Here is a 144,179-nt window from a genome sequence, read left to right as displayed (position 1 = left end):
TCTCCCCCCGAACTGACCACAATGTATTGTGGCATTGAACAGTGCATTGCAAGCCCTGATTGGCTGAAGCAGTGAAAGCGTTAGCCAATCAGGGCACAGAGCACTGTCAGAATAATGATTGGACACTGCCATCATGACTTTATCCAATTATGGCTCATTCCCACCCCACAGTATAAAAGTATTCTTTCAATGTCAGCCATTTTCAGTGTGATTTTGGTGTGAAGAGAGATAGAACAGAGCTCTGTTCAGTGCTATTAGTTAGTGTGCTATACTGTGCTATTTTGCTTCAGTTGTCAGTGTAGAATATTAGTTTAGTGTCAGTCTAGGGATAGTGTGAGTGTAGTGAGGAGGACCATCATTCAGCTTTTCATAGTGTGCAGCTAGAGTAGGGACAGCTCAAATAGTTTCAGTGTAGTGTAGATAATATATATATATATATATATAGATAGATAGATAGATAGATAGATAGATAGATAGATAGATAGATAGATAGATAGATAGATAGATAGATAGATAGATAGATAGATAGATAGATAGATAGCTATAGATATATCTATACCTAGATATATCTACCGGTATATATATATTTATTTATACACACACATGCGTATATACAGTGTACAACCTGCTCTAAAAACAAAAATAAAGGAATATAAAAGAATAGATTTAACAGAACCAAATAGAATATAAAAGAAAAGAATGGAATCAAATATAATAGAACATAAAGGAATAGAATATAAAGGAATAGAATATAAGATAAAAGAATAAAAAAAGTAAACCAGAACAAAATAGAATATAAAATAAAATAATATAATAAAATAGAACAGAAATAAAAGGAATAGAATAAAAAGGAATCCAACTGATTAGAACAGAAAAGAAAATAATAGAGAATAAAAGAACAGAATAGAAAAAAAAACAATAGCATAAAATAAAAGCAATATAATTCAAATTTAGAATAGAATTAATTTGAATTTGAGAAGAATAGTTTAGAATAGAATAGAAAATAATAGAATAGAAAAGAATAGAATAGAATAGAATAGAATAGAATAGAACAGAATAGAAAATAAAAGAATAGAATAAAAAAAAACAATAGAATAAAATAAAAAGAATATAACCATATTCCGAAATTCAAATTTTGAATAGAATAATTTAGAATTTGAATAAAATAGATAGGAATAGAATAGAAAAGAATAGCATTGAAAAGAATGGAATAGAAAATAAGAGAATAGAAAAGAATAGAATAGAAAAAAATAATAGACTAGAATAGAATAGAAAAGAATAGAAAAAAATATAACCGTTTTCCGAAATTTTAATTAAGAATAGAATAGATTAGAATAGAGTAGAAAAGAATAGAATAGAAAATAATAGAATAGAATAAAAAAGAATTGAATAGAAAAAAAAATAGAATAAAATAGAATGAATGTAACTGTCTTCCAAAATTCGAATTTTTAATAGAATAAATTCTAATTTGATTGCCAATTTGAACTCGAATGCTGAGTCAAATTTGAATCAAATAAACAAAATGAAATGAATTCCAAAAATGAATTTAACTAATTTAACTAATAACAATTATTTAAATAAAGAATCAAACAAAACAAATTTTTTCATTCTGCACATGTCTACACAGTAGAGATAAGCCATGATAGCCACTATTGTTGCTTATATCAGTGTAATAAACACACACCCTAGTGCTATATGAATACCTCCATTATAATTTGGCTCCTTGTTCTATAAAAAGGGAGTCGAGGGGCGCTGCTTCTGAAGCGGGGCAGTATTGGACAGTGCATAGGAGGAGAGACAGGAAAGTGCCAATGAGCTGAGAGCTTTTTTTTGTGCAAGTTATAGCACCATCCACAGTTATCTAACATTCCATTCCATGCTGAATAAAAGTATGAGGAATATTGAGATATATTGTATTATCCATGAAAAGCAAACATAACTTCCTACCATGCTTTCTTCATTGTCTGACATCCTTTTTGTAATCATGTCTCTACACTTCAGCCTCCATTGGCCTTGTATTGCATCCATATAGTCATGCTCTTCATTTTATTCACTAAAACAGGCACCAGTGGTAAACTATGTTTATGCCTGCAAAGGTCTGAACTTCCAGTATTCAAATGTGAACAACCAAGCTGTACCATTTTGCAAAAATCCAATTTAATTGGATTATTCAAATTTAGCAGCAATGGAAATTAAACAGTAAGCCTTGTATTTGTACAGAATCTCACGTATCTTTAATCTGAGAAGCCACATGCTTCCCTCTTCTGGCTAAAAGTGGTCCTGAATCTGACAATCCTTTATATCAATTCTTAAAACATAAAGCTGCTTCAGTTCATACACATTTGTAATGCTGGAGCCTCAGAGTATTATGCTTGCTAAGAAACAGAGAAATTCATTGATATGCTATACAGTATTTGCTTGCTTAAGCTGGTGAGGTACTGAAAGATGGAGCAATTATGTTCATGCTAATTTGTTCATCTGTGTCATTTGTATTATCTTCCAACTATTGGAAGAACTATGATCTTTTTAAGGATTTTCAGGTAGGTTAATGCAGAAATTTATATAAGAAAAAATCCCTATCTTAGTCACATCGCTTACTTGTAATGAATTATGCCCCACGTTGTGCAGGCAGCTGGATTCTGGAGAACTTCAGATGTTGCAATGGTTAACAACCTTGGGTCGTCATGCAGAACAGCAGTACAGATCCTCCTCCTTCATTGAGAAATGTACTTTCACTGATTACTCCTCTTGTAACAGGAACTGTGAATGGGGAGAGTTTGATCAGTCAGAGGATTCTTTCCCCATTCACAAATGGTGTTATAGGCAGTGTAATCAATGAAAGACCTTTTCTCAAGGAAGGAAAGAATAAAGGGGTGTCCACATCAGACCATCTGTACTGCTGTTCTGCCTGAAGACCCAAAGCTGTTAACCAATGCAGAGCCAGCTGGAACAGGTGCATCCGAGCTACTACCTCCTGTGTAATGCCTGGTGATCCTCAAAAACACAGCACTCAGCCAGATAAGTCTCTGCAAACCTCCATGCAATCCATGCAAAAAAAGGGAGAAAGGCTGGTGGCATGGAAGTCGGCTAAAACATTGATTTATTATAGCATGTGAACAATTGACTGTTGTTCACACGCTATAATAAATAGATATGTGCAATTCGTTTCGTTCTGAATTCGTTTTTTAACGAATTTCGATAAATTCATTAATTCGTAAATATCCGAATTAACGAAAGCCCGTTTAATGGATTTTTCCGAAATATTAGTAAATTCGAATATTTGTAAATTCGTACATTCGTAAATTCATACATTTGCACATTCGTAAATTCGTACATTCGCACATTAGTAAATTCGTAAATTCTTACATTCGTAAATTCGTAAATTAGTAAATCCATGAATTTGTAAATTCGGAAATTCGGAAATCTGAAATAATAATTAACTAATAATAACTTAACTATTACTAACCATTAAATTATAGGTATTGTAATTTCCTTTCAAATTTGACTGTTAGTGAACGTAACAAATACAAATTTATCCGAAGTTACAAATTATCCGAAATAACGAATGCCGTATCCAAACGAATGGAACGTAATTAATTAATAATAATAAATAACAATAATAATAACAAAAACTTGTTATTATTATTATTTATTATTAATTTGTTCCGTTCCATTTGTTTAGATGCGGCATTCGTTATTTCTAATAATTCGTAACTTTGGATAAATCCGTATTTACTACTTTCACTAACAGCCAAATTTGAAAGGAAATTACAATACCTTCAATAGTTAGTTACTCTTTCAGATTTTCTAATTTTAGGGTTTTCGGTTTTTCGAATTTCGAATTAGCAAATTTCCAAATTGTCTAATGTACAAATGTGCGAATTTACGAATGTTCAAATTTCCGAATTTTCAAATTTCTGAATTTACAAATGTACAAATGTATGAATGTATGAATGTACGAATTTACTAATTGCGATCATAACGAATGACCCGAAAAACAAAAAAAAACAAAAAACAAATGAAACGAAAACAAACTAATTTTTTGGCAGTGCACATGTCTAATAATAAAATGATGTTTTAGGAAACTTCCATGGCATCTTCCTTTCTCACTTTAATGCAGAGCCAGCAATTGAGAGAATGGAAAAGGATGGACATCCCTGCAGTGAAGGTTTCTCCAGGATCCACCTGTCTGCACAATAAGGGACATTTTTCATTACAGGTAAGTGATGTGCCCAAAGCTGTAGGGATTTTTTTTAGATAAACTTCAGCTTTAACATCTTAAATCCTTTTTTTGCCCCGTTGGGAAAAAAAATTAAGAGTCAACAACTACAAATACTGTAGCTGCTGACTTTAATAAAAAAGACACTCGCCTGTCCAGAGATCCAGATCCATGATCACTCAAACCGTCGATCTTTGGGTTCCCGACACCAGAATGTTTACAGTCGGTTGTGATTTTTGTGGCTTGTGACGAGCTGCGCTACTCTTTGTGAATGGTCCCACAGCCTTCTGGGACCTGTGACATGTCCCAGTTTGTTGTGGGCGAGGGGGACATCTGGTGGATTACCTCAGTGATACGACTGGAAGTAGGAGCGGGTACCTTTAAAAATCAGCTACCCCCTTTTAGAGTCCAATTCCTGGCTAATGTTTTTTAAATGCCCCTTGGCCCCACTTAAAATAAAAAGTAGCTCTTGCTACAATACATAATTTCAATTCAGAGCTGTCCCCAGTGTGGGATGCACAGGCTGTCCCCATAATGGGCGCATAGGCGCCGCCCCCATCTATGCATTCGACCCCTAATCTACATGCAGGGCACCAGACGCATGGATTTTAATGGGGGGGTGTTTTTTTTTTTAAGCACGTGATTGCCAGAGGGTCTAATAGGCTTCAAAATAGGGTGGGCTTTGGGCGCAGAGCACTGTGCCCCAAGCCCACCCAGTTGTGTGACACTAGCGAATTAATATTCGCTAGTGTCACACTAATTCTCCTCACGACCAATCAGGAAGAGGGTCTGAGACCCGTTTCCCGATTGGCCAAAAGGAGAAGCTACGCTGGCCGCTGGGAGGAGATGCGAGGAGAGGAGACGCAGGGGAAGCCGTTCGCCCAGGGTAAATGTAGCGGCCAACCGACTGGGAAGGGGTGCGCGGGTGGCTGGCTGTTTGCCACCCCCCCAAAAAAATACCACTGGCCGCCGCTGGAGGTCCCCTACAGCACCTCTTTTTCCTCCACAAGACTTCCTTAGTCATCCAGATTGAATGATCACTACTGTCATTAAAATCGTATGTGAATACAAAGACTGAACGCAGGATGCACTGTCAATGTATTAATGCACAGAGTAAAGCTGTTCTCTGCATCATGCATGACTGCCCACCGCTGAAGAAGAAGAGAATGAAGCATATGACTGGCAGTGTTGCCAACTTACCAGATTGAAATTTACAGACACAACACTGGAAATTTACTGGCACAGCCAAGATTGTACTGGCATTTCCAAAAGTTACAAAATTACAGTCTTAAGTGCAAAATTCTGTATTTAGGTTACAAACAAGTACAATATTCAATTAGCAATATGTTTTAAGGTAGATATTAAGTCAAAAAACATTTTTTTTTTTAATTCTATTTTCGATATAGTAAGTAAGTAGCTCAGGGACAAGACTCAGGAGAGCAGAAAATTAGAATCGGCGGGCACACATACATGAAATTGATTCTCACAGTGATACTAACAGCAGTGTGCAGTAGCACAGATGATGATGACACTTCACCGACATGACACGTCCCCTCCAGGGTCACTGTGACAGTCTCCCAATGCCAGGTGGTCCACTCCAGTCCAAACAGCACCGACAGTCCCACTCTCGGCTTGCCTTGCTCATACGAGACTTCGGCCGTTCCGCTCAGCTCCCTTGCACCATGACATCACAAGTCACACTCAGGCACTGCCTCTGCAAGACCCACCCCCACCAGCCCAAACACACTGTAGCAGGCCGAGCATCACAGCCATATTTTTAACTGGTAACCTTTTCCTGTCACTGGCATTTACTGGCAGGAGAAAAGTGTCCAGTTTTTACTGGCTGCCAGTAAAAATACTGACGGTTGGCAACACTGATGACTGGTCAAAAGACCTCAGTGTGCCTTTCCATTGTGGGATACAGCCATATATTAAGCTGACTGCAAATATTAGAAGATGGTCAGAAGATCTCAATAAATACAGATTTTTTTCACAGATTGTTACAAAAATATACATACAGTGCCTTGAAAAATTATTCATACCCCTTGAAATTTTCCACATTTTGTCATGTTACAACCAAAAATGTAAATGTATTTTATTGGGAGTTTATGTGATAGACCAACACAAAGTGGCACATAATTGTGAAGTGGAAGGAAAACGATAAATGGTTTTCAAAATATTTTACAAATAAATATCTGAAAAGTGTGGCGTGCATTTGTATTCAGCCCCCTTTACTCTGATAACCCTAACAAAAATCTAGTGGAACCAATTGCCTTCAGAAGTCACCCAATTAGTAAATAGAGTCTACCTGTGTGCAATTTAATCTCAGTATAAATACAGCTGTTCTGTGAAGCCCTCAGAGGTTTGTTAGAGAACCTTGGTGAAAAACAGCATCATGAAGGCCAAGGAACACACCAGACAGGTCAGGGATAAAGTTGTGGAGTTTAAAAGCAGAATTAGGTTATAAAAAAATATTCCAAGCGTTGAACATCTCACGGAGCACTGTTCAATCCACCATCCGAAAACGGAAAGATTATGGCACAACTGCAAACCTACCAAGACATGGCCGTCCACCTAAACTGACAGGCCGGACAAGGAGAGCAATCATCAGAGAAGCAGCCAAGAGGCCCATGGTAACTCTGGAGGAACTGCAGAGATTCACAGCTCAGGTGAGAGGGTCTGTCCACAGGACAACTATTAGTCGTGCACTCTACAAATGTGCCTTTATGGAAGGATGGCAAGAAGAAAGCCATGTGGAAGAAGGTGCTCTGGTCAGATGAGACCAAAATGTAACTTTTTGGCCAAAAAGCAAAACGCTATGTGTGGTGGAAAACCAACACTGTACATCACCCTAAACACACCATCCCCGCCATAATACATGGTGGTGGCAGCATCATGTTGTGGGGATGCTTTTCTTCAGCAGGGACAGGAAAGCTGGTCAGAGTTGATGGGAAGATGGATGGAGCCAAAAACAAGGCAATATTAGAAGAAAACCCGTTAGAGTCTGCAAAAGACTTGAGACTGGGGCAGAGGTTCACCTTCTAGCAGGACAACGACCCTAAACATACAGCCAGAGCTACAATGGAATGGTTTAAATCAAAGTATATTCATATGTTAGAATGGCCCAGTCAAAGTCCAGACCTAAATCCAAATAAGAATCTGTGGCAAGACTTGAAATGTGCTGTATACAGACGCTCTCCATCCAATCTGACAGAGTTTGAGATATTTTGCAAAGAAGAATGGGCAAAAATGTCACTCTCTAGATGCGGAAAGCTGGTAGAGACATCCCCAAAAAGACTTGCAGCTGTAATTGCAGCAAAAGGTGGTTGTACAAAGTATTGACTCAGCTAGACTGAATACAAATGCAAGCCACACTTTTCAGATATTTATTTGTAAAAAATGTTGAAAACCATTTATCATTTTCCTTCCACTTCACAATTATGTGCCACTTGGTGTTGGTCTATCACATAAAATCCCAATAAAATACATCTATATTTTTGGTTGTAACATGACAAAATGTGGAAAATGTCAAGGGGTATGAATACTTTTTCAAGGCACTGTAACTGTTTCACAAGCTAAAAGGATCTAACAAAGCCATTCGCTTTTTTTTCCAGATATTTAGAGGGTGACTGTAGGGATGTGAAGGTGGCCATGCATTAAAGCCATTGTATGGCCACTACTGTGGCCATATGTACCCATAATTCTGACAATGTTCTCATCTATTATTATTTTGCTTATAGTTCATGCTGAACATTCAAGCATCTTGCACGCGGTCATAAAGAACAGCGTATGGGGGTACAGTGTAAATATGTTTGTTGTTGAGCCTGGGAGCCTCAGCAACCGGAAATGCCTTACTGAAAATGCAGTGTGCATGTAACCTCCGGCTCCGGTGCTTACTCGCACGGGCATATGGGTACATTTTTTAAATTCTTTAAATGTTACATTTTGAAAAATACGCTCATACATGTGTGTGAGTAATGCCAGCGGTGATTCATGCATGGTGTTTTAGATAATGCATTCCTATGTGCAAAAAAACACTGCAGCAGTGGCTCCAGGGGGGCATGCAAGTGTCTTCTAATGTAAAAAAAATGCAATTGGGATTTAATTTAACAGTTAACATAAATAAAAATTCTGACAGGCAGGGTGTTTTTTTTTTTTTTTTTTTTTTTTTTTACAGAAGAGACACCCTTTGACAGGTAAGTCTGTCATAATTTGCTAGTATGTGGTACATACTAGCACATTATAGTATAAAGCTGTGGGGGCCCATTTAAAAAGAATATACACATTTGCTAATTTTTTACATCACTTAATAAGGAATGCTAACAAGCAGCTAGCACTCTATGTAATTAATGCCTTTCAATTTTATACATATAATGCTTGTAAGTTTTTTAGATTTATATTTAGTTCTTCAAAAATGAACGAACAATACTTTGTTTATCTGCGATCTACTGTTGTGTGTAGGCATAGTAGGCTTAGCATGCACAGGTATTGGTGTGCTATCAATAAATCATCCATATTTTATTCAATTTAAAAAAGAGAAAGCAGATTATAAAAATCAAGTACAGTTGACAAATGGAATAGGATTGAAAACAGTCAGTTGCTAGTGGAATGGATAACTAAATGCAAACCATATTATTGAATATTGTAAATAAAATCCTGTTTAGGTGACACTATAAATATAAAATCCCTAATATTTCTACAAAGTAACATAAAATATGCACTTAGCCAATTGCTTTCTGTTTTAAAGCCATTCAGCAGCCAAGAATAATTAATAAATCCCATACTAATAATATATAAAGATTGTATGAATCCTCAATAGGATTGCTGGAATAGATGGGGAAAGTGTAGACCTAAATCTAAGGGTCATGAAGAGCAGAAAATTGTCCCGGATGCCTCTCCAGGGTAACTAGGCAATAGCATAACAATCAAATATAAAATGGAAGAGGGATTGAGCTGTCCATCTGGAATCTTTTTATATTATCAAGGAGCAGGAGGAAAATAAGGTGATGAACTGACCTTCTGTATTATCAGATAATGATGAACTGAAAAGCATATAGGCTACAGTATATGAACCACATAAGTTTCTTTACTGTGTGCAGCGTACAAGCAGAAAAACTATTGGACATCTGCTCATTAATCATAATAAATATATAGTTCAAAACAGTTCTCTTTGAACCAAATACTCATTTCCCCTCAGCTTTCCTTGTACATATATATATATATATATATATATATATATATATATATATATATATATAGTATACATTGGGTATAGAAAATAATCACATTTGGTTGCTTTGCAGGCTGAACTGAAGACAGACACAGTTTTTGTTTTATCCAGCCGTATTTACTAGTGCAACTTATAACATCCAAGGTATAGATATAACTCCAGCATGTCATAAAACACAAAAAAAAAAAAAAAACAGAATCACTGAGTTAGAAAAAGGATCACCTCCCTTATGCCAGTATTTTGTTGAACCACCTTTTGCTTTTGTTACAGCCTTTAGTCTGTTGGGATGTGTCTCTACTAACTTTGCACATCTAGACTTTGCAATATTTGCCCACTCTTCTTTGCAGAACTGCTCAAGTTCATTTAAATTTGATGGTGACCGTTTGTGGACTGCAGTCTTCAAGTCATTCCACAGATTTTCAATGGGGTTTAAGTCTGGGCTCTGACTAAGCATGCAAGGCCATTCAGCTTTTTCTTCTTCAACCACTGTGTGGTCATTTTTGCTGTGTGCTTTGAGTCATTGTCAGTTTGGAAGGTAAACCTTCTTCCCATTGACAAGTTTCTGGCAGAGGGCAGCAGATCTTCCTCAAAAATGTGACAGTATTTTGCCCCATTCATTTTTCTTCTATCCTGACAAGTGCTCCAGTCCCTGCTGCAGATAAACACCCCCATAACAGGATATTATCACCTCCATGCTTTACTGTAGGAATGGTGTTATTTGGATGGTGGGCTGTATTGGATTTCTGGCAGATATACAGTTTGGTGTTGAGGCCAAATATTTCAATTTCAGTATAAATTTTTAAAACCAAACTAAATTTAAATCAGTCAAATACATTCCAAATGCATCAAAATAAAAAGTGAGTAATGTCCTGCATCTCATACATTTTTAGAAAGTAGAAAAGCCTGTCCTCTGCCAGCATTCTGTAAAGAAGGACCCTTGTTCTCTGTGAGAAAGCAGATGTCCTTCTGCAGGGGTCCAATACACCCCCTGATATGTCAGAGTTAGAGCTTTTTCCAACCAGCAGGAAGTGTGAGTTTTGCTGATTCAGCAGGGGCCATGCCTGATTCAGAAAGAGGACATGCTGGGCCTTGGCAAAGAGACCACTGCTTCAACACAGAGAGTAAGAGTATTTTTCTATAGCATTCACTCTGTCAGACTGTGGCTACTTTTTAAAGGAAATAACTGTAAACATGTGTACACTTTTTGTTGTGCTGCACACTGAATGTATTTAGCACATTTATAAAATAAAAGTTCAATTAGGCTTTAAAGGCTAAGTTCACCTTTGTTCCACACACACTTACCTCACTCTCTTCATGGCTGTTCAAAAACACTGCTCTATTACTTCTGCGTTACTTCCTGGACAGACTATAGGTTATGACACAGGAAGGAGTTGACCAGCTGATCTCATTAGCACACACCCTGCATCATCTAAACTAAAGTTGGTCAACTCCTTCCTGTGTCATGACCTAAAGTCTGTCCAGGAAGTAAGGCAGAAGTAATGGATAAGTATTTTTGAACAGCCAGGAAGAGAGTGAGGTATGTGTGTGTAGAATAAATGGAAAGCTGTTTTATTTTTGCAAAAGAAGTACATTAATGCTATATTGGTACATAGGGGAGCTGGAATTTAGAAAAAAAAAAAGGTGAACAAAGGTGAAATTAGCCTTTAAAGGGGGAAGGATTTGCCCCCTTAATGACCGGGCCATTTTTTTGCCATACGGCACTGTGTCACTTTAACTGACAATTGTGCGGTAGTGTGACGTTGTACCCAAACAAAATGTATGTCCTTCTTTCCCCACAAATAGAGCTTTCTTTTGGTGGTATTTGATCACCTCTGCAGTTTTTTATTTTTTACGCTATTAACAATTCTGAAAAAAAAGCAATATTTTTACTTTTTGCTATAATAAATATCCCCAAAAAACTGAGCTGAGCTTGCACAGCTCAGCTTACAGTGCCAGGCTGGTCTCTGAGTACGTCATTCCCCACCTGCCAATGAAGAAGCCCGAAGACCGGCACTCAGAAGAAGATGCAGGACCATTGGACAGGAAAGTATGAAGACTTTAGTTCCATTTTAAGGTCATAGTTACATAGTAAGGTTGGGCTGTCCACCAGTCCATCCAGTTCAACCTGAGTGAGTGTGGGTGCATCAACAATTATCCCTATTTATTTAAGGTACCCATATAGCGCCGTCAATTTACGCAGTGCTCCACACATACATCGCACACTCACATCGGTCCCTACCCTCAAGGAGCCCACAATTCAAGGTCCCCAACTCACATTCTTATACTAGGGTCAATTTTGGACAGAAGCCAATTAACCTACCAGCATGTCTTTGGAGTGTGGGAGGAAACCGGAGTAAACCCACGCAGGCACAGGGAGAACATGCAAACTCCAGGCAGGTAGTGTCGTGGTTGGGATTTGAACCAGCGACCCTTTTTACTGCTAGGCGAGAGTGCTACCCACTACACCACTGTGCTACCACTGTCCAACTCCAGGAAACCTAAACATTTTCTCTTGCAGTGGGGCTGAGCTTGCACTGCAAGGGTTAACTGCTTTTTTCTGTATAGAGGCAGTGATAAGTACTTTTACTTACCTTATCTTCTGCTCCTCTGCCAGACGGAGCTCCTCCATTTTCCAGAGGTGTACTGTCCCTAGACATCCTCATGTCCAATGTGGGGCTATTACCATATTGGCCTTGATGACATCAGAGGCATGGGAGAGAGGAGGTTTCAGGGACCAGTCTAGCAGGATGGAGAATCCTGCAGGAATGGAGGATCAAGTGAGTAAATTTACTTTGCCAAATCCCCTAGACCAAACATGTCCAAAGTCCGGTCCGGTTTAATACGGCCCCCATGGTAATTTGTATATATAGATATCTTTTGTGGCCCCCAGGGCCAGATATATACCGTATTTATTGGCGCTGCCTCGGAGGGGACACGGAGGAGGGTGGGACGATGGTAAGGCTACATTCATTGCAATGGTGAGGCTGCGTTAATTGCAATGGTAAGGCTGCATTAATTGCAATGGTAAGGCTGCATTAATTGCAATGGTAAGGCTGCATTCATGGCAATGGTGAGGCTCCAATCATGGCAATGGTAAGGTTGCATTGATTGCAATGGTAAGGCTGCATTCCAGGCATTGGTGAGGCTGCATTCATGGCAATGGTAAGGCTGCATTGATTGCAATGGTAAGGCTGCATTGATTGCAATGGTATGGCTGCATTCATGGCAATGGTGAGGCTACATTCATGGCAATGGTAAGGCTGCATTGATTGTAATGGTAAGGCTACATTCATGGCAATGTTGAAACTGCATTCATGGCAATGGTAAGGCAAGATTGATTGCAATGGTAAGGCTGCGTTCATGGCAATGGTGAGGCTGCATTCATGGCAATGGTAAGGCTGCATTGATTGCAATGGTAAGGCTGCATTCATGGCAATGGTGAGGCTGCATTAATGGCACTGGAGAGGCTGAATTCATGGCAATGGTGAGGCTGCATTCATGGCAATGGTAAGGCTGCATTGATTGCAATGGTAAGGCTGCATTCATAGCAATGGTGAGGCTGCGTTGATGGCAATGGTAAGGCTGCATTGATTGCAATGGTAAAGCTACATTCATGGCAATTTAGAGGCTGCATTCATGGCAATGATAAGGCGGCATTTATGGCAATGGCAAGGCTGCATTCATGGCAATGGTAAGGCTGCATTGATTGCAATGGTAAGGCTGCATTCATGGCAATGGTGAGGCTGCATTCATGACAATGGTAAGGCTGCATTGATTGCAATGGTAAGGCTGCATTCATGGTAATGGTGAGGCTGCATTCATGGCAATAGAGAGGCTGCATTCATGGCAATAGAGAGGCTGCATTCATGGCAATGGTGGGGCTGCATTCATGTCAATGGGGAGGCAGCATTCAAAGGCTGCATTCATGGCAATGGTGAGGCTGCAGATGGGCAATGATTAGGCTGCATTGATGGGCACTGACCATTATTTTGCTTCACAGTTCTTTATTTGAAATTACATTTTTTTCCTGAAACTTCCCTCTTAAAGTGAAAGTGCGTGTTATGCACCTGTGCATGTCATATGCCTGTGCGTGTTATACGCCGATAAATACAGTATTTCCAAATAACACGCCCGCGCTCATCCGGCGCTCTGGGATTCGTTGGGGGCCACAAAAGATATATATATATATATATATATATATATATATATATATATATACAAATAACACGCCCGAGCTCATCTCTTCACCAGACACAGCCACAAAGGCAAGAGAATTCTTGTTGGGCAGTGTATTAGTGCTCGGACAAACACACTTAGACATAATTTTAATGGTTCAAAGAATGTCAGGCAAAATGGTCGGCCCTCACGCATGTTCACTTCATCAAATTTGGCTCTTTTTGAAAAAAGTTTGGACACTCCTGCCCTAGGCAGAAGTAAACAGCAGGTATCCTGGAGTTCAGCTTTAAATACAAAATGAATGAACATATATGTGAACCAAAAGATCTGCCACTTTTAAAACTAGGATACATAGCTCTGTTTATGATGCGCTTAAAGTAGAATTAGAGCCTAAAAATGTGCTCTCCGTCCTGCTACCTATGCTGTATAACCTGTGTAAAAAGATGTGTGTACTTACCTATTTTTAGTCCACTCCAGTCCAGTCACCTTATCTGCAGCTTCGTCTTCCCTGTGTCATTCAGCGATGGCTGCAGGGGAGAGGAGGGAGTGCTGACAACAGCTGGGACATGGGAACCTATGAGTGACGTCCCGGAATTCCCACCTGTTGTCGAGCGCTCCCTCCATTAACTAGTACAGGGGATCGCATGACCGGGTTGAAGTGTACTAAAAGGAGGTACATTTACAAATCTTTTTTTTTTTTTTTTTTTACATAGGTTAGGCAGTATATGTAACAGAAGGGGCAAGATAACATTTTTAAGACTGGTTAGTGTTAGGTCTTCTTTCGGTACGGATCAAAGCGATTTTGATTGGTCATGTGCCGCCAGAAAGGGAAGGGACTAAGACTTTTTTACTGCCCATGCAGTCGGTGTGAACCCCTGTGTTGGCTGAATGGGTAGTAAAAAGTTAACCATCCATGGTAACCATCCAGTAAATTCAGTGGGGACTGGGGGGAAGGTGGAGTGTATGGCGTTAGGTCATCTTTTTTTTTTTTTTGTCAAAGATCAATTTACAGTTTAACACTTTCCCGACCACTGCATGCCAATATATGTTGGCAGAATGGCACAGGTGGGCAAAAGGGCGTACAGGTACGTCCCCTTTAAGATGCGGCATTGTGGGCGCATGAGCGCCCGCCGCATGCTCTGTGACCGCGGGTTCCGTGGACTCGATGTCCGCTGGGTGCCCGCAATCATATCACGGAGTGGAACAACGGGGAGTTGCCTATGTAAACAAGGCATTTCCCCATTCCGCCTAGTTACATGACAGAGATTACTGCTCCCTGTCATCGGGAGCAGTGATCGCTGTCATGTGAGTAGTAGCCCATCCCCCCCACAGTTAGAATCACTCCCTAGGACACACTTAACCCCTTGATCGCCTCTTAGTGTTTAACTCCTTCCCTGCCAGTGTCATTTACACAGTAATCAGTGCATTTTTATAGCACTGATCGTTGTATAAATGACAATGGTCCCAAAATAGTGTCAAAAGTGTCCGATGTGTCCGCCATAATGTCGCAATCACGATAAAAAATCGCTGATCGCCGCCATTACTAATAAAAAGAAAATTAGTAATAAAAATGGCATAAAACTATCCCCTATTTTGTAAACGCTATAACTTTTGCGCAAACCAATCAATATACGCTTATTGTGATTTTTTTTACAAAAAATATGTAGAAGAATACATATCAGCCTAAACTGTGGAACATTTTTTTTTATATATATATTTTTTTATATATTTTTGGGGCAAAAAGTAAAAAATATTGCTTTTTTTTCAAAATTGTTGCACTTTTTTCGTTTATAGCGCAAAAAATAAAGACCGCAGAGGTGATCAAATACAACCAAAAGAAAGCTCTATTTGTGGGGAAAAAAGCACGTCAATTTTGTTTGGGTGCAACGTTGCACGACCGCGCAATTGTCAGTTAAAGCAACGCAGTGCCGAATCACAAAAAATGCTCTGGTCAGGAAGGGGGCAAATCCTTCCGGGGCTGAAGTGGTTAAATTAAGTAATACATGTATCTACTCCACCCTGTAATTGGATAATGGAGGAGTGACAGGACACTGATGATGGAATCCTCCATCATGTAAGTATTCTCCCAATAAACAGGAGTGCCATGATTGGTTCAGTGTGCTGCCCTTCTCTTTCCATAGCAGGAATTACAGGAAGCTGTTCTCAGGACAGATTTAAGAACTTATGTTATGTAGTTATATTAAAAGATGGATTGAATAATTTCCTAATGAATACGTAAATAGATTATGCTGTGTTCTTTGATTCTTAATGACTCTACAATTAGATTAAATGGCGTTTTTGTCTGCTTCATTTTGGATTTATTAGGTCCCATTGTCTATTAATAATACAATGTTGTACTGTTGGAATCTGTTGGATTATCCATGCCGTGTTCTTGTGTATAGAGTATAGTTTTTTTTTTAAACAATGACACAAAAATGAATCCTTACATAACTAAGGAAGCATCTGTATTTCCTTGGCTTTACTCCGTCTCATAAAATAAAGGAAGTTGTGTGGGTTTATAAAGGGACTTAGTTGTACCTGATGAAATGTTAAAGGGGTTGTAAAGGTAAAAATTTTTTCACCTTAATGCATTCTATGCATTAAGGTGAAAAAACTTTTGACAGTACCGCCGCCCCCAGCCCCCCCGTTTTACTTACCTGACGCCTCGAATCTTCGCTCCTCGTCCTCGTCAGCTTCATTGCAGCTCAGCCTGGTCGCTGATTGGCTGCAGTGGATGGATTGAAAGCAGCGCAGCCATTGGCTCGCGCTGCTGTCAATCACATCCGATGACGCGGCGCGCCGGGGGGCGGGGCCGAGTGATACAGCGAGCGGCTATAGCCGCCGGCTGTATCACGGGAGCGCGCCCGCAAGCACTCACCACCGTGCGAGGGAGCTCGCATGAAGGTGGTAAATGCTTGCGGGGAGGAGCTGAAACAGCCGCCGAGGGACCCCAGAAGACCAGGTTCGGGGCCACTCTGTGCAGAACGAGCTGCACAGTGAAGGTAAGTATAACATGTTTGTTATTTTAAAAAAAAAAAAAAAACATCTTTACAACCCCTTTAATGTCACCTTCACATACAAGGTTATTTGTTCATCATTTTAACAATACATTTATAAATGCTCTGTTATACCCACTCTGTTCAGAACTTTTATTAAAGAAAAGTAATGTGCTAAAGACTTTATACAGAAGACTATAAAGAGAGTTGCATGTCTGTGACATCAGCTACAAAAAGACTTTTTTTTACCTCAATGCATTTCCTGCAATAAATTAAACAAATGTCCCACCCAGTGTTTGTATCACCCCCTCACCCACCTTTATAGTTACTTAAATCCAGTGCCATGCCCACTTGCAGCTGCTCTCTCCTCTCTCTGTGCTCATAGAGATAGCAGCGGGAGCAATTGTCTCCTGCTTACGTCAATCAAATCCTGTGAGCAGAGAGTGGGGGGGGGGGCAGAAGCAGCTTCTTATGGTGGCACGAGAGGAGGAGCCTAAAGTGACTGCGGGGGACCCCAGAAGAGGAGGTTTGGGGCCACTCTGTGCAAAAGCATTGCACAGAGCAGGTAAGTATAACATGTTTGTTATTTTTTTAATTTTTTTTTTAATTACCTTTACAAACGCTTTATACATTGTTGCCCATTGAGCTCAACGTTTCTTTAAAATAACATGCATTCTCTCACATCTTCAAAACCTAAAGTAATCCAGAGGCAGAGAATGAAAAACACATTTATAAAGCATAACTCAATTCAATTTGTCTTACAGACTAAGCTCATGTTTTTTAAGATGTATACATACAGTATGTCATATCTGCTGTGCATTTTTCATTATCTGTGTTCTATTCAATTCCACTTTTAAAGATCTACACACTACAGAAAAAACATTGAAATGTAAGTTTCAGTTTGTGAGCGTACAAGCAGAAAAAATTGTTTGTGACAAGCGTATGTAAGGGTAGAGTGCGCATCTTGTGATGGACAGGTGACCTCTCCTTAATGTGTTCCCCATTAACTTGTACACAAGTTTACAGGTGACACAGGAGGCCTACCGCAGGGTGGGTCCTTACGGGCTACACCATGCAACCAGAACGATCATTTGTTGTAACATCGGGTCTACACCTTGCCCGAGGTCATGCTCATCATTGCCGGGACCTGACAAGGTATATGGTCGTGTAAAGAATAAAGAATTAAGCCAGTCCTCCCACTCATAGACAAGCCACTTGTGTGCAGTGTTATGTGAAGTTCCTACTGAGGATGTGGTCCTCGATACTACACACTTTTGTATGTAGTGCATTAGGAGGGACATGGAGAGCCTATGCCCAGTCCAACAGTCAGTGTACTCTGCCACCTCATTCGCAGTAACAGAGGGGGGTCCCGCCCTGCACATAGCGCAGACCTCATGTGTGACTTCCCATTACACTAGTTTGCTCCCGAGGACCTATGGAGACAGACAGCTAGGGAGGGAGCCATAACGACAGACCCCTCTCGCTACCGGAGAATCTGCTACCCTTCCAAATAACAACGACTGTTTGCAGTTAAGTTCTTGTTGCTGAAATGAACCAGAACCTCTCGTGTAATGTCACAGGCTGTTGCAGACTCACATCCTTGTGGATGTGGGCCAGGACCCCTTGAATAACTTTAGACCAGGCTCATTGCAGTTAATAACTTTTACTAAAAGTACGGCATGATAAACATAACAATGCAGAAGGTCCTTTCCCTATCTAACACTAATAGTGGCTGCCCCACATAACAGTTAACCCTTCCCCTCCCCAACCCTGGGCAGCCACGCTAATCTAACTAGCATTAACAAACACCATATGCTACATGTGTGTAGTTGGTGTCTCATTTGGCCCATGACCCCGCCAATCTGGCTATTGCGAGTACACAAGCTTTTCACAGAGGGAGAGCTGCCTGTCAGTTTCTGAGAGAGGGGAATTCCCCCCTCCCTTTTTTCTTCATTAACTGCATGTTAACGCAGGCATCTGTCCACTCTCTGCCTTCCTCCCATGTGCTTCTTATTGGCAGGAGAGGAGCCAAATAAACGCACAGTTACAGCAGCCAATCAGAGGGACTGTACTAAGCTGCAGGAAGCAGCTGCAAAGGACTCTGGAATATGAAGTCTCAGCACAGAGTGGCCTCACTGACTTTTAAAGAGGCAGGACTACAAATCCCAGCATGCTCTGCTGGCAGGAAAGGAGAGACCCCATTTTGATTTCCAGAGGAGAATTCAGTCAGCACGAGGCGGAGGAAGAGATCAGACCGGAGGGAGAGATGCTGTCTCTTAGGTGATATTACCAGACAATTCAGGCCTCCGCCGCCAGTCGGGACATCCAGCCTGAGAGAGGGGGATCCCAGGTGCACATCCAGGCGCATCTGCACTGACGATGAAGCGTTCCAGTGTGAGGTGACCAGTCGGGTCGCCAGGAGAGCCTGCTGTTCCAGGACATTTTGTTTGGGCCTTGACCGCAGGATTTGGTGAGAGAACTTAAGCCCATTTGCAGGAAATAGGGACACTGCACCAAAGAAGGAGTTAAATGAACACTGTATACAGACATCATTGCTGGTAGTCATCTTGCTGACACTTGTAGTGCCACAGGGAAAAATGATAAGGCCATCCATTTCTGGGGACACTGTATACAGACATTATTGTCCTTCCACCTTGCTGAGAAGATCCTGCCTCCTTCACTTCATAATCTGGGGCAGTTGTGTTGTTTGGCCCTGCTATCCAGGAGTTTAAGTGCACCAACCTAATTGGCTAGCTGAAGACACAAATCTTTATCTTTAGCTTCAAAAGTACTGAAGCTACTAGTGCCATACGGATCCACACACACATATTCAGGGATCTGTATATGCATTGGGGATGTGTGGGACAGTTTATCTAAGAGATTAAGCCATTGCATGTTGATTTTAATAAAGTGTTTAAAGTTGGGCCTGTGGTGTCAGGGGACAGGAGAGAGAGGCCTGACACAAAGAGGGTCATTCTTCTGCTCTCCTCCTGCCTGGACTCATAGAGCCAACCTGAGTAAAGGTAACCAAACTAATTTAAAGTGTCATGTGCTTTATTTACCATTTAAGTGTGCCTCTGCTGTTTGGGACATTCTCAGGTTTGGAATCCCCTGAAAGCAGCTTGAATATAGGATTGAGAGCGATATTGCTCTTAAATCTCAGTTATTGCTCTCCAGTTGATTACTTGAATATATACTATTATGCCGCCTACACACGAGCGGAATTTCTGTCAAAAAAATCTTGGATGGTTTTTCCAACGGAATTCCGCTCAAGCTTGGCTTGCATACACACGGTCACACAAAAGTTCGCTGAACTTTCGACCGTCAAGAACACGGTGACGTACAACACTACGACGAGACGCGAAAATGAAGTTCAATGCTTCCGAGCATGCGTTGAATTGTTTCCAAGCATGCGTAGGAATTTTGCGCGTCGGAATTGGTACAGACCGTTGGAATTTCTGATCAGAACTTTTTCTGACCAAAAAATTGAGAACATGCACTTGATCTTTTGATGGCTGGAATTCCGCCAGCAAAAATCCGATGGAGCATACACACGGTCGCATTTTCAGACCAAAAGCTTTCATCGGACTTTTGCTGGCCGAATTTCCGCTCGTGTGTATGGGGCATAACTGTCTGTTATTCTTTCACAGAAATATTGCAGTAAAGGCAATTTCTGTGTTTTATCATAAGGTGTGTTTTTCTCATTGTTCATTGCACTTACACTATTGCCAGGTGTGCCAGAGGGGGCTGAGGCTGTTATTAGGGTTGAGAGTCAGAGTAACGGACTGAACAAACAAAAGCAGCTCCTTCGTGGGTATCGCTACATTTTAGGTAAGTGTTGTGTGAAAATGTGAGAGGTTAGGTGCATCCTCTGTAACTGTGCCACTAGCAGATGGCAGAGTGTTTTTACTGGCACTGGCAACAAAGCCTTTGATCTGGGAGATGAGTTTGACTGCAGGACAATTCCTGAGAGGTGGTCCATGGAAATACTTTCTGACTACAGCTGATAGGCAAGAACAAAATACGAAATCATGAGTCAAAACCATAGTCAAGGCTCAGCCAAAGGTCAGAGCAGGTGAAAATAAGTTGGAAAATCAAGTAAGAGAGCAACCAATCAACAAAGTAGTCCTAAGGCCAGGTTCAGATCGGGAGTGTATTCTTGCAAGTGGCTAATGCATGACCAAATTAACAGATCAGAATAATCACATGAAGTTAGGGCTCTTTCACATTAGCTACAGTGCTTACCACCCTCTGAAAAGCAATCCATGGTGGATTGTCAGTTTATTGAGCCTCCTTGCATGTTGTGAACCAAGATGTGCTTTCCACTAAACACTTAGGGATTCACATAAATTTACTAGCTTGTATCACCACAGAGTGGTACCATGGATACAAAATTAGCACATGTGCCACGTGCTGAATTGGATTGGAAAATATTGGCAGAACAAAGAGCTTGAACTTTGTAGGCACACCAGTACATGATGTAAAAATAAAAATTCTTTAACCACTTGCCGCCGGCTGTCAAATGACGGCAGGGCGATGCGGCTCTCGTTCCAGGACGCTATCATATGACCGCGTCCCAAAACGGCCGCTCTCGCGCGCCAGCAGGGACATGCAGCATGGCGATCGCAGCCGCATCATGTTGCTAGAACACGTTGGGCCCCTGATCTCTGTAAAGAGCCACGATTGCGACTCTTTAACCATGTGATTGGCTGTGTCCAATCACAGCCGGTCACATGTAAACATGGAGATGCCAGTAATCGGCGATCCTCGCCTCACACCAACAGAGTGTGTGGTGAGGAGAGCCAATCAGCAGCATCTCCTTGCAGAGGACATCTGGATATGTAATCAGGGCACTGATCATCGGTGCCCTGATTAAAATAAAGCCCCCACAGTGCCAGCAATGAGTGCCTACCAGTGCCAGCAATCAGTGCCCACAAGTGCCACCAATCAGTGCCCATTAGTGATGCCAGTCGGTGCTGGCTAACAGTAATGCCCATCACTGCTGCCCATCAGTGCCACCCATCAGTGCCGCCCATCAGTGCCACCTATCCGTGCACACCAGTGCCACCTATGAGTGCCCATCATTGACACCTATCAGTGCCCACCAGTGCCACCTATCAGTGGTCATCAGTTCCACATATCAGTGTCCATAAGTGCAGCATATTCATGCCTCCTCATCAGTGCCCATAAGTGCCGCCTCATCAGTGCCCATAAGTGCCACCTTATCAGTGCCCATGACTGTAGCCTATCAGTCCCCATCAGTGCTGCTTCATCAGCGCCCATCAGTGAAGGAGAAAAATTACTTACTTACAAAATTTACTGACAGAAACTAAGAAAATCTTTTTTTTTTTTTTCTTCAAAAGTTTTGCGCAATTGTCATTCAAAGTGTGACAGCGCTGAAATCTGAAAAATGGCCTGGGCAGGAGGGGGGAAGTGCCCTGTATTGAGATGGTTAATACATAATATATACAATAAACATACAATTTAGCTTAAAATAACGCTAATATAAACTGCCTGTATAGTAAAGTATTGGTTACTCATACATCAAACCATTGCACTTAACAGAAGATTCAAATAATATTATATGGTGAAGTAGGTTTCAAAGTGCTTGATGTAGATTGTGGTGTACTGTAACTTGGCTCGCTTGCTCGCTTCTATTAAGTGCAATGGTTTGATGTATGAGTGGCCAATACTTTACTATATAGACAGTTTATATTAGTGTGGTTTTAAGCTAAATTGCATGTTTATTGTGTATATTATGTATTAAAGAAATTTTATTTTTACATCGTGTACTGGTGTGCCTAAAAAGTCCAAGCTCTTTGTTCTGCCAATATTTTCCACTTAGGGATTCACGGCTGTCTGATCCTAGACGGTTGTGGCCAGGAAAGGAGTAATTGGATACTGTCTATACTCAATCTGCTAAGGCACAGTGCAGGGGAGACATCGGGGGTCTAACAGACCACTCATGTCTCTATAAATAAGATCTGCCACAAGGGGGCTGAAATCCCCTATAGCAGGGATATGCAATTAGCGGACCTCCAGCTGTTGCAGAACTACAAGTCCCATAAGGCATAGCAAGACTCTGACAGCCACAAGCATAACACCCAGAGGCAGAGGAATAATGGGACTTGTAGTTTTGCAACAGCTGGAGGTCCGCTAATTGCATATCCCTGCCATATAGTAATAAAGTTAAGTTTCACAACATTTTCAAAAGTTTTTTAAAATAATAAAGTCTAGTAAAATAAAAGTCTAGTAATATAATTTTTTTTTAAAGGACTTCCACTCCCCTCCAGGCATACAAATACCAATGCACACACACCCAGGACATACAGTACACTATATTACCAAAAGTATTGGGACCCCTGCCTTTACACGCACATGAACTTTAATGGCACCCCAGTCTTAGTCCGTAGGGTTCAATATTAATTTGACCCACCCTTTGCAGCTATAACAGCTTCAACTCTTCTGGGAAGGCTGTCCACGATGTTTAGGAGTGTGTCTATGGGAATGTTTGACCATTCTTCCAGAAGTGCATTTGTGAGGTCAGGCACTGTTGTTGGAAAGAAGGTCTGGTTTGCAATCTCCACTGTAATTCATCCCAAAGGTTTTCTATCGGGTTGAGACCAGGACTCTGTGCAGGCCAGTCAAGTTCCTCCACCCCAAACTCATCCATGTCTTTTTGGATCTTGCTTTGTGCACTGGTGCGCAATCATGTTGTAACAGGAAGGGACCATCCCCAAACTGTTCCCACAAAGTTGGGCACATGAAATTGTCCAAAATGTATTGGTATGCTGATGTCTTAGGAATTACCTTCACTGGAGGCCAAGCCCAACCCCTGAAAAACAACCACACACCATAATCCCCCCTTCACCAAATTAATTGGACCAGTGCACAAAGCAAGGTCCATTAAGATATACTTGAGTGAGTTTGGGGTCGAGGAACTTGACTGGCCTGCACAGAGTACTGACCGCAACCCGATAGAACACCTTTGGGATGAATTAGAGAAGAGACTGCGAGCCAGGCTTTCTTGTCCACATCAGTACCTGACCTCACAAATGCGCTTCTGGAAGAATGGTCAAATGTTCCCATAGACACACTCCTAAACCTTGTGGACAGTCTTTCCAGAAGAGTTAAAGCCGTTATAGCTGTTAGGCTCCATTCACACCTGAGCGTAGCATTTTTGCGTGTTTTTCAGGCGTTGTTTCATGTGTATTTGCTCGTTTCCATGAAGCGTTTTCCGCCATTTTTGAGCTTTGGCGTTTTTTTTTTATTAGCCAATAGGAAAAATGATCATCTGTTTCATCATTTGTTGCTATGTTTTTCGTTTTTTTCATCTGCTTCCTGGGTGAATATTCTTCTTCCAGTTCATCATTGTTCTTCCTGTTCCTGGTTGTGTTGTGTGGTGTATCTTGTTATATGAAGATGAGTGACGATGAGATGGCGTGTTTTGTGGCAGCAGCCACTGTTACGTCATATTTTCCGCATGAAAGAGAGAGAAGGCGGAAGAGGGCACGCAGATACTGGATCCACCCCGTAACTGCCGATCGAGAAGAGAGAGGCCAATCATCACACTGACGTAATTTTTTCATTTTTTGAAGACTGATACATGAAGAACCCAATATTCTAATATTTGTATATGGATAAAATAAACATTATTGCAGTGTGACCTGTGCCCACCATTGCAGCATGACCTGTGCCCACCATTGCAGCGTGACCTGTGCCCACCATTGCAGCCTCACCTGTGCCCACCATTGCAGCATGACCTGTGCCCACCATTGCAGCCTCACCTGTGCCTACCATTGCAGCGTGACCTGTGCCCACCATTGCAGTGTGACCTGTGCCCACCATTGCAGCCTCACCTGTGCCCACCATTGCAGCCTCACATAATTCTGTAACAGTATATCTCCTGTGGAACGCTTAATCATCACACTGAGGTTATTTTTTTTCTTTTGTAAATTTTTGAAGACTGATACATGAAGAACCCAATATTCAAAAATTTTTATATGCATAAAATAAACACCAATCACACATTTTAAAAAAATACAAAACTTTAGTTTTTTTCAAATATTAAATATTCTTGAAATCTATTTTTTTTCTTCACATATACATCTAGATAAGATAACATATAGATAACAAACAAGACAAAACAACAAGCTCCAACAAGCTCAACAATAAAAAAAAAGAAAGAGAGCTAACGTAGCTCCTAAAAAAAAAAAAAAGACTTTAGAGGTGATGAAAGGTTTGGGATGAGTTGACTGCCTCATAAGGTGACATCACCACATTCATGGCATGTCCATAATGTGACCAGATGAAGGTAGAACGTTTCTGATGAACATTCTGCCAATTAGAAGGTGGTGGTGTTTGCAGAGGAAGGTGGGTGGCAGAATGTGGTGATGGCAACTGAGGAAGGGGTAAAGAATGTGGTGTTGGCAGAGGGGGCGGGGGGAGACTTGCATATGGACCATAAGGTGGTGGAGGTTTTGAGGACCTTTATGTGGTGGTTGGCGGAATAAATGTGGCTATGTATCGGTTGGTACCTGCCAAAATGTCTGCTTGGAGTTCTGATGGTACCTTCTCCATCAGACCTTCCAGACACCTTGGAGAAACCTGCACATGAGACCTGTTGGTGTTCTTCCTTTCCGACATACTGACCATAATGTCCAACATGCGGTTAAAATCCGGTTCAGGAGCCCTCCTTCTTGTTGCATGTATGTTAGCTCTTGCAGGTACACAAGGACAAATGGGTGGTGTGGACTCCTCGTCTTCCACAGGTGTCGCAGAGGTAGAACGTGCTGGAATCGACATTTGGTTCTCCGTAAGCTCTTGGACTGCTTTCTCACTGACTGACGCTTGGCCTACTTTCTGACTGACGGCTGCTTGGCCTGCTTGCTGACTGCTTGCATCTTTGTCCAAAACGTATTTTGAGTACTATCCTCTTAGCAGCTTTCTGTACTGAAAATAGAAATTTATTATTATAACTTTCTCTTTTCATTTTGTTTAATGACATACGTACAGATGATAGCTTACCGCCCTAAAGCCTGAAATGACCGAAGGAACTCCAATTCTTTGGCATGCACATAATCTCCAGGCGCACACGCCGCAACTCCACTCATAAAATCTCTCAGCAGTCGTAGATATTGTGTGTAGGCGTCCCGTATACTCTTCCACTTGCCTTTCAGAAGTTTACCACTTCAGCCTCTGAAGATTTGGCTGCTCAATGACCAGGCCATTTTTTGCCGTTTTAACTGACAATTGAAAGCAGAAGCAGAGATACACAGGAAGCTGAAGACAAACCAGCAACACTGTACCCAAACAAAATTGAAGTCCTTTTTTTCCCACAAATAGGGCTTTCTTTTGGTGGTATCTGATCACCTCTGCGATTTTTATGGTTTTATGGTTTGCGCTATAAACAAAAGAAGAGCTACAATTTTGAAAAAAAAAACACAATATCTTTTACTTTTTTCTATAATAAATATCCCACATTTAAAAAAAAAAAACAGTGGACAAATTGGACACTTTTTACACATATTTGGGACCATTGACAATTATACAGTGATCAGTGCTATAAAAATGCACTGATTACTGTATAAAAGTCACTGGTAGGGAAGGGGTTAACACTAGGGGGCGATCAAAGGGTTAACTGTGTTCCCTCTCTGTGTTATAACTGTAGGGGGGATGGGACTGTCTAGGAGGAGAGAGAGATCGGTGTTCATACTTGGTACAGACACACAGATCCCGTTTCTCGCCCTGTAACGAGCGATTGCAGGTGCCCGGCAGTCATCGTGCCTGCCGAGCACTCGCATCAGCTTCGGGCACACGCTGCGGGCACCTGCGCACGCCCCTAGTGGTCAAAAGGAAAAGCGGCGTAAGGTAACGTCAATTTGCCCAGCCGAGCCAACCTGCCGCAGTATAACTGCAGTGGCTGGTCCGTAAGTGGTTAACTATTAAAAAACAAATAAATATATATATATTTATTTATTTGTAGGTACCTAGCAACTGGACAATCATTAGCAAGTGTACACTATGCATTTCGGGTTGGAATATCTACAGCCAGTTACATAGTCCGTGTGTGAGAAACCATTAAATCAGACCGAGACAGAAGTACAGTTAAATCACACTTGTTTAATAATAAAAGTAAAAAGAACAAATGTAGTCAAAACATAGCCAAAGTTCAGTAACCGGAACAGATAGTCTGCCAAGCCAGAAGTCAGGATTCAATATAGTGGAACAGCAAGCAGGATCTGGAGCCAGAAGGGATGTCAGCAAAGCAAGTATTTAAACAGGAACGCAGGAGATAGGCTCTGTGATGTTGACCAAGGTGAAGGCAGAGGTCCACTCGGCTGAACGGCTTAAGTAGGCAGGACTGACGAGCAGGATATCATCAACAACTGAGTAACTGTGGAGAGATAAGAGCTGACAATTAGCTGACAGCTGAGCGGCCAGCTCTGAGAAGGAAGGGCTGAGCCTAGCCCTGACACCGTGTAACAGAAGAGGTACTTACCGAGGCCGAAATGCTGAGAGCGGTTCACCCTTGCGACTAAGCGCAGTCCACCCCCTGGAGATGTGACAGGGAATGAATGCACAAAGAGGCACCAGCTACCCAGGAAACAGGTGGTTGCTGGCGTGAAGTCCTTGTCAGAGAGGAGTAGCTGTGCAGCGACTGGCAAGTGGAGTATCACCAGAGCGGGTACAAAAGAAAGTCCAGAACCAGGCTGAGGGTCAAACACACAGGTTAGACTATCCAAAAACAGGCTGAGGTGTTGCAGCAGGTAGATACAAGAGAAGTCCAGGATACAGGCAATGGTTCCAGGGCAAGGAGACAGCAGGCAGGTCCGGGTCACAGGCAGAGGGTCAAAAACTGGAGAAGGGCGGAATCCGTTAAACAAGCCAAGGTTCTGGTGCAGGAGACAAGCAGAGTAGTCGAGGTCAATCCGGGTCAAAAGCAGGTAATCAGGTAACAATCAGGAAGCAGAGATACACAGGAAGCTGAAGACAAACCAGCAAAGACACTGTGTGCCAAAGTCCTTTTTATAGGCAGCCTAAGGGTCACATGGGATGTGTGCTAGTGCGCATGTGCGTGCGCCGGATTGCCGGACCGCGCATGCGCGGAAACACGGCTTTGATGCCTGGGAACACTATTTCCCTGACAGTGCCCCCCCCCCGAGGGGTGGCCTCCGGACACCCAAACTGGTCATCAATTCAGGATGTTCCTGGTAAAAGATCTGGACTAAACGGGAGGCATGCACATTTTTAGAAGGTTCCCAGGAATTGTTTTCAGGGGGATACCCCTTCCACTTGATTAAGTACTGGAGCTGTCTTCCCTTCTTCCTGCAACTTAGTATGCTTTCTACTTCAAATTCGTCTTCACCGTCCACTTGGACCGGTGAAGGAGGTGTTTCTTCTCTGCCCGGGAAAGGACTAGGGACCCTAGGTTTCAGAAGAGATGTGTGAAAAACTGGGTGTATCTTGTAAGAGTTGGGCAGGGCCAATTCAAAAGCTACAGGATTGATCATCTTTTTGATCTTGAAGGGCCCTATGAATTTTGGTCCTAATTTCCATGCTGGAACTGGCAATCTAAGGTTAACAGCTGACAGCCGCACTTCTTCACCCACCTTGAAGACTGGATTCTCCTTCCTACCTCTGTTATTATACTTGCTGTAGTCCTCTTGGGCCTTTTGCATGGCTTCCTGGATCTTCCGAAATTTCAGCTAAATGGAGCTTACACGATCTTGTACCACAGGAACAGATGTTTCTGAAAGAGAACTCGTGAGAAATGAAGGATGAAAACCGAAATTAGACCAGAAAGGTGTTTGATTAGTGGCAGAATGAATGGAATTATTATACGCAAACTCAGCGTATGGTAAGAGGGAGGACTAGTCATCTTGGGAGTTGGAACAAAAGCAGCGGAGATACTGCTCCAGAGGCTGGTTTGTACTATCAGAAGAGGTACTTACCGAGGCGGAAATGCTGAGAGCGGTTCACCCTTGCGACTAAGCGCAGTCCACCCCCTGGAGATGTGACAGGGAATGAATGCACAAAGAGGCACAGGCTACCCAGGAAACAGGTGGTTGCTGGCGTGAAGTCCTTGTCAGAGAGGAGAAGCTGTGCAGCGACTGGCAAGTGGAGTATCACCAGAGCGGGTACAAGAGAAAGTCCAGAACCAGGCTGAGGGTCAAACACACAGGTTAAACTATCCAAAAACAGGCTGAGGTGTTGCGGCAGGTAGATACAAGAGAAGTCCAGGATACAGGCAATGGTTCCAGGGCAAGGAGACAGCAGACAGGTCTGGGTCACAGGCAGAGGGTCAAACACTGGAGAAGGGCGGAATTCGTTAAACAAGCCAAGGGTCTGGTGCAGGAGACAAGCAGAGTAGTCGAGGTCAATGCGGGTCAAAAGCAGGTAATCAGGTAACAATCAGGAAGCAGAGATACACAGGAAGCTGAAGACAAACCAGCAAAGACACTGTGTGCCAAAGTCCTTTTTATAGGCAGCCTAAGGATCACATGGGATGTGTGCTAGTGCGCATGTGCGTGCGCTGGATTGCGAATGCGCATGCGCCGGAGCGCCGTTCCACCGCGCATGCGCGCAGGAACACAGCTTTGATGCCTGGGAACACTATTTCCTTGACACCATGACACCTGCTCTGCTATTTGGGATGTGTTGAAGGAAACTGTGTTTCAAAAACCACAACAGAAGAAAGGTCACAGATCTCTGAAGTTTTTTGGCAACGCTGCAATTTTCCCAATTGCATTGGAGCGGTTGATGAAAAACATATTAGGATCATGAAGACCATGGGCAGCGGAATCCAGTATTTTAACTACAAGAAATATTTTTTGTTTGTTTTAATGGCAGTGGCTGATGATAATTATTGCTTCCGTTGTACAGATATTGGGTCGTATGGCAGCAGTGCTGACTCTAGTATTTTTGGGCATTCTTTTTTTGGACACATGCTGCGTACCAATAGTCTGGACCTTCCGGAAAACAGTCCACTCCCAGGCACAAATGGCCCTCCCCTACCCAGTGTTTTTGTGGGGGATGAGGCCTTTGCTCTGGATGAGCATCTTCTACTGCCTTATTCGGGGCACAATCTAACTGTACAAAAGAGTGTGTTCAATTATCGACTAACAAGAGCACGTAGAGTTGTTGAATGTGCATTTGGCATTTTAGCAAACAAATAGTGGGTCCTGCACACTCCCATCATCTTGAACATGCAAAATGCAGTCTGTGTTGTTAAAGCTGCATGTGCCTTGCATAACTTTGTAAGGCAGTGGGATGGATTTGAGTTTGAGGACTCGTTACTTCAGAACATGGAAAGAGCTCATTGGACTGGTGTTTGTGGAAGCAGACATGGTACACATGTCAGGGATCAATTTGCGTCCTACTTTATGTCTCCAGCAGGACAGATCCCATGGCAGCTTGAGGCAATTGAATAACTTGAAATCTTTATTAAAGTTATCCTTTATCTGTTTGTTAATATAACTATATACTAAGCTGTACTGAATAATAAAAAAATGCTTTATTGATAACAAGTCTTGTGTTTTTTTTTAAATATATGTTTATCTTTGTGTACAGCATCCGTCCAATATCCACTAGGGGTCAGAATGTGCCCTCATAAATTTGTGACATGCTGACACCTATCTACTTGTGTGTCCCCATGTAGCCTTGTTATCCCTCCTGCTGGAAGCTGCAGCGGTATCAAGTACCTGCTGAAGACTGGAAAGTTGTGGAGGCCTCTCTTGCACCTTCTGCTCAACACTCGGTGGAGACAGAGAGTGTGAGGGCAAGCAGTGGCACATATGCCGGAGTAACTGGCAACATTATTAAAGTGATTTAAGATATTTTTTGAAATAACAAACATTTTATACTTAACTCCTCTGTGCAGTTGGTTTTGCACAGAGCAGCCCATATACTCCTCTTCTGGGGTCCCTCTTCGGTGCTTATGGGCCCTCCTTCCTATGGCGTGCCCCCACAGCCAGCAGCTTGCTATAGGGGCACCATAATGAGCACCATAATGAGCACATGAGCAATGCCTTGGAATATGAGCATAAATTTACCTGTTTTTCTGAGCAAATTACTGTGTTCAAAAATAACAGATTCCTAGCACCAGTAAACAATATGAGTTTATACTCATATTGCTATGCATTGCTTAGGTGCTTATTCCAGTTCATCATGGCCACATTCCTACACACATGCAAGTTGTGAGTACACATATGTGGCCATAGTGAACTGCAATTGCACATCTATTGTCTGTTTTCTCATATGTATGATCATGTAAGCAATGCATAGGAATATGAGCATAAGCTTGTACTGTTTTTTTGGTGCTAAGAATCTGTTATTTATGTTTAGATAATGTACTAAATAACAATCATCCTATTATCTCCCTATGGTCTGTTTGGTGGTTAGTTTAATTTGCAGGGGTTTATCTTACCTTTATCATCCTTCACATGGGCATTTCATATGTCTGCCCAGTTTGTGAGCACTTGGCTGTCAATCTGGTTCCATGCCCTCCTCTTGCTCGCTCGAAGCTTGTAGCATGGATCTCTAGAATTGTAGAGGCAGGTGTGCTGCTTTACCATTCAGATAAAGCTCTCCGGATCTAAAATAGATACTGCCTCATCCCTCACTTCCTCATACATGTTGCTTTCCTCCATGTCTGCTAACCAAAAATGGAGATCTGTGCATTTCCTATGTATTTTTATGTAATTTCCTGTCAGAAACCATGAATCAGACCGAGACAGAAGTACAGTTAATCACACTTGTTTAATAATAATAAAAAGGTAAACAGAGTAAGCGTAGTCAATACATAGCCAGAGTTCAGTAACCAGATTGGGTAATCAGTCAATGCCAATGTCAGAGAGCCAGAGATCAACGTAGTAGTACAGCAAGCAGGATCAGGAGCCAGAAGGGACGTCAGCCGACCAAGTCTTCAACAGGAACGCAGGAGAAAGTCTCTGAGATGTGACCAAAGGTGAAGCCAGAGATGAAGTGAGCTGGACGGCTTTAAGTAGCCAGGACTGACGAGCAGATCATCAACAGCTGAGTCACTGTGGAGAGAAAGGAGCTAGCAATTAGCCGACAACTGAGCAGCCAGCTCAGAGAAGAAAGGGCTGAGCCCTGACAGTACCCTGACAGTACCCCCTCCTCAACAACCTCTCCCCCTCGGAGGAGCACCAGGCTTGAGGGACAACGTCTATGGAAATCACGGAGGAGGACAGGGGCATGTACGTCTGAGGATGAGACCCAAGAGCGTTCCCCTGGACCGTACCCCTTCCAATGCACCAGGTACTGTATGCGCCCAGGGAAGTCAACAGTGGATTGTACTTCATACTCCTCATGGTTCTCAACCTGTATAGGGTGAGGACGTGGCACCAAGGTGGTAAAGCGGTTGCAGACCAAAGGTTTCAATAAGGAGACATGAAACACATTGGAGATGCGCATACTAGGAGGAAGGTCCAATGCGTAAGCCACTGGGTTAATCCTGCGAAGCATACGGAAAGGCCCAATAAACCGAGGTGCGAACTTCAAAGAAGGAACACGACGTCGGAGGTTGCAAGATGACAGCCAGACTCTGTCCCCAATCTGGTAGGAAGGTGCAGGCAGGCGTCTGCGGTCAGCATGGAGTCTGTACCTATTGTTAGCATGTCGCAAAGCCTCCTGGACTTGTGCCCAAGTGGAACAAAGGCCACGGAGATGCTCCTCTAACGCAGGAATACTCTGCGGAACAAACGAGGCAGGCTACACGGAAGGTTGGAAACCATCGTTCGCCATAAACGGGGACAAATGGGAAGCTGAATTCAAGGCACTATTGTGAGCAAACTTCGCCCATGGTAAGAGGTCTGACCAGTTGTTATTAAGGTCAGAAATATAGCAACATAGGAATTGCTCCAAGGACTGATTGGCTTGTTCTGCGGCCCCATTAGATTGCGGGTGATACGCAGAGGAGAAAGCATGCTGAATACCCAACTGTGCACAAAAGGCTCGCCAGAACCGGGACAAAAACTGACTACCCCTGTCTGAGACAATCACCTTGGGTAGCCCATGTAAGCGGAAGATCTCCCGAGCAAAAATAGAAGCCAGTTCCTTAGAAGTAGGCAACTTCTTGAGTGGAATACAATGCGACATTTTCGAGAACCGGTCAACCACCATAAGGATAACTGTGTTGCCCTGGGAGTTGGGTAACTCCACAATGAAATCCATAGACAGGTGGGTCCTGGGCCTCTCTCCATTGGGTATGGGTTGTAGGAGGCCCACTGGAAGGTGTCGTGGAGTCTTACTCGGAACAGGCAGCTACGAAGGCGGTTACATCAGCACGTAAACTAGGCCACCAGAATTGTTGGGAAATGACCCAAAAGAGTTGATTCTTGCTAGGGTGGCCAGCAGCCTTGGAAGAATAGTAAATCTGGATCACAGCAGTACGGAGACTCTCGGGAACAAAGCAGCGGTCACAAGGTTTCTCAGGTGGAGCATCGACCTGAGCAGCAAGAATTTTGTCACCCAAAGGAGAAGTAATACTGGTGCGAACCATAGCCAGAATACAATCAGGAGGGATCACAGGAACCGGAAACGACTCCATCTTGAAAGTGGAGGAAAATTGTTGTGACAAGGCGTCAGCCCTTACATTCTTAGTACCTGGTAAGAATGAGACAATGTAGTTAAAACTCGACAAGAAAAGAGCCCATCACGCCCTTCTGAGAGAGAGGCGCTTAGCCTCAGACAAGAATGTGAGATTCTTATGGTGAGTAACAATGAGAACCAGCACAGTGATAACTTTAAGATATCTCCATTCTTTCAGGGCTAAAATGATCGCCAACAGCTCTCTGTCACCAATCTCGTAATTGCACTCTGCCGGTGACAATTTCTTGGAAAAGTAGCCACACGGATGCATAGTGCACTCAGAGTTAGGACGTTGAGACAGAAGAGCGCCAACTCCAGTCTCAGAAGCATCAACTTTTAGAATAAAAGGCAACGTAGGATCAGGGTGTGCCAATACAGGAGCAGAAACAAAGGCAGCCTTGAGACTCTCAAAGGCCTTAATGGACTCCTGGAAAACTGCCGGAGCATTATAAATGCCAAAAGGCATTACGAGATACTCATGATCTGGTATTAAACACAGTTTTCCACTCGTCGCCCTCCTTAATCCTGACGAGATTGTATGCCCCTCTCAAATCAAGCTTCGTGAAAACCGCTGCTCCTTTGAGGCGTTCAAATAACTCCGTAATCAACGGAATGGGATAGACATTCTTAATTGTGAAACGATTGAGACCCCTATAATCGATACAAGGTCTCAGTTCACCATTCTTCTTCTTCACAAAAAAGAAACCAGTACCAGCAGGAGATGAGGATTTGTGGATGAAACCTCGAGAAAGTGCATCTGCAACATACTCCTCCATGGCCTTATCCTCCAAGACCGACAAAGGGTAAACCCGGCCACGAGGGGGTATGGCACCAGACTGAAGGTCAATTGCGCAATCATACAAGAGGTGTGGAGGCAAAGTACCGGCTTGACCTTTGTCAAAGACATCTAAAATCGCGTTACTCCTCCGGCAGGTACACAGGACTTTGGCTACTTTCTGGAAGCATCTCTCACTGCACTCTGGCGACCAGGACAGAACCTCAGCACGGAGCCAATCAAAGGAAAGGCTGTGCCTCTGTAACCAAGGATAACCAATAACCAGCAGAAACTTAGGTAAGGAAATAACTTGGAATTAGATTATCTCATGGTGAAGGGCCCCTACGGCCATGGACAACAGAACAGTCTCATGAGTCACATGGGCAGGCTGTAGAGGTCTTCCATCAAGAGCCTCAATGGCAAGTGGAGTGTCACGCAGCTGCAGCGGAATCGAGTGCTTTGATACAAAGGCAGCATCAATGAACAGGCCTGCAGCCCCAGAGTTGATTAGAGCCTGCATCTCGGCGGATGACTCAGCCCAAGACAGGGTAACCGAAACCAGGGGCTCATCTTTCTGGGATACTGGAGACGAAACAACGCCACCTAAGGTCTGTCCGTGACAGGACCTCAAGGTTCAGGCGTTCCCTGGACGGGTAGGATAAGACTTCAAAAAGTGACCAGCCTGGCCACAATAAAGGCACAATTTCTCCCTCCTCCTAAAGGCTCTCTCATCCGCAGAGAGATGCGTGAAGCCCAAGTGCATGGGTTCATCTTCACAGACCGACTCAGTACCAGGAGGCATGGGAGGTGAGGGAGGCAAGGGTGGGACTGCAAAGCTCGGAGACAAATGTACAGGAGGCTTCCGCCAGCGCTCTGTAAGAGAGAGTCTTTCTCTGAGTCTGGAGTCAATGAGGATGGCAAATGTGATCAACCTCTCCAGCTCAGTGGGTATATCTTGGGCTGCTATCTCATCCTTGATGTTATCCGAGAGACCATGAGAGAAGGCAGCCACGAGGGCCTCATTGTTCCAAACAACCTCTTCTGCCAGAGTACGGAATTCAATGGCGTAATCGGCAACAGTTCTCGTGCTCTGTTTGATGGACATGAGGTTCTTGGCAGCAGAAGCGGAACATGCTGGAACGTCAAATACCCTTTTGAAGGAAGCCATGAATTCTGGGTAACTCAGGACCACTGTTTTTTTCTTCTCCCACAGAGGGTTTGCCCAGGCCAAGGCTCTCTCAGAAAGCAAAGATATCACGAAACCTACTTTGCTTCTGTCCGTGAGAAACGCCTGGGGCAGCATCTCAAAGTATATCTCAACCTGGTTGAGAAACCCTCTGCATTGAACTGGATCGCCCCCAAATCCCTGGGGAAGCGGAGCGGAACCAAACATGCCTCTTATAGAGGTAATACTCGAGGTGGGTGCCTGCACAGAGACTGGAGCAGCAGCAGGGATGGCCTGCAACACAAGTAGTACCGGAGCAGCCATAGTGGAAGATTCCAGGTGAGTCGTGCAACTCAGGAGCATTTGTAACGCCAAGACAAACTGATCCATGCGGTGATCCTGGTCTTCCAATCTGGAAAAAATATTACCAACAAGTGGACTGACTGCATCTTCTGAATTCATGGCCTTTGCCTACTGTCAGAAACCATGAATCAGACCGAGACAGAAGTACAGTTAATCACACTTGTTTAATAATAATAAAAAGGTAAACAGAGTAAGCGTAGTCAATACATAGCCAGAGTTCAGTAACCAGATTGGGTAATCAGTCAATGCCAATGTCAGAGAGCCAGAGATCAACGTAGTAGTACAGCAAGCAGGATCAAGAGCCAGAAGGACATCAGCCGAGCAAGTCTTCAACAGGAATGCAGGAGAAACTCTCTGAGATGTGACCAAAGGCGAAGGCAGAGATGAAGAGAGCTGGATGGCTTTAAGTAGCCAGGACTGACGAGCAGATCATCAACAGCTGAGTCACTGTGGAGAGAAAGGAGCTGGAAATTAGCCTACAGCTGAGCAGCCAGCTCAGAGAAGGAAGGGCTGAGCCCAGTCCTGACAGTACCCCCTCCTCAACGACCCCTCCCCCTTGGAGGACCACTGGGCTTGAGGGAAAACGTCTATGGAAATCACGGAGGAGGACAGGGGCATGTACATCTGAGGATGAAACCCAAGAGCGTTCCCCTGGACCGTACCCCTTCCAATGCACCAGGTACTGTATGCGCCCATGGAAGTCAACAGTGGATTGTACTTCATACTCCTCATGGTTCTCCACCAGAGAAGGAAGAGCTGAGCCCCAGCCCTGACATTTCCTTTATGGAAATCTATTTCACTTGGGCAGATAAAAGCGGCAAAATGCTCGTAGAAACTCTCAAAGAAGCACTAAGACGCGCTAAGACGCTCAAATGGAGCATTTCCATTTATTTTTTACGCTCCAGAAATGCCCAAATCTGCCCAATTCGAGTGACAAAAAGGGGTCCAGAACTTGTTTGAGCTTCAGGCGACTTGGAGTGGAGATGTGAACCATCTCCATAGAGAATAATTGATTTTTTTTAAACGTTTGAGGCTTCAAGCTACAAAACGCTCAGGTGTGAATGGGGCCAACTCAATATTGAACCCTATGGACCAAGATTAGGATGCCAATAAAGTTCATGTGCGTGTCAAGGCAGGTGTCCCAATACTTTTGGTAATATAGTGTATGCCCTTAGGTAAACGGCAGTTAGGTAACGTATAACATATTAGGTATATCTGCACACACCAGAGTGAGAGGGATACTTTTAGGTCCATCATCTACAGTTAACTCTAAACTGAAGAGCTGTAAAAGTTTTTAATACTCCACTGATGGACAATTTTGGGTATCAAAGTTGGAAAGATTGATGACTCAGTCTTGTATTCAAAATTGTACAAAGAAAATTGGAGTTACATTATATTTCATTTGTGTACACTAAATTTAATTTTGGTGTGGTTATTTACTGAAAACATTGTTTGATTTACAGTTGCGTAAATATTGTGCAACATACAAATTTGCAGCTACCATCCTTTTATTCTACAGGGTTTCTGCTGTCAGAAAATATATACAGGGGGATTTAATATACTGTAGCTCCAACTGCAATTTTCTGGTAGTTTGTGCAGTACATGTGCCCAATTCAGGCATTTGCACCTGCGTCAGTGACATTACCGACATGTGTGGCAAATTTAGGTAGTTCTTACTACTGACACTTTTTAAAAATCTGTTGCTATGGCAGCAACAAATTCTTTAAGAATTACAGCCAGTTCTCAGATTAAGAAACTGGAGGTAAAAAAATACCAACTCTGAGCTGGTGTATGAAGGTACACCACTACTCAGAGCAGGTCATGCCTGTGCTGAGAAGCTGTCGTTGAGAGCTTCCAGCACGGTACTGCATCCCCAGTCCTATTCAGCTGTCAGGAAGGAGATTCCCTAGCCTAAGACCCCTTCCACACTGGGGTGGCGGGTCCGCTAGTGGTAAAGTGATGCTAGTTTTAGCGGTGCTTTACCAGTGTTTAGGCGGCACTTTTCGGCCACTGACGCAGCGCTTTTAACCCCCAAGAAGGGGTTACCAAGGGGTTAAAAGCTACCATGTTGCGGCACTTCCGAAACGCTTTTCAGGCGCTTCAGAAGCACTGCCCGATCATTCCAATCGGCAGGGGTGGTGTAGGAGCGCTGTATACAGAATTCCTACTGTATACCCCCCCAAAGATGCTGCTCGCAGGACTTTTTTTCCCGTCCCGCAAGCGCACCACCCGAGTGTGAAGGCACTCAGGCTTTCACACTGGGGAGGCATGAGAGGCAGTTTACAGGCACTATTTTTAGAGCTAAAATGGCTGAAAACTGCCTCAGTGTGAAAGGGCTCTAAAGCTAACTGTAACTAGGGATACAGGTGATGTCATACCAAAATATTTGCCATAGCCAGTTTCAGGAAATTACCTGTCACTGGTTGGGTGGAGCTTGATGGGTAGCTGAGAAGATGGTTCCCCATTATATCCGCTTTACTTCTGACTGACAGGTTACTGCAGTGGGGGGATTCAAAAGCCACTATTGGACTGAATAGCAGCTATGGATCCACCCACTGTGGTGTGATGTCAATCAAAAGTAAAGAAGACCTAATGGGGAACTAGCCTCTCAGTTCCACATCAGGCTTTGCCCACCCAGTACAAAACTCCTTGTCAATCTGATGGGTGCAGTGGTCGGGGAGGAAGGGCGGGAGTGCATTGGGGAAGAAGTGTCCAGTGGGGTCACTCCTTCTTCAGTGCAGACAAGGACAGAGAATTGGGTGTAAGCAACGACACTTTTAGTGCTGTGCCCCAACAGAATTCTAAAGGGTGTCTACAACTGATAATGTATTAGGGGTTATATGTAATTTGCAGGCATTTCAACTATTGTACATTTTTTTTTTAAATGTGTTTTTTAATGTGTTGGCTACTAAAGAATTAAAGTGACACTAAAGGTAAATTTATAATTTTTTTAAAATAACAAACATATCATACTTACCTCCACTGTGCAGCTCGTTTTGCTCAGAGTGGCCCCAAACCTCATCTTCTGGGGTCCCTCGGCGGCTCTCTTGGCTCCTCCCCACATCAGATAACCCCCTGGGAGAAGCGCTCGCCTGGGGTTACCTTGCAGGCGCGCACCCGAGTCCAACATTCGGCGTCCATAGACACCGAATGCAGGACTCGGCCCCGCCCCCCGGCGGCCGCGTCATTGGATTTGATTGACAGCGGCGGGAGCCAATGGCTTCGCTGCTAACAATCTATCCAATCAACAGCCGAGAACCCCCAAGCAGAGAGACGGTGCGTCCCCATGGGACAAGTTTGAGGGTTCGGGTAAGTAAAAAGGGGGGCTGGGGGCCGGTCACTGACAGGTGTTTTTTCACCTTAATACACAGAATGCAGAAGGTGAAAAAACACGTACCTTTACAACTCCTTTAAAGCTCAAGATTAATTGCAGTCATATTACTGACTTACCTGTAATGAAGTATGTCCCATGTCCTGCAGACTGATATTCCCTATAGAAATCCTCTCTCCAATTTTGTCCGGTTCTCTTCAAAGTGCTGAACTTCCAGCACCGCATGTGTTTATAGCTTTGTTTCTAACATTGCAGTACCCCCCTTTCTCCCCTTCTCCTTTGAAAAAAATCCTTTCATTGTTTTCACAGAATTTACCACAATGGGGACGAGCAGATAAATGACAGAATCCGCTCTGTTACATTCTGTGAAAACAATGAATCAGCTATTCACCATGAAAAAATAGTCAGGACAGGGCGCTGGAGTTAGTAGAACAACATAAACACCATTTTAATAAATAAACCACACTTACGTGTTAAAATCTTGATTTGTCAGTATACAAAGCCAAGGGAGCGGGGACAGCTGGCACCAGATGGTAAACAGGCAATGGTAGATGAGCAGGATAGGTGCATAAACAGTAGTAAGCACAGCTGAGGACTGGCGGGCAACTGGCTTGTTCCTGAAGCTAGGGCTGCTTGACAAAGGGGGCAGGGCCCCTGAAACACATAGTGGCCCACCCATCTCAGATATCATTGGTCAGATTTGACAGCTGGCTGGAAAATAAAAGATAGCCCCAAACTACAAAAGGATACTGAGAAATGTTTCTTTATTCCAAAAGATAACAGGTAATACAGCACAGGGTTCCAAAGGTCACAGGAGTGCATTTCGTTCTGCACTCCTGTGACCTGTTTTCAGAACACAGCGGGCTGAAGCCTGCAGCTAGATGAGGTCACAGAACTGGTCCAAGCTCTGGAAAGATCACAACCATTTGGTCAGGATCCACCCACATGCCTGGACCGGCACCCGGCTCAGCCTCTCAGTGAGCCATTGAGAGCCTGAGCTAGCTGCTCTCGCCCTCTCCACAGCCCAGTGCTCCAGTGAGCGGGGGGGACAGAGCAGGGAGCTGCTGACTGACAGTCACCAGCTGTCAAGGACATGCTGGCCATGGTGCAGTAACCCAATACCTGCAACCTGCCTGCATCTACAGCACCCCTGCATCCACAACGTGCCTGTGTCCACAGCTATACCCGCAGCTCTACTACGCTGCTAATCAGAACGTTGCCTGCTTGCCTGCCAGTCCGCGGCTCTGCTTGGTGCTATTTTAGCACCTACCTTGCTGCATGTTCTGCTTGTCTACCATTGCATGCTCACCATCTGGATTTTAACACGCAAGTGTGCTTTATATATTAAAATGGTGTTTATGTGGTTCTCCTACTGTAACTGCAGCGCCCTGTCTGTGCTCTTTTTCATATTGAGTGGAGGTCCTTCCCAGATCTGTCTGAGGAGCTGCTGGAGTTTTTTTGGATCCTTTTATCCACTTTGTAGTTTGGACTTTAACAAACAGATTTATGGGCACTGAGTAAGCAGGGCATACTTCATGTGCACAACTTGTGTATCAGATTTTCAGAGTCCAATTTGATGACCACATGCAATCTTAACAACTGTGTCCCTTTTTGTCAAGTACTAAATCTGGGAGGTATGAGAGTCCTCACAATGCAATGCCAGAAGCCAAGACGGTTTCTTTTCTTGCTGCCACACCTACACCTATTGACTTATGCAGACAGGATATACGTGCTCTGCAGTTAAACATTTCCTTGTCAGCAGTTCCGTGCTGGTTTATACAAGTAATATTAGAACAAGGAAGTTACAACTGCCACTAAAACAGCTATATTCCTCCTTTAGAAATGCTTAGTGCCAACAATAATTGGATACCTGCAAAGGACCCTCATTCAAGTAGCCAAAACATCAATCAGCAACTTGTGACCAAACAGGAAAGGTACTTTATATTGTTTTAGCTTGTGAACTCTTATTTACATCTAAAATTCTTGTAACTTGCTACACGTTATACATGTGATGATGATGCAGACATATGTCATGTGATTGGGTTTTGAGCAGTGATTGAATATATATTCAGTACATTTAGAGTTATGTCTATTGATTCAGCACACAGTATACAGCAGTGTTACCAACCTACCAGATTTCAATTTTCTGACACAAAACCCCAAATTTACTGGCACTGCCCTTTTTTACTGGCATTCCCAAAAGTTACAAAATGACAGTTTTAATTGCAAAGTTCAATATTTAGGCTACAATATGCAATTAGCAATGTGATATGGGGTAGATATTAAGGCAAAAACATATTTCTTATTTTATTTTTGATATAGTAAGTAGCTCAGGGACAGGACTTAGAATAGACAGGCACACACACGTGAAATTGACTCTCACATTGACACTGACAGCAGTGTGCAGAAGCACAGTGGTCACCTCTCTCCACACCAAGTGGTCCCTTTAGTCCACTTCAGTCCAAACAGCAAAGACAGTCCCGCTCCCAGCTTGCCTTGTTCCCATCCCGCATGGTTGGTGTAAGATGTTAGTTCACTTTTTCATTTTTTCTGAAAAAGTGAACTAATTATTTAATCAGTGTTGTTTGCAATTACAGATTTTATTTGTTGTGACACCTGCTGGTGATTTAGAGTATTGTTACATGACCCAAGTATACAATTATCCTCTATAGGCTACATTTTAGTAACCTATACATTTAGGTTACATTTTAATGATCTTTAACACTTATATGCAAAATTTTTACATGTTTATGTGGGTTTTATGCATTTTATACTTGCATTTCTCCTTATTCAATATACAAAATTAGAGAATAACAAAAAAGCTCAACTCTGGGTACCCCTCTAGCCCCACTCCCCCATTCTCTCTAACTAATTGCTAGCATACAGGATATAAGAATGTCTCTTTTTTCTCATTTATATCCTCATTCTAATGTTACCTAGAGATTGGCTTTTTACATAGATATTTTAAGGGGGTGCAGCTACCACCAGGAAGGCCAATATCCAGCCCCCCAATGTGTATGAGTAAGGGGTAATTAGTACCCTTGGTTATTCATTCATGAAAAAAAAATATACATCCTAAATAAACACAATAATGTCCCATGATGTCCAAAAATAAATGTCCGACAAAGTAAATGCTCCATCCTGACATCTCCGTAGCCATCTGCTGAATGTAAACAAACCAAACTGAATGCTTGCTGATACCATTGACCAAATGTAATCATGCCTATATTTGGTCAATGACATCACTCAGGATCCCTGAATGGTTTGTTGACAAGGAGCTGCTACTCATGATGGAATCTTAGCAGGAGAAGATTGTTGGGGCAATACCTTTTATGTTTGTGTTGAAAGGTCATTGTGGCATCATTTATTGCAACTGACTATGGATCTACATCACTAGATGATATGATTGACAATTCTATATTTTGGGACATTTTTGTGGAATGTTTTATTAAAGGACTTTTTCAAAGGTGTCTGTGTTTTTATTTACATTTTTTTATTTATTTTTTCGAGAATGAGTAACCAGAGGTACTATATATGCCTTACTCATTCACATGAGGCAGGGTTGCCACCTCATCCCTTTAAACTGAACACATATCAATTACACAGGTTCTGTGGTTGATTAAAGTGGTAATTAAACTCACTTAGTGCCTTATCTGCATTCATTTGGCCTCAGAACCCGTGTAATTTATATGTATTTGGGTTTAAAGGGATGAGGTGGCAACCCTAACATAAAGGGGCTGTATATCTGGGAGGCCCCCTTACTTCAAAGGGGAATTTCAGATTCCCAGAGGCCCCCCTACTGACCCCCACATCCACTGGGCCAGGGATGTAGGGAGGAGACCCTTTTTCCCATCAACACAGTGACACTGGCAAGGTCAATACATCACTTTCATGAGGCATGAACGCTTGTCAGCCACCTCCATTAATTTCAATGGTAACATGCCGCAGCCACACCTGTAGCATTTTTGGCGTGCTAGTGAAACATTTGTAAACTCCTTGTTGAGTGCTGTGATAGAGGCAGTGGAAGTTCCTGTATCCCAGAATGCACTGGGAAATAATAGAGAACTAGGACTGAGCAGTTCCATCCACTTCCTGTTTGTATAGAGCAGTCGTGCATAACACCATTGGATTCTATGTGCAGGCAAAAGCATTAAGATAGCCAGCATTACTCACAGTGCCAGGCAGGAGCAGAGGTACTGAGTTTTATTGCCAGCGGTAAAGCTTTTTGTGTGTCAGTGCCAGCAATCAACATTGCCAGCAAGTGTTGCAAACAAGGGATTGTGCCAGCATATTTTGGTGTCTTCTAGTGACCGTGACAATCTTTCCATGATCATCTTGAGCTGTACCAAATCAAGTGTCAAGGAAATCAAAGTACACTAATCCGTTATACAGTGAAATCACAAAAATGCCTGCTATCACACCAAAATTTAAACACGCCTCGAAGCAGATCAGTTCCTCTACATCACTTCCCCTAACCACTGTTTCACCCTTCCAGTCCAGGCCATTTTATCAGATTTCAGAGCTGTCACACTTTGAATGAGACAACTATAGCTCTCTTTTGGTGGTTTTTATTCACCACTGGGTTTTTATTTTTTGCTACATAAAGGAAAAAAGACCAAAAGAAAACATGTTTTCTTAGTTTTTGTTATAAAATTTATTTTGCAAATAAATCATATTTCTTTCTATCCAGCTGTTGCAGAACTACAAGTCCCATCATGCCTCTCTGCCTGTGGGAGTCATGCTTGTAACTGTCAACCTTGCAATGACTCATGGGACTTGTAGTTCTGCCACAGCTGGAGGCAGTAGTGTATTTAGGTTTTATGCTACCCTAGGCCTGACTAAAATTGTGCACCCCCTATATTAAATATGACCCACCCTTTCCTGTCAAGGCCATACCCCTTGCTGTTTAAGACCTGAAATTTTCGAGTGGGGACACTAGTTCTGAGGGCCGGGGGGGGGCAATGGATTCCCTTAATTTGCATAGATTTCCTTTCACTTTCTTTTTGGCTATGGGGCAGGAAGTGAAGGGAAATCTCTGCAATGGGACAGGGATGGTAAAAAATAAACTGAAAGGGGCTATAACCCTTCCTTATTCTATCCAATCTATCTATGAAAAAAAAAAAAAATAAATAAAAAAGAATAGTTGCCTATAGTTCTACTTTAAGTATAAATTTCTGATAATTTTATGGAGAGGACTAAGAAGATATAACCATGCCAATGGTGCAGCAGAAAACATATAGCACAGTGGGAAAGGTTTGTGGGCCAGGATGAGAGGACAGTCAAAATTAGAAGCGGTGCTCCCCCAGTTGTGGAATGCCGGCTGCCCACATACCGGAAGCAGTGGGGCAACTTTATGGGGGTGCTAGACTAACTTGCTTCTCAACCCAGTCCTCCCCATAAGACTGGCGCTACACTAACAGTGTAGCGCAAGCCAGCGGGGACTCTTTCCGTGCTGCCCCCCTGCAAAGTGCTGCCCTAGGCCTGGGCCTTGTCGGCCTAGGCCAGGATACAGCGTTAGCTGGTGGGCCGCCAGTTTGAGACCCCTGTTTTAAAGGATTATATGCAAGTTATTGTCATAAAAAGTGTTTAGGTAGCCAGGTCCTGCCCCAGGGCACATATATCAATGAAATTAAAAAAAAAAAAAAAACGTCCGTTTTTTCGGGAAGCAGTGATTTTTTTAATGCTTAAAGTGAAACAATAAAAATGAAATATTCCTTTAAATATTGTGCCTGGGGGGTGTCTATAGTATGCCTGTAAAGTGGCGCATTTTTCCCGTGTTTAGAACAGTACCACAGCAAAATGGCATTTCTAAAGGAAAAATTGTCATTTAAAACTGATCGTGGCTGTAATTAATTGTCGGGTCTCAGCATTATAGATAAAACTCATTGAAAAAAAGAGCATGGGATCCCCCCAGTCCATCACCAGGCCCTTTGGGTCTGGTATTAATATTAAAGGGAACCCCGAACCAAAATTTGAAAAAAAAATGGCGTAGGGGTCCCCCCCAAAATCCATTCCAGATCCTTCAGGTCTGGTATGGATTTTAAGGGGAACCCTGCGCCAAAATTTTTTAAAAAAATGGCGTAGGAGTCCACCCAAAATCCATACCAGACCCTTATCCGAGCATGCAACTTGGCAGGCCGCAGGAAAAGAGGGGGGACGAGAGAGCGCCCTCCCTCCTGAACCGTACCAGGCCACATGCCCTCAACATGGGGAGGGTGCTTTGGGGTAGCCAACCAAAGTACCTTGTCCCCATGTTGATGGGGACAAGGACCTCATCCTCAAAACCCTTGCCCGGTGGTTGTGGGGGTCTGCGGGCGGGTGGCTTATCGGAATCTGGAAGCCCCCTTTAACAAGGGGACCCCCAGATCCCAGCCTCCCCCCCTGTGTGAAATGGTAACGGGGTACAAATGTACCCCTACCATTTCACAAAAAAGTGTCAAAATGTTAAGAACGACAAGACACAGCTTGTTGAGGGCATGTTGCCTGGTACGGTTCAGGAGGGGGGAGCTCTCTCATCCCACCCCCCTTTTCCTGTGGCCTGCCAGGTTGCGTGCTCGGATAAGGGTCTGGTATAGCTTTTTGGGGGACCCCTACGCCATTTTTTTTTAAATTTTGGTTCAGGGTTCCCCTTAAAATCCAGGTCTGGTATGGATTTGGGGGGGACCCCATGCCATTTTTTTTTTTTTTTAAAGTTAAAGCTCCTGCCGCTAAATAAAATGGTTAGCTTACAGTCCTGTTTACACCTTGCTTTTGCTTTGCTTCAGAAATTATACCCCATGTAGCTTTAGTGGTGCTTCAAAGCATCTTCAAAGCCTCCATAGAAGTCTATGGAAAAGCTTGCTTGAAGCCCCACAAAGCCTCACCGAAGCCCTACCAAAGGCTCGTCGAAGCTCCACCAAAGCCTCAGCGAAGCCTCATTGAAGCCCCAAGCAAAAGCAAGATGTAAACAGCACTGTAAGCTAACCATTTTATTTAGTGACAGGGGCTTTGACTGGCATTCAGAGAGCTTTAACAAAGCGTGTCCAAAGCCATGTTTTGAAGCAAGTGTAAACCAACCCTTACACTTGCTTTGGCTTCAACACACATTAAAGCGCCTACTGCTTCAACATGCTTTAATGATGTGTTTTTGATGCTTCATTTGTGCTTCGATGAAGCGTCAGTGATGCTTCCGTAATGCTCTGTTGAAGCTTTACAGATGCCCTGTGTGTGTGGATATCTCATACCTGCAATTTCTCCAAAACAGGACTGTAAGCTAACCATTTTTTTGGTGACAGGAGCTTTGGCATTCAGAGAGCTTTAAAGGAGAAGTCCAGCCTGGGCTCGTTTGGCTGGGCTTCTCCTATGGATCACAGGAATGCAATTCTTGTACTCCTATGACCCGTTTTCAGCAGAGAGCGGTCTGAAGTCCAGGCACCACGTCATCACGACAATAAAGTCTGGATCCGTCAGGTGCCTGGACTGATGCCCGTCTCAGCCTCTCAGCGACCCGCTGAGAGACTGAGACGGCCACTCCCTGCCCTTCCACAGCTCAGCACTCCAGTGAGTGTGGAGGAGCAGAGAGGAGAGCTCCGCTTGGGGAGCTGTGAGAACCGAGCCATCGGCGGTGTTCGATCGCTTGGTTCTCAGTGCAGATGCTGCAGGGGACCAATGCTGCATCCACCTAGGTAAGTATAAATGGGCAAAAAAAAAACAAAACATACTTCTCTTTTAACAAAGCCTGTCCGAAGCCAAGTTTTGAAGCAAGTATAAACTAGCCGTTCATAGTTGCCAACATTGCAAAAAAAAATTGTGGGACACTTTTTTGGCTGTAGGCAGAGCCGTATAATAATTAGGGGGTGAGGCATGCGTTTGTAGATGTGGCATAGCAAAAACAATAAAACTGTGGCGCGCGAAGCGCGCCGCTGTGAAAAATGGGAGTGGTTTACGTGAAATAATGGGAGTGGCTCAAAGGGGGTGTGGTTAGAGTCTGAGATGAATGAGGGATGGAGAGGGAAAGGGGGAGAGAGGAATGGAGGGACAGCAGGCCCAGATCCTACACAACAATAGAAATATGTGTATTCTAGAAAGTTTAACAATCAGCAGATAAAGATACTCCAAACACCTGGTGTTAGCGATTCAATCATCCCGGCACCATGATTGTTATGGTGTCAGGATGATTGAAGCGCATTATTTCTATTATTACATTGTAATATAAAATGAAATCATTCAACTCACCATAATGCCGAATCAGTGGGATCCCTGAGCGTGTCACTACCCACGTCGCCTGCCACCAGCAGAGTCCTTCCTTGCATCAGGTGCCCCCAGCAGAGTCTGTCCTTGCATCAGGTGTCCCCAGCAGAGTCCGTCCTTGTCCCCAGTAGAGTCTGTCCTTGTATCAGGTACCCCCAGCAGAGTCTGTCCTTGTATCAGGTACCCCCAGCAGAGTCTGTCCTTGCATCAGGTGTCCCCAGCAGAGTCCGTCCTTGTATCAGGTGCCCCCAGCAGAGTCCCTCCTTGCATCAGGTGCCCCTGGCAGAGTCCCTCCTTGCATCAGGTGCCCCCAGCAGAGTCCCTCCTTGCATCAGGTGCCCCCAGCAGAGTCCCTCCTTGCATCAGGTGCCCCCAGCAGAGTCCCTCCTTGCATCAGGTGCCCCCAGCAGAGTCCCTCCTTGCATCAGGTGCCACCAGCAGAGTCAGTCTTTACACCAGTGTTCCCAGCCTCAGTCCTTAAATCAGTGTCCCAGGCAGAGCCATAGTTACCCCCCCTGTGCATAGTTACCTCCCCTGTACATAGTATCCCCCCTGTACATAGTTCCCCCCACTGTACATAATAACCCCTCCTGTACATAGTTAACCCCCCCTCCTGTAAATAGTTAACCCCCACTCCTGTATATAGTTGACCCTCCCCTCTCCTGTACATAGTTAACCCTCCCCCCTCCTGTACATAGTTAACCCCCCTCCTTTATATAGTTAACCCTCCCCCTCCTGTATACAGGTAACCCTCCCCCTCTTGTATATAATTAACCCCCCTCCTCCTGTATATAGCTAACCCCCCTCCTCCTGTATATAGTTAACCCTCCCTCCTCCTGTATATAGCTAACCTCTCCCTCCTGTATATAGTTAACCCTCCTCCTGTATATAGCTAACCCCCCTCCTCCTGTATATAGCTAACCCCCCCTCCTGTATATAGTTACACCCCCTCCTCCTGTATATAGTTAACCCCCCTCCTGTACATTAAAGATAAATTGCTGCAGAGACAAGAGCCAGTGGCGTCACTACAGCTGGTGTCACCCGGTGCGGAAAAAAATTGGTGTCACCCCCCCTCCACCAACTATGGTCTCCTTCAGTACAGACCCCCCTCCCTCAGTAAAGACCCCCCCACTAAGTACAGACTGCCCCTCCAGCAGTATAGATCCTCCTCCCTCAGTACAGACCCCCCACTAAGTACAGACCCCCTCCATCAGTTTAGACCCCCTCGGTGTAGACCCCCCTCATGAGTATAGACCCCCTCAGTACAGACCCCTCTCTCTCAATACAGACCCCCCCTCAGTGCGGTCCCCCCATCTATCAGTATAGACCCCCTCAGTGCAGACCCCCCTCCATCAGTGCAGACCCCCTCAGTGCAGACCCCCCTCCATCAGTGCAGACCCCCCCTCTATCAGTGCAGACCCCCCTCTCTATCAGTGCAGACCCCCCTCTCTATCAGTGCAGACCCCCCCTCTATCAGTGCAGACTCCCTCTATCAGTGCAGACCCCCCTCTATTAGTGCAGACCCCCCTCTATTAGTGCAGAACCCCCTAAGTGCAGACCCCCACTTCTATCAGTGCAGACCCCCCTCTATTAGTGCAGAACCTCCTCATTAGTGCAGGCCCCCCTCAGTGCAGACCCCCCCTCTATTAGTGCAGACCCCCCTTTATTAGCGCAGAACCCCCTCAGTGCAGCCCCCCTCATTAGTGCAGGCCCCCCTCAGTGCAGACCACCCCCTCCATCAGTGCCAGTGCAGACCCTCACCTCCCATAACACCCCCCAGCACATGTCCAGGAACTCCAGGAGCGGCCGGTGTTCTGACGGAAAGTATCCCCCCATCGGATAGTGTCTGCTCCGTACTGCGCAAGCGCCGATAGACACCGGCGCCGTGTGTTCAGTGGAGAGGGGAGGGGCCGATCCGTGCAGCTAAAGAAGCCAATTCATTGGCTGCATGGATCAAGCCCCCTTCCTCTCTCCACTGAACACAAGGGGGAAGATCTAGCGGCGGCGCCGGCGGCCATTTTGCTGGAGCCAGATGCTCCAAAAATTAAAAAACATATATTCCCTATTTTCCTGATGAAAATCCTGATTCGGGACAGCCTCCGATCGGGACGAGGGTCCCAAAATCGGGATTGTCCCGGGAAAATTGGGACTGTTGGCAACTATGGCCGTTACATACCTCCCAACATTTTGAAATGAGAATGAGGGATACCTACTAGCAAACGTATGTAGGCATAGGACACCCCCTTCTGCCACACCCCTTAAAGGGGAAATAAAAAAAAAAAGGTTAATTAAATCCACAAGTGCTATTACCACTACTACATTTCCTTTATCTTGGCTTTTAAAATTGACAAATGCAGCAATTTAGAATTTAGATAAAAGGTTTAGCTCTGGGAAACACTTTTTGAAAGATTAAAAGGTGAATTTTATATACAACTATATAGATCAGACCAAAATGAGGGACAAATGAGAAGGAAAAAGGGACAGAGGGACATTGCTCCAAGTCAGAGACAGTCTCTCGAAATCAGGGACTGTTGGGAGCTATGCCGGTATACTTTATTATAGTAATTTTCAGACCAAAACTGTAGGCCCAGCAAGTGTGGGGAAAAATAGAAACAAAAAAGGGTCTGGCAGCAAACTGTTTCATAGCTGGACATTGGAGGAGCAGAGCGGTCAAAACACATGTAGCTCTTCAATGCTGCGCTATGTAGTCCCACACCAGCTCTGTTATGTGCAAATCCCCGCCCACCCTCTGCTCGCTGGGCTACGTCATCACAGCGTGACGGTCGGAACCCGGAAGCGGCTGCTGTCACTGACAACAACTAGCACAACAAGAGCGCATTGTGGGGTATATCTGGTCGCCGCTCTGTGTAGTATGAGGGTGCCGGGCGCATTCACCTGATGGAGATACGGAGGTGATACATGACTACCGGAGAAGGAGGAGGGGGGATGTATCTGATGGAGTTCCGGCCAGCTCATCGTCTCTGTGTATGTGTGGAGCTTCCTGTATGACCTGTACCTGTCAGAATACCTTTCATTCACTCCTCACATCTGCACAGCAGGCTGCCTGTGTTAGCACTGGTGGGCAGCGTGTATTGGAGCAGACTGAGGTGTCTGCATGTGTCAGTTTAGCAAAATGAACAAATGTGACTTTATTGTGTGTACCTGAATGCTCCAGACAGTGTATTTCCATCAGGGGAGGGCTCCTCACAATGCTAGCTTCATTTATTTGTGTCTCTGTGCGTTTGTGTGGACACAGCAGTTCATTCATATGAATGTGATGATGTGCTTGCGGGAAATGTGGGGGGAAAGTCCCTGACCCCCCCCCTTTTTTTTTTTAAACGCACACCATGTGGTTCTGCACACCCGAGAACTCGCTATGTTTCAAGATTTGTAGGTAATGGCACCCCCCTCATATCTGCTAAAGAGCAATGCGTTTTTGCTAAAGGTGCAGGAACTTGTGCGATTTGCATGCATTCCCAGCTATTGGCTACTGGCGATTGAACTTCCTTCTCTAGTCCAGTCGTACGTCATCACGTTCAAAACAATCAGACTTTGGTGGGATCGTGTGTAGGCAAGTCCATTTCGTCGGAACTCCGTCAAAGTCCTTCGGAGCTCAGTCCAACGAGAAGTCCGCTCGTGTGTACGCGGCATAAGTACCTGAAGTTGACTTGGTATCACCCTCTTGCAGTCCATTGTATGATCAGTTCTGCTGCACTGCCAGACAGGACTGTGTTGCGTGGTAGAGCTGTATAAATATCAGAGATGCAATTCTTTTGGCAGGTCTAGACAGATATAAAATACTCACATTTATTCATCTCTGTAATAAATAATGTGACATTAACTGTATTTTTAAATGCAAGCTGTGTAAGTACCTGAATTAGACCTGGTATCAGCCTCCTGCAGTCACTGTACTGAAGAGTGAAAGAAAGTAGCAGCACAAGGAGCCAATCAGTAGATGTGCTGTCAAGGAGCATGCTGATAGGTGGAGAAAGAAGAGTGGTAGTAAGAAGAGCTCATCACTGTGCTACTTGCCTTTTTACCATTTAGTCACAAGCTGTGCCGGTTATATGACAACCTGGGCCCAGAGGAAGGGTCAAAAGATGCTGAAGACATCTAGTAGCAGGAAAAAGAACTGCAATGAAACCCCTAAATTGAAGCTGAAGATTGTAACAAAAGTAGTTTATTTTATTTTACTTTTTTATTGGGCTATTCATTTTTCTGAAGTTGTTTTTTGGCTGAAGCTCTGCTTCAAATAACCAAGCACCTTGCTTCTTTTTTGTCATATATAAGTAATGTCACCTGTCGTGCAAAAGTAAACAAAAGACGTGCTCATTTCCTGGAATATACACAGACTGTAGTTCCTAAAGGGAGCATTAGAAGTCAATTTCTGATGTGCATAACAGAGTACTGGCTCTGATAGTGAAGTCTTGTTTACAGGATTAAACGTGGTTGTAAACTTCAATCGCTTCTGACAAATTTTTCTGACTCCAAGTTAAAAAAAAAAAAAAAAAAGTGAAAGAAGGAGCTCCAACTGATTGGCAGCCTCAGCTCTGTCCTTGTGTGGAGGGGAGTGTGTCCCTTCCCTCCAATCAGCAGCCACAGTTCTCGTCAATGAGCTCTGCAGAGTGTAATTTCAGCTCTCTGCCCCCTTTTATCTGACAGCTCAGACAAGCTTTATAAATTCTGGACTTTGAATGGCTGTAGAGAAGAGAGGACTGCATATAAACAGGTACAACTTATGTAGGAGAATTTTGTTTAATCTCTGTGTATCACCCAAGGCCGGTCACTTTACTGGGTACAGTATATGTAAGGCTTTACAACCACTTTAATATGGAAGTAAGGACTGATGCAGAAAATACACATTTGTAATTAATTTTAAGACCTTGGTTGCAAGTTGTGAATTCTATTAGCAGAAAGATTTTTTAACATGCTGGCAAAAACAAGATATTGCGTTGTAATGTTGCAGATTTGGAGAATACCTTGGCTGCAATAGAGAAGTTAAATTACAGTTCACATTCACACAAAAAACATTACCTGAACAACAGATGATTTATTCATATGCTATTCTCTTGTCAACATCCTTCTTTGTAAACAGACTTGGGGACAGAGAAGTAAAATGAAAGATATAAAGTGTAAGCTCAAAGATGAGCCTCATTGTGTGAGATCAACTGTAGAAGAATTCAGAGAGGGGAAGATTGATGTGGAGAAACGGAATGAACCTGACCCCTACTTTTACTCTCTAACTCACACTAGAAAACAGCTGTAAAAATGTATTGCTGTGTGTGCAGCTCAAATGTTGTTTCCTCCAGTTTGTACCTATAAGATCCAGAGCATTACCACTATTAAGTGAAGAATATGTGTTGTCAGATTAGAGATGTAAAATTTCCAGAAATATTGAAGCTTGAAAAAAAACAGAAGTTTTTGGAAAAATTGAAAAAAATGCTACATTAGCACTTTTTTGTCTTTTTAAGATTGAAAGTCATTCTGTTACTTTAGTAACATAAAATACGACTATAGACAATTTGACTTGGCATAAAATTATCACAACTAGCATATTAAAAATATAGTGTAGCCAAACAATTATCACAAACAGAATTTACTTTTTTATAATATTTATTTGTAACAAATGGAGCAACAATCTCCTGAACTGCTTACTAGTTTATGTGGAACAGCCAAAAAGCCTCCACAAAACAATTTTCAAAACCAAAAGTAACAATTTTTCATATTTCCTCTCCACGGTATTAAATAATAATAAAAACCCCATTCTCATAAAAAGAATTGAAGATGGGAGAAGTGTTAAGAAGAGAGTGTGACTAAGTTTCAATGGACATTTAATCAGAATCATTTTCTGAGCTGAAATTGTCAGTATCCGTCTCTGCTTCTGCAGCTACTCCCCCTTTTTTTTTTTTTTTTTTTTTTTTTTTTTTTGTCCGTCATCACAATTAGGAACTTCTAAAAACTTAAGGTTTGTCCGGTTCTTGTTACAAAAGCAGCACAGCACCTTCTAAAGGAAGAAATGCATACTGATCTTGCATTGGAGGGTTCAGTTTGTTACCTAGGACTTGCTTGTCCTCACTCAGTGCACAGAAATTAGAATAATCTGATATCATACATTTTTTTTTTTTTTTTTTTTTTTAAGAAATTATTTGGAAAATATTTGAACACCCTGTCTTAAAATATATTTTATTCATCATGTTAAAATAAAATATATTTTTTTCTTTTTTCAATTTTTCCAATTTTTTGGAAAAAAAACAAAAAGGCCTTCAGGGAAAAAAAGTTTTCTTTCCCGTTTTTTTTTTTTTTTTTTTCCCGGCCTTCACATCTCTATGTCAGATCTGCATGGCGTTTTAACAGATTTGTTTGCTAGCAAATAACTTTTTTTTTTTTTTTTTTTTTTTTTTTTTTTTCTACCAGTTATAAGAGGCCTTTGTTAAAATGTATTTCTGCTTTTTTCTTTTCAGTTATTCTAAAGATCAAGCAGCTGAATCATCAGAGGAACCTGAAGACTTACCACTGAGCACCATGGATCTAAAATATAATAACTCAAGGAAGTACATTTCCATCAGTATTCCCTCAAAAACAGATACAATGTCCCCTCACATCAAGTCTGTTGATGACATCCGGGTGCTTGGTATTAATCTTAGCCACTTCCAAAAACCTGTGCAATTTTTCATTTGTGTTACTGGAGTTTTTATTTTTTATTTAATATATGGATATTTACAGGTAATCTTCATGCAGACATTTATGTTCCTGTAATTATATAAAAATGCTAAAAATCACATTTAAAAAAAAAATCAAAAATCTTGTAAAAAATATGCAGACAATCTTAATCCAGCAGGTGCTTCTTTTGGGGTTTTTATTTTAATGTTATTTGCAGATATTTAAGTGGTACTAAAGACAAAATAAAAAATTACATATCTGATGCAGTCTGTCACTAGCAGTAAAGTTGATCTCCAGGTTTTAGTGAACTTTAAATGGTTTGCTTGGACCAAACTGGTCCAAACAAACTATTTACTTCATTACCATGCAACAGCTGTAAGCATTGCATGAACTGTACGTAGCCTCAGCGCTGTGTTTTAGCAATGGGAGGAGAAGTTCCCAGGAATTTACCCATGATGTAGTGAGGAAGTAGCATTAAGTCCTCATTCACATTGGAGCGACTTGCCATGCGATGTGACAGGTCACATCACATGACAGGTTGCACCCTATTGTCAGCAATGGCACCATTCAAAATTTCAAATTGGTGTGACGCCGACTTTGCGGTGCCGCATCGATTTGAAAGAGTAGTTCCTGCACTACTTTTGCTGATTTTTCAAGTGCAGCTTGCATAGTCATCTGTGCATGAAGCTGTGCAGATGTCTTCAAAATCGTGCCTGAAGTCGCGCTGAAATGCGACTTTGAAATTGTGCAGTTTCAGATGAAGTAGCACGATTTCAAAGCCACATTCAATGTAAACGAGGAGTAAAGAAAAGTATAGGCAGTGGAAGGGTGACTAGAAGTCTAGGACAGGGTGGGGATTTTTGAAAAGTATTAGCTTAGGAAAGTGGCAATGGGTTGGCCATTTGTGGATGCTTCCCCAGCTACCCTTTTAAAGCTAACAATGCGTAGGTGCTGGAGGGAAATGGCGCATTTCCAGTTTTCAGTTGTGTTTTAAAGTAGAGGTTATACCATCAGAGGTAGGAATATTACTTCTGTAGCAGAGCTGCATTCTGTACACTGTTTACTTCACTTTGGGCAGGAATCCTCTTCTGCACTGGCTTCATCTGTGCACAAAGCCCTCATAGACTTGGATGGAACCACCCCAGAATGCAGTTCCAGTGTCTTGGAAGACCACTTACAAGTCTGTCAGGTCTCTTTGTATAGATGTGGCCACCTCAAAAGGGGATTCAAGGTCAAGTGGACAGTGCACAGGATGCAGCTCTTCTACAGAGTCAGGCAAGAAGCTGGTGAGGGGTTGGATGTTAGTACAGGTTAGTTATGGTAGGGTAATGAGGTGACGTTAGAGGATTTTAGGTTAAGAGTACAAATGTCCTTTTAAACTGTGAGCGACCTCTCCAGAAAACTCAGCAGAAGGTCTTATCACTGGTGCCTAGATATGTGCTGACTGATTCTAAAAAGGCTCAATTATCCAATCGGGTGAAAAGCAAATTCCTGCTTATTTCTATCATCTGCACATGAAATTGAAGTGAATATTTACACAATTTATTTAGCCAATAAAATATGTTTTTATTGCTTATACTGAAGCCTAAATCTGTAGTCTGTTTTGGATAATCTGTTCTAGACCACAAATGATAAGTATGAGTTCCCAGCAAAAAAGATCGCTGGATCTGTTTGTTCTGACCTGTAGTTTCTCAGAGGGTCAGCTCTGTATATGCAAATTTGTAATCAAATACCAAGTTTGCATTTGCCTGACTTGTGACAGGTTTACTTTAGTGTATGTATAAACTGAGAATAACCTATTTTTTTTACAATTGGTATGACTAGATTTTATGCAATGCAGTGTTTATAAAAACATAAAACTAGGGAGAATTACTTCTTGTCCTAGAATATTTTTTTGATGGTAACCATAATATTACCAAGACAATAAAACTGCTGTGTATATTAAACAATATTTGACAGAATTGACTGATTTTAATTGTGTGTTTTTCTCCTTTTTCCCAATTTTTAGGAATTGATATTCTCCGTTGAGGGTTTTAAACCATTTGGTTGGTATCTGACATTAGTGCAATTTGGATTTTACTCCGTGTTTGGATTAATAGAATTACAGTTAACCCAAGATAAACGAAGAAGGTATGTATACGAAATGTGTTTTCATATTCTTTATTTAACTGACTCTTTTCGCACTATCTTGACTTTATAGCAGTCTAAAGCTGGCCATACACCCATAGATCTGAATAAAAAAAAGTGTTTCCTCCACCCACACCAAACACCACAAATGGACGAATCTCCCTCTATCTATTGTTTTCAGACGACGGCTGATTCGATGCAGGCACTGTTTGACCAACAATTTTGCACCTGGCTCCTTTGATTTTTTTTTTTTTTTTTTGATTAAAGGATGTCAGACACAGTGATGCCATCAGATCCACCCACTGGATTTTATTTGGTTAAAAACCAACCAAAATTTGTTCGGTGTATGGCCAGCTTAAGCTATTTTTCAGTTTAGCTGTCTGTGTACTGTCCAATGATAATATGAAATAAAAGAGTGAGAATAAGGCACTTTCCTTATTTAAAAATGTTCATACCTTCAGAATGAGGTTGAAACAGCATATAAATAAATAGATTTCAGACCATAAAACTGATGTGTGTGTGTGTATTAGAGGTCGACCGATATATCGGCCGGCCGATATATCGGCCGATATTTGGTGTTTTTTACTTAATCGGCATCGGCCGATTGTGCTGATAAAAAAGCCGATATAGCTTCAGCGCGACTTGCAAAAGACTTCTGTAATAGAAGTCAGTGCAGTTGTCTGTGTGAAGCGACTTCTCCCCCTCTCTGGGCAGCCTGCCAAATCTGATAAAAAGAACCTGAAGGATACAATGTTTACACTTCTGAATGAACTAAATTCCGTGTGTAGAAGTTCTCAGTTTAACCATTTAAAGACTAAATCTTTTCTGACATTTGTTGCTTACAAGTAAAAATCCTGTATTTTCTGCTAGAAAATCACTTGGAACCCCCAAACATTATATATATTTTTTTTAGCAGAGACCCTAGGGAATAAAATAGCGGTTGTTGCAATATTTTATGTCACACGGTATTTGCGCAGCGGTCTTTCAAATGTAATTTAAAAAAAAAAAAAACACTAATAAATTAAAAAAAAAAACTAAGCAGTAAAGTTAGCCCATTTTTTTTCATCCAGAAGTTTTGATTACCTGTTTTTGTGTATTTAATATTTAAGAGAGGTTTTTTTTATATTTTTTTTATCTAAATTCTACATACAAGTGAACTGATTGGAGGTTTGTTTTGTTTAATAAATGTTTAAATGTAAAAAAATTTCCGTATCACTGAAGGTTGCTTTCACACTGGAGCGGGCATGCGTTGACGGTAAAAGACTGCTAGTTTTAGCGGCTCTTTACCGTCATTTTAGCGGCGCTATTCGGCTGCTAGCAGGTCGCTTATAACCCAGCTAGCGGCCGAGGAAGGGGTTAAATGCACCCCTGAAGCGCTGCTGCCGAAACGCTTTGCAGGCGATTCAACAGCGGTGCGCATTCATTTCAATGGGCAGGAGTGGTGGTATACACTGCTCCAAAGATGCTGCTTGCAGGACTTTTTTTAATATCCTGCCAGCACATCGCCTCAGTGTGAAAGCACTCGGGCTTTCACACTGAGACTGCAGGGGAGCCGTTTGACAGGCACTTTACAGGTGCTATTTTTAGCCCAAAAGCGCCTGAAAAACGCCCCATTGTGAAAGGGGTCTAACTGTTAGATTTTATGAGATGAAGGTAAAAAAAAAAAAAAATCGGCCTAATATATCGGCCCAAAAAAATCGGCATCACATATCGGCCATCGGCCACCGCGATTTGTAAATATCGGCATCGGCATCGGCCAGAGAAAAACCCATATCGGTCGACCTCTAGTGTGTATACAGTATCTCACAAAAGTGAGTACACCCCTCACATTTTTGTAAATATTTTATATCTTTTTATGTGACAACAATGTAAATTTAGTGAGCGTACAGCTTGTATAACAGTGTAAATTTGCCGTCCCCTCAAAATAACTCAACGCACAGCCAGTAATGTCTAAACAGCTGGCAACAAACGAGAGTACACCCCTAAGTGAAAATGTCCAAATTGGGCCAAAAGTGTAAATATTTTGTGTGGCCACCATTATTTTCCAGCACTGCCTTAACCCTCTTGGGCATGGAGTTCACCAGAGCTTCACAGGTTGCCACTGAAGTCCTCTTTCACTCCTTCATGACGACATCACAGAGCTGGTGGATGTTAGAGACTTTGCACTCCGCCACCTTCGATTTTGAAGATGCCCCACAGATGCTCAATAGGGTTTAGGTCTGGAGACATGCTTGACCAGCAAGGCAGTGGTCATCTTGGAGGTGTGTTTGGGGTCGTTATCATGTTGGAATACTGCCCTGCGGCCCAGTCTCCCGGGGGGGGGGGGGGGGGGAGATCATGCTCTGCTTCAGGATGTCACAGTACATGTTGGCATTCATAGTTCCCTCAATGAAGCTCCCCAGTGCCGGCAGCACTCATGCAGCCCCAGACCATGACACTCCCACCACCTGACTGTAGGCAAGACACACTTGTCTTTGTACTCCTCACCTGGTTGCCGCCACACACGCTTGACACCATCTGAACCAATTAAGTTTATCTTAGTCTCATCAGACCACAAGACATGGTTCCAGTAATCCATGTCCTTCTGCTGGCCATACACTATATGAGAAATCTGCCGATGTAATGACCGTTAAATTGTTCAGTGGACATAAATGAATGCGTTTTTTTTTTTTTTTTTTTTTTTTTTTTTTTTTTTTTTTAACATATACCTAGTGCAGACAGTTCAGATGGGAAACACATTAACCTTTTCAATCTATCGTTCATTCGGCAGAAAATTTCCAAACTCGTCCTTTGTGTTTTTTCAGCTCAAAAATGGTTATCAATTTTTGTGCCCATTAATTTGCTGAAAAACGAATGTCTAAATGACCGAATTTCTGCAGATTTTTTTCATATAGTGTATGGCCAGCATTAGTCTGCTTGTCTTCAGCAAACTGTTTTTGCGGGCTTTCTTGTGCATCTTCTTTAGAAGAGGCTTCCTTCTGGGACGACAGCCATGCAGACCAATTTGATGCAGTGTGCGGCATATGGTCTGAGCACTGACAGGCTGACCCCCCCCCCCTTCAACCTCTGCAGCAATGCTGGCAGCACTCATACGTCTATTTCCCAAAGACAACCCCTGGATATGACGCTGTCGACCATGGTGAGGCCTGTTTTGAGTAGAACCTGTCCTGTTATGCCGCTGTATGGTCTTGGCCACCATGCTGCAGCTCAGTTTCAGGGTCTTGGCAATCTTCTTATAGCCTAGGCCATCTTTATGTAGAGCAACATATATATATTTTTTTTTTTTCAGATCCTCTTTGCTATGAGGTGCCATGTTGAACTTTCAATGACCAGTATGAGAGAGTGAGAGCAATAACACCAAATTTACCACACCTGCTCCCTATTCACATCTGAGACCTAGTAACACTAAAGAGTCACATGACATCGTGAAGGGAAAATAGCTAATTGGGCCCAATTTGGACATTTTCAATTAGGGGTGTACTCACTTTTGTTGCCAGTGGTTTAGACATTAATGGCTGTGTGTTGAGTTATTTTGAGGGGGACAGCAAATTTACACTGTTATACAAGCTGTACACTCACTACTTTACATTGTAGCAAAGCGTCATTTCTTCAATGTTGTCACAAGAAAAGATATAATAAAATATTTACAAAAATGTGAGGGGTGTACTCACTTTTGTGAGATACTGTATGTATATGAGATTTGTTTCATCTCTGTGTATCATCTGAGGCTATTCACTTCACTGGGTAAATATGAGAATTTACATCCACTTTAAGTTATGCAATGTGAATGTGAACATATAGCAGTTTTAAAGCAGGTGTAATCCCAGTTTGGCTGCAAAAGTAGAAATACACTTTCAAGTGTTTAAAGTTTTTAATTTTGCAGCTTACATTTTTACTCGCTGTTTTCTGAAAACTACACAACTGAAGTTTTCCTTTGCTCCTCAATGTTCAGGAAGGAGCTGGGGTCTTGGGGTCCATTCACACCAGGTGCAAAGTGGGAAATCCTGCAGGATCGTACATTTTCCTGCACCACACAAAAATGAGCTGCCCTTCTGTAAAATGCGTGCAGATACATTTCATAACAGCACCCCTTTGTTTTTTGTATGGAATGATTTTCGAAAGCATGCCGTCACCACTTTTTGTGTGCGTTTTTTCGCATGTAGGACAGACATTGAAATGAATAGGCTTCCCTATTCGTGCACGATCGCACCTCCTGGCCTTAATGTTTCCATAGTTAACCCTTTCTATACTGTGCTGACTGATCTCATTATCAGTTGTAAACTACATTTGGGCACTGTCTGTCCCAGAAAAGAATCTTAAAGATCTTCTGCATTGTATGTTGTTGAGGGGAAAAGGTAAGGCATATTTAAAACCTATATTTTTAGGTATGCTGTGTGAATGGGAGCAGAAAACAAATTTATAATGGGGTTTTCCCAAGCTTATATTTATTTTTAAATCCTGACTCGATTTGCGAGCATTGTCTCGCAAGATAAGCAGGATTCAAGTCGCTGGGGTGTGCAGTACCACATGTGGCCCGAGGTGCGAGGGCGCTGGAGACGCTCAGACACTCCATTGCCACCCCCGCACCTCTGGCCACATGCGGTACTGCATACACCGGCGCCCCTGCACCTCTGGCCACTTACAGTACTGCATACACCAGCAGTCACTGTAGAACGAATTATCTGAGTTTCCATTGATTCCTATGGGGAAACTCGCCTTAATATAGTAGTGCTTTGGATTAAAAGCATGCTCTTGGAACTAATTATGCTCGTAATCCAAGGCACTACTGTACATGATTGGATGATATAATCAGCAGAGCTTCCCCTAATTTCAGATCTTGCAGTGCACTTGTAGTGCAGAGTCAGTTTGCCTTTTGTAAATAAACCCCATTGTGTATGTTTGATGTGTGTTGCTATTTATTTTGAATAACACCCAATCGTACATACGCAACGCACTTGCACTGCAGTGCACTACTACATAAGTCACTGATGTGTTGAAAGAAAAAAAAGAAGCAAATTCTCCTTCGTTGGGGCACAGAATAAATGGGCTATTGTAACGCAGTGTGCCACAATACACCAATTAAAGCATTTCCACAGCACAAGATAGTGTGAACGGGCTCTGAGTGAACTTTGGAAGAGGCTGCACACTCAAAAATCAACAGATATATTCTGACATGGGATCTGAAGTTGCTAATTAAAGAGAAGCAAACAAACTTTCAAAATACAGTACAATTTTTAAAATCTCAAGTTAATATGATTTGATGTAAATATGATGCATCTCCTCTTGGTGACTCTCCCTGTGCCTAAATCTCAGGACTACTCGCATGCTGTAGCCTGCACTAAGAGGGTCCACCTTCCCTGCTGATGAATTTAAATTATATTTATATCTTGCAAATGGTAGAATTGTGGGAATACCAAAAGGTGGGCTGGAGCAGAACCGGAACTGTGAAAAAACATTCAACTAATTGACTCCCAGAAAGATTTAAGAAAACATCAGATTACTGAGCTCTTCTAAATTTATACTACACAGAAATATTGGGTCTGTTATTTCTGAGCTTAAAGTGGTTGTAAACCTCAAACATGAAATATGAACAAAGCATATCCTTCTATAGTGTGTGCCTGTCTCAATCCAGAGCACTAAGAGTAATTTCTGCCTCTGCTATCAGCATGAATCACTTTTGAGGGAACAGTCTGACAGCCTCAGCTCTGATCCTGTGGGGGGGTCCACTGCCCCCACCTATAACTGGCCATTGCAGCAAGCAGCATAGGAAGGCAACATATGATATAAACAAGGCCAAGGATAAATCCAAGGAAAACTCCAAGCTCACTTACCAACCAGCCCGCGGACAACCAAATTAACTTGTCTAACAGTTTGCGTTAAAAATAGGGGTTTAGTCTGCACACATTTGCAAATGTATTCGTAAGCTACAGAGCCCCGCCAAGGCACCCTGGTATCTGTAGTCCTATCACTAACTGGTGAGTGACTCCACGGTGGATGCATATGCATTTAAGAAGGGGTGGGCTCCCTTCAGTCCATCTGCCCTCCGTCTATCAGAATGCATGTGCTTCCGAGTCACTCACCGGTTAGTGATAGGACTACAGATACCAGGGTGCCTTGGCGGGGCTCTGTAGCTTATGAATGTATTTGCAAATGTGCGCAGACTAAACCCGTGTTTTTAACGCAAACTGTTAGACAGATTAATTTGGTTGTCCGCGGGCTAGTCGTTAAGTAAGCTTGGAGTTTTCCTTGGATTTATCCTTGGCCTTGTTTAAATCATAGTAACCAAGAAGCTAGTATCTTCAGGACAAGTTAGCATGATAGCATGTGTAAGTTAAGACCAATCTTCAGTCATAGTAACAGCCAAGAATGCAGTGCAGGCATGATTTCTGTTTTTATATGGTGTGGTGTTGTGTGTGGTGTGGTTTTTTTTTTTTTTTTTTTATGTTGTATATCAAATCTGTAACTTTTAGTTGCTATTGTACAAATGATTACATTAAACTGTTAAATCATTCCCTCGTTCCCCAGAATGATGGTTTTGAATATGTCAGTTTATAATGGCATAATGGAAGACCTTGATCATATTATTGAAATACAAAATATATACTATGGTATAAATCTAATGAATGTTTGAGTGTTTTATATTTACTTTATTTTTCAGAATACCTGCAAAAACTTACATGATAATAGCATTCCTCACTGTGGGTACAATGGGCCTTTCAAATACTTCTCTTGGGTATTTGAACTATCCTACTCAGGTTATTTTCAAATGTTGTAAGCTGATCCCTGTCATGATTGGAGGAATATTTATTCAAGGTTGGTATCCAGCTTTGTTTAAAAATCGTGTGTGTGTGTGTGTGTGTGTGTGTGTGTGTGTGTATGTGATACAGTGCCTTGAAAAAGTATTCATACCCCTTGAAATGTTCCACATTTTGACATGTTACATCCAAAAATGTAAATGTGCATTATAATTGGGATTTTATGTGATAGACCATCACAAAGTGGCACATTATTGTGAAGTGGAAGGGAAATTATAAACGTTTTTCAACATCCTTTTACAAATATGTGAAAAGTGCAGTGTGCATTTGTATTCCGCCCCCCGAGTCAATACTTTGTAGAACCATCTTTAGCTGCAATTACAGCTGCAAGTCTTTTTGGGTATGTCTCTGCCAGCTTTGCACATCTAGTAGGGATTGACCGATTATCGATGTGGCCAGCATTCACTTTTTTAGAAGTATCGGTCAAAAAACTGATCGATATTGCTTCAAAGGGTTTTACCGAGTAATGCATGCAGCTGCATGCATCACCCCGGTACCGGCCTTTAGAGCAGACAGTCGACTTTATTGTAACAACCATCGATGCAGCTCAGCAGCTGCTCGACTGTTATTACAAACAGCGGGAGAGGATGTATTCCCCCTCCCACAGCCTTCTGCTGCTCGCCCAGGCTTTCCCGTCCCACCAGTAGGCCCGGGCAACCAGCTGGCACATCCGCCGGCTGGCCGAAGACCCAAGCAAAGCCAATGCTTTGTTTGGGTCTCGGATCTAGTAATCCGGAAGCGATGTTATGACATCACTTCCCGGATTACTGGCATCTTAAAGGCGCCAGTTTTAAAAAATAAAGTATTCAAAAATGCTCATCTTGACGTTTTGAATACTTTGAAGGTTTGGGGTCTTATAGACCCCCCCGATCCCTCCATAAAGAGTACCTGTCACTACCTATTACTGTCACAGGGATGTTTACATCCCTTGTGACAGCAATAACAGTGATAAAAAAAAATGTAAAATGACAGTTTAAAAAAAAAATGTTTTTTTTAAATGTACAAAATATCGGCAGGAGAGGTGGCCGAATAATGGGTATCGTATCGGCACCTAAAAAACTATATCAGTCGATCCCTAACATCTAGAGTGAAATGTTTGCCCATTCTTTGCAAAATAGCCCAAGCTCTGTCACACCTGCGGGTGTTGATTTGGTGGAAATGCTGCCACCTGTTTTTCTCTTATCTTCCAGGACAGCCTCTGAGACATAGGGCTCCTCCCTCCGGGACAGGAAACGCATTCACCCAAATGGTTAAAAGGAGGTCCTCCAGGCCTTCCCCTTCAGTTTTTGTGTTTCCTGCCGGACGGGAAGGAAGCATGTGAGGAACCTGGGGAGCTCTATGTCCCAGGACTGTCCTGGATGAGCTTCTGGCGTACCTTCTCCTCTGCCCAAAGCACCCCTCTGTCTAAAAAGCAGTGAAGAGAGGGCTGCTAGCATACTGCTGCCTAAAGACTCGGGGAGAGTCGGACCCCTGAAGAGTGGCGGGTCCCTACCTCAAGTTCGCTGCACACATCCTACCCTCTGCCTCCCTGAGGCTCTCCAGTGGGCGGAGCCCTGCACTGCAGATGCAACGCTCGTTACAGGCAGCGTCCATCGCAGGGGTGCATGTTACCTGACTCTTCCGGGTATACGTGCGTGCGTCGGAGGAGGGGCGTCTGCGTTCCAACGAACCGAAGTGACACGGCTTCTGGCGGAGCCGCGTCACCAGGGGGCGCCGTGAGACAAAGGTTCTGCTCTCCATGTGCAGCGTGTGGCTTGTTGGGCGTCCGGAGCCCGTGTGGATCCAGCAGAGGCTGTGACTACACTGAGGAGCCATGGAGAGCACTGCAGCAGTTCAGGCAGTCGACTCCCAGTTCTTCTGGAACCGGCACCTCTCAGCTAAGCGTGGTGAGGGCAGACCATGGCTTACTCTGGGAGGGGGTTAGGGTCCTTGTGGCCAGTGTCCTTCCCTGGGTGGGGAACCACAGGTGAAGGGCTGGGCACTTCTCTCCTTCCCCCAGAGTACAGTGGTGGTGGGGGTTGGGACAGGCTCTCATGGGATGTTTTCTGTCTCTTCTTTTGTTTGCAGAATCAGAGAGGAGTCGGTACAACTTTCTAAGCATGACCTTATGTATCAGGGGGTCTCTGCACAGAATTTCAGAGTTTTTCCCGTGCACAAATTTCTAGTAGAAGCGATCTTGCTGGAGTGGGAGCACCCTGAGAGAAGACCGTTCTTCTCGGTTAGTCTTAAGCGTTGATTTCCCTTTGAAAAGGACACGGCCCATCCTTGGAACAAGGTTCCAAAACTGGATGCACCGCTGGCGAAGGTTTCCAAAAAGACTGATTTGGCCTTCGATGACCTGGGATCCCTTAAGGACCCCATGGACAAAAGGGGTGATGTGCTGCTAAAGAGGGCTTGGGATGCCTCCTCTATTGGGCTTAAACTAGCCCTTGCAGCTACCTGTGTTGCTAGAAATTTAGAGTGCTGGTTAACCCAGTTGCAGTCTCACATTTCTGCATGCAGGTCCCGACATCAGCTGCTAAAATCTTTTCCTTTATTATTTAAAGCAGTTGGGTTCTTAACTGACCCTTCTGCGGTATCTGTAAAACTAGCAGCCAGGTCTACAGCTTTGGTGAATTCCGCAAGAAGGGCCGTATGATTGAAAGCTTGGTCGGGGGATGCAGCATCAAAGCTCAGGCTTTGTGGATTGCCTTTCTCAGGCGATCACCTCTTTGGACCTAGGCTTCAGGAGGCCTTGGAGCGTACCCAGGACAAGAAAAAGGCTTTCCCAGAGAAAAAGAAGAAACCTGAGGGTAGATGTCTTTTTCGAGGTTTCAGGCAACAAACCCAACAGGAGAGAGAGGGTCGTCCTAAAAAACACTGGATGGGTCACAAGGGACGTGGCAGAGGAGGAATAATATTCAATCCTCCTCAAACAACCCCAAAGCCCCAATGACTCTTGTGTTCCGGTGGGAGGGAGGTTGGGAGACTTCCTCCCGCAATGGACCAACGCAACTTCAAGCCCGTTTTTTATATTAAACATAATAGAAAACGGCTACAAGTTGGAGTTCAATGCCATTCCTGCACCGATCTTTCTTTTTAGTAACCCTGTTACCAAGAGACCGGTAGAAAGCAGGGGCTCTGAGTTTGCTGTTGGAGAGTTGTTGGATCAACAGGTCATCAGCCGAGTACCTCAGGCGGAACACGGACAGGGGGTATACTCCCATGTGTTCGTAGTCCGAAAACTATCAGGCAAGTTCAGGTTGATTCTAAATCTCCGGCCCCTGAACAAGTTTATCAGATACAAGCGTTTCAGGATGGAGTCTATCTTCACGGTAACAAATCTCCTGTTTCCCGATTGCTATATGGCAACTATTGACCTCAGGGACGCATATTTGCATGTGCCGATACATCGGGAATTCCAGAAATTTCTCAGACTGGCAGTCAGGATGAATTCGGAAGTTTTCCAATTCAGGGCACTTCCGTTTGGACTGGCTTCCTCTCCAAGGATCTTCACGAAGGTCCTGGCAGACGCCCTAGCCCCGCTGCGTGTCAGGGCCATTACAGTGATCCCCTATCTGGACAATCTTCTGTTTGTTGCCCAGTCTTACTAGCAGCTAGAAGAAAATCTACAGGAGGCACAATGTTTCCTGTGTACTCTTGGTTGGTTGATTAATCAGGACAAGTCTCAGCTGATCCCAACCCAGGAAGTACTATACCTGGGATGCATCATTTTTTCAGTAGAAAGGAAGGTCTTCCTCCCATCAGAAAAGATAGAGAAATTAGGTCTAGGAGCAGCGCAGCTTCAGACCAACCAGGAAGCCCAGGTCAGAGATGTCATGAGAGTGATAGGTTTAATGACATCCTGTTTTACAGCAGTCCCTTGAGCAAGGTTCCACCAGCGCCCGTTACAGGCTCTCCTGTAGTGCTGGGATGGCAGCCAGCAGGGTTTGGATCAACCTATGCCTATTTCCACCAGAGTCAAAAGGACACTGTGGTGGTGGCGAACCAATCACAAGCTGGACAGGGGTCTGTTGTGGTCCAGACCAGAAGCCCTAGTGGTAACAACAGACGCCAGCTCTTTTGGCTGGGGTGCACACCTGGAAAGGGATCTGGCTCAAGGGTCCTGGTCTCAGGTGGAAGCCAGACGGACCTCAAATCAGAGGGAGCTACTGGCAGTCCAAAGGGTGCTAGAAGCCTTCCAGCAAAGGATAAAGGGACGGCATCTTCAAGTAAGGTCAGACAAACAAATTTGGCTTCTCTCTCAGCAGTACACTTAAAGGGGACTCTAAACTCTCTGGTGGACTTTCTCAGTCGTCAGCGAGTGAAGCAGGGTGAATGGTCACTCAACCAGGAAGTGTTTGAGCAGGTTGTGAAGGCCGGGGGCATACCAGAGGTGGATCTGTTCGCCTCAGAAAACAACAAGAAAGTTGCTCAGTAATTCTTCCTGCACTCGCTGGAACAAGCCAGGGAGATGGATGCCTTCGCCAATGCTTGGCACTTCCATCTCTGCTATGCCTCCTCCCCCCCCCCCCCCCCCCCCCTTGTAAGGCTAATTGCGGCGGTCCTTCAAAAATTTCTGACCCAGGAAACGGATCTCATTTCGATAGCCCCTTTTTGGCCAAGGAGGGCCTGGTTTGCAGTCCTAAAGAGATTGGTCATATATCCTCCGATTCCTCTGCCAATGAGGGAGGATTTGGTCACTTAGGGTCCTATCCGGCATCCTCAGATAGAGAGCCTCAAGCTTACAGCATGGTATCTGAGGAACAGCTGTTAAGGGCTTAAGGGTTTTCAGAAAGAGTCATTAAGACTCTCTTAGAATGCCGTAAACCAGTAACCAGGGCTATCTACGTCAAGGTCTGGAAGAGGTTCAATTCCTGGTTAGCGGAACAGGGGCAGGAAGAACCAGGAATTCCAGCAGGAGTGGAATTACGTCTTTCTATTAGCACCCTGAAGGTACAGGCTGCCGACTTGAGCATTTTTCTCCAGGTCTCCCTGCAGCAGGATCCTTTTGTAAAAAATTTCTTTAAGGCTCTCTCCAGGTCCAGGCCAGTGAAGGTCAGAGCCTGTCCCTCCTGGGATCTGTCCTTGGTCCTCAGCGCACTTACAAAGAGTCCCTTCGAACCTCTGGAAAAATATGACATTAAGTGGGTGGTGCTAAAGACAGCCTTTTTAATTGCAATCACCTCTGCCAGAAGAGTGAGTGAGTTGCAGGCGCTCGATTAGAGAGCCATTTTTTTTAAATTTTGGAGGATAGGGTTGTGCTCAAAACAGATCCTAGTTTACTCCCCAAAGTTTCTTCTACTTTTCATAGAACTGAGGCCATTATCCTGCCAACACTTTACTCCTCCTCAGAGGTCGATGAGGAAGGAGAATTCCGTTTAGTTGATGTCAGGCGTAGCCTTTTAGTTTATTTAGATATCAGCAAAGACTTCAGGAAAAAAGAATCTTTGTTTTTGAATTTTGCGGGATCACGCAGAGGATTTAAAGCATCAAAATCCACCATCGCCAGATGGATAAGGATGACAGTTTTAGAGGCATACAGGTTGGCTGGGAGGCAAGCACCTCTAGTTAAGGCACATTCAACTAGGGCGGTTTCAACTTCGTGGGCAGAGAGCCGGTGCCACCCCGGAGAGCAGCGACGTGGTCCAGCTACTTCACGTTCGCAAAGCATTACCGATTGGACCTGATGGCTGATAAAGAACAGGCATTTGGGCGAAAGGTCCTCCTGGCAGTGGTCCCGCCCTAACAGTAAGTTTCTTGCTTATCTCAGAGGCTGTCCTGGAAGACGATAAGAGAAAACCGGAGTTAGACTTACCGGTAACTCTCTTTCTAGGAGTCTTACAGGACAGCCTGGTTTCCCACCCAGAGTTTTATATCTGGTGCAAAGGGGAAATACTAATGTTATGCCAGTGTGTTATGTCTTTCAGAGCCTTCTGGCAGTTCTTGTGGAAACTGTAGGGGAAGGCCTGGAGGACCTCCTTTTAACCATTTGGGTGAATGTGTTTCCTGTCCCAGAGGGAGGAGCCCTATGTCTCAGAGGCTGTCCTGGAAGACGCCTAGAAAAAGAGTTACCGGTAAATCTAACTCCGTTTTTTTGGGTGCTGTGTGAGTGCAGATAAGCTACTTCTGCACCTTGATGTTAGTTACTCTGGTGGCATGCAGTGTAATTTTTGGGAGAGGCGGGGCTTCCGTGCAATGGTTGCAGCCTGTCTGGTTGCTTGATTCTTCAGTGATGTGCACATTATGCTTGGCATATTAGGGTGTGCGGTGATGTGACAGTGAGAGGCCCTATCACTGTGAGAATATAAGGAAATGTGACACAGAATTTGCATTTAGGGTTAATGCGAAGTTCCAGACTATTGTTTCTGAGCAGAGAATACTGTGTATATTATAAACTCAGATGTGAGGATAGCTCAGAGCTCGCAGTTGGAGACCGCTCCCAGTGTAGGAGACTGAAGGTCTCATCCAGGGGTCCGAGATGCCCCAGCCAGAAGCCAAGAGACAGAGGGTCTCCCAAAGGGGTCAGCCCCAGCTAGCAGCCAGGAGACAGAAGCTGCTCGGCATTTTCATTGGTTGGATTTTGTGCAAAGGAAACCCCTGTGTGGGCAACTAATGTGAATGGGAACTTTTTGCTTATTAAAAGTGGGCTGCCGTGCCCTAAAATACAGCTTTGGACTGGCACAACGTATTGTAAGCATCGCCTACCTCTTCAGTTTATTCTCCCCAATGCCACACCACATACTTATTTTGCAGCCAGTCTATGTCTATCTCCTGTATTTAAGACTAAAGTCTCTAAGACAAAAACAGAACTTCTTCCTGTTTTAAAAGAGAATGTGCGTCTTCTAAAATGTACTTGAAAAGGTCTTAGAATAGTCCGCTATATCAAGCCTGTATCTTCTTTTGGTTAAGGAAAACTCTTCAACTGTTTGTAACAACAATATTTTTGCTTCTTTTAAGAAAAAATGATCTGCCACCTTCCATACTTTTCATTCTATGCTGACTAGTGTACCTGCCCCCCCAAACCTCTGGGCATAACAGGATTATGTAATTGTCCCAGTATTCTGCCACTGCGTCAGGGAGGTTTAAGGGATAGATGAGTAGGATCCAAGTCTGCAGATGAGGAAGATGGACAATGGGGACCAGAGAGCTTGAAAATACAAGGTGTCACTTGCAGATGAAGTTGAGCTTCTGAAAGCTATTTATTCCACTTAAAAAAAAAAAAAACAGGCATAAAGAGTTCAGTTAAAGCTTCACATTCACATATGAGTGGTTGGGCAAATTGAAGAAAACTATTTTTCCTGTACATAGTCATATTTTATTTTATTTTTTATCACCTGCGCAGTCCTGCGTTGCCTGCAACTCAGGTCAACAGAGGAGATTACCTGAACGTGATTCTGTGCAGGTGGGACCAGCAGCAAAGTTCTGCTCAGCCTAGAATGTGGAAAGTGCTATAACGTGTAGCAACCAATCCATTTTTCTAAGCATCCATAATTTGTTTGCTGGTTGGTTGTCATCTCTAGCTGCACTCTGAATTTATTGGTAGAATGTATGTATGTATGTATGTATGTATAGCAGAAAGGTTTACTAAACAAATGTTACTTGTTTTTGTATCTACAGGAAAGAGGTATAATGCTGCAGATGTAAGTGCAGCTGTATGCATGAGTTTTGGCCTCATATGGTTCACACTGGCTGATAGCACAGTTGCTCCAAACTTTAATTTAACAGGTAAGATGTTAAATTATTATGAGTCTAGCAGATTATTTCTGTGGGTTCTTTAGCTGTTGCTGAATTACCTTTCTGGTTTTACCTATCTACATATTTTGAAGGCCTATACAGTACATGTGGTCCACAAACTACATTTGAAACCAAGGTATACCTATATCTCAACCTGAATAGCATTTTACCGCTAATGTGTTACATCAGTTTCACATTAATGGTTAGTGTACACAGGCAATATAGATTAGACTAAGGTCATTTTTAGCGTACATGGTTTCATAAATCCATATAAAAATTCAGGAATTGCATTGCAAATCCGTCAATGCCCACGTAAGTTGCCATTTTTCTTACAATATTTGGATCTTGCATAAGACTGACATGGTACAGAGGAGTTTGCACATTACAATGAATTGGCATGTTACTTAACCCCCTACAACTCCCTTTTTAACGGCTTCACCTCCGGCCATAGCACATTAACAGCCGGATGGGAGCAGCGCTGATACAGGTGGACTTACCGGTACGTTTGTCCTGCATCACCCGCTTGTGCGATTGTTGTACCAGGCCGCTATTGGTGACCATGATATCATGTGATCGTTGTGACCAATTACAGTGAGCACATGAATAGTAGTAAACAATGATGTAATTGTTTACTATTGTGTGAGCTCTGATTAGTCACAGCGGTTACATGGTACAGGGCTGTTGTGATTTGCCCCGGTACCATGTAATCCCTGGGGCTAGTCACAGTATTACACAAGGTTTCATGAATGAAACCTTTACACAGTCTTTTACCAATTGCTTATTGCAGTGATCATCATTGTAATTGGCAATCTCAATGTAAAAAAAAAAAAATAATTTTACAACCGAGAAAAGAAAAACATCTTTTAATTTTCGTTTTTGTTTATATAGTAAAAAATTTCTTTTAAAAAACAGTGATTAAATACTACCAAAAGAAAGCTCTATCTGTCTCAAAAAATGCAAAAAATTTCATTTGGGTACAGTGTTGCATAACTGAGTAATTGTCATTCAAAGTATGACCGTGCTAAAAAATGGCCTGGACTGGAAGCGAGTGAAAGTGTTGGACTTGAGGTGGTTAAACTTGTGGGTCCTTGTCACTCAAACTGATCTTCATAGCCACATACCTACAGAAAACATGTCTTTAACAATGCACTTTACAAAGTTTTAGATTACAAGAGACTGCTGCATCTTACAAGATTGGCAAGTTACCAGAAAGGAGAACCCATTACAAGGGTTATTTTAGGTTTTCAGGGACTGGTGCAGAATAGAGAGGTTTATTAAATAATTGACATGTACAATACTATAGACTGCCGCACATTATGCTTACTGCAGATACACTGCTGAGCATGCATACTGCAGGTAGAAAGAGACCCGTGTCACTGGATTGGTGTTACTGCTTCTGTAATGTAAGGAGTTCTTCAGCACAGCATACACTAATATATTCAGAGCAAATTTACAAGTGGTGACAGTTGGCATATTTTATTCATTGTGCCTGTACTGCAAATTAAATCCAACTTCTAGCCTAAAGTTTGCAGTATTATACTTGCGTACACGTGGGGCCACTGATAGGGCAGTACAACCAGCCTTGTTGTAGCGGGCCCGGCCAGCAGGGGGGGCCCGAGGAGCTTTGTGGTTAACTTCTACATATATATATATATATATATATATATAATATAAATTTTATGTATGTAATTTCCTGTGCCCAGGAGGCGAGAGCAGAAGAGGGACCTTTTTTCCATTTTCGGCGCAGGCATAAAATCCCTGGCTTCATGCTGCCCTACACCAATGTACCTGCACAAACTAAAGTCCCAGCCGCTCACTGTATGCTTTCCCCAGCGGATGGATTTTACTGTAATGCGGTTCCCCTCTCTCAGTAAGTGCCGCGCTGCAGCCTGAGGGAGAGACTGATCACTGAGGTGGCGACACCACAGCAAGAGTAATCCCGACAGCGGTGGTGCACAGGCAAGCAGGGCAGTCCCCTGCATACACACACTGACAGGTCACACAGGCTTTTGCAGAATGTGCAGTCCCCAGACTCCCCATTGTGTGCTCATGGTCATCATCATTATGATAATCACAGCACAGCAGATGCTGTATGGCTCTGTCAGTGTCACATGCTGTTGGGTGCTGACTTTCTTGAAATTATGGCTGTAATGTGTGTTACAGACTATAACACAGCACAGCCGTAACAAAGTCAGCACCCAACAGCATGTTACATTGACAGAGCCATAGAGCACCTGCTGTGCTGTGATCATCATAATGATGACCATGAGCACATAGTGAGATGCTACTTTACACATGTGATGGGGAGGGACAGTAAAAACACACAGCCAAGCTGCATGTTTACCACCCCCCCCAAACGACTCCCCTTTGATAACCTTTCACAACCTTTCACCCAAGCTTTGCAATTAGGTCCCCCCCTGTAAGTTTTTCATGTGGACCTCATTGAAAGCTCCATGTAGGTTCACAGGAGCCCAGATATGAATTGACTTGTGTGCATTTAAATCCGCCTACCTCCATGTCCATTCAGGTCAAAACAAGTCTGTGGAGTATGCAGACACAAACTGAATTGGCACAGATATCAAAACACTGACATCTCTCCTATTCAGCTCCAGTTATGATTGGTGGGGTACTGTAAATGTTACACCTGCCACCAGTGACAATGTGGGGTCAGGGGCGGAGCTGTGGGCGGGGTCAAGGGGGCCCCGTCAGGTAGGCTGTATGGGGCCCCATGATTTCTAACAGTGGCCCTGCGTACACCCCAAGGTCCCAATAATTGTTTTTTTTGTCTTGGCCATCTTGTATCCAGTACACAATTGTGCTTAGTGCAGGACGTCTAGATGCCCAATGTTGCTGTTCTGACAATATAGGCATAGACTATATTTTATTTACTTGTGGAACCCTCTAGGTTGGAACTTTAGGGAATGTCAGGAATACTAGCAGTTTACTACATTTATGTGGTTGTAAAGTTAGAAGTTTTGTTTTTTTTTTTTTTTTACCTTTTAATGCATTCTATGAGTTAAGATAAAAAACCTTCTGTGTGCAGCAGCCCCCTTGAGCCCTATCTCTGTCCAGTGATGTGCACAAGTGCCTCAGCCTTCCGGGACAGTCTCTCCTGACTGGTAAAGATACAGCAGTGGCGCCGTTGCCTCCTGTTGCTGTCATTTAAAGTCAGTTAGCCAATGAGGGGGGGGGGGGGGCGAGCCACGGCTTCCTGTCTGAATGGACACACAGAGCAGGGCCTCGGGTGCCCCCATAGTAAGCTGCTTGCTGTGGGGGCAGTCAGCAGAAGGGAGCAACCAGGAGCACCAAAGAGGAACCGGAGAAGAGAAGGATCTGGGCTGCTCTGTGCAAAGCCACTACAAAGAGCAGGTAAGTATGACATGTTTGTTATCTTTAACACACTTTAGTCAAAGGTGATAGAAAAAACAGGCTCAATCAGGAAATTTCTGGAAACAGACCAATATAACAACATAAAACAATTACTAAAATACTGCATGCAGAGTTTATATTTGACCTACATATTGTTGCTTAGACCATCCAATTAAATCTTGTAGTGCTGCACTTAAAAGTCTGTTTCTACGTATTGCTGCACTGAATTGTTAATATACTGTAGTTACATAGTTAATCTAGTTGAAAAAAAAGTCCATCCAGTTCGACCAACAGAGAGGAAAAAAAGAAAACGAAGCAGACACAAATAGAAAACCTCCATATACATATTCCCCTTTTTCACAGCTCTTGCTTTAAGGCTCCATGCACACTAGGGTTTTTTAAGCTACAAAAGCGCTGGATTAAAAAAAAAAAAAAAAAAAAAAAAAAATCTGGTAATAGCTTTTTGTAGCAGCATTTTAGCATTTTATGAGCATTTAGGAGTGTTTTTGCAGTTCCTTTTTTAAAGCATAAAAAAAGAGAAGGGGAGCTAAAAAAAAAAAAAACGCTCAGGAAACATATACTGTGTGTGTGTGTATATATATATATATATATATATATATATATATATATATATATATATATATATATATATATATATATATATATATATATATATATATATATATATATATATATATATATATATATATATATATATATATATATATATATATTTAAAAAATTTTTTTTTTTTTTTTTTTTTATTCTCTTAGATGCTGAAGCTCAAAAAATCACTAGTAGCCTAAAGTAGTGTGCAAGGACACATAGGCTAACACTATTTTGCTTCTAGGAGCAGAAAAAAATGCTAATGACTGCTTTTAGGAGCTTTAAAAAGAGTGTGCATGGAGCCTAAAGAAGCCTTTCCGTATGTGGAGGTTAAATCTCTTTTCCTCCAGATGCTCTGTGATGACCTTAAAGTGAATAACTCAACACCAAGTTCACTATATGGACCATCTATGCATTTTATACATGTTGATCATGTTCCCCTTACTCTCCTTTTCTCAAGAGAGAATAAATTCAGTTCGGCTAATCTTTTCTCATAGCAGAGCTCCTCCATGCCTCTTATCGGTTTGGTTGCCCTTCTCCAGTTTCCCAATCTCCTTTTTGAGAACTGGTGCCCAAAACTGAGCTGGATATTCCAAATGCGGTCTTACTAATGATTTGAAATATGATGAATTGTTCGTTATTGCACATCCAGGTTATAAAATAAATGCTTGGCCTTAATTGGAAATCTTTGGCATGCAAAAGTTGAGCAAGCAAAAAAAAAAAAAAAAAGTTTAAAACAAGTAAATAGTAAGGTATATTCTATCTATGTACTAATGCTAGCAGCATAAGAATTAAAAAAGGTAATGTAGACTGTATTAAGGGAGCTAGGAGGAGGATTTTTTTTTTTAATGTAAACATTAACCCCTTCCTGCCCATGCTATAACCAAAAGATGGGGCACACTCTGTGACCGCTGTGTCCTTTGGCCCTTTACTGTGATCAGCTATGTCCAATCAGGGAGGCCCTTACCATGTGATCAGCTGTGTCCAATAACAGTCATATGTAAACAGACTTGCCAGTTATCAGCATTTCTTTCCTCACATGCTATCTCTGTGTGAGGAAAGGAGAGCCGATGACCGGCAAGTCTGGCAAGGCACAGTAAGTACATTGTTTACACAGATAATCAGGGCATGGATCATTGGTTCCTTGACTATTAGTGCAGCCACATCAGTGAAGAAGAAAAATTACTTATTTGCAAAATTTTATAAACTAAAGAAGGAAAAAACATTTTTTTTCTTCATTTGTTTAGCAAAAAACACTATAGAATAAATACCACCAAACAAACAAAAAACACAGTCACTTCCAGCACTAATAGGTCTTCCAAGGTGTGGAGTAACAGATATCAAATAAAATGGTGGTGTGAAAGGTATATAATGGTATCCAAAACTGGGTGGATGCTGCCTTCCTCCAATGGGGTAATGCAAAAGGAACTACAAGAAAAACAGAAATGGAAGGCGCGCACACCTAGTGCATTACCAAACATAATTTAATAATAAAAATGTTTTATAGCTCTGAGGAAGGGGGTGCGCCCCCAAAACGTACTGGCTGTACCCCGTGTTCTGTGCATGTCCATGCATTGTTTTTATGGCCTTTTGTCAGTTGCATTTTGTGAGTACCCACTTTTATATAAAACATTTTTATTATTAAATTATGTTTGGTAATGCACTAGGTGTGCGTGCCTTCCATTTATGCTTTTCTTGTACCACCAAAAGAAAACTATCTGTTTAAAAACAAAAAAATTAAAAATTTCAATTGGGTACAGTGTTGCATGACTGCGCAATTGTCATTTAAAATGTGACAGTTAATTTAACCACTTAACCTCCAGAAGATTTACCCCCTTCATGACCAGGCCATTTTTTGCGATACGGCACTGCGCTACTTTAACTGACGAGCTGTACCCGAATAAAATTTCCTTCAAATAGAGCTTTCTTTTGGTGGCATTTTGATCACCTCTGCGTTTTTTATTTCTTGTGCTATAAACAAAAAAAGACCGACAATATATTAATTTCTGCTATGAAGCCTATCCAATAAAAAAAAAAAAAAAATGAAAACGAATTTCTTCATCAATTTAGGCCAATATGCATTCTGCTAGATATATTTTTGGTAAAAAAAAAATCCCAATAAGCGTACAGTGCCTTGCAAAAGCATTCACGCCCCCTTGGCTTTTTACCCATTTTGTTACATTACAGCCTTTAGTTCAATGTGTGTTGTTTTTTTTTTTTTTTTTTTTTTTTAATCTGAACTATATGTGATGGATCAGAGCACAATAGTCTAAGTTGGTGAAGTAAAATTAGAAAAATATATACAGTATCTCACAAAAGTGAGTACACCTCTCACATTTTTGTAAATATTTTATTATATCTTTTCATGTGACAACAATGAAGAAATTACACTTTGCTACAATGTAAAGTAGTGAGTGTACAGCTTGTATAACCGTGTAAATTTACTGTCCCCTCAAAATAACTCAACACACAGCCAATAATGTCTAAACCACTGGCAACAAAAGTGAGTACACCCCTAAGTGAAAATGTCCACATTGGGCCCAAAGTGTCAATATTTTGTGAGGCCACCATTATTTTCCAGCACTGCCTTAACCCGCTTGGGCATGGAGTTCACCAGAGCTTCCATGAGGACATCATGGAGCTGGTGGATGTTGGAGACCTTGTGCTCCTCCACCTTCCATTTGAGGATGCCCCACAGATGCTCAATAGGGTTTAGGTCTGGAGACATGCTTGGCCAGTCCATCATCTTTACCCTCATCTTCTTTGGAGGTGTGTTTGGGGTTGTTATCATGTTGGAATACTGCTCTGCGGCCCAGTCTCCGAAGGGAGGGGGATCATGCTCTGCTTCAGTTTATCACAGTACATGTGGGCATCCATGGTTCCCTCAATGAACTGTAGCTCCCCAGTGCCGGCAGCACTCATGCACCCCTAGACCATGACACTTCCACCACAATGCTTGACTGTAGGCAAGACACACTTGTCTTTGTACTCAACTGGTTGCCACCACACACACTTGACACCATCTGAATCAAATAAGTTTAGCTTGGTCTCATCAGACCACAGGACATGGTTCCAGTAATCCATGTCCTTAGTCTGCTTGTCGTCAGTAAACTGTTTGCGGGCTTTCTGGTACATCATCTTTAGAAGAGGCTTCCTTCTGGGACGACAGCAATGCAGGCCAATTTGGTGCAGTATGCGGCCTATGGTCTGAGCACTGACAGGATAACCTCCCACCCCTATAACCTCTGCAGCAATGCTGGCAGCAATTATATGTCTATTTCCCAAAGACAACCACTGGATGTGATGCTGAGCACGTGCACTCAACTTCTTTGGTCAACCATGGCGAGGCCTGTTCTGAGTGGAACCTGTCCTGTTAAACCGCTGTATGGTCTTGGCCACCGTGCTGCAGCTCAGTTTCAGGGTCTTGGCAATCTTCTTATAGCCTAGGCCATCTTTATGTAGAGCAACAATTCTTTTTTTCAGATCCTCAGAGTTCTTTGCCATGAGGTGCCATGTTGAACTTCCAATGACCAGTATGAGAGAGTGAGAACAATATCTCCAAATTTAACATACCTGTTCCCCATTCACACCTGAGACCTTGTAACACTAATGAGTCACATGACATCGGGGAGGGAAAATGGCTAATTGGGCCCAATTTGGACATTTTCACTTAGGGGTGTACTCACTTTTGTTGCCAGCAGTTTAGACATTAATGGCTGTGTGTTTAGTTATTTTGAGGGGGCAGCAAATTTACACTCACTACTTTACATTGTAGCAAAGTGTTGTTTCTTCAGTGTTGTTACATGAAAAGGTATAATAAAATATTTACAAAAATGTGAGGGGTGTACTCACTTTTGTGAGATACTGTACATAAAACTATTTTTCAGAAATAAAAAACTGATAATTGGCATGTGCGTATGTATTCACCTCCTTTGTTATGAAGCCCATAAAAAGCTCTGGTGCAACCAATTGCCTTCAGAAGTCACATAATTAGTGAAATGATGTCCACCTGTGTGCAATCTAAGTGTCACATGATCTGTCATTACATATACACACCTTTTTGAAAGGCCCCAGAGGTTGAAAACCTAAGCAAGAGGCACCACTAACCAAACACTGCCATGAAGACTAAGTAACACTTCCAAACAAGTCAGGGTTAGGTTATAAAAAAATATCCAAATCTTTGATGATCCCTAGGAGCACCATCAAATCTATCATAACCAAATGGAACGAACATGGCACAACAACAAACCTGCAAAAAGATGGCCACACTCCAAAACTCACGGACCGGGCAAGGAGGGCATTAATCCGAGAGGCAGCACAAAGATCTAAGGTAACCCTGGAGGAGCTGCTACAGATTGGCGTACCTGTACATAGGACGACAATAAGTCGTACGCTCCATAGAGTTGGGCTTTATGGCAGAGTGGCCAGAAGAAAGCCATTACTTTCAGCAAAAAACAAAATGGCACGTTTTGGAGTTTGCGAAAAGGCATGTGGGAGACTCCCAAAATGTATGGAGGAAGGTGCTCTGGTCTAATGAGACTAAAATGTAATTTTTTGCCATCAAAGAAAACGCTATGTCTTGCGCAAACCCAACACCTCATATCACCCAAAGAACACCATCCCCACAATGAAACATGGTGGTGGCAGCATCATGCTGTGGGGATATTTTTCAGCAGTCGGGACTAGCAAACTGGTCAGGGTTGAGGGAAAGATGGATGGTGCTAAATACAGGGATATTCTTGAACAAAACCTCTACCACTTGTAATTTGAGACTAGGATGGAGGTTCGCCGTCCAGCAGGACATTGACCCCAAATACACTGCTAAAGCAACACTTGAGTGGTTTAAGGAGAAACGTGTTGAAATGGCCTAGCCAAAGCTCAAACCTCAATCCAATAGAAAATCTGTGGTCAGACTTAGATTGCTGTTCACAAGCACAAACCATCCAACTTGAAGGAGCTGGAGCAGTTTTGCAAAAATCCCAGTGGTAAGATTTGGCAAGCTCATAGAGACTTATCCAAAGCGACTTGGAGCTGTGTTAGCCGCAAAGGGTGGCTCGACAAAGTATTGACTTTAGTGGGGCGAATAGTTATGCACATTGACTTTTTCTGTTATTTTGTCCTATTTGTTGTTATAAAAAAAACACATCTTCAAAGTTGTGGGCATGCTCTGTAAATTAAATGATGAAAATCCTCAAACAATCCATGTTAATTCCAGGTTGTGAGGGCAACAAAACATGAAAAATGCCAAGGGGGTGAATACTTTTGCAAGGCACTGTATATTGATGGGTTTGCACAAAAGTTATAGCATCTACAAACTATGGGATATTTCTATTTATTTTTATTCTTTTATTAGTAATGGTGGCAATCAGTGACTTATAGCAGGACTGCGACATTGTGGCTGACATTCTGACACTTTTTGGGGGAACAGTGACGCTAATACAGTGATCAGTTATAAAAAAAGTGCACTGTCCCTTGTACACATTGGCACTGGCTGGTAAGGGGTTAACATCAGGGGCATCATGTGCCTAGCAGTGTTTGTGTACTGTGGGAGGTGTTTTTTACTAGGGGAAGAGATGGAATTTATTACCTGCTTTGTAGGACACAAATTCCATCCCTTCCCTCCTGACAGAACGGTGATCTGCCTTGTTTACATAGACAGATCTCTGTTCTGCCGAACAATTGGCATGTGCCGTGCACCCGCCGATTGGTTTCTGCTGTGTGTAATCGCAGCAGAAGCGAGGCGACAGGAGCGAGGCAACAGGAGCGGCACATGCGCGTCCCCTACCCAAAAGTGTCAGATCATGTAAATATGTATGTGATCTTGTGCACAGGTGCTTCCCTGTAGGCAGTAAAACTGCTATAGGGTGGACCTTAGGTGGTTAATGGGGCCCCCTAACCCTATTTTTCTTGAGCCCCAATTTTAAATGTCCATTTTTCTTGGAGTAAAAATGTTCCTATTTTGAAAGCCACCAAAATGTTTCCCAATAAAACAGTTTAAATCAAGGGACCCCCAAAATAGCTTTTTACCCCAAAGTTGTGCTACCCAGGGTCTGATATACTAACATGTAACAATTGTGTTGCTGTTGTAGTAGAAATGTTAATTGAAGTAATGCATTTCTTTTTGTAATAAACATAGTAATACAGACAATGAAAGGGGGGAAAAGCTACAAAGAGGTACATTGTACAGTTTATTACCACATATTATTCTTTGTGAAGGCGGTATATTAGGTAACGTATGTTAAATGTGTATTGACACTAGCATATGCATGGGTAAATGTATAAACCAGCAAAAGTCTTGGAGGCATTGAGGCTTTCAGAAAACATGCTACTTTTCTCTATTTTATATTAACTTTCAAATGAAAAATTCTTAAGGATGCAGTTGCCTTAGGGGAGTAGTTTGGATGCTAGTTACTAAATGCCAAATTGACTTCACTTGACTTTTACTCATAAATTTCTCAGAAACATTGATACATAAACTAGTCTGATTTCAGCTGAAGCTCTACTTACATAATTTAATCAGATTCCTTTGAACATTGTGAGGGACAAATCTATTCAGATGACATTTTGCCTAAAGGAAGCTGAACTATTCAGCTAGTATAAACAAAGCATACTCTTCTGCTGTCTCGAACAAATATTCTTATCATAAACCTCTGTTGGTTGAGGGCTTCTGTTATTTATTCTATGCTGAAATTTAGACAAGGCTATGTATTTAGGCCCTGCAAATTATATCTGTTAAATGCAATGTTTCAAGTTGTAATGATATCAATTAGCATTTTACAGCATTTAAAGCCTAAGTATAGCTAAAATTAAAAACAGAAAAATCAGCACAAGGAGCATAACTTACAGTAAGTGGGATGTGTCCCTTGTGCTGATTACACTTTTTTTTGTTTTTGCTAAAACCCCCAAACATTATACAGTGTGTATATATGTATATGTGTGTGTGTGTGTATGTATGTATGTATGTATATGTGTGTGTGTGTATATATGTATGTATGTATATATATATATATATATATATATATATATATATTTAGCAGAGACCCTAGGGAATAAAATGGCAGTCATCGCAACCTTTTACGTCACACGGTAATTTGCGCAGCAATTTTTCTAACACAGTTTGTTTTTTTGTTTTTTTATCAAAAAAAAAAAATTAATGAATTAAAAAAACCCGTAAAGTTAGCCCAATTTTTATAATGTGAAAGATGTTACGCCGATTAACTAGATACCCAACATGTCACGCTTTAAAATTGCGCACACTTGTGGAATGGCACCAAACTTTGGTAATTTAAAATCTCCATAGGCGACACTTTAAAAATGTTTACAGGTTACCAGTTTAAAGTTACAAAAGAGGTCTCTCAGTCTAACGCTCATGGTGATGCCTCACATGTGTGATTTGAACGCCGTTTACATATATGGTTGCGACTTGCGTATGCATTCGCTTTCGTGTACGATGTCCTCTCTATGACCCCACATCTCTCCTTTAGGCTGGAAAGACCGAGATAAAAAATAAATAAATAAACGATGGTGGCCTTTCCAGTAGAGTCCCCCGGCAATGTTTACTTCCGCCGGGTGGACGTGACGTCGTAACGTCGCTCCTGGGCCTCTGAAGGTCATAGAGATGACTGGGGACCATCTGGCACAACGGAAATCTCTATGCTCAACTTCTTCCTTCTCCAGCTCGTCGATCCTACGGTAGAAGCACCGGAGGGCGGCAGGAGTGGGGGACGTCCCCTCCTGCTGCTTGTAAGAATGATCAAGCGAACTGCCACTATGATTGTTCCTATGGTGCAGGGAATCGTCTGCTGAAAAAGATGATATCTGAATGATGCCTGCAGCTGCAGGCATCATTCAGATATCCCCACTCAAAGTCCAGGACTTCATATGACGTCCTTGGGTGTGAAGTGGTTAATACTATGATCATCAGAAACAATAACAGTATTTTAAAAATGTAAACTTCCCAACCTACAAGCATAGTTTTAAACTGCTCAAATGGCTCAACTTGCCTATATTACTGCTAAAGGACCTAAACCTCTTTGGATCTCTATTGAAGCTCTCTCCTGCTGTCCATTTGCAATCTGATCATTGCCCACCTTATCACAATCTGGGATAGGGCACGCCATAAATCCTCATCTCCGCATACACCGTTGGCCCCTATTTTTTGCAATCCAGAGTTCCCACCTGGGTTGGTACCTGCATCATTTCAGTGGTTAATTAACAATGGTTTTTTAAGGATTGGAGATTATCTTAATGGTGACCAACTATATTCCTTACAACAAGACAAGCTGCAGATGCCCCCTAGTGAAATATTTAGATATAACCAAATGTTATCTTTTATCAGATCTAAACTTTAGATGGGCCTTTACGCATATATATATATATATATATATATATATATATATATATATATATATATATATATATATATATATATATATTAGAGAGAGAGAATTAATAAAATATATATATTTTATTTATATTTACCTCACTGGTCTGAATTCCAAGCTTCCTTACATGAATCAGTGGGAACAGGACCTGAATCTTATCTAAAAAGAAAAAAATCTGCGCTAGGTGTGCCAAAAAATGTGACCAAAAACTGTGAATGAAGATTAAATTTTAAATTAAATTGAATATCCTGCAGCTAAACACTATAACCCTGATAGGGGGCACAAAACAATATATATATACAAACAGTGCAGCGCTGGAAGACTACCACAACAGTAGACAAATAAAGTTTGTAATCACAAAAACATTAGTGCTATTAACCGTGCTCATAAATATTCCACTAATTATCAAATAGGGATCAGTGGGTATTAAATGCAAATTCCAATGTCATAAGGACGTGCTTAATTATAATATAGTGTCCATGAAAAACATATGTGATTATTCCGCTGGGTAAATCCGTGACATCCACCATTGACAGAAACCGTCACCACAGAGAAAGATGGAGGCTTACCAGACAGCCCTTGTAAGACAGCATATGATATCCTCCCCTTATGGCTGTTGTCCTCCCTGTAGATGGTTCCTGTTTGTGAGCGCTGTGTTGGTGGTTTCCAAATCGAGCCTCAGCAAAGCGAGGAGGGGAGAGGGGGAATCCCCTCTCAGCGATGGTTAAAATCCAAAAAAGAAGGGGAAGAAGAAACTCCAATAGTGTAAAAAGTTTAACTTCTTTTTATTAGTTAAATCGCCAACAAGCATCCATATATAAAAGTTCCTTGCAAGGAGTTTAAAAACAGCTCCAATGAATCAGAAAGTCCCTGAATCTTACCTTTTGAATAATCTGAGTGGCAAGATATTGCTTATGCTTTATCCAAAGTATCCATGAATACAATTATTAATAAAAGCCAGTTATAACACACTTCTACATTGGCACTTGGTCCCTACCCGGGTTTGTTTCCCTATTGTGACTAGATTTTGGATTTGGATGTTAAACTTTATTTATTCAGTGACGGGAGTAAATATCCATAGATCCCTGGAGTCAGCCCTTTTGCAAAAACTGCCTGATGATGTTCCCAGAAAGTCAGTGAAATTAATCCCATACAGCAGGGCTCAAAATTTCAAGTCCTGAGCTACTAGCCAGGTCTTTAAGAGTTACTCACCACCAGTTGTCTTACCCTACACTGCCTCTAATTCCTCCCCTAAACACCCCGTTGTAAATGATCTCATGAAATGACACTGTTAAATAGGGATCGTCCGATTATCGGTGCGGCCGATATTCACTTTTTTAGAAGTATCAAAAAACTGACCAATATTACCGATATTGCTTCAAGGGGTGTTACCGGGGTGATGCATGCAGCTGCATGCATCACCCCGGTAACGTTCTTTAGAGCGTTTATTGTAAATGACAACCGATGCGGCTCAGCAGCCGATCGGCTGTTATTACAAGCAGTGGGAGAGGGCGTTCCGCCGATTGCCTGGGCTCTCCCGTCCCACCGGAGAATCGTCTCACGTTCAGCCCCACCTGCCGGCAGCACCCTCCCCTCCACCCCCTTTCAATGTGGCTTCACAATTGCCCTTGGCTTATTTTCACTCGCCTAATGCGAGCAGGATAGTGTATATTTTGAGGGCTCATATACAGCAAGCCCGGGTTCACACATGTGTGAACACAGACATCGCATGTGATGTCTGTGCAATGCAAGTTCAGCCATACAGCTGTATGGTTGAACTCGCATTGGATTTGCAGGAAAATAGTGCAGGGACTTTTTTTTTTTTTCGCACTGGAATCGGATCACATGGATGTTCTGACCCATGCGATCTGATTCCTGTGCGAGTTCACAGTTCTCACTGCAATCTGTGAACCTATGTGGGTGTTTCATTAACATTTGTATTCACACTGCTCTCTGCGAACTGCTGCGTGTGTCAACTGCCTGCGGGAGGGATGCGATGCAGGAACTGGCGCTGTAATCGCAATGGTTCCCATATCGCTAAAGTATGAACTTAGGCTAAATGTTTTTGGCGGCAAGAATTACTATTGCTAAATATTGGAAACAGCCGGTAGTTCCTCTTGACTATGTAAAGAATAAGTTTAACTGGATTATGGTCAACGACAGACTCACTTGTGTTCCTTATAAAAACACTAAGAGGTTTCACCGCGCATGGGATCTGTGGATCTATTATTATATAACCGTCCCTTAGCTAACCCCCCCCCCCCCTTCTTCTTTTTCTTTTTTTTTTTCCCCGTCTTTCCTTTTTTTCCTTTTTTCCTTCTTTTCCTTTTTCCTTCTTTTCTCTTTCTTCTTTTCTTCCTCTTCTTTCCTCTTCTTCTTTCTTTATTTCTGATTGCTTCAGGATGTCTTATGTGGCTCTGACCTTGATTATTTTCTCAGGCAAGAGAGCACTTCTACCCGCCGCTCCCCATCTCCCCCCACTGCACTTGGATCTGTAACTTTAATACATTGTTGATATTAAATCTGCTGATTGGGATTGTTATGCTTCTGGTCCCTTGTGGATCGGGTTCACACTTTCTAGCTTCTGATGATGATTTCCATCGTTAGCGGTAAAGCCTTACTTCGTTAGTATAAAAATACTTGTTTAACGACTTCAATACCAGGCACTTTTGCCCCTTCCTGCCCAGGCCAATTTTTAGCTTTCAGCACTGTCGCATTTTGAATGACAATTGCACAGTCATACTACACTGTACCCAAACAATTTTTTTTTTTTATCGTTTTGTTCCCATAAATAGTTTTTTTATTTTGGTGGTATTTGATCGCTGCTGGGGTTCTTATTGTTTGCGCAACAAATGAAACAAAGACCGAAAATTTAGAAAAAAGTTTTTCTGTTATAAAATTTTGTAAATAAGTACGTTTTCTCCACTGATGAAACTGCACTGATGAGGCGGCACCAATGAGGTGGCGCTGATGGGCACTGAGGCGGCACTAGTATGCAGAATGGATGGGCACTGATAGGTGGGCACTGCTGGGCATCACTTATGAGTCCTCTTTCAGGCATTTTGCAGTGGGCACTGACATCTTTTAGGGCACTGTGTGGCATCCCTGGTGGCCATGTAGGGCATATCTGGTCATCCATGGGTGCTGGCCATCCCTGGTGGTCCAGTGTGGGCATCCGAGGGGGGGCTGCGCTGATAAACAGGAGAACCGCCGGTCAGATCTCCTTGCGTCTGCGATAAACGGCTCTTCCTGTTTACACTGTAATCAGCTGTGATTGGACACGGCTTATCACGTGGTAAAGAGCCTCCGTCAGAGGCTCTTTACCGAGATTGGTGTTGCGGTGTGTCAGACTGACACGCCACACCACCGATCGCCGCGCTGCATGCCCCCACAGGTGCGCGCCGGCAGTTATGCTGAAAGACGTCATATGACGTCCAGTCAGGATGAGACCCACCATTTTGCTATAGGCCAGGCGGAAAGTGGTTAATGTTGTTGTTCGTTTATCTGATGATGGTTTACATTGTCTTTGTTCGCTTTTTGACAGACTTATGTTTTTGCCACAATGACAACCTGAGAAATGACTACTGTTCAAATGATATATTTGTTACTATTATTAGCGCAATAGCGCCTGCAAACCGCCCCAGTGTGAAAGGACCCTTAGACTTCCAAACTAAAAGCTTTATTTGCCCTTTAAAATTAGTCATAGTTATGGTCAAGTTAACTAATTGTTAAATCTCACATGGGCATCTACACCGTTTTAGCCATAATGTTATGAACCACGGACAAGTGACTAACGCTGATTATTTTGTTACAATGGCATCTGAAAGTTGGTGGGATACAGTAAATTAGGCAGCAAATAAACATGTTGTCCATGAAGTAGATGTGTTTGAAAGTAGTAAAAATGGGCATCGTAGTTTGTTGTGTATGGGGCTGCATAGCTGCAGCCCCATACACAACTCGTGCTCATGCTGACCTGTGTCCACAACAAAAAGCGTCTACGATGAGCATCATAATTGGACCACAGAGTAATTGAAGAAGGTGGCCTTGTCTGATCATGTTTTTTTTACATCATGTGGATGGCTGGGTGTGTGTGGATCCATGGAGGCCCCACCTCACAATTTACAGGACTAACAGGATCTGCTACTGATGGCTTGGTGCCATATACTACTGCTTACCTTCAGAGGTCTAGTTGCACCCATGTCTCGATGGGTCATGGCTGTTTTGGTGACAAAAGGGGGGACCTACTTGATATTAGCTGGGTGGTCATAAAGTTATGGCTGATCGGTGTAACCATCAATTACCTTTGTTCACTAAAGGTGGGGTGAATTAATGTGGATTACTGCTTAATCATAAATTAACATTAAGACCCCTTTCACACTGGGGCGGTGCGGGCGTTAGCGGTAAAGCCTTACTGCTGTTACAGCGGCGCTTTTCGGCCACTAGCGTGGCGCTTTTAACCCCCGCTAGCCGCTGAAGAAAGGGTTAATAGCGCCCATGTTGTGGAGCTGCCCATTCATTTCAAAGATGCTGCTTGCAGGACTTTTTTTCCCATCCCGCAAGCACACCACCCCAGAGTGAAAGCACTCAGGCTTTCACACCCGGGGGGGGCTTGAGAGGCGCTTTTCAGGCGCTATTTTTAGCGATAAAACACCTTTAAAGCGGCCCAGTGTGAAAGGGGTCTAAAACAGAATAGGCAGTGCTAGGTGTTTACCAGATTCTGTAGTAGGGACTTTTTCTGATGTACAGGTAGCATAGAGTCTCTTTACATTGAGGGGATAAAGGCATAATTGCTGTTTCAATAGTCATACCTCTAATGTTGAGTCGTTTTAGGCTTCAGTGTGAGCAGATGCAGACTATTTTTAATTGTGTTTTTATCATTTTAAGGTGTGATGCTCATCTCCCTGGCGCTTTGTGCAGATGCTGTTATAGGAAATGTGCAAGAAAAAGCCATGAAACTACATAATGGATCAAATTCAGAAATGGTGAAGAATCCAAAATCATTTATGCAGTGTTTTTTTGTTTTTTTTTTTTTTTTTTTTTTTTTTTACAGAGTACTATAAAGTCCAAGTTGCATAACATGCTTATTTCAGATTTATTTATTTGGTTGTCAGCAGGTTGAAATAACAGCAGCCTCTTGTATATCCTAAGGTTGGTAACCATGAGGTGCATGGGTGCTGAGCACATGTAACTGCTGGTGCAGCTACAAGTTGCAGTTTCAATCTTGCATCCGGATTTCTGACTTAGTATCTATATTAACCATCCCACTATCGGCCGCTGTAGTAAATGACCACTAGGGGGAGCAGTTCTGACAGGCAATTTAAAAACACCCTTTTAGTTTACGATGCTGTATGCTCCCAGGTGCGCACAATGCTGCTGCCCCCTGCTGTTATTAGACAGCATAGAGTATAAGCAAAAAGCACAGAGCTGATCAGAGCAGCTCCATGCCTTAGGCCCCTTTCACACTTATGCGACTTCAAAGTCGCACGATTTTACGGCGATTTCGCGGCCGCGATTTGCTGCGATTTTACAGCGATTTGGGAGCAGTACTACTTTGTACGACTTTGCCACATTTTTGGCATTAACAAATGAAAACATACAGTAGTTGGTATGAATCATAAGGGGGAACTCCACGCCAATAAAAAACAAAAAGTGTAGCGCTAAATGAAAATACACCCTCAATGTATAAATTGTGAAAAAAATATTAATAAATGAGTGTCCAGTGCTTTCAATAAAGAACAAATGTCCATCAAAAACAAATTGAATTTCCTTCAGTGAACCAATAATTAAAATCCGTAAACAATAAGGACCCTGAAGGTCACCACTTGTGAAAAAATGTGCACAATGCCATCACCAGCGTGTAACTCCATACAGACTGATATAAAATAATACACAGCTGGTTACTATTAAGTCCGTTATATGTACATATTAGATCTTATTGGATGGTAAATATAGAGACCAATTCGATACACCGCACCACAGTGTCTTCAAAAAAACGTGCAATGCCCACAGCCAGTGAAGATAGAGGCTTACCGGAGGGTTTGAACCCAGAACAGCATATACTGTCAGGGTCAACCCAGCTTGTATTGCACACCGGCAATGGGGGGAAGACCTTGGAAGCCTGGAGATGGAAGAGTCCCAGGGGGCTTCATGAAAGTGTCTTCTCCAAATGTAGCGTTAACTATCTCAGCATATGGGCATATAGCAAGCCGGGGTCATGCACGGGTAATCAGGCAGAGGCAAAGTCCATAAAGCAAGTCGGAGTCATGCACTGGTAATCAGGCAGAAGGAAGATCCAGGTGCAAGCCAGGGGTTGAGCTAGGAGAGGAGGTCAACAGGTCTGGAATGAACTGGGTCAATGAACAGGAGATCCAAGTAATGATACAGAGGTTTAGGAATACAGGAAGCTGACAACAATGGGTCAACAGGTCTGGAATGAACTGGGTCAATGAACAGGAGATCCAAGTAATGATACAGAGGTTTAGGAATACAGGAAGCTGACAACAATCCCTTGTTGTCAGCTTCCTGTATTCCTAAACCTCTGTATCATTACTTGGATCTCCTGTTCATTGACCCAGTTCATTCCAGACCTGTTGACCTCCTCTCCTAGCTCAACCCCTGGCTTGCTCCTGGATCTTCCTTCTGCCTGATTACCAGTGCATGACTCCGACTTGCTTTATGGACTTTGCCTCTGCCTGATTACCCGTGCATGACCCCGGCTTGCTATATGCCCATATGCTGGGATAGTTAACGCTACATTTGGAGAAGACACTTTCATGAAGCCCCCTGGGACTCTTCCATCTCCAGGCTTCCAAGGTCTTCCCCCTATTGCCGGTGTGCAATACAAGCTGGTTTGACCCTGACAGTATATGCTGTTCTGGGTTCAAACCCTCCGGTTAGCCTCCATCTTCACTGGCTGTGGGCATTGCACTTTTTTTGAAGACACTGTGGTGCGGTGTATCGAACTGGTCTCTATATTTACCATCCAATAAGATCTAATATGTACATATAACGGACTTAATAGTAACCAGTTGTGTATTATTTTATATCAGTCTGTATGGAGTTACACGCTGGTGATGGCATTGTGCACATTTTTTCACAAGTGATGACCTTCAGGGTCCTTATTGTTTACGGATTTTAATTATTGGTTCACTGAAGGACATTCAATTTGTTTTTGATGGACATTTGTTCTTTATTGAAAGCACTGGACACTCATTTATTAATATTTTTTTCACAATTTATACATTGAGGGTGTATTTTCATTTAGCGCTACACTTTTTGTTTTTTATTGGTTCACTTAGCAATTATTCTTTTTGCTGTGTTAGCAGCTCATACTTCAGAGCAAGTGCAATTTTACCACTGTTTTTTTCGGAACTCCACGCCAAGTTTTAAATTGGGTGTGGGTTCCCCCCCAGGGGCATACCAGGCCCTTAGGTCTGGTATGGATTGTAAGGGGAACAATCCATACCAGACCCTTATCCGAGCACGCAGCCCGGCCGGTCAGGAATGGGGGTAGGGACGAGCGAGCGCCCCCCTCCTGGAACGTACCAGGCCGCATGCCCTCAACATGGGGGGGGTGGGTGCTTTGGGGCATGGGGGCGCCCTGCGGGCCCCCCAACCCAAAGCACCTTGTCCCCATGTTGATGAGGACAAGGGCCTCTTCCCGACAACCCTGGCCGTTGGTTGTCGGGGTCTGCGGGCGGGGGGCTTATCGGAATCCGGGAGCCCCCTTTAATAAGGGGGCTCCCAGATCCCGGCCCCCCACCCTATGTGAACGAGTATGGGGTACATGTACCCCTACCCATTCACCTAGGGAAAAAAGTGTCAATAAAAAACACAGTACACAGGTTTTAAAGTAATTTTATTAGGCAGCTCCGGGGTCTTCTTCCGACTTCGGGGGTCTCTCCGGCGTCTTCTCCTGGTGTCCGCATCTTCTGCCGGTGGCCCGGACTTCTGGATCGTCTTCTTCCCTCTTCTCTTCCAGAGATGTTGACACGACGCTCTCTCCAGCTGCACTGGTCTCTGAACGCTCCGCAACGGACTTATATAGGCGGTGACCCCGCCCCCTTATGCCGTCACAGTCCCTGGGCATGCTGGGACTGTGACGTTTTAGGAGGCGTGGTCACCAGGTGATGACCACGCCCCCTTATGACGGCACAGTCCCAGCATGCCTCGGGACAGTGACCTCATAAAGGGGTGGGGTCACCGCCTATATAAGTCCATTGCGGAGCGTTCAGAGACCATTCCAGCTGGAGAGAGCGTTGTGTCAACATCTCTGGAAGAAAGGCAGAAGGCAGAAGTCCGGGCCACCGCTAGCAATTGAGCTGCAGAAGATAGCGGAGGAGCCGGCAGAAGATCAGGACACCGGGAGGAGACGCCGGAGAGACCCCCGAAGTCGTAAGAGGACCCCCGAAGTCGGAAGAAGACCCCGGAGCTGCCTAATAAATTACTTTAAAAACCTGTGTACTGTGTTTTTATTGACACTTTTTTCCCTAGGTGGATGGGTAGGGGTACCATGTACCCCATACTCATTCACATAGGGTGGGGGGCCGGGATTCCGATAAGCCCCCCGCCCACAGACCCCGACAACCAACGGCCAGGGTTGTCAGGAAGAGGCCCTTGTCCTCATCAACATGGGGACAAGGTGCTTTGGGGTGGGGGGGCCCGCAGGGTGCCCCCCATGCCCCAAAGCACCCACCCCCATGTTGAGGGCATGCGGCCTGGTACGGTCCAGGGGGGGGGGGGCGCTCGCTCGTCCCCACCCCATTCCTGACTGGCTGGGCTGCGTGCTCGGATAAGGGTCTGGTATGGATTTTGGGGGGACCCCACGCCGATTTTTCGGCGTAGGGGGTTCCCCTTTGATCCATACCAGACCTAAGGGCCTGGTATGCCCCTGGGGGGGAACCCACGCCGGTTTTTTCATTTAAAACTTGGCGCGGCGTTCCCCCTCAGGATTCATACCAGACAGCTGTCAGCACTGCCTGTCGCTCATCGCAAAAGGATAAAAAAGTTTTCCTTTCCCGATCAGCGAGCCAAGCTTGTGCTTACAAAGTCGTACTGAAATCGTGTCTATATTATTCAGGCACGATTTGCATGCTACTTCAGGGTTTAACATTGAGGTCTATAGAGTACAACTCGCATAGAAGTTGGACCAAAGTAGTGCAGGGACTACTTTCAAGTAGGCACGACTTAAAGTCGTGCCAATATGAATGGTAGTCATTGAAAATCATGGAGAATGACTTGTCATACGATTTTTGCAGTACAAAATCGTGGGACAAGTCGTATAAGTGTGAAAGGGGCCTTAAAGTGATTGGAAAGTCTAAAGGTTTTTTTATCTTAATGCATTCTATGCATTAAGATAAAAAGCCTTCTGTGTGCAGCAGCCCTCCTAATACTTACCGGAGGTCCATCTAGATCCAGCGATGTTGTAGGAATGTCTCGGCTGCCCGGGACTCCCCTCCTCATTGGCTGAGATGGCAACAAGGCCCCATTGGCTCCTGCTGCTGTCAATCAAAGTCAGTCAGCCAATGAGAATCGAAAGGGGATAGGGCCGGGCCCCAGCTTTGTGTCTTAAAGCGGGGTTCCACCCAAATTTTGAACAATATCTGTATGTATTCTCTTCCTTGCCTAGATGCTGACATGCCATTTAAAAAAATGTAAATTGCCGTAATTACCTTTTTTATTTTTCTATCCTTCTTTGCACTTCCTGGTTCTCCTCCCATGGGAGTAGGCGTGTTTCTAGCCTCTCCCAGACTCCTCACAGTCTCCTGGGAGCTAGTCTCAGGCTTCCCAGGATGCCACTGAGCATGTGCGGGAACGAGCGGTGAATGCTGGGAGCACAGCATTCACCACATCCAGGAAATAAATGCTTGTGGGCTTCAAATGCCCACAATGAAGATGGAAACCGTCTGCAGTGAATAATATAAGTTATTCTTTCTGACGAAATCTGACACAGGCGGACATATTACACACAATATGTGAGTATGTAATGCTGAGAAGAAAAGTTTGTGAATGAACTCAAAAAAAAAAAAACGATAGATAGGTGGACCCCCGCTTTAATGGACACAGGGAGCTGTGACTCAGCTCTGGTACCCCTATAGCAAGCAGCTTGCTGTGGGGGCACTTAACAGGAGGGAGGGGCCAGGAGAACCGAAGAGGGACCCAGGAAGAGGAGGATCTAGGCTGTTCTGTGCAAATCCACTACACAGAGCAGGTAAGTTTCTTGTTTTTATTTAAAAAAAAAAAAGACTTTACAATCACTTTATTTGCTGTGATGGCAAATAAGTGATCACAAACGTAAACAGTAGTACTGGTTATGTTAGAAAACCTGACCCTTGATGTCCCCTGCTTTCTCCTCCACCCCTCTCTCCCTTTTTTTTATGTTTGGATATTAATATTTTTTTTATTTTTAAGGTTTTTGTGATGCAATGCAGTTTTTCCTCATTTTCATCTAGCTGAGAATCATGTTTGACACTACCCCCACCCCAAATCCTGAAAACGTGCATATGTGCTGCAGGGCCTTGGGTCCCGGTAAAGTCCTGCAACACATCTGTACATGCACGGGTATGAAAGTCCCAAACCTCACCGTGTATGCACATGGGCGGAATTGAACCTCACCCCTGTGCGCAGATGTGCCACTATTCTCTGCCAGAACAGCTGAAGGCCAAGCAGAGCTGTTCAACATATTTACACAGGTGACAGACTTGCACAGATGCTGGTGCCGGAGGGGAGCAGGATGGGCCAATGGTAAAGGGAACTGACATGAATACCACCAAAAAAAGCTTTCAAACAACACAACCGTCATTCACCACAAATCGAAATATCTGAAATGGTCTAGTGTTGAAGGCAACCCAAGAGATATGTGAATTATATTAACCCTTATACCCCAGTTTCACCTAAAAGTGATGCTAATATATTACTTTAGGGCATAAGGCCTTGAATGTGATTTTTGGTGAATCCGTAATTTTTCAATACACACCTGCAAGATTCATCTGCAGTGAATGACAGATTTATAAATATACCCCTTTTGAGATGAAGACTGAATAACCATCTCAAAGGCTGTACTTAACGCCAAAGTTCTCAGTAATTTTTGGCTAGACAAGACACTATTCTGTGGTTGGCAGAAAGTCTTGCCCATTCATCAAATTCAAATGCTTTTAAAGATGCACTATTCTGAAAGCTCTGCTTTCATTTCTTCACTTGTACATTGTTGGAAGAATTTTCATTGACCTGAGCAGTAAAAGCTTTGAATGTCCTTTCTACTAAGCAGATGATAGTCGGGAATAGTATAGTGCAGGACTGGCAGATTTTATCGATGAGGTAATCAAACTGATAAAAAAAAGTAACATTTCTTTTTCATACATCATGGGATACAGAATTGGGCTAATATTCATTACCTACTGGGTTATACTCCATCTCTAGCTGAATGGACACTGGTAGAAAAAGTCTTAGTTAGGAAGTGATCCCCTATATAACCCCTCCCATAAAGGAGGTACATCAGTTTTTTTTTTTACCAGTGTCTGCAAGTTGGATGGCATGTTTGTTTGAGCTTTCTGTGCTCCAGGTCTCTAGTCCCACAAACGGTTCTTAAATGAATCAAGGGTTTGATTAATCGGATCCATTTGACACAGGCTCTACAGTGCCTTGCAAAAGTATTCACCCCCTTGGCTTTTTTCGTGTTTTGTTGCCTCACAACCTGGAATTAACATGGATTGTTTGAGGATTTGCATCATTTAATTTACAGAACATGCTTGCAACTTTGAAGATGTGTTTGTGTTTTTTGGGGTTTTTTTAGGACAAAATAACAGAAAAAGTCAATGTGCATAACTTATCCCCCTACCTAAAGTCAATACTTTGTAGAGCCACCTTTTGCGGCTATCACAGCTCCAAGCCGCTTTGGATAAGTCTCTATGAGCTTGCCACATCTTACCACTGGGGTTTTTGCCCATTCCTCCTTGGAAAAACTGCTCCAGCTCCTTCAAGTTGGATGGCTTGTGCTTGTGAACAGCGATCTTTAAGTCTGACCACAGATTTTCTATTGGATTGAGGTCTGGGCTTTGACTAGGCCATTCAAACACATTTACATGTTTCCCCTTAAACCACTCAAGTGTTGCTTTAGCAGTGTGTTTGGGGTCACTGTCCTGCTGGAAGGTGAACTTCCGTCTTAGCCTCAAATCACACACGGAGTGGTACAGGTTTTGCTCAAGAATATCTCTGTATTTAGCATCATCCATCTTTCCCTCAACCCTGACCAGTTTCCCAGTCCTGACTGCTGAAAAACATCCCTACAGCATGATGCTGCCACCACCATGTTTCACTGTGGGGATGGTGTTCTTTGGGTGATGTGACGTGTTTGGTTTGCGCCAGGCATAGCGTTTTCTTTGGCCAAAAAGTTTAATTTTAGTCTCATCAGACCAGAGCACCTTTATCCATACTTTTTGGGAGTCTCCCACATGCCTTTTCGCAAACTCCAAAACGTGCCATTTTGTTTTTTGCTGAGAGTAATGGCTTTCTTCTGGCCACTCTGCCAAAAAAAGCCCAACTCTATGGAGTGTACGGCCTATTATCATCCTATGTACAAATAGATAGTCCAGTCTCTGCTGTGGAACTCTGCAGCTCCTCCAGGGTTACCTTCGGTCTCTGTGCTGCCTCTCTGATTAATGCCCTCCTTGCCCAGTCCGTGAGTTTTGGTGTGCAGCCATCTCTTGGCAGGTTTGCTGTTGTGTCATGTTCTTTCCATTTTGGTTATGATAGATTTGATGGTGCTCCTAGGGATCATCAAAGATTTGGATTTTTTTTTTTATAATCTAACCCTGACTTGTACTTCTCAACAACATTATCCCTTACTTGTTTGGAGAGTTCGTTGGTCTTCATGGTAGTGTTTGGTTAGTGGTGCCTCTTGCTTAGGTGTTGCAGCCTCTGGAGCCTTTCAAAAAGATGTGTATATGTAATAACAGATAATGTGACACTTAACTTGCACACAGGTGGACATCATTTCACTAATTATGTGACTTCTGAAGGTAATTGCTCGCACCAGAGCTTTTTATGGGCTTCATAACAAAGGGGGTGAATACATGCGCACATGCCGATTTTATCAGTTTTTTATTTACGAAAAATAGTTTTATGTATGTATTTTTCTAATTTTACTTCACCAACTTAGACTATTGTGTTCTGATCCATCACATATAATTCAGATTAAAAAAACATTGAACTAAATGCTGTAATGTAACAAAATGGGTAAAAAGCCAAGGGAGGTGAATACTTTTGCAAGGCACTGTATATGCTTAGATAAATAGTACCCGAGCCTCGCAAAGAAGACACAAGATCCTGCGAGGTTTTGTCTGTAATGCGACCTCCGGGTGTTGGACCCTGCGAAGTGGAATCCTTGGACACCACAGCGCTAAGGCATTCCTGCAGAGTGCTGTAGAGGTCCAAGGGAGTGGACCCTACACATGAAAAGGGTACCCAGTTCTTGAAGGTCCTCAAGTGACAGGAACCCGCTCTGATGGGTGAAGATTGGGCTCTTAGTTTCTAAGCTGCCCTGCGCCTGCACGGGTAAGTGAAACCCCCTTATTTACTTATTGTGGCTTGTCCCAGTGATTGTAACAATCAGTAAAGCTAGCTAGAGGCTGGACACCTGTGTGCGGTGACCATTCGCTGTGGGTGTTTGCAAAGTGTACCTTTTTGCTTGTGTCGGGCTGTTTTTTACCTTGAAATGGATGGTCGTGCATGAGGCGGCGCCATTGCCCATCTTCGTTCAGGCGCACGTCCGTTCGCCAAAATGCTTAGCAGTTTGGCGGCCATGGCGCACGCGGCTTCGCCACAGGCGTTGTGTGCAATCAGAGCCACGCATGTTCCTTAGCCTAATCTGGGCGCACGAAGATTTGCTTCATATGCGAATACAGCCACGCCTGTTCGCTGGGCCCGCGCACGTGCGTGCAACGTCCCAGCGCACAGCCAGCTTATTTAAGCTGTGTATGCTAAGCATGCAGTGCTTCCAGAAGGCAGCTGTGGGACACAGAGCAGGCTGTGAACCAGGCATTTTACAGCAGTTCATTTCTCCTTACCCAGGTCACGTGAGTCACCGGGTGTTGCGTGGCAGGCTAAGGTGCTTAGCGGGATTGTTGCATAGGGGCTTGGTGAGTCTTATTGAAGGGTCTCCCTTCTGAGGTGTGTTAATACTACAACCAGGTACTCCCTTTTTGTGGCTTGTAAATGTCTTCAAAAAAGTGGAGCGGGACTAACACTACAGGGAAGGGCACACCTATGTCATCAGTAGCTTCTAATGAACCTAGTCGTATCCCTAGTGTTGTATCCCCTGAAAGACCAGGGGCTTCTGGGCAATCTGAGCCGCTGCGCCTATCTGGTATTGTGCCTACAGTCAATGCTGTTTCTTCACCCTTTATCACCAAGGATGAACTGTCCTTGGCCCTAGCCAGGTTAGAGCACAGGATTGCTGGCATGATTGCCTCCATTCTGCAGGGTGGCAAGAAGCGTGACAGATCCCTCTCCCCTGAGCCTCCTAGTTTGGAGCAGGAATGAGTTGGGGAAGAGATAAAAGCTCGGGATTCTGTGGAGGGCCTGGCGGATGAGTCTGCTTCCGAGCAATCTGGACAAGAAGATATCCAGTTGGTGTCTGCCTCTCAGTCGCAGAGGCTTTTGATCCAGACTCTTACCGAGATGGTTCATTCTGCCTGTTACTGAGCCCCTGGTCCTCTTTGGGGTCCCTGAGGCCTTTTCAGGCCCCATAGGCTTTCCACTGTTGGAACAGGTGGTGTATGCTGATTGGGAGCATCCTGACAGGATTTTTGTTCCTCCCAAAGAGGTTTTCTCTTTTATATCCCAAGGATGCAAAGTTCGTTAAGAAGTGGAGCATGCCAGCCATATATGCAGCAGTCTCTTCCTTAAACAAGAACTTAACTTGTCAGGTGGATAACGCACAGGGCTTGAAAGACCCCGTTGACAAGAAACTGGAGTCCTTATTAAAGGCTTCCTTTTCTTTGGCAAGTTCAACTGTTCAGCCAGCTGTTGCAGCAATTGGTACCTGCCAGTCCATAAAGGATCAGGTCAGACGGCCCGACAGGCTAAAACAGGAGGATGATCTTGCCGAAAATAAGACCGATATTCCTCGAGCGCTGTGTTTTGCTGTTGATGCCTTTTTAAAGGATTCAATACAGTAGGTTTCCCGTTTGGCTCTCTTGTCTGTACATATGCGCAGACTTTTGTGGCTTAAGAACTTGGCAGCCGAGCTTCCTTGTAAGAGGTTCTTGGCAGGTTTCCCCTTTCATGGGGAACGTTTGGTGATGATTCGGACAAATATATCCAAAAGATTTCTGGAGAAGAGAAGTACCAGGTGTCCCCTGTTTCAAACCTCAGGGACTGCTTCCCCAAGTGTATCGGCGCCAAGGCGATTCTGCCACCAACAGGGCGCTAGAGCCAGGGGCAAGGCCCGGGCCAGAAAAAGCCCTGGGTCCTAAGCTCTTCTAAACCCGGGACCAGGCCCTTCTTTTGAGGGGACGCCCCCCACTCTATCGGGTGGGGGGAAGGCTACTGCACTTTGTCTTTTGGTCTGAAACAAAGCTCCTCCCTTCAGGATGAGAGCTCATTTTACCAGGGGTGTAGGAACCTCCTGGGCTTTTCGCCATCAGGTATCTGTGGCTCAGATTTGTAAGGCTACTACCTGGTCTTCAGTGCATATGTTCACAAAATTATATCAGGTGGATGTTCGAGCAGCCGAGGATTCGGCTTTCGGCCACAGTGTACTGCGGGCTGACGTATAAGGTCTGATGGCTATTGTTTGGCAGGGTGTCTCCCTACCCTCAATACTATTACTCTGGGGCGTCCCCGTAGGTAATGAATATTGACCTAACTCTATGTCCCATGATGTATGAAAAAGAAAATAGGATTTTATCGTCATACTTGCCTGTAAAATCCTTTTCTTTGAGTACATCATGGGACACAGAGATTCCTCCCCTCTTTTTTGACAATTCAGTGCTTGCTGCAAAACTGATGTACTTTCTGTATGGGAGGGGTTATATAGGGGATCACTTCCTGTCTAAGACTGTCTACCAGTGTCCATTCACCTAGAGATGGCGTATAACCCAGTAGGTAATGAATATTAGCCTAACTCTGTGTCCTATGATGTACTCAAAGAAAAGGATTTTACAGGTAAGTATGATGAAAAAATCCTATTTTTTTTTTTTTTTTTTTTTTAGTCTTTTAACCACTTCCCGCCGCCGGCCGTCATATGACGTCCTTGACTTTGTGCGGGTATATCTGAATGATGCCTGCAGCTACAGGCATCATTCAGATATCTGCTTTTTCAGCCGGCGATTCCCTGCACCATAAGAATGATCATAGCGGCTGTTTCGCGGCTTGATCGTTCTTACGGGCAGCGAGAGGGGACGTCGCGCCCGGCCTCTGCATTCAAACAAACGGCGTCACCTCGACTGGGAAGCCAAGATCGTTTTTTCCTGAATCGTCTTCCAGGGCAGCATCCGAGAGATAGGCTCCTCCTCCCTAAAACAGGAAACACATTAGTCCACCATTATAAATTTCACAGTCTTACCTGTGTGCCTCAGTTGTTTTGTGTTTCCTCCGGACCCACAGGAACTGCATAAACGTTTATTATTTTCTCACTTGTCTCTGTGCTTGTTGCAGGAGACCCCCTGCCAGCATCCCATACAGCCCAATGGGCCTTGGGAGGGCGAGCAGGCGCAGCACTGAGCAACTTTGCTCAAGCCTGAGATTTCGCCCCTACTGAGGGGTCTGCAATCATCCCCCCAGGCTGCACGAGGACTCTGTCACCCCCCCCCCCCATGCCGCTGCTCTAGGGCCTGCCATTCTCAGCTTGTTTAACGGCACCCCCCTCACTGGCTTTCCGGGTAAACTGGTTCTCCAGGCTGCTGTATCTAGGGCCCGCCAGGGGGGATACATCAGCATGCACTAGATGGCCGCCTCACCGCTACCGCAGCGACAGAAATGACGATCAGGTAGGGGGTTTTTACCTTCCATTCAGGTCCCTGGTGGCCGCGGCCGATACCCCAAGCCAGGCAACTGATCCGGGCCGGCACCCGCGCTCCGTGCGGCGCAGTGGCGTCCTCGCCGCCGTACAGGCCGCTACATGGAGCCTGGGGGTGTACCAAGATGGCGCCGGGAGGAGGTTCCGTTTCCGGGTGGCGGCCATTTTCCCGTAGTCTATCTCCAGGCGGCGATAGAGCAGGACACCCAGGAGCGGGAATTTAAAAAAAAAAAAAAAAAGAAGAAAAATAATAACAATTAGAATACAAATCAATTTTTGATGCTGCCCTTCCTACCAGTATTATGGAGGAGTATACCACAATGCAGAGGCATGTGCAGGTGTGTCCACCAACCTGCACGGGGTCAGCCGGGGGCGGGGCCGGAGCTTATGCAGGAAGCAGTTAAAAAGGCCCTCTAAGCAGAGAATCCTGGTGGCTGATCATGTCGGACGCTTTCCCACCCTGCCCTGCAGATCCTGCAAGTCAGGACAGCTCCAAGGTAAGCCAGAATACTCTTGAATTACCTCTGTCTTAACCTCTCTACAAGACTGCCTACCTACAGGCAGTCTTTGACCACCTGTCTCACGGGGATTTTTGTTCACTATGCTTGCTTCTAGGCAAAGACCCCTGAGGAAAAGAAGGTGAAAGGCAAAACATGTGCCTCATGCAGCCACAGGCTTTCCCCAGATTGGAAAAAGCCCCTATGTCAGAAATGCATAGACAAAATGGTGGCCAAAGAATCACAGGGATTTTTGAAAGACCTGCTCAATTCTTTTAAGAAAGAAATTCAGAGCACCATGGCGCCACTACGCTCAGCTATTGAAAAATTAGAAACACCATCAAGTGTCGCTCAGGCCAGTATCCCATCTACCAGCGGAACATACATTCCGAGGGACAACAAGGTACAGGCAGAACAAGAGGTGGATTCAGATGAATCCGAGCAATCTGAATCGGAAGACGGTATCTGTTCAGACTCAGAGGAGGAAGATGACACTACAGACTGCAACCTGTTTCCCTCAGAGGATACAGACAGTCTTCTTAAAGCCATCACTGACACTCTAGGCATTAAAGAACAGAAAACCGCAGAACTCACTATACATGACAGGATGTACAAGGGGTTACAGCCCAAGAAGCCAAGAATGTTCCCTGTACACCAAACTCTTAAAGACATAGTCAAAAAAGAATGGGAAGACCCAGAGAAAAAACTTTTTATACCCGCCACAATCAAACGCAGATACCCGTTTGCGGAAGCAGACATCAAAACCTGGGCTAAATGCCCCAAGGTGGATGCCTCTCTGGCAAAAATTACGAACAAATCTGACTTGGCATTTGACGACGCAGGTACCCTAAACGACCCCATGGACAAGAAAATAGAAGCCCTCCTGAAAAGGGCATGGGAAGCAGGGGCAGCAAACCTAAATCTGGCTATTGCTTCCACCTGCACAGCCCGAACCTTGCTAATCTGGTTAACCCAGCTGCAAGAACTACTGAAAAATGACACGCCCAGGAAAGAACTAATAAAAACCATCCCCACACTAACTAGAGCCGGCAGCCTTCTTAGCAGGTGCTTCAGCAGAAACTGTCAGAATATCCTTTAGGACCACAGCACTACTGAACTCAGCCCGTAGAGCCCTGTGGTTGAAATCGTGGGGGGGGGGGGGGTGCCCCTTCCAAGAACCGATTATGTGGGATCCCATTCACTAGAGACCTACTGTTTGGACCTGAACTAGAAACAGTCCTGGATAGGACTGCAGCAAAAAATAAGGGGTTCCCTCAAACCAAGAAGAAACAAGGGAAGGCGCCCTTTCGGCATTTCAAGAAATTTAACAAGCCAGGGGCAAAAAAGCGCTGGGGTCAACAAAACAAGAAAGGCAAAGGTGAATTCATCCTCAAGCCTACTAACCAAAAGAACAAAAAACAATGACTGCCTTCAGGTGTGGGGCAGACTGGCGGCTTTTTCCCACCAATGGAAGGAGATAACTGAAAACAAATTCATATTGCGGACCATAACGGACGGCTACGCAATAGAATTCTCCACCCGCCCCCCAACCAAATACCTAGCAACCATGCTACCAAAAGACAGCGATCAAGCAAAAGTTTTTTTAGAATCCCTGCAGAACCTGCTGGATCAGAAGGTGATTCGTCACGTTCCTCAAGAGGAGGAACAAAAGGGTTTCTACTCACACATCTTCGCAAAAAGAAAACCATCAGGCAAACTAAGGCTGATGCTAAACCTCAAACCACTAAACTGAGGGATAAAATACAAGAGATTCAGAATGGAATCTATTCGATCAGGAACATCCTACCGCGGGAGACATTCATGGCAACACTAGACTTACAGGATGCCTACCTACATGTCCCCATAAGGGAGGATCACCAAAAGTTCCTGAGGTTTGCAATTCAGGGGCCAGCAGCTACTCTGCACCTACAGTACACAGCTCTCCCCTTCGGAATCTCTTCGGCACCAAGAATATTCTCAAAAATAATGGCGGAAGCACTAAAAGGTCTGAGACAGCAGGGTATTGGAATAATACCATACTTAGACGACCTACTATTCTTTGCGGACTCGGCAGTAATCTTAGAAAACAACCTGCGCACAAGTATGACCTATCTGCAAAACCTGGGATGGATTGTAAACGCAGAAAAATCTCAAATGACCCCAAACCAGAGAGTGGTATACTTGGGATATGTGCTGGACTCCAGACTATCAAAAATTTTCCTAACAAAGGAAAAGGACAAAAAAATTACACCTCCCTGTTAAGGAATCATTCCACAACAATCAGGCACGGAATGTCCATACTAGGACTGATGACGTCTTCCATTCCAGCCATTACCTGGGCACAAATTCACATGCGACCCTTACAGAACTACATTCTGTCCCAGTAGGATGGCAGGCAAGCATACCTAAACAAGTCCATTCCCGTCCCAGCCACAGTCAAACAAACACTCCACTGGTGACTCAACCCTCTTCGGGTCATCGAGGGACGCAGATGGGCTCAAGTCAATCCAGTCAGGATCACCACCGATGCAAGTGCCCTGGGATGGGGAGTCCACATGGAAGGGCTGTACTCACAAGGGAAATGGACATCCAAATGGTCACAAGCCTCCTCAAACTTGAGAGAGCAGAAAGCTGTGGGGGAAGCGCTAAAAGCTTTCAAGCCAGCATTACAGGGGAGAGATGTAAAAGTACAATCGGACAACGCCACGACCGTCGCATACCTAAACAGACAAGGTGGTACAAAATCCCAAAAATTGATGAGGCTGACACAATCAATCCTACTATGGGCAGAATCGAACACAAGATCGATATCCGGTATTCATCTGAAAGGAACAGACAATACATTGGCAGATTTCCTGAGCCGGAAAACGATAAAACAAACGGAATGGTCACTAAACCAAACAACCTTCACTCAAATCACTCAAAAGTGGGGAATACCCGAAGTAGACCTATTCGCTTCCAGGGCAAATGCAAAATCTCCGATATTTTTCTCCCTGGACCCTACAGATGGCAACAGCGGGGTGGATGCTTTCAACCAAAACTAGAAATGGCATCTGTGCTATGCATTCCCTCCAACTGCCATAATCCCAAAGGTAATTCAAAAAATCAAGGCAGAGAAAACAACGGTGATACTAATAGCACCACACTGGCCCCAGAGAGCATGGTTCAGTCACTTGAAAAACCTCAGCATACAACCTCAGCTGACACTGACGGACCGCCCGGATCTACTGTCACAAGGCCCAGTCAACCACCCGAACCACAAAATCTTGAAGCTCTCGGCTTGGTTACTGAGAGGGTAAAACTCTAGAACAAAGGCTTGTCAGACAGAGTAATCAACACCATCTTAAACAGCAGAAAGCCAGTAACAAGAGCAATCTATGAGAAAATAAGGAAAAAATGTATTTCTTGGTACAAAGACAGACCAACCTCCAACGGTGGGATAATTCCATTGGACTTCCTACAAGATGGTGCAGACAAAAACATATCACCTAGTACCCTGAAGGTACAAGTTGCAGCACTTTCCTCGGTCATGGATACTAGACTAGCGGAGGACCCGCTGATAAGACGATTCCTTATAGCACTTGATCTAAACCAGCCAAAATGTACAGAACTCCCACCTGGGACATGGGCACAGTACTTAAGGGCTTTCTTTCCCCTCCGTTTGAACCTATCGAGGATAGCTCAGACAAAAACCTCACGCTAAAAACTGCGCTCCTTCTGGCCCTAGTATCCGCCAGAAGAGTGAGTGAAATCCAAGCTCTGTCAACAATAGAACCATACTGTCTAATACATCTGGACAAGATAATTCTCTCTCCAGATCCGGCCTTTCTACCCAAGGTCTCTTCTACATTCCACAGAACCCAAAACATCGTCATACCCTCACTTCCAACAACCATGGATAGTAGGAAAAGGGACATCTACAGTAAACTAGATGTAAGGAACACGCTCATAACGTATCTCGAAAGAACAAAGGAATGGCATAGAACGACCTCCCTCTTCGTCCTCTATGCAGGAATCAACAGAGGGAAACAAGCTTCAAAAAGTACCATCAGCAGATGGATAAGGATGGCCATACAGATTACCTATAAGGCACAGAATCTCACTCCACCTAGTGAAATCGGAGCGCACACAACTAGAGCCTGGGCAACCTCGGCCGCAGAGAAAGCAGGGGCAACTCCGGAGCAGATCTGCAGGGCAGCGACATGGTCGAGCTTCAGTACTTTCGCAAAGCACTACCGGATAGACCAGCTGTCTGACCAAGACCAAGCATTTGGTCGCAAAGTGCTCCAGTCTCTAACCCCACCCTAGTAAGTATTGCTTGATACATCCTCTCGGATGCTGCCCTGGAAGATGATTCGAGAAAACAGAGTTAGGTACCTGGTAACTCTTTTTCTAAGAAGTCTTCCAGGGCAGCACTAGTTCCCACCCTTGAAATGACAAATACCAGGTACAGCGGGGGAGCTTTCAGCTTACGGGGAATTCCTTCGGTGCTTTAACATAACTGAGGCACACAGGTAAGACTGTGAAATTTATAATGGTGGACTAATGTGTTTCCTGTTTTAGGGAGGAGGAGCCTCTCTCGGATGCTGCCCTGGAAGACTTCTTAGAAAAAGAGTTACCAGGTACCTAACTCTGTGTTTTTTTTTTTTTTTTTTTTTTTTTTATTATTTATTTTTGATTTCAGGCTTCCAAGCCTAGAGGTGAGATGTGGGATCTTATTGACCCCATATCTCACTGTAAAGAGGACCGATCATGCCATATTCCTATTACAAGGGATTTTTACATTCCTTGTAATAGGAATAAAAGTGATCAAAAATTTTTCTTTTTTTTCTTAAAAAGTGTCAACTCAAAAAAAAATAAATAAAAGTAAAATTAATTAAAAAAAAAAAAAAAAATTTAAGTGCCCCTGTCCCTGTGTGCTCGCACACAGAAGCGAACGCATACTTAAGTCCTGCCCACATATGAAAACGGTGTTCAAACCACACGTGAGGTAAAGCGTCGCCTATGGGGAATTTTTAAGTACTGAAGTTTCCACAAGTGTGTGCAGTTTTGAAGCGTGACATGTTGGGTATCTATTTACTCAGCGTAACTTCATCTTTCACATTATGCAAAAAAATTGGGCTAACTTTTAATTAAAACGTGTTCGAAAAATTGCTGCGCAAATAATATGCGAGATGAAAAAGTTGCAACGACTGACATTGTATTCTCTAGGGTCTTTGCTAACAAAAATATATAATGTTTGGGGGTTCTATGTAATTTTCTAGCAAAAAAAATTACGATTTTTACATGTTTGGGAGAAGTGTCAGAATTGGCCTGGGTAGCAAGTGGTTAATCACACTACGCTGAAAAGTATCAATGGAGATACAGAGTGTAAAAAAGGCTTTAGCATGAACCTGATTTCTTCTTTCTGTGTTTCTAGGATAACAACCGTTTTGAAGTGCTGCTACTTTTGAGGTGCCTGCAAAATTCTTATTATATTTAATATGTCCTGTTTGCCTTTTGATCACAATTCCAGGCTAAACTTGGGATTTCAGCTTGTGCAAAAATCAAAATTAAGCCCTGCCATCTGCCATTTACTAGTCAAATGCCAGAGCCTTTACTGCCCACTGAAATCTTAGCATTTGTCAGTTTAAGGAGAGGTGTTAATACCTGTCATCAGGATAGATGGGGCTTAGTATTAACATTAGTCAGAACCCCATGTACAATCTTGGCCTAGGATCCAAGGGTTTTTCAGGGGTCTATTCGAAAACTAACATTCTATTTAATACCAGCATGCTGCAGTGAATGCACACTGCATTAAACAGACCAATTATTTTGAATTTTCAAATGACAGAAATGTTAGAAATTACAATTTGAGGCTGCTTGTTTGCCTAGATCAACAGGGCATTTTCATCTCGGCACACTTTTTTTCCCATATATAATTCCTAATTATTATAATGCCAAATAATCTTTGAGCAATATGTCGGTTGGGATGCCATTTTTGGCTAGTTTTGCCCACCTGACTTCAAGGCAATTGTTTGTAAGAATACAGCAGCTGTAAACCTGTCCTTTTACAGCAGTAACATTACTCCTGCAAAATGACAGATCCCTGGCCATCTGTTTTTTGTAAATAGACAAGCTGGGTATCTTGAGTGACGTCATGACCATAGTTGGTTAATGAAGTCACCCAGCATCCCTGGCCGGTTGTTGAGCACCATTTGGTTGCCCTCTGGTGGTGGTTTATATTATCTGGAAGGAGTACTGCATAGTACACTTACAATGACCACTCTGGAAAAGGGGGTTATTATAAACAAACCAGATTGGCCCTGTCTAGCAATTCAAGTTAAGTTAGGTTGGGGTGGTTGCCACTTTTTGTACAAAGGGGGTCATTGTTTTCTGGTAAGAGACTTCTTGTTCACACCGATGTGGTGTGAAGATTTCCACACATGAGTTTTACAGGAGATTCACATTCTCTTGGAGTGCTTTATTCATGATTTATCAACCAAATTAAGTTATTTCAGGATTGTTTTTGGCACTTCAGCACTTTCAGGTTCACTTTTGCACATTTGCCCAATTACGGGGAGATTGTTCATATTTTTGCACAATAGCATCTTATGCAACTTATACTTTAGTTCCGTTATCAATTTGCAATATTTATAATATTTATTTTTTGTTATTATTAACACCACACATGTATTTCATTTGTTTAATACCTTGTATCAGGGCATGGTGGTGGCAGCTGGTTAAATAGAGTTCTCTTTTTTTATTTCTTCACCTAGAACTCAAGCGCAGAATTCTTTTACATTTTGTTTACATAGAGCAGCTGACCAGGGATCTGTCATTTTGTGGCAGTAGTGCAATGGAAAAACCATGTCTTCATGATTGACAAGGATCTACATCGCTGGACAGTTATTGATATTGTATTTACATCAGGGAATTTTTTTTTAATTTGTTAAAGGCATGTGGTTCTGGAGGAGGGCGGATGCACACTCACTTTCTTGATCATCCAGCCTGTGTGCCTGGATACGAGTCTCCTGTGAATCTTTAGGGGGACCCCACAACTCCCCCCCCCCCCCCCCCCCCCAAAGAGACCGTGTACAATTTTACACAAAACACCCTAAAAATTAATAAAATAACTCGGCGTACTGCTCTTACACTATTTATGTTGCAACTGACAAATTCCCAGCTGGCTTCTGTTCCTAAGCAAACTGGCTAGGGATCCTGAGTGAGCTCATTGACCAAATGTGGTCATTATATTTGGTCAAACACATTGCCCAGATCCCATGGTTCCTTAAGGCTCTGTTCACACCTAGGCGTTTTGGGGAGTTTTTCTGCTGTAAGCCTCAGCTCTAAACACCCAATAAGACAAATCCCATTCAGTTCAAAGGCTCCTGTTGGCATCTGAGCGTTCTGTCACCTAAAGCATAACGCCCGTCGCTCAAAGTACAGGAACTTCTTTTTTGGCAGATTACAGGCGTTTTCATTCTTTTACATTGTTGACTTTTTGACCTGTACAAAATTGTGGCAAAAATCGCACAACTTTCTGCCTGAAAACAATATGCTCAGGTGTGAACGGAGCCTTATAAACAATAGCCAGAAGGGGATTTGCAGTTTAGCAGTGGTAGTGCTACCTCGCCGCAAAATGATAGATCCCCTGCCTCTGTTTGTAAACAAAAAGTCACTTATAGGCCTCTTGCACATGATACTCCTGTTTGAGCATCTACTTTTTCAGACGTCAATTCAGGCCATTTTTTTGTTCTACGTTTTTGCGCAAATTTATTCTCGCATTCTTGGTCTGCACAATATGCAAATGGACATTTGTGCACACTTGCATGCATGAGGCGTAAATTACTGACCAAAAATGCAGATTTTTCACAATTATTTTTATACTGAACAATGCACAGCGCTTGTTTTACGTGCCTGTGTGTGTATAGGCACATTACAATTAATGGGCCTTATTTTAGCTCAGTAAAAAAAAAAAAAACTGTACTGAGCTTTTTCAAGCTGCAGCGTGCAAGAGGCCATAAAGGACTACATCATACTGCTCCCTAACTGCACGTGCAGGTCCTCTAAAGCAATGTTTCTCAACTTCAGTCCTCACGTGCCCCCCAACAGGTCATGTTTTCAAGCTTTCCATTATTTTGCACAGGTGATTTGATCAGTTATACTTATCACAGCCATTTCATCTGAGGGAAATCGTGAAAACATGACCTGTTGGGGGTACTTGAGAAAAATTGCTCCAAAGCATCCCCTAAGCATGTTATGTAAAGGATTTGTGTATTTTTATTGCCCTTTTAATGCGCGTTAAAAGACACTCTTCACGCTGAAGTGTATTGTATTAAAACTTTTTTTTTTTTTTTTGCAGTGGCACCACACCGTGCCTAGCTATCCCCATGCCTTTGTTTGAAAAAAAAAAAAACAATTCTGCTATGTTCAGGGCTTGCAAACTTCCCGCGGGAAAGTTCAAACTGAAGTTTGCCTGGTTTGCTCATTAATACCTGTGGGGAGTAATATTTCATGAAGGTATGAAGAGGATTTTATATGTAGAGAGATTACCCAAATTCACTTAAAAAGCAGTGAATGAACTGCGGCATAGGAATTTGTACTGCTAGTAAGGACAAACACGGTGATGTGCTGTAATGTAAAGCACTGCGGATGACTGGATTGCTATTTAAATAAAAATAACTATGTATCTAAATATACAAAACCTAATTTTTTTTACTCCCTTTTATACCAAATGTCAAACATGTATTGCTCTTTTAAGGTCTTTGTAAATGGGAAAGGGGTCTGTGGAGTATACATTTCCTCTGAGGCCCTGTACTTGTATATTTTCTTGTAACAACCTTTCTTTTTTTTCTACTGCATAATCAAAGTAACCCTTATATGCAAATATACTCTAGTATTCTGGAGCGCATTATGTAAAAATGGTTGTGTTAGATTTCAGGCCTCTGTGAACAGCACTTGCAAGTCTCTATTACCTTTTTCAAATGAGTGTTTAATTTTTCAGGTTCTGTATTCATATTCCATAGGATTTGTTTACATTTTATTGGGTTTGGCCATTACAAGTGGATTAACTCCTGCCATAGCCTTCTGTTCCAAGGTGAGTGCTGAAACAGAGCAGCTTGATTAAAAAATATGAAATGACTAGTACACAGCTGAGAACTGTATTAATACAAGGCAGTAGTGCATGAAAGCATAAAATATACATGTCGTGTTATGGAGTGGCTGCTGAATAGGCACTGCCTTCCAGCCACAAGTCATGCACACACTTCAAAAATAATTTTTCCTTCTCCTATGAAAAACATTGTAATGGCATGTTTTATATATTCAAAATTAATTCATCACAGGCTTTATATATTTACCTAATGTATGTCTTTATTTAAGGTCATCTTTTATTCTTTACTATGCTACAATGTACATTTTATAAGGTGTGTCTTACTTTCAGCTATATTATAAAACCGTCTACTGTGTACAAACAACATAGGTTATGAGCAAAGTGAAAATTCAGTTATACTTTGTAGGCATCGGTAGTATTGTAAATAGCATGTAACATTTGGATTAGGTATAAGTATTGTCTTTCTAGTTGTCAGAATTACCTTATTTATCGGCATATAACACGCACCCTAATTTTAAGAGGGAAGTTTCAGGAAAAAAAATTTCAACAGCCCCTTGCACATTGCAAAGACCCCCTGCAGAATATGCAGCCCCATTTACATTACACAGCCCCCTCCCCATGCACTGTACACAGCCCCCCTGCACTCCTAGGAGACCCCCAGTCTCCTGGGACAGCACTGCTAGCATACTCTAAAAATTAAGAAAAGAATCACTGCCAGTCCCTTCTCAACAAAGCCTCTAAATGCCTCATTAGCTCCGTTCTTTCATGCACCCGGTCACGTGACTGCTCTCCTCCAATCTAAAGCTACATGAGGAGGAGGAAAAACGGAGCTAATGAGGATTTTTAGAGGCTCTGTTTTACAATGTTCGTGACACAGGAGGAGCAGTGTATGAGAAGGGACTGGCAGTCATTTTTTTTTCTTAACGTTAGAATATGCTGGCCGTACTGTCCCAGGATCAGGAGAGGCGGGGCGGCCGGCCTGACATCCCCCAATGTGGGGCACCTGGGGCGGACCGCCCGATCCCCACCCTCCTGTTGGTAAAAACAAATTTCTTTACCATACATCACGGGACACAGAGCAGCATAGTAAATACTATGTGGGTTATAGGCCACCTTCAGGTGATGGACACTGGCACACCTAAGACAGGAAGTTCACTCCCTATATAACCCCTCCCATACCAGGAGTACCTCAGTTTTTTTCGCTAGTGTCTAAGGTGTTGGTCACGGTTAAAGATGTGCTCTGAAGAGCTCTGTTGGAAGGATCCTTACTGGATTAAACAGCTTTTACAGACAGGATCCATCCAAAGTGCCTCTGAGCCCAAAGTGGATGGTACCCCGGCCTCGTGTAGGAAAAACAAGGTTTTGCCTGTAACGCCTCTCCTGGTCATGCATCCATTACCATAAAGTTTTCTGGCAGGGTGCTATACAGGTCCAAGGGAGTGGACCCCCGATTAAAAAGGGACCCAGTCCTTAAATGCGGCCCGCTGTGATGGGTGAAGGTTTGGTCTGTCTGATACCAGCAGAATCCTGCGGCGGGGATAAGGTAAGTGAAGAATCCTAGGAACTTTTAAGTTCACCTATGGATTACTTCTTTAAGTAAATGTTGTCAGGCCTAATTTTCCCAACTAGAGGGTGTATGAAACACATACCTTTTACATGCTCCTTAGTATCTCGCTCTGTGTCAGCACAGCTTAGTCTCAGCCACCTGGAGGATATTGCAGGGGGGGATTCTTGGATGTTCCATGATTAAAGCATATTTTCACATGCAGCTTTTCTCCCCCTCCCCCACGGGAGTAAGGGTGTTGGAGGCTACAGTGGATAGCCTGTGCCCCCCCCCCCCCTCGGGGTCGCGGCGGCTCCCCTTCAATTCTTCCTCTTACCCCCCCCCCCATGCTGGACCGGCCGAACGGCAGATCTGAACGCGAGGGCTGGAATTAGAAATTTTAAATAAAGAGGGCCGTGTTGGGGGAGGGAAAGGGGCGTGGCTTAGTGCAGCGCTAGATGCGTGACTTAGCGTCCACGTGCATCACGCGGGGCAGTGCTTCCAAGCCCATAAGACAGCCTCTTTAAAGTGCAGCTGGTCAAACCGAATGGACACAGCAGCAGTGGGGACATGTAAGCTGGTGCATGCGGGCATTCCCAGGACACATTTACTCAGCATCAGGCTGAGCATTAATAGCAGCACTTCATTTACTGGACTATAGCTCAGCAAGTGGTGCGTTTTTTTGTTTCTTTTAGTACCTCTGCTTTTGTGCTTAGGACTATGCCTTCCAGGAAGGGGGTACAAACACCTCAAAGAAGGGACCTAGGGCATCACCTTCGGGCATTGAGGATTCTAATCGTGCCTACACAATGCCATCTTCCCCTGAAGGACCAGATGTGGCTGGCCAGAGTGAGCCAGTGGGACCGGTAGGTGTTGCAGCTGCTTCCAACATTTCAGCCCCTGTCTACGTAACTGAGGACATTTTTTCCTCACCCCAATGTGATTAGAAGAAAGGATAGCTGGTTTAATCGCATCTTTTACCCAAAGTGGGAGAAAACACGATAGATCCCCCTCCCCCGCCCCAAGCACTCTAACAGGGGAGCAGTGGGCGAAGGAAGATGAGTTGCCCTCGGGATCGAGAAAAGGGACAGACTAATGATTTCTCTTCTGAGGAATTAACTGTGGAAGAACCCTTTTCAGCCTCGCAATCTGAAAAGTTGCTGGTGCAGTCCCTTACATGGTCCATTCTGCTTTCAAGCTGCCCTTAACTGAGTCAGCCAAAAGTTCAGTTTCTTCTCAGGCTCCTCAGGCTTTGCATGCCTTTCCTGTCCATGCCTTTCCTGTCCATGCATTACTGGAGCAACTTGTATATGCTGAGTGGGATCACCCAGATAAGCATTATCTGCCTCCTAAAAGGTTTTCAGCACTTTATACCATGGAGGAAAAATTCACCAAAAGATGGAATAAACCAGCAGTTGATGCTGCTATATCCTGTGTGAATAAAAGTTTAACTTGTCCAGTAGACAATGCTCAAATGCTTAGGGATCCAACAGATAAAGATTGGAATTCCTGTTGAAAACATCCTTTTCTTTGGCAGGTGCAGTAACTCAGCCTGCAGTGGCTGCAATAGGCATTTGTCAATCACTAAAGGACCAGTTTAAATAGGCCCTCAAGGTGGTCCCTGTTCAGCAGGCCCGAGACTTAGCCAAACTTCCAAGGGCATTATGTTTTGCAATTGACGCCATTAAAGATTCTATTCACCAGGCCTCACGCCTTACACTTGTGCTAATGCATATGCGTAGAATCCTATGATTGAAAAATTGGTCATCTGAGTTACCATGCAAAAAGCTCCTGGCTGGGTTCCCTTTTCATGGTGAGCGGCTATTTGGGGATGATTTGGACAAGTACATCCAAAAAATTTCAAGTGGGAAAAGTACCTTTTGGCCAGTAAAAAGGAGGAGTAAACGCCCTCCATTTAAACGGGCCTCTTCTCCAGGGCCAGGGGCATCAACCCCTAGGCAGTCGCGACGGCTTCCGTTGACAGGGTCTAGAGGTAAACCTCAAGATCAAGCCCAGGGACAAAAGATGTCCTGGAGCGCAAGCCTACAAAGCAGAATTCCAAGGACTCCTTATGAAGGGGCGCCCCTGCTCGGTCGGGTGGGCGGGAGGCTTCTGCAGTTCTCAGAAATTTGGCAGGAAGAGATTTCGGATAGATGGGTCATCTCCACAGTAGCTCTAGGTTACAAACTAGAATTCTGAGAGTTCCCATCGCCTCTTTTTCTGAGACCAAATGTTCCCGAAGATCCAGGGAAAAGGAGGTCTCTGCTTCTATATTAGACCAGTTGATGTCTCAAGGGGTGATCATAGAAATCCCCACAGAAGAGCAAGGGTTGGGGTTTTATTCAAACCTCTTCACAGTGCCCAAACCAAATGGAGATGTCAGACCCATTCTAGATCTTAAAGATCTGAATCAGTTCCTGAATGTCCGTTCCTTTCGCATGGAGTCGATCAGGTCAGTGGTTTCCAACCTACAAGGAGGGGAACTCCAGGAATCAATAGACATCAAGGATGCATACCTGCATGTGCCTATTCTCCCCGCTCACCAGGGAATTTCTGCGGTTCGAAGTAGAGCGGCACCTTTTTCAGTTTGTAGCCTTGCCCTTCGGGCTAGCTACTGCACCCCGGATATTTACGAAGGATCTGGCTTCACCTTTGGCCAGACTAAGGGCGCAGGGTATAAACAGTCATGGCATACCTGGACGACCTGTTGGTAGACCGGTCGGTAGCCCGCTTGGAACAAAGCATGGTCAGCACAGTCAAATACCTGGAATGTCTAGGTTGGATTCTCAGCCTAGAGAAGTCTTCCTTAACCACTTTAAGACCTGGCCTCTTTTTCAGACTCGGTGTTTACAAGTTAAAAACTTTTTTTTGCTAGAAAATTACTTAGAACCCCCAAACATTATACATTTTTTTTTCTCTAACACCCTGGAGAATAAAATGGCGGTCATTGCAATACTTTTTCTCACACAGTATTTGCACAACGGTCTTACAAGCGCACTTTTTTTGGAATAAATTTTTTTTTTTTGTTTTTTGGAAAAAAGTTAGTCCAATTTTTTTTTTTTTTATATTGTGAAAGATAATGTCACGCCGAGTAAATTGACACCCAACATGTCACGCTTCAAAATTGTGCCCACTCGTGGAATGGCGTCAAACTTTTACCCTTAAAAATCTCCATAGGTGACGTTTACAAAATTCTGCAGGTTGCATGTTTTAAGTTACAGAAGAGGTCTAGGGCTAGAATTATTGCTCTCGCTCTAACAATAGTGGCGATACCTCACATGTGGTTTGACCACCGTTTTCATATGCGGGCGCTACTCACGTATGCGTTTGCTTCTGCGCGCGAGCTCGTCGGGACGGGGCACTTTAAAAAAATGTTTTTCCTTATTTATTTTATTTTATTTTTACACTGTTTTTAAAAAAAAAAATAATGTGGAGGGCTTATGTTTCCTGGTGTAAATCCAAGGGTTGGCACCCTTGGAAATATAGCATGGGTAGAATTCTTGTCTTTCTACAATAGGGGGTAGAGATGAGGCTTGCCTTGAGTATTATCAAGGGTCAAGTCTCGGCTTTATTGTTATTATTTCAAAGACCACTTCGCATTCCTTGGTCTGGGGTTTTATGCAGGGAGTAACGCGGCTTAATCCGCCAGTTAGATCACCTTTGAACCCTTGGGACTTGAACGTAGTTTTGACGGTATTGCAAAAACAGCCTTTTGAACCGATACAGCATACTCCGTTGGTCCTTCTGACAAGGAAATTTAGTTTTTCTGGTTGCTATATCCTCCTGCAAGAAGGGTACCAGAGTTGGCTGCTCTTTCCTATAAAGAGCCATATTTAATCATTCACAAGGACAAGGTGGTGTTGCGTCCGCATCCTCAATCAAGTTTTTTGCCTAAAGTGGTGTCAGGTTTTCATCTGAACCAAGATGTCCTACCGTTGTTTTTCCCAGAACCCTGTTCTAGGGAAGAGGAGTCACTACATTGCCTTGATGTAGTGAGAGCAGCCAAGGTCTATTTTAAAGATAACTGCTCAGATCCGGAAGACTGATGTCTTATTTGTGCTGCCAGAAGGTCCTAGGGAAGGACAGGCAGCGTCCACATCTACTATTTCTAAGTGGATTCGGCAAGTTATAATCCAGGCCTATGGTTTAAAAGGTAAGATTCCACCTTTTCAAGTCAAAGCGCACTCTACCAGAGCAGTTAATGCTTCCTGGGCAGTGCATCACCAAGCCTCCATGGCTCAGATCTGCAAGGCCACAACTTGGTCTTCAGTCCATACATTCACTAGATTCTATCAGGTGGATGTAAAAAAGGCATGAGGATAGTGCCTTTGGGCATAGTGTGCTGCAGGCAGCAGTATAGGTCTTCAAGTCTGTTGGCGCCCTGCTTGTTGTGTCTCGCTCCCCTCAAATAGCATTGCTTTGGGACGTCCCACATAGTAATTACTATGCACGATAAAGAAAGTAGGATTTTTATAACAGCTTACTTGTAAAATCCTTTTCTTGGCGTACATCATGGGACACAGAGGTCCCTCCCCTCTTTCTGGGGTATTCGTATATTGCTTTGTTACAAAACCTGAGGTACTCCCAGTATAGGAGGGGTTATATAGGGAGTGAACTTCCTGTCTTGGGTGTGCCAGTGTCCATCACCTGAAGGTGGCCTATAACCCACATAGTAATTACTATGCTGCTCTGTGTCCCACGATGTACTCCAAAAAAAGGATTTTACAGGTAAGCTGTTATAAAAATCCTATTGTCGGCATATAATATGCATGCATCGTTTGCCCTCCTATTTTGAGGGGAAATATTTTTCTTGCCAGTCAGTATTTGTTAAAGCCTAAGATTAAAAAAATTTAAATATATATATATATATATATATATATATATATATATATATATATATATATATATATATATAATCTCCCAAGGGACTTTACTTATCTTTAGCGAGATATGTGCCTTGTCTACGTAGCTATGTCCTCATTTAGCAGAAATCTTCCTCCTCTGATGCCCCCCAACCCCTACCGTCTTAATTTTCTGTTGTGACAGGGTAAATAGAACTGAGGGAGCTGTGAGCTGTCACAGGCACGAATCCAGCGTGCCCAACTTTGACACCACTCAGAATTCATATAAAGAAAGTCCACCAATAAGAATTCTGAGTGGTGTCAATTCCATTTGGACTTTTTGGACTTTATTTATACTTTTTTTCTTATACTTTTTCAATTTATTATCTCATATGTGTACACCGTGTACTATATTTGGTTTACATCATATCACTTTGTTTCAATATGTACACAGTAATTGTACTCTATAGGGTACATCATAGCTCTTGATATTAATATTTTTCTGTTTGTTATACACTTCACACTGTGTTCAAATATTACTCATTTAATCTTTTTTGGGGTTTATAGCGCTACACTTTTTGTATATTGTCTAACACTTGGGTCTATAGGTGTGTTGGCTGCTGTTCACTTCCATTCTTTAGTGCAGCGCTGTATTTATATTTTTTAAGCGTGCCCAACTTTGCCTGCCCTTGCTGCCAAGCAACTCCATTTATAGAAGCTGGTACTATAGCTTCTATGAATGAAACTTGATCTATGAATGGAGAGGATGGACCTTTCAATCATCCATCTATCGTTCATTCACAGATCCTGTTTTATTAATAGAAGCTGTGGTACTTGCTTGTGTAAATGGGGGAAGGGAGTGTAAAGGGCAAGAATAGTTGGGCAGTTTTGATGAGTGCCTGTGACAGCTCCCTTACTTCTATTGACCCCTGCTGCACCGGAAGATTGTGGGGGTGGGTCATCGGAGGATAACGTTTTTACTTCAGGAGGACACAGCAGAACAAGGGACAGATCTCACTGAAGGTAAGTAAAATCCCTTGTGCTTTTTTTTTTTTTTTTCCCCCTAAGTGAACTTGGGCTTTAAAGATATTCAATAGTGAAGACTTGGCCCATGCAGAAAGAAAACAAAGGGAAGATAAGTATTGGATGCTGCAGGGGCCAGCTTTTACCTGAACCTGCAAGGCAAAGCAGAGGTCCATGTTAACACTAAAAATCCTGTATTAGCCTGGCCATACATTATACAATTTTCTTATTCAATTTCCTTTAGATTTACCTTCAACTATGTAGTGCAAGGGCCTGCCTGATTACATACAAGTTGAAAGTGTTTAGGTTTGACCTCATATTATATGGTTTTGGTAAAACTAAAGGAAAATTGTATAAGAAAGTTGTATAATGTATGGCCAGCCATACAGTATATATCTAAAATTACACATGGCACCTTCTGATCGTGCCTTTATCTGGACAGTTGGAGTCTAGCGGACCAGTGACTAACTCTTGCCAGCTGTTTTTACACTTAGGCCCTTTTCACACTGGGGCAGTGGGGGCGTCGGCGGTACAACAGCGCTATTTTTAGCGCTGCTGTACCGTCGTTCTTGCAGCGGTATTCGGCCGCTAGCGGTGCGGTTTTTAACCCCCGCTGGCAGCCGAAAAAGGGTTAAAATCCCTCGTACAGCGCGGCTATAGCCGCGGTATTGCCGCGGTATAGCCACGCTGTCCCATTGATTTCAATGGGCAGGAGTCGTGAAGGAGCGGTGAATACACCGCTCCTTCACCGCTCCAAAAAAGCGGTTTGCAGGACTTTTTTCACCGTCCTGCCTGCGCACCACTTCAGTGTGAAAGCCCTCGGGCTTTCACACTGAACAAACAGCGGAGGCTGTTTAGGGGCGGTTTGCAGGCGGTATTTTTAGCGCAATACCGCCTGCAAACCGCCCCAGTGTGAAAGGGGCCTTAGGGATCCATTTGCAACCCCACTACCAAAAAAAGTTGGGACTGTGAACTATGTAAAATCTACATAAAAACAGAATACATTGATTTTGCAAATCTTGTAAACCCAGATTTTATTGGCAATAGAAAAACAAATAAGGTCATTTTGAAATTAATGACAGCAACACATCTCAAAAAAGTTGGGGCAGGGCAACAAAAAGCTGGCAAAGTAAGTGGTACTAACCAGGAAGAGCTGGAAGAACATTGTGCAACTAACTGGGTTAATTGGCAACACGTCACTAACATGATTGGTTATAAAAAGGGCATCTTGGAGAGTCAGAGAAGTAAAGAAGTCTCAGAAGTAAAGATGGGTAGAGGTCCTGATTCTGAGAATCTGGAGAAATCTCTGTGCGCAAGGGAAAAGGCCAAGACGCAATATTGGATGCCTGTGATTTTTGGGCCCTCAGACCACACTGCGTTAAAAACAGGCATGGTTTTGTGATTGACCTCACTGCTTGGCCTCAGGGATACTTCCAAAAATCATGGTCTATGAACCTAGTTCGCCATGCCATTCAGAAATACAAGTTACAGCTCTATCGTACAAAGAAGAAGCCATATCTGAACATGCTGCCACCTTCTCTGGGCCAAAGCTTATTTAAAATGGTCTATTACAAAGTGAAAAACTGTTCTTTGGTCATATGAATCAAAATGTGGCAACCATGGGCACTACATACTTCAGATTAAAGAGGAGAGGAACCTTGCACATCTGGAAAAGCACCATCAATGCTGAAAGATATATAACCAGGTTTTAGAGTAGCATATGCTCTGAAAAGGAATCGACAACCTTCCTCTTCCAAAACACCTCCAGCAACTGGTCTCCTCAGTCCCCAGACATTTACTGAGTGTTGTTAAAAGAAGAGGAGATATTACACCATGGCAAACACGGTCCTGTCCCAAATTTTTTGGAATTGGGAGTTGTACTTGGGGAGATGTAGTTTGCCAACCTTCCTTCTTCTTTTTTTTTTTTCTTGGTAGTTTTTTTCAGTTTAAACATTTCATATATTTTCTGTTTACTATTGTGAATAAAACACGGGTTTATGAGATTGGCAGATCATTGTATCCTATTTTAATGTATATTAGTTTACAACATCCCAACTTTTTTGGATTTGGGGTTACAGTGCAGAGTGGATACCGTTTTCCTTAGGATGCCACTGTTTTTACTCCACACAATGCCTACATTTTGCAACTCATTCCTTCAATGCAGGTTGTGGTGTGCTACAGAGTTTTTTTTCTGCATAATGCTGCACACTACAAGATTGGAGGAATATTATTACAATATTATGAATTTTTTTCTGACTGAGCTTAACGTCTACCTTTTTTTTTTTTTTTTCTTTATTCATCAAGCTAAGGGAGCATCAGTTATTTTAGAGCCCATTTGTAAAGCACATAGCTGTTCATTATAATTTTGCCCTTAAAAAAATACATAACGGTTGTACAGAGTTAAGCACTCAAAAGCTTTACAGACACTTTCAGACATTCAATGTAAATTGTGGTCATATTTCTGACAGCTGCAGCATACTAATGAATGGCTGTGCACTAGCTGTACAGAGTTATACAGCGTGCTTGAGAAACTTATGCAAAGGAGTAAATCCAAGAATGGTGTTTTTGTGCTAGGGATTTATACTCCAATTTACACAAGCACAGCGTATTCCCGGGTATGGTCTTTCTATACTTTGGGTGGTCGTATGCTTCAGCTGTCTCTCCAGGACACAGTTTATTTTGATATTTACTTATTTATACAAATGTATCATAATTGTATCTAATAAAGTGTATACTCTATATTCTAAAAATACTTTATATCAGTGGTCTCCACACTGCGGCCCTGGGGCCGAATGTGGCCCTTTGCTTGCCTTTAATTGGCTATTGGGGCACTATTCCTCCTACTGATATGAGACACTATTCTCCCACCCGACGCCAACAGTGGGGCACCGTTTCTCCCACCCGACGCCAACAGTGGGGCACCGTTTCTCCCACCCGACGCCAACAGTGGGGCACCGTTTCTCCCACCCGACGCCAACAGTGGGGCACCGTTTCTCCCACCCGACGCCAACAGTGGGGCACCGTTTCTCCCACCCGACGCCAACAGTGGGGATGTTTACTCAATAAACTGCTCCTTTGTTTTGAAAGTTAGTTTGGAGACCCATGCTCTATATTTAGCGGTTTGTTTATTTATAAAGCAGTTAATTAGACATTCACCAAACATTCACAACTAGTATGTCTTCTTGGTGTTTTTTTTTTTTTAAATGAGTGATTGATTCATCAAGTTAGCCTGGGTTCACACTTTTAATCCGACATCCCTGCGCACCTTCATCACGGCTTGCATTCCACTTCTTTACCAGAAGTCAATCCAAGTCATATTGAAGTTGCACCAAAAGGTGTTGCACTGATTAGAGCGGTTCCTTTGCAGTTAATGGGGCGCTACTTGTGATGCGACTTTGAACTTTCAAGTCGCATGACAAGTCATGGCAGTGTGAACCGGAACTGACTGATGAACCAATCACTGTCATTTTAAAACACATGCACCAAGTAGACATACCAATTGTGAATGTTTGGTGAAAGACGCATTCCACATATGTACGCTCTTAGGTTTCTAGAATGTAGTTTTATGTAATTTGTAGTGTGTGTGTGTGTGTGTGTGTGTGTGTGTGTGTGTGTGTGTGTGTGTGTGTGTGTGTGTGTGTGTGCGTGTGCTCTAAAGCAGCATCTCCTAAGCTGAACCTGTTTTCTTTTAGTATCCATTTCAGACGTATGGCTATGCCTTCCTTTTCTCGCTGACGGGATATTTTGGAATATCTTTTGTACTTGCATTGATTAAGATCTTTGGAGCTCTGACTGCTGTGACAGGTAACCAGTTATTAGAAACTGTTAGTATATTTACAGCATAAGGCTTCATACACACAGTGTTCTATTGATGCTTTTCTCTCCTGCAGGAGTTTAGTAGCAGCATAAACGCGGTAAAAAGATTAGTTTTTGCATGCACGTTTATGCGCATTCCTGCGTCTGGCATTAATAGTCTATTGGCCAGATTTCTGGCCATTACAATGCATTAACACGGGAATGTGCCATTAATGCACGTTTAGGTGCTTTTGGAATGTTTGTTTGTTTTTTGTATGCTCAAAAGCTCCCCTCCTAGGCAATAAAGCTTTTTTTTTTAACCCCCCAAAAAAAAAAAAAAGATCCTGTTCCCTTAAAGCAGGGATATGCAATTAGCGGACCTTCAGCTGTTGCAAAACTACAAGTCCCATCATGCCTCTGCCTCTGGGTTCCATGCTTGTAGCTGTCAGAGTCTTGCTATGCCTTGTGGGACTTGTAGTTTTGCAACAGCTAATTGCATATCCCTGCCTTAAAGCATGTTATACAGCACAGCGCTTGTGCTGTGTCATTTGGCCCGCTGTATCACCTGTAATACCTGTCTGATCCTGCCTGGCTATGCCCTTCCCCTGTACTTTGACCACGATATATCAGGGCTGCTGAGCCCTGACACCATTAGCGTACATGCCTCCATCAGACGCAGCTCTGCTCTGTCTCCTGTGTGCTTTCCTCCAGCCTCGCCCCCCCCCCTCCCCTCTCTGACTGTCTGCTTGTGTCAGTGCCCCCCGCTCCTGCTGCTCTCATAATTAACATTAAAATCTCCCATCCCCTCTGTATTAGAACAATAAGTTCCCTTGTTTCTGTGTTATATCATAAATATACTTATCTGTACTGATAAGACAGTGTCTTCCTGCGATCATGTGACTCCTCTGCTCTGTCTCTCCTCTCTTCTCCTTTGAGAAGAGACACATTTACAGACACTGGGGAACTTATTGTTCTAATACAAAGGGGATGGGAGCTTTTTATACAAGTGGCTTAGCCACTTTAACCTCCCTGGCGGTATGATTATTTCGGATTTTAGGTGCTGAAAGCGGTACAATTATTTTGCATGGAAATTTGGCGTTTTATATTGTAGGTCTGTAAATCTTAACAATAACACACTTAAATCTGTCCAAACCAGAGTCTAGTAGATATCCCGGGTATGATAAAGTTTGAAACACAAAAACATAAATTATAATATAATAAATAAAAATAAATAATTAAAAAAATTTTTAAAAAATAGTAATAAAATAAATTTCCCCACAATTCACTATCGCTCAATTCTGCAAGTGTTCTAATTTACTATCGCTGTTTTCTAGCTGGTCTAAAGCCACTTTTGACGTAAAGGGACACTTTTTGGTTGCTATGGACAATCTCCAGTTTCCAGGCAGAAAGAACAGTGTATATCATGTAAAACTGCATGCAGGGCATGGGCCAGAGCACTGGGGACAAAAGGGATGTGAAATCATTTCATACAGTACTGTAATCTGTAAGATTACAGTACTGTATGTGTTATGATTTTGACATTTTTTTGAATTTGCCGCCAGGCTCCGCCCCCGTGCGTCGCGCCGCTCGCAGGGAACGGAGCCTGGCACGGAGAGGCTTCGGAGGAGGACGGAGCCCTCGGACACTACGGGGGACATCGCAGGATCCCGGGGACAAGGTAAGTAACGCCGCCCCAGGATCCTGCAATGCGATCCCGAGTGTGGCTCGGGGTTACCGCTAATGGTACTGAATTTTAACCCCGAGCCACACTCGGGAAAACCGCCAGGGAGGTTAAGGTGTTTTTTTTTTTTTTTGTTTTTTATTAAGACCATGCAGCCTAAGCAATTGACAGCATCACCATCTATATAGTTATACAAATACATGTTGCACAAAAAAGTAATAGGAAAGCCTCACTCTGCAGCTTCCCCTGTTCAAAGCACTAATGAGCTCTCTTGTCTGTGAAAACCAAACTTCTTACATTAGCAGCTCAGCTTGTTCTATTTCCATTGACATACCACTGAAAACTGCTTATAGGCTGGCTGAAGTGGAGTGAGTGAATGGTGCTAATTTTTAACTTCTTTTCATGGTAACTTTCTTAGGGATCGACCAATATTATTTTTTCATTGTCAAAACGATATACCTCTCCTGCCGATAGCCAATATTTTGTAAATTTTTCAGAAATAACATCAATTTTATTCAAAAATCAAGTATAAACTGAACATGTTAATGTTTAATAAAAATAAAACATTAAGAGCTCCTTCTTCCCACCATACCTGCATGAAAACTGATGGAAGAGAAAAACACACACAGCTTTCAGAACTGGCATCTCTGTCTGCAGCACATCATGGTGTGATGAGGTCTAAAAGTAAACAACTGGGAAAAATAAAGTGCTTGAAAAACAATACCTGCTGCAGCTCTGCACAGAAACCAATCAGCTTCCATGTTTTATAGTCAAAACTTAATGGAACAAGCTGAAGTTAGAAGCTGAGTGATTGTCTACCATGCACAGCTGCACCAGATTCTGAGTGCTCCAGTTTTAGTAAATCTGCCCCACTGCACTGACAGTCTGACACTACTACACTTTCTTCAATACTCCCAGTTAAGTAGAACAATATTATATTGTAGAAAGCATAATATTTCAGCATGTTCACCTGTTAAACGGGTTCTGTTCTTTTCATATATTGCTGACACTTCACTGAAAACATGCTCACTTGGTACAGATGAAGGAGGAGCAGAGAGGTATCTTCTAGCATGAGAGGCAAGTCTTTTGTAGGGTGACTCATTTTCTTTCCACCACTGAAGAGGATCACCACTTCTTCTGTCAATTACTGGTTCCTTCAAATAGAGATGAAGTTCATCATCCAGGCTGATTATTGATGCACAATAAGAAGAATCTTGCACATGAAGCCCCAATAACACGCTGAACATGGAATCGATTCGACCACGATGAAGATTCTCTTCTGCTCGTCTTTTTTGACGTTTGTTTTTGCACAATCCTGCTCTTCCACATTAGTAACATGCTCTTCACTTGACCTTTCGGCAGGAACCTCCAGCAGCTCTTGTTGATCTTCTGTCAGCCATTGTTTTGCCTTGACTAATACATCATCAGAAGAGAAAGCATGATTCTTGTATCAAGGATCCAAAAGACATGCCAGCACAACATTTTTATTCTCTTCATGATTCTCAAAGCATTTGAGGCTGTCCCTCATGACCTGCCTTAATGTTTTAATGCCACATGTGTTGGGTCCTTCTTTCTCTTGAAGAAGCATCTTCAGCACTCACACATGGGATGACAGATGAGTCGTAATGACTCTCCTCTAGTGTCACTTCCTCTATGGGGAGGAGGGTCTCAATGACATTGGCTACATTGTCCCACTGATCAGCAGTAGGACAACTATATCCTCCATGTTCGCCTGAATAGATGCTCAGAGCTCTCTTCTGTTCCAGCATTCTTTGCATGTGAAGTGCTGTATTCCAAACTCGATAGGCCCAGTGCGCGGAGGCGTAATGACGTTGTGTGAGTGTCCCACGCGCCCCTGCACACTGGGTCTGAACTCTGCAGGCTTCTAGACCCCAAAAAGATGGCCGCGGCCCTCGGAGACCAATATCGGTAATATCGGTCTGGTTTGCGACTGATTTTTGTGAAAATGCTGATATCATCCTGTAATAATTGGCCGTACCGATAAACTTTCTATCTACTGTAGTCTGGTATATATTTGCATAGCTTTATTGTGACACTCTAAGAATTATCACAATTAGAGATGTAATGTACCCATTGATGACCTCACCCCCTGTGCCTTGTACAGGTACCACAGGGGCAGGAAGTGAGGAGAAAATCTCCCTAATGGGGGTCACAGGCCCTTCCAATAGGGTAAAGAGTCACCTCGGACAGGTCCTCCTCTAGTCCGAGTCTCCAGCAGTAAAGAAAAAAAAACAGCACCAGGCTCACATAGTGTAAATCATCAAGGGTATTTTTTTAAAGTAACAAACAATACAAGCCATACAAAAACCAGCATCTACAAAGACTCCAAATCCCACAATACAATTGTACAAAACGTGGAACGTGGTGACATCACGACCTGCGATTCCGCCCTACGTGACATCTTCAGGAGCTTCCGGCTCCTGATGATGTCACTTTTAATGAAACGAACTTAGGGCAGAACCGGAGGTCATGATGTCACCACGTTCCACATCTTGTCCCATGATATTGTGGGATTTGGATTCTTTGTAGATGCCGGTTTTTGCACAGCTTTTATTGTTTATTATTTTTATAAAATACCCTTAAGGATTTTACACTATGTGAGCCTCCTGAATCCCTGGCAGCTGCTGCTCTATCATCCTGTAAAAAGCGATCCACTGAAAATTGTTTTTTAGAGGGGTGTTAGAGAGGGTTGCCGGTATGAATGATCCCTTAGGGGATTTAATAGTGTTTGTTACATCACATGGTCAATTCATGAAGATAAATATTGAATAGGCATTAAAGTGTTATTTATAGTGACTCTAATATCGAGAATAAAAGGTCTCCTTGTGAAGATGGCAAATATTTGTCTTTTCCGCAGGGCAGCCATCAAACTCTGCTCTAACAAAGAGAACCTGCAGCCTGATGATGCTCCAAAAACCTCCCGGTCCCCTGCTGCTTTCAGTGGTTCCCACTGCTGATCCCTATGTAACTGTGTCCTGTAGTAAGTAGAGTTTGATGATAGAAACCAGTAAGTACAGCAGGGGACCAGGAGGCTTCTGAAGAGTCTTCAAGCATCAGGTTTTGTTCATTAGCAAGTCGTCCTTGTGTGTCCCACCATCCACATCATCCTGAATAGATTGACAGGTTGTGCAAATGCAAAAGGATGTGATGTCAGACTCTTCCGAGAACCTCATCCTAGTGGCCAAGCATCTGCAATTTTCAACTAAAAGTGATGATATGAACTTTTCAGTAGACAATTTCCCAGAAAATTAGTGTGTGAGTAAACAAAAACTACTTATTTTCACTGAAGGGAAGCATTGCAAAAAATGTGATGGCATCCTGGAGTTCAGCTTTAACCACCGCTAGCCCATATTCCTCATGAATTGGGGTCTTGTAAATCCCTTGTTTTTATCTCCACCTAAATGGAGACCCTATTGAACGTCACATTTCAATTTAAGAAGAGGCTGTTTATTTTAAAGGATAGTTTGCCCAGTAATTGTATTCATTTGGATTTCACACAGAAAATACAATAGATACCAGGCATTCTGTATATTCAGCTCACTCATACTATCAATTATTTTTACAAATTAAGAGAAAAAAAAAAAAAACGGATCATATAACTTAAGCAAATGAAAATAATACTTTTGTTTTTGTATTCGACCTCATTGTCCCAGTTGACTTGCAATATAATGCATTGTTTTATTATTCTTGAATCATTGGTAAACCTAACCTACTGAAGCCAGGAACACAAAAATGTATTACTAAGAGAGAAATGTTGAATTGTTGGTAAAACAAAATTGATTTCAAAACCTTTTCATATACCAATTTTATAATTCTATTTCTGCTTTAATACATGTTTTGTTCAATTCCACAGTAACAACTGGGAGAAAGGCAATGACGATTGTGTTGTCCTTTCTATTCTTTGCAAAACCCTTTACCTTGCAGTAAGTAACAGGTTTTCTTTTATGTTTTTTTTAAAGGTAAAATAATTTTGAGACAGATTTATTATGTGTGTATTTGTTTTTGTGTCTACTGTAGCTTATTGTCAGCCTTTGATATTAATCGTTTTTGCTCATTGGATGAAAGAGAATCCTTTAGAAAAGAAGAATAATGTAAATTGGGCAAAGAAAGAGCATTGTCACATACACAATTCTGAAATGCTTATAAGTTTATGGCTATTTTAACTCTGTTTACTGCTGTAATAAATTATTTATGTGTGAAGGTTGATGTCAGTTTATTGTTCTTGTCAAATGCTGCATTTACCTTCTAAACATATGCAGCTGCATTTGGATGGAAAATGCAGCATTTGACAAGAAAAGGCTGCATTTGACTTGCTTTGCCTACGGTTTAAACCCCTCCCTTTAGTAGGAAATTCCGCAGTCAAATACAGGGCAGCATGGACCAGGTCAGTCGCAGCCTCTGAATTGTGATGTGTACTGCTAAATTGACCACTTATAGTCCCGTCCACATTACTTTTACACTGGCACATAGGCGCGCAGCACACCGCTCCTGTGACCGATTTGATTACTGTTACCGCTATGTGATCACAATGTAAACAAAACTGTTATGAATGTCTTTCATAACAGCTGTGCTTTCTAGCGATGCTGTGATTGGCCCACAGCTATCACATGGTATCTGGGCCAATCACAGCACCCTGTACCATGTGATTAGCTGTAGCTAATCGCAGATCATAATAGTAAGTTTTTATGAATGAAAGCCATTCCTAACAGCTAAAACTATTCCCTATAACCGTGATTATCGCTGTTATAATCAATAATAGTGTAAAATAAAAATCCCTATGGTGACACTGAACTACTCTGATGGCAGGATGTAAAAAAAAAAAAATAATAATAAAGAGAGAAAACCAATGTTTTAAAAAATTGATTAAAAATGATTTCAATTTTTTTTTTCTTTTTACATACTGTCACCAGTCAGTGTGCCTGATCACCACCACACCAGTCATACAATGGCGCTGTACTGCGCTGGTGACAGTATATTAAAAAAAAAAAAGGGTCTTCAAGAAATGATGAGATGGGCCACCAGTATTGATCAAATATCAAAATATGTGTGTGTATATATATCATAGTCTGTAGACGCTATGCCTTCACACAGACCAATTTATATACACTTATTGCAATTTTTTTTTTTTTTAAATAAAAAGACCTGTAGCAGAAAACATTTTGGCCTGCGTTTTTGAAGAAATGTATTTTTAATGGATATGTTTTATAACAGAGTAGAAAATATTGGGCTTTTGTTTCAAAATGTTCAGTCTTTTTTTCGTTTCTATTGCAAAAAAAAAAAACCCAGTGGTGATCAAATACCACCAAAACAAAGCTCTATTTTGTGTGCAAAAATGTTATAAATGTCATTTGCATACAGTGTTGCATGACCGAGTAATTGCCAGGTAAAGTAGCTGAATGGCAAAAAATAGCCTGGTCATGAAGGGAGTAAAACCTTCCGGTGGTTAAGATGAGTTAGATTTTGCTGTTCCAAATGCAGGAAAGTAATGCTCGTCGGCATGAGCCATTATACCTCTCGGCCAGAAAATTAGAAAGTGGCAGTGACTCTAGCACAGGGGTCTCAAACTGGAAGCCCTCCAGCTGTTGCAAAACAACAAGTCCCATCATGTCTCTGCCTGTGGGAGTCAGGCTTGTAACTGTCAGCCTTGTAATGCCTCATGAGACTTGTAGTTTCACAACAGCTGGAGGGCAGCCAGTTTGAGACTCCTGCTCTAGCAGTATGCTAGTGCTGGCAAGGGGTGAAGGGTAGATGGTCTCTTCTACATTCTAAAGGCTAAAAGCCTTGCTCTGAGTCTCCCGTTCTGGTAGTACAGTTGGAAGCAAGATTGATGAGGCCGGACCATTATCTAGTTACTGACAGTCTAGGGATGTCTCTTTTGGATGTTTGCCATGGTAGATAACGTATGTGTTTGTCTGCTGGTAAATAGGCAACCTGATATCTCCCACATTTATCCAGAAAAGCCAGCTGCCACATTTACCCAGAAAGGGTAGCCCCCACATAGACCTATGAGATGTATTGTCTTCTTGTCCATTCTTTGTACTTCCTTTTGGGATTGCGGTCTTAAAAAAGCCAAGCAAATTTTATGATCTCATTGACTTTCAGAAATGCCTTCCTGACACAGATGATTATGTCTTTCATATTTTGTTAGCTTGCAGTTTAAAGGAACACACAGTGGAACAAGGCACACTTATATAGTGTAGTAAATCAGGGTTCATTAACTAAATGCATAAATGCACTTCTAGACCAGCAATGTGGAAGGTTCTTAGTCACAAGCATGTGGGTCACTCTCACCCTCACTGTTAGTGGCCAGCACTGAGATGTGGCAAAAGGCATAGTCTATAGCAGGGGTGCCAAACCCATGGCCCGCAACCTCCTGCTCTGGGATAGCGGGTTGGCAGGCCCAGATCGCGGGTTGCCGACCCATGATCTCAGAGCATCAGTGTTGTGAGTGAAGCCGACGGTAGAGGAAGCAAGCGGCTGCGGAGCAGAGCCGCGTAAGCTGATGCTTCCTGTTTAGCGCCAACTCCTGTCACAGGCTGAGAGTGATGCCAAATGCACTCTGCCTGGGGCAGGAACAGCCGGCGATACCTGAATGGAAGACTCAAAGGTAAATTTATTACTAAAATCATAGTGTATATATGGGCATATCTGTTCTGCAGTGGTTACTGGGCTGCTTTCAAACTGATCCATAGATGCAGCACAATGCACCACACCTGCAGGATATAATAGAAGTATGTGGCAAAGTGCTTGGTGTGAGTAAACTGCAGTGCATCAGTGTGAAAGCAGCCTTAGGCCCCTTTCACGTGATCGTTCCGACCCAATCGTACATTCACCTCTACGAAGCGCCAGATGTAAACGGACTTGTATCTGTTTATACCCGCCTACCTCCAATTTGATCTACTAAAAAAACACAGAAGGGGATCCATCCCCTTCCACCTGGGCATATTGGATCAGAGGGCCCCTAGAGTAGAGTGGGCTGTGTCCATGTCCACTCTGCATATGCTGTCATCCGCTCGCTCCGCTCTTATTGGCCCCGCAACCGGTTACCAAGTCTCTTAAGTGGTCCTCACTCTTCAAAAGGTTGGGCACCCCTGGTCTATAACAAACCTATAATGTAAATATACTGACTGCCATTGCTGGTGTCTCCCTCTAAAAATACCATCTGGTTGCTATATTGAACCAATGGTTTCTATAGCTTGAGCCATTGGCCCAGAACAAATATGCAGTTAGACCCCTTTCACACTGGAGCGGTTTTCAGGTGCTTTAGCGCTAACAATAGCCTCTGAAAACCGCTTCCCATTCATTCCAGTCTGTCTTTTCACACTGGGGCGGTGTGCTTGCGGGACATTCTGGAAAGTCCTGCAAGCAGCATCTTTGGGACGGGTTGGGAGCACTGTATTTAGCGCTCCGAAAACGCCCTGCCCATTGGAATGACTAGGTAGCGATTTCAACGCGATTTAATAGCGCTGCAAAACGGGAGTTTTTAACACTTTTTTGGGGATTAAAAGCACCCCGCTAGTGGGCAAAAAGTGACGCAAAAGCACCACTAAAACAAACGGCACTTTCAGTGTGAAAGCAGCCTTAAAAATTTTAGGGTTCCTATTTGGCCTATATGATTAGGTCATAGAGATGAAAATCAGAGACAGGCATGCAATTTAGCATTTTCATAAGGAGATCAGAAATGCCAACCAGCACATTTCTTTTAGTACAGGTATCCTTTAAGATTCTTCTCCATAGCGTCTGTAGATGCAAATAAAGCCAAAACATTGAGTTGCAAGTCTGATGTGTAAAGGGTAGCTTCACCTCATCTTCACAAGCTTATGACACAACTCTGTGCCAGTCCAGGATTTGCATGCTTTGCCCAGCACAGTCTGATCCTTGAGTGTTCATTGCCTGCCTAGTCTCACTGCAAGTACAAAATCTTTCACATAGGGACAACCTAACACTGATGACCCTTGGCACGAGGAGTTGTCAAGCCCTGCTCTGTGAGTCTAGAAAAGAAAAAGGATTCCACCTTTTTAACCACTTGCCAACCAGGCCAATTCTGACATTTCTCTCCTACATGTAAAAATCATCATTTTTTTTGCTAGAAAATTTACATAGAACCTCCAAACATAGTAAATATATATATATATATATATATATATATATATATATATATATATATATATATATATATATATATATATATATATATATATATATATATAGTGATTATTTTTTTTTAACAAAGACCCTAGAGAATACAATGGCGGTCATTGCAACTTTTTATCTCGCACGGTATTTGTGCAGCAATTTTTCTAACGCCTTTTTTGGAAAAAAAAACTGTTTTGTGCTTTAAAAAAAAACAAACAAAAGTTAGCCCAATTTTTTTTGCATAATGTGAAAGATGAAGTTCCGCCGAGTAAATAGATACCTAACATGTCATGCTTCAAAACTGCACACGCTCATGAAATGGTGCCAAACTTCGGTACTTAAAAATCCCCATGGGCGACGCTTTAAAATTTTTTACTGTTTACATGTTTTGAGTTACAGAGCAGGTCTAGGGCTAGAATTATGGCTCTCGCTCTAACGTTCATGGCAATACCTCACATGTGTGGTTTGGACACCGTTTTCATATGTGGGCGGGACTTGCGTATGCGTTCGATTCTGCGTGTGAGCACACGGGGATAGGTGCGCTTGAAATGTTGTGGTTTTTTTTTTTTTTTTTTTTTTTTTTGTTAATTTTACTTTTCTTTGTTTTTAGTTTGACACTTTAAAAAAAAAAAAAATTTGATCACTTTTATTCCTATTACAAGGAATGTAAACATCCCTTGTAATAGGAATATGGCATGATCAGTCCTCTTTATGTTGAGATATGGAATCTAGGCTGGGAAGCCTTAAATAAAAAAAATTAAAAAAAACTGATCTCGGCTTCCCAGCCGAGGAAGCGCCGTTTGAATGCAGAGGCCGAGCGTGACGTCATAACATCACGCCCGGCCTCCGAACGATCATAGAGACTCCGGCGACCATCTGGTCCGCCGGAAATCTTTATGGTCACCATCCGGGGCCGGCGGATCTGTTCTCTGACTCACCGATGGAAGCGGTGAGTCGGTAGAAGCACCAGAGGGTAGTGGGAGGGGGATGTCCCCTCTCGCCGCCGTAAGAACGATCAAGCGGTGGAACAGCCACTATGATCGTTCTTATGGTGTAGGCTTAAAAAGCCCATATCTGAAAGATGCCTGTAGCTGCAGGTATCATTCAGATATACCCCCACAAACTCAAGGACGTCATACGACGGCCGGCAGTGGGTAAGTGGTTAAGGAATAAGTTCACCGTTACAAAAAAAAAATGATAATTTTTCGCAGGTAAAAAATATGCATTCATTTTTTTGTTCGGAGCCTGTAAAGCATTGCACCCATGATCAGCAGATCATGGGTGTAATGCCACAGTCCTGCATATTGTCTGTGTAGCTGTATGCCTGTACCCCTGATATGAGCAAGCAGTTACACTCTGGCAGGAAGACTCTATGAACTACTAGAGCAGTTCATTGAGAACTACAATTCGACAGCCACAAAGCCTGTCAGTACTTATAGTCTTAATGGATTCACCTCTAACAATAGGGTAAATAGTGGCACTATCTTAGACAAAATAATGGATATCATGCATAATCGTGCATAAAAATCCTCCAAATACCCATTAGTATCAACAAAATTGAGAAATGGTAAATCAAATAAAAAAATTAAATTTTAGCTTTCACATTCACAGAACACTGTGAATGAATGATGCAGGCAGGCAGGCGTCTGTGTTTGTTTTTTTTTGTTCGTTTTTTTTTTTTTGTGACAGCGAGTGGGGGGGAGAATATCTCTACTCACTGTCAAAATGTGGGATCAGGGTGCAGGGACATGTTACCCTAAATATGGGTGTAACATGTTACAAAAGGGGAACTTATCCTTTTAAGGTGCATGTGAGGGCAGCAAAGCATATGCAGTATCTCAGCAATGCATGTGCATTTCCCCATGTTACATAGTAGGTGAGGTTGAAAAAAGAAACAAGTCCATCAAGTACAACCTATGTGTGTGATTATATGTCAGTATTACATTGTATATCCCTGTATGTTGTGGTCGTTCAGGTGCGTATCTAATAGTTTTTTTGAAACTATTGATGCTCCCCGCTGAAACCACCGCCTGTGGAAGGGAATTCCACATCCTTGCCGCTCTTACAGTAAAGAACCCTCTACGCAGTTTAAGGTTAAACCTCTTTTCTTCTAATTTTAATGAGTGGCCATGTGTCTTATTAAACTCTCTTCCGGGGAAAAGTTTTATTCCTATTGTGGGGTCACCAGTACAGTATTTGTAAATTGAAATCATATCCCCTCTCAAGCGTCTCTTCTCCAGAAAGAATAAGTTCAGTGCTCGTCACCTTTCTTCTTAACTAATATCCTCCAGTCCCTTTTATTATCTTTTTTGCCCTTCTCTGTACACGCTTCATTTCCAGTGCATCCTTCCTGAGGACTGGTGCCCAGAACTGGACAGCATACTCCAAGTGAGGCCGGACCGGAGTCTTGTAGAGTGGGAGAATTATCGCTTTATCTCTGGAGTAAATCCCCTTTTTAATGCATGCCAATATTCTGCTTTGTTAGCAGCAGCTTGGCATTGCATACCATTGCTGAGTCAATCATCTACTAGGACCCCCAGGTCCTTTTCCATCCTAGATTCCCCCAGAGGTTCTCCCCCCAGTGAGTAGATTGTGTTCATATTTTTGCCACCCAAATGCATTATTTTACATTTTACCACATTAAACTTCATTTGCCATGTAGTTACCCACCCCATTAATTTGTTCTGCTCTTCTTGCAAGGTTTCCACATCCTGCGGAGACGTTATTGCCCTGCTTAGCTTAGTGTTGTCTGCAAATGCAGACATTGAACTGCTTACCCCATCCTCCAGGTTGTTTATGAACAAATTAAATAGGATTGGTCCCAGCACAGAACCCTGGGGGACCCCAATTTCCACCCCTGACCATTCTAAATAGTTCAGTCCATGCCAAAGGACCTTACTTTATACAGTAAACGTTTATGGGGAACTGTGTCAAATGCTTTTGCAAAATCCAGATACACCACGTCTACGGCCTTCTTTTATCTAGATAGCAGCTCATCTCCTCATAGAAGGTTAATAGATTGATTTGGCAAGAATGATTCTTCATGAATCATAGGCAGCACAGTGGTGTAGTGAGTAGCACTCTCGCCTAGCAGTAAGAAGCAGTTCAAATCCCAACCACGACACTACCTGCCTGGAGTTTGCATGTTCTTCCTGTGCCTGCGTGGGTTTCCTCCGGGTACTCCGGTTTCCTCCCACACTCCAAAGACATGCTGGTAGGTTAATTGGATCCTGTCCAAAATTGGCCCTTGTATATGAATGTTAGAGACCTTGGATTGTGGGCTCCTTGAGGGTAGGGATCGATGTGAGTGTGTGATATATGTGTGGAGCGCTGCGTAAAAAATTGACACAGCGATATATGGGTACCTTAAATAAAAATAGGGATAGTTGTAGACACGCACCCACACTTGCTCAGGTTGAACTTGATGGAGTGGTGTCTTTATTCAACCTTACTAACTATGTAAACTATGAATAAGCGCTCATTACTGCTAATGATACCGTTTTCATTACTAAAATCTTGTATATAGTCCCTTATCATCCCCTCGAAGAGCTTGCATACTATTGATGTTAGGCTAACTGGTCTGTAATTCCCAGGGATGTATTTTGGCCCTTTTTAAATATTGGTGCTACATTGGCTTTTAATGTTATATTTTCTAATTCTGTCCTCTGTTAGCCATGAGGGTACTTCCTGAGATGTGTCATGAGGATAAAACTGCAGTTTTGGTTACTGACCCCCCCCCTGATTCCCTTGTGAAGACTGAGGAGAAGAATAAATCCAATACCTTCTCCATCTCTCCATCCTTAGTAACCAGATTCCCTTCATCATTCTTTATAGGGCCAATATGGTCTGTCCTTCCTCTTTTACTGCTCATATACTTAAAGAATTTCTTGGGATTTTCTTTTGCTCTCCTCCGCTATGTGTCTTTTGTGTTCTTAGCCGCCCTAATTGCACCCTTACATTTCTTGTTGCATTCTTTGTAAAGCCTGAATGCTGATGATGATCCCTTAGCCTTGTATTTCTTGAAGGCCTTCTCCTTTGCTTTTATATGCATTTTTACATTGGAGTTAATCCATCCAGGACTTTTGTTCGCTCTTTTAAATTTGTTTCCCAATAGAATGCCCTGGCTAATGCCCTTTATTTAATATGCTCTTAAAGAAAACCCATCTCTCCTCTTTGTTCTTTGTTCCTAAGATTTTATCCCAATTTATATCTTCTAGCAAGGTTCGTAGCTTAGGGAAGTTGGCTCTTGAAATTCAGTGTCTTTATATTCCCCTTATGTTTCCTGTTTGTGTCATTTATACTGAAGCTAATTGACCTGTGATCGCTGTTTCCTAAATTGCCCCTTATTTCCACATCTGTGATCGGGTCTGTGTTGTTGGTAATCAGTAGGTCTAGTAATGCTTTGTTTCTAGTTGGTGTGTCTACCATCTGACCCATGAAATTGTCCTGCAAGACATTTAGGAACTGGCGAGCCTTAAACGAATGCGTGGTTCCTTCTTTGTATCTCCCTAAAAGACCCTACAAGGACAGAAAACCTTTGGCTCTCCCAGATATGCTCTCAATTCTTATCACTAGTTGTGAGCTGACTAACATAATAGGAAGTTTGCACACAGGATAGCTCTGATTTTCTGGCATGTTTTAACGACTTATCGAACAAATATACCAAAATTCTTTGAGTGGTATGTTTTAAGCAAACCAAAAGGACCAAAAAGATGTTTGTTAGGGTTTACATACGCTTTAAGCTATTCTTTTATCCAGCGGCAGGAATACTGCTATAGCAATGTATTCTCAAAATACAAACGCGGCTTTTGTATACTGATGCTGCTCCCTTCTGCTAATCCATTTTTGAAGAGAGTGTAGTATCTGTTGTTGCCCTGGGAAGTGTCAGAATCTTAGACAAGAGCAAGCAAATATGATTATCCTTATTGCAGATTTAGGCTTGGTTCACTCTGCTATGACCTGCGGTGTGACTTTGCCAGGCGACTTGAGTACTACTTTGATAGAAGTATAGAGAATAGAAGTCGCCTTGAAGTAGTAGAGGAACCTTTTCTAAAGTTGGAGTAACTTAAGTAGTGCTAATTAAGACAGCTCTCATTGACTAACATGGGATTTTACATGTCATGCGACTTGGGGTCTCACAAGTCAGATCTCAAGTCGCAGCCGTGTGAACCGAGCCTAAGGCGTAATTAACATGTAAATAAAACGCTGTGTTTTTTTGTTTCTTCTTCTTTTTTTTTTTTTTTTTTTTTTAGGTATGTATGGTCTGGACTGTTAGTCGTACTTGGAATTTTCTTAAATGTCTACAGTAAGAATATGGACAAATTTAAGCTGCACCATCTTTACAGTTTTCTGAAGAAACAGGGTTCTGAAGGAAAATCACGGACGTTTTCACAGACTGTATAATATAATGAGTTTTTAGACTTTTTATTTTATCTTCAGTAATCATTAAATGATTATGTATTTCCAAAGGGAATCAGTTATTCTAAGGAGAAGGTGATGGCATATTGCCTAATATGTTACTGCAAAGGTTTAAGTCAAGGGTGATCTTTATTTTCTTCTATCACTCCACTTGCCGAAGGAATTTTCCAAAGGACCGGGTTTTGTGGGCTCCTCTTATGAAGTAAGGTACCGGAAGACTTAAGCAACCTCTCTGTTAGAGGTATACACGCTAGTGGACCATGACAATTTTACGGGACTAGTATTGTGACTTTTTTTTTTTTTTCTTCCCTATCGTAGCACGGTTTTCAGTGCTTGATCAAGAATTGTCAGTATCATTCAAATGCAAATCGTGCACACTGATGGAAGTCGTAGCTACGAAGGACAATTTTTTTTCCTTACATGAAGGATGGAGGCTGAGGACATGTCCTTTCAGTTGCAGTGTGCAGAGTTGGGACTCTGTTTTACATCATGTTCCTGCACTAGATTTCCGATACAAAAAAAAAAGGCATACGCCTTACTGAAACATGATTGTAACGTGCAAAACTAATACAGCATGTGCATTTTCTTGTCTTTTCTTTTCATCTTTAGAATATGTAATTTCCTTTCTCATGTGGTCATGTGTATAATAATCTTGGCACTCCACGTTTCTCTAAACGTGCATTTCCACAGCAGATTTGTTTATAATGTAATATCTGAAATGTGAACATTCATCCTGTTAAACATGAATTGATCATACTGCTATTTATTAGTCGCCTATTGAATAATTCTGGACACTAAGAAATGGCTTGAGTGCCACTGTGTGGCTGCACAGTAATGTTCACTGCCTTTTACTAAAAATACTTATGAATGTGTCTGCTTATCAAATTGATTACCGGGAGATTGCTGAAATTTCAATAGCCCTTCCTTTAAAAAAAATGTTGTTTACTGTTTTTTGATGAATTATTGGGGATCTATTTTATTTATTTTTAGTTAATCTCTGAATACAGACATATGGGATATGGCATTGCTGACTTTATTTTAAACATGCAGATTTTAAGTTATCACTGCATAGTAAATACTTTACCTGACCAGAAAAAATGCATGCAGCTAGTGGAGCCTGGTATGTCTAAGTGCCTATGTCATATACTTCTGCGTCAGAGCAACATATTTTGTATGTTTAAAAATAGCTCAGTAGCAGTTCCCATATTAAAAGCCTCAAAGTTCACTTTAAAGCTGAACTCCATCATTTGTTAGACTTTAGCTTGGCCCAAACAAACTATTTCCCTCACTAACAGGTGAGGCGGCTGGATGTGCCATATAAAGCTGAGGCTACATACAGCATACCACACTGTGTTCCATGTTCGAGCCGAGACTTCCCGTGTCATACCCGGAACACAATAGAGTCTATCACAGCGGTGCTAAGCCATTCGCAGAAAGCGGTGTATTCTATCAATGAATACAAAGCTTCCTCTGGCTGTGGTTGTCAGTGGTTGTGACATCGTCAGCTGACCTCTCTGACTCTGCCAATCAAAGGAAGCTTTGTATTGATGGAATACACCACTTTCTGTGAATGGCTGAGTGCGCTGTGATAGACTCTATGCTTCAGGTATGTGACAGGAAGTCTCAGATCCAACACTGTATGGTATGTTGTTTACAGTTTATACCACTCATCCAGTGGCCTCACATGTTAGGCCCCATTCACACCTGAGCGTTTTGTAGCTTGAAGCCTAAAGCTACAAAACGCTGGAGGGGAAAAAAAAAAAAATCAACTATTCTCTATAGAGATGGTTCATATCTCCACTCCAAAACACCAGAAGCTCCAAAATGCCTGAAGCTCAAACATGTTCTGGAATTTTTTTTTTTAGACAGATTTTTGCGTTTTTTTTTTTTTTTTTTTGCTTTATACATTGGTGAACTTTTGACCTGTACAAAATCTTAGCAAAAATCATGCAACTTTCTGCCTAAAAATGCTACGCTCAGGTGTCAATGGGGCCTAAGTCAGGGACATAGCTGGCCCAAACGAACTATGTAAAGTCTAACAAAAGATGGAGTTCTGCTTTAACTTATGAAACCTAGTTTGCTATGGGCAGCAGCCAATTATTGCCCAATAATTGGCTCTGTTGCCCATAGCAAATAATAGCTTATCATGTGGTATATAAACCAAAGATACCCCCAAACTGGTCTTTTTAAAGAATACAAACAGCATTCCTTAAAACTTAACTTTTAGTTTAAATCTGCTAAATACATTACAGGTACATACAAAAAGTTGTGCAAAGTCTTCCAGACCTCTTCCAGCATGCACAGAAGGACCTTTTACTCTGTGTGGAAGCAGTGGGTGGTCTCCTTGCAGAGGTCTGGCACGCCTCCTGCTGAGTCTAAGCGGGGGGCTCCACAAATCACAATCACCAACACTTGTGTGCCCTGCTAATTTGAGAATTCTAGCTTTGACTCAGCATGGGCTGAGTTTCTCCAATTGGCAGAGTACATGAGCATTTCTTGTTTGTAGAGCTGTAGCTCTGACTTGGCAGGGGGCATGCTGAACCTCTGCAGAGAGACCCCCGTTTCCACACAGAGTAAAGGTCTTTCTGTACAGCAAAACAGAGCATGGGGTTCCTTTTCTGCAGCATGCTGGCAGAGAACAGGAGTATACTCCAGATTCTGGCTGCTTCCAAAAGAAAAGGAACTATAAGATTTGATCACCTTTAGTTTTATTATATCTGGAATGTACCTGCTTTCATCTGGTAGTTCAATTAGGCTTCAGAATGTTTGTATATAGGAGCCCCAGTACAGGTGCAAAAAATGTGAATATCATCAAATAGTTAATTTTATTTCAGTAATTCAATGAAAAAAGTGAAACTCATATATATTATATTACACACAAAGTGATATATTTCAAGCATTTATTTCTTTTAGTTTTGATGATTATGGCTTACAGCTAATAAAAACCCAAAATTCTGTATCTCAGAAAATTGGAATAATACTTAGGACCAATAGGAAAAAAGGATTTTTAATACAGAAATGTTGGCTTACTGAAAAGTATGTCCATGTACAGTATAGTATGCACTCAATACTTGGTCTGGGCTCCTTTTGCATGAGTTACTGCTTCAATACGGTGTGGCATGGAGGCAATCAGCCTGTGGCACTGCTTGAGGTGTTATGGAAGCCCAGGTTGCTTTGATAGCGGCCTTCAGCTTGTCTGCATTTTTGGGTCTGGTGTCTCTCATCTTCCTCTTGACAATACCCCACAGATTTTCTGAGGCTTAGGCCAGGTGAGTTTGTAGGCCAATCAAGGGAAGCATGAAGTGCTCTAGAATTTCCTGGTAGAGGGCTGTGCTGACTTTGGACTTGATAAAACACAGTGAACCAATACCAGCAGATGACATGGCTCCCCAAATCATCACTGACTGTGGTAACTTCACACTGGACCTCGTGCAACTTGGATTCTGTGCCTCTCCACTCTTCCTCCAGACTCTGGGACCTTGAGTTCCAAATAAAATGCAAAAGTTACTTTCATCTAAAAAGAGGACTTTGAAGCAGTGAGCAACAGTCCAGTCCTTTTTCTTCTTAGCCCAGGTAAGACGCTTCTGACATCTCTGGTTCAGGAGTGGCTTGACACAAGGAATGTGACAGTTGTAGCCCATGTCCTGGATACATCTGTGTGTGGTGGCTCTTGATGCACTGACACCAGCCGTAGTCCACTCTTTTTGAATTCCCCCCAAATTCTTGAATGGACTTTGCTTCACAATCCTCCCAAGGCTGTGTTTATCCCTGTTGCTTGTAAACCTTTGTCTACCACACTTTTTCCTTCCACTCAACTTTCCATTAATATGCTTGGATACAGCACTCTGTAAACAGCTAGCTGCTTTAGCAATGACATTTTGTAACTTACCCTCCTTGCGGAGGGTATCCATGACTGTCCTCTGGACAACTGTCAAGTCAGCAGTCTTCCCCATGATTGTGTAACCTACTGAACCAGACTGAATGACCGTTTAAAGCAGGGCTCTCAAACTGGCGTCCCTCCAGCTGTTGCGAAAGTATAAGTCCCATGAGGCATTGCAAGGCTGAGAGTTACGAGCAGGACTCCCACAGGCAGAGGCATGATGGGACTTTTGCAACAGCTGGAGGGCCGCCAGTTTGAGACCCCTGGTTAAAAGGCTCAGGAAACCTTTACATGTGTTTTGAGTTAATTGATTAGAGTGTGACACCATGAGTCTACAATATTGAACTTTTTCATAATATTCTAATTTTCTGAGATACTAAATCTTGGGTTTTCACTAGCTGTAAGCCATAATCCTCAAAATTAAAAGCAACAATGCTTGAAATATATTACTCTGTGTGTAATGAATCTATATAATATATGAGTTTTCCTTTTTGAATTGAATTACCAAAATAAACTTTTTGGTGATATTCAATTTTTTTTTAGATGTACCTGTATTTTAGGCTGTTTACACCATGGCTTGTTTCAGTGTGTTCTAAGAACAGTGAATGCTGTCTTTTCATGGGTTCCTTTCTATGTTCTGTAATAAGGTTTTTTTTTTTTTGCCCCCATTTATTATCCCTGATCATAGCACCTGGGCCTGAACAAGCCAGTGGGAATTTTTTATGAATGTATGAACGATATTGTAAAGAAAATGTTATTTTTGTGGTTCCAATGAGCCACTTCATTTAATTTGCCCATGTTTCACTCCAATGTGCTCTGTAAAAATATAATGGTTTATGTTTATGGGACCAATTATTTGTTAAACTGAAAATCAATCCCTATTGTTCTTATAAAAATTGTGTTTATTGTATAGCAAGAAGGAAGAGACTCTCCATATGGATCTAGCCAAAAATATTACTAAGGAAGTAATAGTACTGAAGTAAATATGCATGTTGTTGAGCCTGCAAGTTTTGTTGGCCTTGGATCCTAGGACTAGGCTTTACTACCTACAGTTTCATCTTCTGCCCAGGCTAACTGCGGTTCAAGTGTACCTAAACCTAGGGCTGGGAAAAAAATCGATTTAAATCTTGAATCGAGTTGAGAGGTCAAATCGATTCAAAATTTAAGCAAATTTTTTTTTTTTTTTTTTTCACCGCGCCGGTCCGGAGGCGCTGCGGGCATGAGTTTTTAGGCGAGGCCGCGGCTTCGGCCTAGTCAGCGGCTGCGGCCGGACGCCGCGGACTAGGCCCAAGCCGCGGGCAAGGAGTTTTTAGGTGAGGCCGCGGCTTCGGTCTAGTCCGAGAGGTCGGACGCCGCAGACTAGGCCCAAGCCGCGGCCTCGCCTAAAAGCTCATGCCCGCAGCGCCTCAGGACCGGCGCGGTTTACAAAAAAAAAAAATCGATTCGAATTGTGAATCGAGTTTTTTTTAAGAGAATCGAAGATTTTTTTTTTTTTTAAGAAAATCTCCCAGCCCTACCTAAACCCACAAGCAAACATATATTACAGCTTACAATCATTAAAGCAGAGTTCCAGCTGAAATATGACTTTTAAGATAAAAATACTCCTAGAATACTCGTGCCTCGTGCAGTGTAACAAGGGTATGCTCTAAACTATACCCAATTATCTATTTGCGCAGCATTACTTTATGAAGTTCCTGTACAGCGCGGCCATCTCCAGTGTGGGCATCTGAAGCCACAGTGTCCTCCTTCCTGGATTCCGTGCATGCTGGCCACCGAGCATGCACCTGACTATCACTGCATGTGCAGTGCATTGCAATCTTGGTCAGCTTGCCATGCCAACCGACCAAGAGTTTCCATAGACGACAATGTTAAATGTTACTGGAGCTTTGCCATGCCAAGCTGACCTAGAATTTCCATAGACTCCAATGCTAAATATTATGGGAACAGTGCCATGCCAAGCTGACCAAGATCTGCCAGGAGCCAATGCAAAACCGGAAATGATGGCCATGGCTGCTAAAGGAGGAAGTGAAATTCGATATGGGCTTAAATCGTAGGTAAGTGAAAAATGTGGGTGGAATTCCGCTTTAAAGTTGGTGACTGCATTTGTTTTTCTTTTTTTTTCTTTATTTAGACATGGATAGATTGTAAGCTCTCACCAGCAGTACCCTTCTACCCCTCTTGTCCTGAACTGTATTGTCAACCCTTCTATTATAAAGTGCTGCATAAACTGTTGGTGCTGTATAAATTCTGTTTAAATATAATAACCCGGTGATCCAAATAGTAACACACAATCTGAGGAGCAACGAAACCGCATCATTGTCAACCTGTGGAAAGGGTAGTGTTGAATGCACTCGGTTTTGGATGAATTTGACTAACAAATTAAACCTAACACTTTTCAAGTAGTTATAGCAACATTTTTTTTCCTTTTGTGAATAAAAATTTTACATAAATGAATAAAATAGGAGCATCCCTGCCAGTGTTACAGTAAATGGTTTGGTTTACCACTCTGACTGCTGCTTTTACTAGACAGCTTGGACTGTTTAAAAAAAAAAAAGATGAAAAATAACAGACTTATTGGCCAAATCACCGGGTGAAAATAAATAAAAAAACAGCCTGAATTTTTTTTTCCAAACACAAATGCAGTATATTGCATTGTTTTTTGGATTTAGATATGCTTTAATCCATACACCCTCCTGCCATAGTTGAGGTTAATCCCTGCATGCTCCTGACACATTTAAGTCACATTTACCTGGCAAATGCCAAAGCCTCTACTGCCCATGGAGATCTGGCATTTGAAAGTTTAACCACGTGCTTACTGGGCACTTAAACCCCCCCCATCCAGACCAATTTTCAGCTTTTAACGCTGTCGCACTTTGAATGACAATTGCGCGGTCATACAACACTGTACACAAATGAAATCTTTATCATTTTTTCCCCCACAAATAGAGCTTTCTTTTGGTGGTATTTGATCACCTCTGCGGTTTTTATTTTTTGTTAAAAAAATTGAAAAAGACCGAAATTTTTTTTTTTTTTAATTGTATATTTTTTTATATTTTGTTACAAAATTTTCCAAACAGGTAATTTTTCTCCTTCATTGATGTACGCTGATGAGGCGGCACTGATGGGCACCGATAGGTAGCAGTGATGGGCACTGATGGGTGGCAATAATGGGCACAGATCGCTTACACTGATGGCAGCACTGCTAGGTGGCACTGATTGGCACTACTTGTGGGCATTCATAGGTGGCACTGCTGGGCACTGGCAGTTGGCAATGACAGATGACACTGGTAGGCTCAGATGAGGCATATGTGCCTCCTTCCTCTTCGGGACTGATGTCCCTTTAACATAAGCCGGTGATCTGCTTTTGAGGAGAAAATTAAACCGATTACCGAGCTTTTGTTTACATCATGTGATCGGCTGTCATTGGCTGACAGCTGATCACATGGTAAGGGGCCGGGATCGGCCCCTTACTCGGATCTGTGATCATCCGACTCTCCGTGACTCGGTAATCACAGCACCGCCCATGACGGCCTCCCGGAAATTGAGGTCCGTGCTGTGGCCATCATTCGGCTATGGCCCAGACCTCAAGTGGTTAAAGCCTAAAGGTCTTTTACCTTAATGCATTAAGGATAAGTTCGCCATTTGTAACATGTTAAACCCATATTCAAGGCATAACATGTTCCAAATCCACCTCCCTGTTGTGACAGGCGGCGGGGGATCATCTCCCCCTGTCTCTGTCACACTCTGCAAAGAACGGGGCCGCGTGGGTCTCTGCCCGCCTGGACACATAATTCATTTAAAGAGTTATTTGAATAGAAAACTACAGGGTTTGTCAGCCTTTGAGGCTGTTGGCTTGTAGTTCCCAGTGAGCTACCACGGCGCTGTTGATCGCTGTGGTGGTTCATTGAAGCTTCCTGTTAGTGTTTAACTGCTTGGATGTATGGCCAGACAGCTTGCACACAGAGCCTGCAAGAGCTCTGCATTGCACCCATGCTCTGCTGATCGTGGGTGCAATGCTTTCTAGGCTCCCAATAAAAAAAAATATATATATATATATATATATATATAAATGCACATTTTTTTTACCTGCAAAAAGATGTGCATTTATTATTTTTTTTAAAAGGTGAACTTATCCTTTAGGATAAAAAACATTTAGTTAGAGCCCTTTCACACCAAGCCGCGGGGGGCGTCGGCGGTAAAGCAGCGCTATTTTTAGCACCGCCTTACCGTCGTTTTAGTGGTGCTATTCGGCCGCTAGTGGGGCAGTTTAAACCCCCCGCTAGCGGCTGAAAAGGGGTTAAATCTGCACGCAAAACTCCGCCGTTATCGCAGCGGTGGAGGAGCGGTGAGTTCACTGCTCCAAAGAAGCTGCTTGCAGGACTTTTTGTGATGCCCTGCCAGCTCACCGCTCCAGTGTGAAAGCCCGAGGGCTTTCACACTGGAGTGAAAGGAGCCGCT

At 43.0% G+C, this 144,179-nt stretch overlaps 1 protein-coding gene across 3 annotated transcripts; it reads left to right on the top strand.

Moving 5' to 3' along the window:
* The first annotated feature begins 40,617 nt into the window (after nt 1-40,617).
* Nucleotides 40,618-136,603, top strand: SLC35B3 (solute carrier family 35 member B3). Of its 3 annotated transcripts, none has more exons than XM_073631030.1 (10): nt 40,618-40,803; nt 53,560-53,821; nt 55,767-55,888; nt 62,544-62,698; nt 70,300-70,407; nt 87,660-87,757; nt 109,276-109,368; nt 120,483-120,594; nt 126,141-126,210; nt 135,676-136,603. In XM_073631030.1, the coding sequence occupies exons 1-10, from the start codon at nt 40,712-40,714 to the stop codon at nt 135,824-135,826; spliced, it is 1,263 nt and encodes a 420-aa protein (XP_073487131.1). In that variant the 5' UTR covers nt 40,618-40,711; the 3' UTR covers nt 135,827-136,603. The 3 variants fall into 3 exon arrangements, with proteins under 3 accessions (XP_073487131.1, XP_073487132.1, XP_073487133.1); XM_073631031.1 differs by lacking the exon at nt 40,618-40,803 and adding an exon at nt 49,856-50,010; XM_073631032.1 differs by lacking the exon at nt 40,618-40,803 and adding an exon at nt 49,856-50,083.
* Nucleotides 136,604-144,179: the final 7,576 nt, after the last annotated feature.

This window comes from Aquarana catesbeiana, linkage group LG05, assembly GCF_042186555.1.
Source record: "Aquarana catesbeiana isolate 2022-GZ linkage group LG05, ASM4218655v1, whole genome shotgun sequence".
In the NCBI taxonomy this organism is placed as follows: Eukaryota; Metazoa; Chordata; class Amphibia; order Anura; family Ranidae; genus Aquarana; species Aquarana catesbeiana.
Note: the sequence above shows the minus strand (reverse complement) of the source record. Positions and strands in the feature narration are given on the sequence as shown.

Bases quoted from the DNA above. Each gene is read 5' to 3' on its own strand.
- SLC35B3 (XM_073631030.1), top strand. From the start codon at position 40,712: ATGCTTAGTGCCAACAATAATTGGATACCTGCAAAGGACCCTCATTCA. The intron at 40,804-53,559 runs GTACTTTATATT...TTTTCTTTTCAG, and splicing joins CTTGTGACCAAACAGGAAAG to TTATTCTAAAGATCAAGCAG. The intron at 87,758-109,275 runs GTGAAGAATCCA...TTAATTTTTCAG, and splicing joins ATGGATCAAATTCAGAAATG to GTTCTGTATTCATATTCCAT.